The sequence below is a fragment of the Pan troglodytes genome, chromosome 12 (assembly GCF_028858775.2).
Source record: "Pan troglodytes isolate AG18354 chromosome 12, NHGRI_mPanTro3-v2.0_pri, whole genome shotgun sequence".
NCBI lineage: Eukaryota > Metazoa > Chordata > Mammalia > Primates > Hominidae > Pan > Pan troglodytes.
The window spans coordinates 40,706,058-40,850,236 of record NC_072410.2 but is presented as its reverse complement, the minus strand read 5'-3'; positions in this window follow the sequence as shown (position 1 = coordinate 40,850,236).

The following is a 144,179-nucleotide window of genomic DNA, read 5'->3' as shown; positions in this document are numbered from 1 at the left end:
AATTTTTTTCCCTAAAAGAAAAAATTTAATTCTGCCAGCAATGATTTGCTTGCACTTAAAGGGTCTCAGAAGTGTTGAGATCCTTTATCTGCATCTATTCAAAAGCAGATAAATTAAAATGAGATAGCTCAAGTACACTGTAATGAGAGACAGCTTCAAAGGCTGTCTTGAATAACTTGACTAGTCAGTAGTAAACCAGATTTAATGCAAATGAGAAATTATTTCCTCACCAAAGCTGGAGCATAATTATCTTGAATTAGTGAAAGAAAATAAATCAATTGATTTTAAATCTTAGAATTTACTCACAAGTAATTTTTCTCATTACAAAATAGACAAAATGTGTTGAATGTTGACTACATTCTGGCCACTTTATTTCTGTTTTGTTTAAACATCCATTCCTCAGTTGTAGCAATTACCACTTAGTATATTGTTTAATATCTATGGTTTATATTATATTTCTTATATCTCTCTCCAAATGTTGTGACATCGGAGAGGGCAGGTAATATTATCCATTTACCCTAGAGATAGGTGATGTATATTTTATGACCATCGAAATCTGCATATTGAGATTCTGCCTGGGCCAATAGGTATAGCAAGTAAATTGCTAACAAAATTAAGTCCAAGAAGCACTAATTGTTTAAATTTTGCCAAGTTTTAATTAGCACAGTTTAGTTAGATAAAACCAGTCTCCTACCTTCACAATTCAAATCTTAGTTATCAAGGTATATTCACTGAAAACAATTGCAAAAAGTGCAAAGTTTTCTGATAGCTCTTCAGTCCACAAATACCTAAATAACAGTTAAGAATTATAATCAAAGACCAATCACTTCTTTCAAAGTCTATTGGTTTTGAGCCCTCTACATCTGTTACTCAGTTTGCATACAGAAAGCAAATCATATAGTTGTGTTGTCTCCTTGTTTCCTAGTTATAAATTCATATGCCACCTTACAAAAATCAAAATAGGCCAAGAAAAATGAAAATGCAGGAAAGATAAGGGTGATAATATAGTGACTGAAATTTTAATCAAACAAATGCAGTTATAGAAGCAATAGCTAACTGTGGAAACATTGACATTGCTGCTTTAGATATGTAGCTAGAAGAACTTACTGAAGGCTACTTTTTCAGCATAAATGAAGTGGATGTGACAAAGAATGAAGATGTCCCAGAAGAAATGACACTAGCAAACAACAACAAAACAAAAACAAACTTCACATTTTTAGAAGTCTTGAAAATATATCATAACATTGGAAGCACAAACAATAAAATGTTAGAAGCTGATCCTAATGTAAGAAGCATGCTGGGTCAAACGGTATTTCTAGTTCTAGAACGTTGAGAAAGCACCACAATGTCTTCCACAATGGTTGAACTAATTTACACTCCCACCAACAGTGTAAAATCATTCCTATTTCTCCACATCCTCTCCAGCATCTATTGTTTCCTGACTTTTAAGTGATCGCCATTCTAACTGGCGTGAGATGGTGTTGGTATCTCATTGGAGATGAGATGGTTTTGATTTGCATTTCTCTAATGACCAGTGACCTACTTAACAAACCTGCATGTTGTGCACATATACCCCAGAACTTGAAGTATTAAAAAAAAATCCCTGGGAAATTATTCAAGCATAAAAAAATTGAAAATAAAAAAAAGAAGCATGCTGATTCACCAAGGCATAGAAAAGGTGCTCACTCCATTGCAGATGTTGTAAAATGAGAAGGAAGGCAATCATTTTTCAAATTATTCTTGATTTTTCAAATAACTACTTTATTTTTCATTTCTTATATTTTAAATTACAGTATTCTAAATAAACTAGTTTTACTATTTTTAAAAATCTCTGTATGTATTTACCACTGACAGTATAGAGTTTTTGATGTTTTGGCAAATTTTTTTAAGGTCATGGAACAATCATAGTTTTTCCATTGGCTATGATCAATTTGCACAGGTTAATTTGTATGGGCATGTTTATGATCTGGCACTACCATAGAAGTGAGAACTGCCTGTACATGTGATCATTATCACTCTTCACAACAATCATTTTTTAAATGTGCTAGACCATAAAAATTAGACAGCAAATATCTATAGTGCTGTCAATGGACCACTAGTAATAGTTTATAAGATTGGAAGAACATAGAGTTTCATATTTCAAAGTGACATTTCTGGTCATGTACAACTACAAGGCAGGAGAATTCTTTGAATGGCATTTCTGAAAAAAATATTTATATGTATATATTCATTATATTGCTACACATTTAATTCAGATACACATCATAGTAATTTTTCTAGTTGTTTTAAATTTGCATTATCAACGAGTTTGGTCAATCAACTACAACATTTTCTAGCAGCCACATAGTAAAAATGTCCTGGCTGTGAACTTTTCAGAGATTCCGTGATCTCTTGATCATATCATCCTGTTATGTTCTAGTTCCCCACCACCTCCAGCACTGTTCCCATCTTCTATACAACCAGTCTGTAAATCAATGTTCCTCAAACTGAGATCAAGATCTTTACTTCTAATCATGCCCATATAATTCCTGCAGCAGCATTTTCCTATAAATAGCTTCAAATGCATGAAGTTACGGAAGCTTCCTCATGTATACTCTCCCATTTCACATTCTAATAGCAGTGGATAGATAGCTATGACTTTGGAATCTACACCTAACCAAATATTTGGAAAGGAGGTCAAGTCTAACATTTAAAATCATTAGGGGAAGAATTCTAATTGGAAAGAGAAAAGCAACATTTCATTTATTCATGCAAGTCTGAAGTTTAAACCAAGAAAATGAAGAAAGTTAAAAATAAAGCAAGGTCAGTTCAATTTGAGGAGAGAAAAAGAATATGAGATGGTCATAATTTGTCTCTTTGTCTAATATACCACCACCAAGAGCAATGATCAAAAGATCAGCAGCAGCAATAATAAATAACATTTATTGAGAACTTCCCGTGTTCCTGACAATATTCTTCACATGTTAATGCCTCATTTAATGCCCCCTACCTTCCCATGAGGTAAGAATTATCAGTAACCCAGTTTAAAAACAGAAAAACAGGCCAGGCGTGGTAGCTCACACCTGTAATCTCAGTACTTTGGAAGGCTGAGGTGAGAGGATTACTTGATTCCAGGAGTTCAACACCAGCCTGGGCAACATAGGGAGACTCTGTCTCTACAAAATTTAGCCAGGAATAATAGTGTACATCTGGGGTCTCAGATACTTTGGAGGCTGAGATGTGAAGTCAAGGTTGCAGTGAGCAGTGATTGTGCCACTGCACTCCAGCCTAGGTGACAGTGTGAGACTGAAGAAAGAAAAAAAAAAAGAAAATGAAAAAGAAAAAAATAAGAAAAGAAAAAGAAAGGAGAAATTAAGTACATCCCCCAAGGTCACACAACTAGAATCTGGATGGAGTTAAAGTCTTTCAATCCAGGGCACATATCCAATAATCATTACAATGTATTTAACATATAGATTCAGAAATGGGCTAAATGCATGAAGTCTCCTTAGCTACTGTCTTATTCCAATCACAGATGGTAAAAAAAAAAAAGTAATGTAAATAAATGAGCAGATAGCAATAGTTAAATAAACTAACATTTAGGATTCCAAAGTTGAGGGTTTACACAGCAATGCCAGCTCTCACTTTCTTTTGCCTGACATTTTTTAAAACAGTTTCTAAAGAATGCAACGTGGAAAAGCAGGTCAGTTAATTCAAGTCATTATTGAAGACTTACCAGACATACAAGTTCCAGTAGAGTTTAAGTTATTCTTGGTGACAGAAATATGAGTATATTATTTAAAAGATATGAATAATCTGATTTTGCTCCAGTTCTTTGAGTTTAAAATCTGGGTAACAAAAGCCTGTAGAGGTCATAGGGTACACCGCGTATGGCATTTTGTTCCATTTCAGTCTAGTTAAGCATAAAAATGGTTCAATTGTACAGTACCAAAATGCGTGCTTGAGGTTTTGGTCCGAGTTTTCTTTAAAAAGAGCTTCATTGTTTGTCCAATTTGAACTCATTGATTGACAACCATTTATAGATTCCATTTACCCATTTCAAGGGATACTAAAGTCATAGAATTTTACCATGAGAAGTGTTTTGGAGTGAGGAGTTTCTTCTGCTTTCAGACTCTGCTTTCTTTCATACTTGATTAGAAGACCAAAATATGTAGACAATTTTACTTACTAAATATATGACCAAGATTGATTTCATTTTGAGAAGAATTGGGCAAATTATTGACACTCGCATTGTTTAGAAACTATCACAGTTAACCTACCCAGGAGCCTAATAAAATGTCTTAATCTCGTGTAAACTGAATCAGCATGTGCAAAAGTCGTTTTCATGTTAAATAAATGTGAAGGTCAATGGATGAATAGAAACCAAGGGAAAAAATGGATTTTGTTTCCTTCTATGCCGTTGCTATTAGCCTTTGCATCTATCAAAGATAGTTCATTCTGAAGCCTGCAATTGGGAGGAAACTGCAATTCAAGAAACAGTAAAAGAACACTCTGTACTCTCCTTGAACTTCTCTGCCCCAGTCTCTACATATATTTTCATTTGTCCTCAGTCTTTTGAGATTGCTTTTGAGGAATAATATGGGCTCCCTCTGGTGACTAATTTCACATGTAAACATTCCCATGGCAGTTAGTTAAGAAGCTGCAACCTCAGGATCCTGTGCTTGTCTTATACAGAAAAGTATGTAAGGTTATAGGCTTACAGGAAAGCTTTTTGATTCAGTTTTTGTGTTTTTAAGTAAAAATAAATCTCAGAATTTAGCATGCGTTCTCCATTGGATGCACAGAGTAAATTTTCATCACTTAACTATTACATTAAATTCCCCAGTTGTGTGCTAATTTATTTTAGCTACCATTATTTGGAATGAAAAGATCTTCATAGTTTCAGAAAACAATACTTCAGACATTTAGACAAAATGAAAGTATGTAGAAGTAGCACAAATAGATTTTTTTTGTATGTTTTGTTAAGATAGAAAATGGAGTTGATGCAGGAAAAATAAGAAATCGATGTCATGGATAAAGACAACTTCTCCTGGTCTCCTTTCTCTAAGCAAAACAACTCAGTAGCTCAAGAGACTAGGTAAGGCCTCCTACCCAGCATTTTGTGGCAGATTTTAGATTGCTTATTCAGCTCATCCTTTTTCCTACTTCTATTTCATCCGTCTCCCCTCTCTCCTTTCTGCAAGGAAATAAAATGTATTCCAAGAGATATAATTAAAACTTTCAACATTGTTCTGGTCTCATGGTCATTCTTTTAAAATCAGAAGTAACCTTCATTTTGAAATTCCTATGCATCTTTCCCTTCAGAAATTATAAATTTACTAAATGTCTATATAAACAATCTTAAGATTGAATATTGTCTTGAAACATTTTATAGTTTACTTATGTTAGTATCATTGTGTATATATTTTCCTGCAACTGGTGTCTTCATTAGCATGAAATTTTTAGAGATTTATATATGACACATGTAAATGTATATTATTCTCCTTACCTGCTTTCAATTATACTATACTACTGTAATACCGTTTATTCAGGCCAATAATTGCCTTTTATGTTTTTCATTTTTCAGTAATCCTAAGGGTTCAGAACAACATGTGAAAGAGGGCCTGCTTTCTCTTTCACTTGCAGCAGGGTTTCCCAGGACTGTGAATTTTGATTGATAGGTCTCAGAGAATGCACCTCTTTATTAACACAAAATTGTTCTCTAAAGTGATTGTTTCCATTTGCATTCCCACCTGCGGCAAGCCAGGTTCCCCTTAGCAACCACAAGAATCAGTTTCCACTAACCCTTAACTATAATTTTGATGAAGGCATAAGTTAAACATTAAAGAACAGGAGAAACTGCTGCCTGAGTATGAGGTCTGGAATGTGAAAACAAACCCAATGGAACCTTGCCTGGGTTTTCTCAGACCCTCAAGTCTGATAGAATAATGAAAGCATGCTTACACATACACCTTGTACCAGAGCGACTTACGATTAAAAAATTTTCCAGGACTATAGAGAAAGCTTTCCAGACCCCAGATCCTAGTTAAAAATTAGATATAGATTGAATGAAACATTCCCGTTTGTAGGTACACTCCCACACGTAGGCATCGGGCTTAGAATATGTTTAAAAACAAACTTGTAACTTTGAGTTCACCTGGTGACTTACTCTGACCTTCTCCCTGTAATTGGTTGTAGAAATAAACTCCCTTCTTTCTCAGTCTGTCTGCATCTTATTATTGGACCAAGAGAACAAGCCTCTGGTTGTTGTTCTGTCCAGGAATATGCCCACTTCTTACTTATTCTATGAGACCATTTTGCCTAATCAGAAAAATATGTTCTCAGTTTAATTTCTGTCATGCTATGTTATACATTTAAAGCTGGTCTTCAAAAGTGACTTCACTTGATGACAATCTACTAAAGTTACAAATTTCCTCTAGTCACCTAATCATTTCCTGTATGATTCAATAAATATACACTTTTTTGCCCCGATGTACAAATGTCAGACAGAGGAAAAAACATTAACATTTACACCACTGCTATTTCTAAAACAAACAAACAAAAAAACTCCAGCACCATATTCTAATGCCGCCTCCCTCTCCTTTTGAGATATCACCTGGCTAAACTACTCTACTCCCCTTCTTATATCATCTGACTAACTAGGTCATTTTCTTTTATTTTGCAAGATATTTTACTAAGGTGGTTCAGTTTTCTTCTACAGGCTTTCTCTGCCAGCTCCTTTGGAAGTAATAGCAATGTCCATACAAATGGCTTTATTACCTTCATGACCTTCCCCACAGTACCTGAAGAATCCTCATATATCCCTACATCCTGGTATTTATCCTGTCACCCCAAACACATTTACCTTTGAATTCTTTCACGGTATATAGAGTTAACCCAGAATGATAACTTTTCATCTATGCAATACCAGAAACATCTTATCTAAATGCAAATGGAGAAAAATAGACAACCATAGCACACATCATTTTTAGCTTTTAAGTATTAGTTTCAAGTGAGTTCTTATTGCTGCCGAGAAAACCTGCTCATTCTCCCTAGCCATTTTTTCCTATATCAGAAACAATAATTTCTATTCTTAAACTTTCAAATCTACTTCCCAACTCTTGACCCTTCAAAAATATGTATGTTTCTCACATCACCGAAAAAGCAACAAAACAAATACAACTTTCAGGCTCTTCCAAAGCTACATCTACCATTCATGCTATACTTGGCCATTATGGTAGTCAAATTATCCCATTTCTCTTTTAGGCAAACCTCCATACTTTCACACTGAATCCTATCCACTTGAAGAATACACCTTCTGCAATCAACCCATTTCATATCCATATCATCAAGATTTCCATCTCAGCTGGATTATCATCCTTATGCCAACATGTTGTAATATCCCCTATCCTAAACACTCAGTCTTGTGTTTTATGTGACGATAGAAGATGTAGCCAGGATTTAAAAGGAACCCTAAATTCTGAAGTTTCTATTTTTTAAATTATTTGTCTATAGATTCCAGACAATGACCAATGAGAGCTCTTTCATCAAAGAAAATATCGAACAAGAATAACTGTTTAATTTTATATTTCAAGAATTTCAGTTTGTATTCAAATGGATGTGCTGGGTTTTTTTAATTTGTATGCTAATCACCTTCAGCTTGGTAGGGGAAAGAAGAGTAATCGTTGTACAATATTTTATATTCTTCTTCCTATCAAAGGCCTACTCTCCAGAGGAATAATTTTACCAGAGCCATGTCACTGAGCCAGGGAAGAAAGGCATTCCTCCCATTCAGTCCCACCCAGACTTCCTGTCTCACCTAGGAGATGGGAGAGTGGAAAAGCTGTATAAAAAGAAATACTGATGAGAGTAAAGGCCAGAGACACAGGCCAACACAGAAACAGATTTCACTGGAAAAGTTTAGAAAGTTCTCACTCCCCTTTATCTTATACCACATTAACAGGGGTCCACTGTGATAATAGTTGATTATAGCTGAAAGAACTACAATAAACCTACTTTTATTTTTTAAGGGAAGAGAATTTATAGGAGCTCAAAGTTAAGAGGAAAGACCAAAACAAATACACAAGAGGAATCTGAATTCGGTTAACTATAGCAACAGAAAGCATTAATCAAAGCAAATTTAGATCAACTTAAATCCTCATAAGAGAAATCTACTTTAGTTCCTATGGCCTGAAAACACATATTAGTTATTAAAAAAAATACAAGAAGGCAAGAAAAAAAAGAATCCACCATTTGAAGAGACAAAGAAAACATCAGAACCAGATTAGACATAACACAGATGTTAAAATAATCAGACAGGGAATTGACAATGACTGATTAATATTTTAAGGGCTGTAATGGAAAAAAGCAGATAACACAAGGACAATGGATAATAAAATTAAAAATAAAATATCCAGGAAAGAGTCAAAGGAAATGCTAGAAATCAAAGAATAATGTAAGAGAAAGGAAGAATGCCTTAAATAGACTTATCAGTAGACACAAGTCCAAAGCATCATTGAGTCTGAAAATAGTTCAACAGAAATTCTCCAGATTAAAATGCAATGGTAAAAAGGTTAAATAGAAAAACCCAGAACATCCAAAAACAGTGGGACAATTTCAAAAGTAACACATGCTGTCCAGGCACAGTTGCTCACACCTGTAATCCTAGCACTTTGGGAGGCCGAGGCAGGTGGATCACTTGAAGCCAGGAGTTTGAGACCAGCCTGGCCAACATGGCTAAACCCCATCTCTACTAAAAATACAAAGATTAGTTGGGCATGGCGGCAGGCACCTGTAATCCCAGCTACTCAGGAGGCCGAGGCAAGAGAATCGCTTGAACCCAGGAGGCAGAGGTCGCAGTGAGCCAAGATCATGCCACTGCACTCCAGCCTGCGTGACAAAATGAGAATCCATCTCAAAAAAAAGTATATATATATATATATATATATATATATATATATATATATATACCAGTAACACATACATAATTGGAATATCAGAAGGAGAAAGAAGAGAGTAGATGAAATATTTGAGGTAAAAAAAAAACTTTCTATATCAAGTCACATATCCAGGAATGTCAAAGGAGAACAAGCAGAAGAAATGCCAAACTAAACCATTAAATATTATATTTAAACTCCAGTAAACCAAAGACAAAAAAGGATCATGAAATAAGACTGAAGGAAGAGCACTTTAGCTAGAGAGGAACAAGGATAATTATTGCTACAGCAAACTTCTCATCAGATTTCATGCAGGAAAAGGCAAGTGGAGTAAAATATTTGGAATTCTGAACAAAAAAAGAAAAAGAGTAGTATTTTATATCCAGCAAAATTATCCTTCCAAAGTCAAGAGAGAGGACAAAAACTTTCTTTTGATAACCAAAAATGGTGTCTTTTATGGAAGAAAAATATAGATCAGAAACGAATAAATGATAATACATGATAAAAAATATTTTATTTTTCTTATTTGTAAAAGGGTTTAAAAGACAATTCACCTAAAAGACACTTAAAATATAAACGTAAATGATGATTATAACATATAGATAAGTTAGAAGAACAACAATACTGCTAGAATAAATGAGAGAGAGGAATTAAGAATTGTTATAAGATACCAGCATTACGAATGTAATGGAATAGTGTTATTTGAAAATGGAGTTAGATCAGTTAGAATGTAAACTGAGGAAATCACTAATTTTTTAAAGAGTGTAATTGATAAACAAGAAATAAAATATAATCATCTAAAATTTTCAATTAAGACAAGAGAAAGCAAAAAAAGAGACCTTTGGCAACAAGTAGCAGCTACATAATGATTGATGCAAATACACCAACAATAACTGTAAATGTGAGTGTTCTATATACACAAATTAAGAAGATTGTCAGAGTATATAAAAATAAAAACAACCATGTGGGAGGCTGAGGCAGGCAGATAACTTGAGGTCAGGCATTCGAGACCAGCCTGGCCAACATGGTGAAACCCCGTCTCTACTAAAAATACAAAAATTAGCCGGGCATGGTGGCAGGAACCTGTAATTGCACGTAATCTTGAAGCTGAGGCAGGAGAACCACTTGAACTCGGAAGGCAGAAGTTGCAGTGAGCCGAGATCATGCCATTGCACTCCAGCCTGGGTGACAGAGTGAGATTCCACGTCAAAATAAAATAAATAAACAAGACCTAACTATATGTTGCCCATAAGAAACCCACACTGAATATAAACACCCTGATAGATTAAAAGTAACGAGGTGGAGAAAGCCATACTATGCTAGTATTAGCCAACTAAGTTGGAGTAGCTGTATTGATTTCAAGCAAAGTAGGTTTCAGAACAGAAAAATTATGAGGATAGCAGAAAAATTATGAGGATATAATAATATATATAATATATATGTATATATATGTATGTATATATATGTATATATGTATATAATATATGTCCATATATTATGTATATATGTATACATACGTATACATATATTATGTATATATGTATACATACATACATAATATATGGACATATATTATATACATATATTATATATGTTATTATATATGTATATACATATATTATATATATATTATTATATATGTATATACATATATAATATATACATATATTATACATAATAATAATATAATGTATAATATAATACATTATATATTATATGTATATTATATACATATATAATATATACATATATGTATATTATATACATATATACATATATGTATATTATATACATATATACATATATGTATACAATATACATATATAATATATACATATATGTATATTATATACATATAATATATAATGTATTATATTATACATTATATTATTATTATGTATATATGTATATATTATATATGTATATACATAAATAATATAATATATATACATAATAATATATATAATATAATAATATATATACATATAATAATATAATATGTATACATATATTATGTACATATATACATATATGTATATATTATACATATATACATATATACATAAATTATATATTATGATATAATAATAAATTATATCATAATATAAAAATTATGAGGATAGCAGAAAAATTATGAGGATATATTATTATTATATAATAATAAAGAGACCAATTTTCCAAGAATACATAGCACTTTTAAATGGGCAAGGACCTAACATGGCATCAAAATATGTGAAGCAAAACTAATAGAATTCCACCAAACACAAAGTATTATATCACCAATTTTATACAATATATTTCAGGAAATAGAAGAAAGAACTCTTTCCCACTCTCTCTATAAGGACAGCATCTCCCTAATACCAAAACCAGATAAAGATATTAAAAAGAAAGAAAAACTACAAACCAGTAACTATCAAACTTTGACACTGCACCCTGCACATATTGTCATATCAAACCCAACAATGTAGAAAAAGAATTATACACTACAACCACATGGAACTTATTCTAGTATGTAAGGCTAGTTCAACATTACAAAAAAAAAAAAAAAATCAATGTAGTCTACTACATTAACACACTAATGAAGAAAACCTAACGATCCTATCAATTGACACTGAAAAAAAAAACCCACTAAATCCAGCAGACTTTCATTGTAAAAACTCTTTGCAAGACGGGAAGAGAGAAACTTTTTCCATTTGTTAGAGAATATATACATAAACCTATAGCTAACGTCATATATAATGGTGAAAAGTTGGGTGCAATTCCCCTAGGATTAGAAAGGTGGCAACAATGTCTTCTTTTACCCTTTCTAGTCAATATCATACTGGAAATTCTAGCTAGTACAAGACAAGAAAAACAAGTAAAATCCTACAAATTTTAAAATAAAGGATAATATGCTCTTGTTCATAGATTACATAATTATCTAGCTAGAAAATTCCAAAGAGTTAACAACAAATTTCTGAACCTAAAAAGTGAATATTAAAAAGTCACAGGATACAAGGTTAATGTACAAAACTCAATTGTTTCCTATATACCAGCAATTAACAATTGAAATTTGAAATTCTAAAATGAATACTATTTACAAAAATTGATGAAACAGTTCAAAACAGATCCAAATAAAACAGATCATTGATGTTCACAAATTTGAAGACTCAGTATTTCTAAACTGACAATTATTCCCAACTTAATCTAGAGATTCAATGAAACCCCACTCAAAATCCTAGCAGGCTATTTATTGATATTGAAAAACTGATTCTAAAATTTTTTATAGAAAGGCAAACACAATACCAAAGTGGAACAAAGTTAAATGGCTCACAATACCTCATTTTAATACTTATTATAAAGGCATAGTTGAGACAGTATAGTATTGGTGAAAAAAATAAATGCATAGATAAAAATAGAGGACTTAGAAACTGACTTATACGAACATAGTCAACTGATCTTTGATAGAGAAAGACACATCAAATGAGGAAGAATAATCTTGTCAACTGGTGCTGGAGAAATTGGACCTCTCCAGACAAAAACATGAACTTAGAAACAGACCTTACATATTACACAAAAATTAGCTCAAAAATAGAATACAGAGAACACGTAATACAAAACTGTAAGATTTTTGAACATGGGAGAAAATCTGTATGACCTTAGATTTGGTGATGGGCTTTTAAAATAAAACACCACTCGCATAATCCATGAAAGAAAGAATTGGTAAATTGCTTATTAAAATTAGAAACTTCTACTCTGTGAAAGACAATAAAATAAAAACACCCAGAGAAAACATTTGCAAAACATGTCGTTAAAGAAGATGTAAAGATGGAAAATAATCATATGAAAAAAATGCTCAGTATCATTTTTCATAAGGAAACTGCAAATTTAAGCAACAATGAGATAGTGCTACACACCTATAAGGACAGCTAAAATCCAAAACACTGACAATGCAAAATGCTGGTATGGATCGGGAGCCATAGGAACTCTCATTTATTGCTGGTGGAAAAGCAAAATGGTACAGCCACTTTGAAAAGCTGTTTGACAGTTGCTTGCAAAGCTAAAGGTAGTCTTATTATATGATTCCCCTAACATACACCTAGGTATTTACTCAATTGAATCAGAGGGTTGTGTCCATATAACAACCTGCAGATAACTGATTATAGCAATTTCTTTTACAATGGCCTAAAATTGAAGCAACCAAGATGCCCTACAATAGGTGAATAAACAAGCTGTGGGGCATCCATGCTATAAAATATTTTTGGCAATAAAATTAGATGAGCTATCATGCCACAAAGTCATGGCTGAACCTAAATGAATATCATATGTGAAAGAAGCCAGTATGAAAAGCCTACATACTATAGGGCTCAAGTTATATGAAATTTCTTAAAAGGAAAAATTATAGTGGGGAAACTCACTAGTGGTTAATTGGAGAGTTTGGCAGGAGTTGGAGGGTGAAGGTTGAATAAATGTAGCACATGAGATTTTTTGCAGGGTGACGAAGTTATCCTGTATGATACTAAAATGGTGGATTCAAGACATTAAACATTTATCAAAACCCACAGAAATTGACAACAGACAGTAAATCTTAATGCACTCAGATTGCAAAATGTACATACTTTATGGATCAGATGATCCTGAAGGAAATGCTGAACACAACCAAATAAGCTAAATATATTACAAATGTATGCAACAACTTCACTGAAGGGGAAAATATAGTAAGGTGCTGACCTAAGTAACTTCGGGAGTGAGTGGAGTCTGCAGGACAAAAGGCAAATGGAATTGTACAAAGCACTGCACTTTAATTAATAAAGTCTTTTTTTTCGTCTCCCATGGAGGTAACATGCTAAAACTACTATATATGTATACTGGAACTGAGCAATTAAGTAAATGAATGGCAACTGGTAGAAGCCAGTGATCACACTCCAGGGAGTGGGAGGTTACAGATAAGCAAGGAAGCAGGCTAGAATGATCCATGTAGTAATGGATTAAAGTAGAAGGCATAAGCATGAACTCATTTTAGCTTAATATACATGCCAATAATTACATATGGACATATAGATAAACATGTGTAAGTACAAGGGTTCATATACACACATAACTTTCCCTGCTCTGTCAGCTCAGAGACAGTGACACATCAGTAGCAATGGGCACAGCTAGTGCATAAATTTGGTCTCTGATATGACCCTTAAATAGAACAAACCTGCATGGCTCCTTGGAGAAATAACTTATTCTAGGACTTGGAAAAGAACCATACGAGATGAGCCTGGAGTATCACACAGTGCCAGAAAATAACGAAGTGTTAAAACGAAACCAAACAAAACACAACGAGAGTATGCCAGTGGACTCAGCAGATAACTAAAAGAGGTCCAGTGGCCAAAGCTGGAATAATTTGGGCAAAAACTGTAAAGTGGCTTCGGATCTTAACCCAAAATATAAAATAAAGATCCAAAAGTTTATGATGACTTGTGATATTGTTCTAATTTGGTCTGGAGGTGTCTCTCTTGAGAGTGGCCATGAGCCATAATAGTCACTTTTTAAGGGAGCTTTCCTAGGGATGAGAGGAACTTAGGATGGGTGTGCCTGTTAGGTGAAACACGGAGGAGGCAGCACAACAAAACATGAAATAGCCAAAGTACTTATTACTCACTCATCCATAAATGCAGAGGGTTGCCCCTGAGAGAAGGCCGGAGACAACAGGGTACTCAAACAGTCCGTAGAGAGCAAGAGAGAGCGCGAGTAAGCACCTGGGGGACTGTGCCTTTATTAAGGTCCATGGGGCCACGGGTATCCCTTAGGGTGTGGATTGGCTAGTTAAAAAAAACAGGTGAAAAGGGGAAACTTAATTACATGCCTGGTGTTGACCATTAAGTTTCATCATGATCAGCAGCTGTGGGATGTGTTGAGCCCGGGGTCAAAAAAATGAGGCACAAGTGAGTTATATCTCCCCAAACAACTACATGGCGAGGGGAAGTTTTAACTAGGCTAAAGGTTACAGGGTACGACTAGGTTTCAGACAACTCATGTCAAGCCTAAAAATGGATGCCATGGCAGCAACTGTACTAAATAATTTTATGACACTGACATAAGTAAATGCTTGAATAAATAATAGATGGAAGGAGAATAGATAAATCTGCCTCAGAAAACTCCAAGTAATTTTTGTAGATATGTCACCATCAAAGAGGTAGGACATAAATTCCCACTCCTTAATTGTAAATTTATATAATGATTTTTATTGAAAGTATATAGTATAGAGGAAAGTGGGAATAAGAGTAAATGTATGGCATAGAAACTTGAAAGCTACTGTCTTAAGCCAGGTGATCAAGATTAACATCAACAGAATCATCGCAGATAGTAAGTTTTGCTGATAGAATATAAGAATGGTACTTTACTACTGGGATCTTCTTCCCAAAAACTATTGCCAGAGTTTAACCATGAGAAAGGCATTAGATAAATCTCAACTGAGTATTATTCTACAGAATACCAGTACTCCTCAAAACTATCAAGGTCATCAAAAGCAAGAAAAGTCTGAGAAACCATCACCATCCAGAGTGGCCTAACCTTGTATCCTGAAAGAGAAAAAGGAACATTAGGGAGAAATTAAGGAAATCTGAATAAAGTACAAATTTGAGTTAATAATAAGATATCAATAATCTTTCATTAATTGGGACAAACATACCATACTAAGATGCTAATAATTTGGTAAATTAAGTGTGGGGTATATAAGGAACACTTTGTATCACCTTTGCATTTATTCGGTAAATCTGAATTTATTCTAAAACCAAAGGTTTACTAAGTTTACTAATACCTATTAGCTAAGGAGTTTTTTTAAGTGGCAACTTTTCCAGATGAGTCTCCTTAACAATTCCAGGGTCTTAAGAATAGGAGAATACAGGGGAAGGTACTACTGTAATTATAACTTTCATCTTTGTTATTTAGGTAATTTAAGCTTGCAGATTCCCAAGTCAATATAAGTACTAGGTTAAAATAATCAGATAGGAAAGTAAAAACTTTCAAGATATATTTTATTTTATTTTACATTAACAAGAGCTTTGGACAACAAAAAGGTCTTCAAGTAGCTCAAAATTGAAATAGAAACTGAGTCACTGCTATTTCCGGTATTAACTGTTTTTGTATAATTGGATATTTTTATTGCTTTTTTTTAAGTAAATACTTTCTGTAACTCCAAGTTTGGCCACTCTTTTTTCTTATTTCCTTCTTCTTCTGCAGTCTCTCAAATCCTCTGGGAGATAGAAATATAATATTAATTCCTTATATGAAAATGGTCAGTACAGACCATCACTTGTGGTAGTACAGAAAGACATACATGAAATGTCATATATTAAATATATTATATGATTCTATTGTGCAAATCCATGTGCTTACTAATTCCAGAGTTGTTGTAATGATTACAAGTCAAGTAAGGTAATATGGTCCTCACTGATTTAAGTTTAGATTCTAGAAGGATCCAGAATAAATGTGTGACTCTGGGAAAAGGGTACATGTGTCTGCTTAATAGGTTCAACAACAAAGAAGCTTGTCTGCAACTACCTGCAAGGAAAATATTGCAAAGAACCTCTTGAGATGCATATTCAAAATGTCTTCTCCATTTCCCTATTCTGGTTTCCCAATGTGATTCTTTGAAATTTAAGAGGTCACTGATAAAATTGAAAATCCTTCCAAAACCCAAAGTGCCATCTATGGACAATAACTGAGTCAAGAGAACATTTACAGAGAAAGGAGGGAGATGGAAAAGAGATTCAGAGTGTAAGATCCCTTTATGTAAGAGAAGTGGGGATTATCCAAAGTGCAAGAGAGTCGACCAGACACTAAAAGGTTTTTGAGGTGTTTGAGAAAGTCGATCATAAATACAAAGCTAGAAAATATTACTACCCACCCTACACACCATAAGAGGGAACTTTGAAGAGGAGTAGAGTCCTTCAGCTGTTTTCTTTGCAGTCTCATTTCATAATAATTTTCCAATACTGTTTTACTTTTTACATTGGCTCAATTTCTCAGAAATAACTTCATGGTTATTTGCACTTCTTGGTGTGATATTTCTTAAAGGCTGAAGAAAAACAGTATTAAAACAAAATCAAATTTGCCCTCCATATGTCTCTACTGCAGTCCTTGAAGAAGGTGTGTCAATCTTCCTAAGTTACTGTCTTGTGCTTCAGGTAGTAAAGGGCAGTACAGTGAGGTGAAAAGAGACTGAAAACCTTACTTTCTGCTTACCTTCCTACTCACATATGAGAGAAAACCAGCCAATTAAATGAAAATAGAGGATGAAATGTGTGTTATATCTATGTTTGAATCTTTATTAGTGTTTTAGCTATTCATTGAAGCAAAACAAGGCACCCCCAAAACTTAGTATCTTTAAACACTGACATTAACTATCCCAATTCGGTATATGGTTCTGCTCCTCAGTTTTTCCTGAAGTCACTCATGGAGTTATATTCAAATATGAGCTTTCCTGAAACTGGAATTTCCAAGATGACCTCTTATCCTTCAAAGTGTCTCTCTTTCTGTATCTTCTGTGGGTATTCAGGTAATCTAATCTGACTTCTTTAAAGGTTGGTGGCTGACTTTCAGGTGGGAGGGATTTGAAGATGATAAGCCCAAACGTGCAATTACTTCTCAAATCTGTGCTTTCTCTACACTTGCCAATGTCCCATTCATCAAAGCAAGTTGTGTGGCCAAACTCAGAACTAGTGCAGGAGAGAACTATTTAAGTGTCTGAATGCCAGAAGACAGGGATTATAGGGGGGTACCAATCTAACAATCTCTCATAATTACAACTTCAAAATAAACACAAAAATCAATGAATTAAAGTTAAATTACTATACATGTTGGGTGATGGAAAGCATACTTGGGAAACCGGGATTAGGCAATGTTCCAGAATGTTTTTTTTTAACAAAGAATATTGGTTTCTAGTAATTATTTTCTGGGGTGCAAGTACCACTTTGACCAAATCTGTAGCTAAATTTTCTTCCCTGATGTATTAATAACTGAATTTTGCAGAACTGATAGGTTTCTTAGATATTTTGTCTGCTAATGTGGTTATTTCTAGACATCAAACTATCCCTCTCCCACCCAGCCCACTTGCTCAACACAATAAACACAGACAAACACACACACATACACACAGACACACACACATACCTGAAATTAAATTTTTAAAAAATCATTAGGATTGATTAAATATCTTAAAGGCCTCCTTCTTGAAATAGACAGTGAGTCACTGCTATTTCCAGTATTGACTTTTTTATAATTAACTTTTTATTTTTTTCAGTTTTTTTTAAAAAGTAAATACTTTCTGTAACTCAAGAATTGGTCATTCTTTTTCCTAATTTTCCTCTTCTTCTGCAGTCTTTCAAATTCTGTGGGAGATATATAAATAAAATACTCAATCCCTTATATTAAAATGGTCAGTACAGACCCTCATTTGGGGTAGTACAGAAAGTATTACAATCAATACTGTACTAGGTACTAGATAAAGGGCAGATACAAAAGAAGATATGTGATATCATACTTTAATCTGTATAATACATTTTAATTTATACATTTATCCATAGGTTATGATTTTGTTGAAATTTCAACTGTATGAAGAGGTTTTCAAAAGTGATATTATATACATATTATGGATGATAAAAATGAGGCTGATAAAGAGGAAGTGAATGTCTACAGTTGTACAACTAGAAGGGGGTTGAATTCAGGTTAGAACTGAATAAAATTGAGTAGAATTTCAGTGTTTCTTTATGGTAGAATAATTGTAAGATGCAGGATTTTATAAATCTAAGTTTAAATTTTAATTTCAACATTTGAGCAAATTGCATAAACACATGAAATGCAGATTATATGTTTTAAGTATAATACTGATACCTTATATAATTAATACAGTTCTATTAATATTATTCTATTACATGATTTTATCTCTTTAAGGATATGGCTGCTGTCCTTAAAATCTTTCAAGCTGGCTGAGGAATAAGGTACGATTACCTAAACTAATAGCATTAGGTATTCAAAAGTGTTGAAAAGAAAAATAAATATAGAAAGAAAATAGTTAACTATTCAATTGTGTCACATTGAAGGAAGCAATACATACGTTCATTGAAGAGGAAGAGCAGGGAGATCTGATGTAGTCAGAGAGGATTTGACAGAAAAGGTGACACTTATACTTGGCCTTCAATCTATTATACATGTATTTTGTGTCTTTGTATCCTCAGCAGAGTTCATATTCATTCTTCCTGTAATGACTGTTGAGAGGCATGAAGTCTGTTATCAATCACATCTCAACCATGAAGGCTTGACCCTTTTGCCACATTGATTAGGCATCACACTGATCTGCTATGCATTATGTCAGTTTGCTCTTCTTCCTTCTTTCCTCCCTCTCTATTTTACAAGTGCTGCATTGCCCTTTCACGGTCAAAGTATCCACTTCCAGCGTATTGTGCCTGGATTCCTTGTATTGAAAAGCACCAGGTTCTATATGATAAGCACTTATATATGCGAAAATATTCTCTCCAAAAAATATAAGTGTGACTACCCTAAGTACCTGAGGTAAAGAACAATTGTGAAATTCAAAAAGAAGAATGAAATGTTCAATTAGAGACCAAAATTGCTTTACAGCAGCACAATAAAATAAAACACAAACCAGTTTTTCTCAGCACCAGACTATTTTTTCACACACAGCAAAATAGAAAGTAGCCCTCATGGTTGCTTAACCAGTATATGAGTGGTGAGAGTTTTCTTTCTTTCCTTTTATCCTCCAAGGAGCTATGGGGGAAGGGTAGAATGACTCACACTCAAGTAAAAAGTGAAGATAATTTTTGTACTTTTCTTTTCTTCTTTCTTTTTTTTTTTCTTTTTGAGATGGAGTCTTACTCTGTCATCCAGGCTGGAGTGTGGTGGCACAATCTTGGCTCACTGCAACCTCCACCTCCTGGGTTCAAGCAATTATCTTGCTTCAGCCTCCTGCATAGCTGGGACTACAGGTGCGCCACCACACCCAGCTAATTTTTTACATTTTTAGTAGAGACAGAGTTTCACCATATTGCCAGCCTGGTCTCGAACTCCTGACCTCATGATTTGCCCGCCTCGGCCTCCCAAAGTGTTGGGATTACAGGTGTGAACCACCATGCCTGGCCCTCTGTCCTTTTCTTCTGCCATCTTTCCCACTAATTACTCTGATAAGCTGTTCAGCAGACAACACAATATGTACCCTCTTTAGTCTTTTAGATAATTCTACCAATGAGGGGTAGAAAAGCGCACTGTCCATTAGAAATGACAAAAATGGTTTCCCATCCATACATGAGATAGGACAATAACCCTGGGCTTCTGAAGACACTGACTACCCATGCTCTGGACTTATAGACAATTAGGTTATGTCCTGATAAACCTACGATAACTTTAACATACTATAATTAAAAACGTATTTAATACTGAAATGGGAGAGTTTCCTGATCCCCTTGCAGGATGTGCAAAAGGGGCATGGCTTGTCTGTTCAAACCCCTGATGGGAGGGGGAGCATGCAGACGGGCAGGTGCAGGAAGCCTGGGTGAGTGCTTTTGGCTCCAGCCCTGCAGTCAGTGTCTAGAGGTGGGTACCTGAGGGCCCAGAGTTACAATGCTATTTTACCCTTGCCATCTGCAGATGGCTTAAGTGTTAACCAGCTCAGTCGACCCTCCGCCTTTTCCCAAGGTCAGAGGGCTGGTGTGACAGCTTTCTGTATCCTGAGCTCTTGCCCAGTGTCCCAGAAGAATCAGGTCACGCACAGGCTTGAAGGGTGAATGTGGGGTGTTATTGAGTGGTGAAGGGGGCTCTCAGTGGGATGGATGGGGAGCCGGAAGGGGGATAGAGTGGGAAGATGATCTTCCCCTGGAGTTTGGCCATTCAGCAGCTGAACTCCCCTTCCACCCACCACCGGTAGTCAAACTTCTCTCGGCATTCAGACATCCCTTCCCTTCTCTCATTCTCTATCACGCTGTTCATCTGCTTGTTTCCTTGTCTCCTCATCTGCTCCTGGAGCCTGGGGTTCAGGATTTATGTGGGTATAGAATAGGGGTGCATGAGGGGCCAAAAGACGTGTGAAAACAGAAATGCCTGTTCCCACTTAGGGCTGTGGGCCTCCAGGCTTGAGGGTGGGACCTTTGCTGGAGAACTGCCCTCTTATGCCTAGTATTTCCCTGTCTCCTGTCCATATCAATACACCTAACCTACATTCTCAAAACAACTGCATAGCCTACAGGTGAACAAAATCATCTCTCAATGCAGTACACTGTAGAGATCTGGTGTTTACCCTTGTGATTGTGGAGGCGACTGGGAGCTGCACTTTCTGTCTCTGCTTAGCATAAGGAGAGAGTATCTTGCTGCACATCACTAGCCCGAGAAAAGGTCAAGATTCAAAATTCAAAGCACAGTTTCTATTGAATGTGTATTGCTTTCACACCATTATAACGTCAAAAAATTGCAAGTCAAACTATCATAAGTCAAGGACTGTCTATAGTGGCCAAACTGAATTTCTTACCCAAAAATTCACACAGAATATCCAGTGACTTATAATAGCAATCAAGAACTTTTGTTGATTTAACAGAGACAATATTTATATAAAGATGGCAATTTGTGTAGCAGGTGAAGAGGAACTGTCAGGAATTTCTCTTGACACTGTTTGTTCAGGGAAGCACACCAATTTTACACAAATAGTGTGTTTATTTAGAGTAGCTTAAAAAGATAGCTGATGGAAAGTCATTTTTTATTCTTCTGTCTAGTTAAATCTGTTCATTTCTTCAAACTTAACACACTTTTTCCTCATATTAGACTTTTTCTGTGACTGTTTTTGTTTTGCTAGAAGGGCAGAAGAGAGGAAATTGATAGGAAAATAAAATAACTATAACTGACTCTTGATTATTGACACCAAAAATCTTATGTGCTCTCTCACTGAATCACACATATTTGGTTATCACCATTCTGTTTCTATATGTATAAAATGTTAAACCTGAACAGAATTTTTACAGACCATAGCAATTTTATCTTCTTTTGCAGTTTTTCTTTTCTTTGATCTTTACCAGCCTCTAATCAAATCTATTAAAATCAGATAATATTCCCAGTTTTTGGCATTTCCACTTTTTCCAAGCTGCTGTGCTAGTATTTTACAAGTTATCTACTAAAAAAATGACCAAAAATTTAAGTTGGAGGTAGTAAATATCCCTCCATGTTTAGGAAATATGTACAGTTGACTCTTGAACAACATGGGTTTGAACAGCCCGGGCCCACTTATATACGGATTTCTTTCCAGCTCTGCCACCCGGGAGACAAGAAGACTAAGCCCTCCTCTTTCTTTCTCTCCTCAGCCTACTGAACATGAAGACAATGAAATGATCTACTTCCATTTAATGAATGGCAAACATATTTTCTTTTCCTTATGATTTTCTTAAAAACATTTTCTTTTCTCTAGCTTACTTTATTGTAAGAATTATATGTATGTAATACATGTAGCATACAAAATATGTGTTAATTGGCCATTTATGTAATCAGTAAGGCTTCTGGTCAACAATAGGCTATTAGTAGTTAAGTCTTTGATGAGTCAAAGGTTATACTCGAATTTTTCACTGTGCATGGTATCAGCACCTTAACCCCATGCTGTTCAAGGGTGAACTGTATGTATTAACCAAATCTTGACTCTCAGAGATTGAGCTGATGTAACATAGGAGCTATTTTGGAAAAATAGAGGTGAGGAGACAGTGGAGATCCTGCTTTCTTGCCACTCTGCAAAGCACCTTGAAGATGTAAATTGAATTCCTCTAAGATGTAAATTCTAAATTTCCATGTAAGATTTTAAAGGAATAAATCAAAACTGTGAAAACTACTGCTTTTTATAACCTACTAAATTGACATGTGAAAGAATGCAAGAGGATCATTCCCATAAAGAAAAGAGGGTTTAATTATAAGATGCCTTTTATAGGCAATGGCTTCATTATTTCCCAGCTAAACCATTTATGATCGGCACAGCAGGAATGTGAAACGGAATAAAGACGACACAACAAAAGGCCAATAAGGAGAATATTTTCAGGCAGAATCAAATGGCATCAAACCAACAGCAACACCAAGAAACTCTTAGCCATATAGTGAAACATGTAATTGCAAATTAGGGAAGAGGCACTATCTGAATCACCTATCCTGCACCCTGGCACTTCAGGCAGAGAAGAGGTATTTCCTTTGTTTTTTTCTAGGCTAATCTTACTCATGCTCTTAGGGGAACTCAAGAGTCAAATTGTGCAAATAGTCGCACTTGTCTGTTCAAAAGCACTTCATTATTTTCTACCCTTAAATTCAGCTTATTTCCTTTCCTGATAGTCTGATTTTCATGTGATTTCAATCCTTTCCCTTTCTTTGCAGTACCTAATTTATGCCTCCCTGATAGCGTCAATGTATAATAGCAATAAGACACTGGTGGGCTTCTGTGCTTCCTCAATTCCTTCTGTAGTTGAACTTTCTCACTGCCCTGTGAAAGCCAGCAAGTGACCCAGAGGTTTCTATAAACATTTCTATTAATTATCCTAAGTTGTATTTCTCAAAATATTGGCCTTTTTCTCAGTCGTTCAGAATTGATAATCATTCCTATTTACTATTACGAAAGCGGCCGCCTTAGTATTCTTCAAGTAGAGAACAAATCTTTAGCTGTTTATGAAGTGAGTTTAAACATATTCTACCTCTGCTTTCCTCATTTAACTAGGGAGGTCAAATATGTTGCTTATTAATCTCAGTAGCATGAGCAGCGCAGACCTTAATACTTGTTTAGTATTAGAAAAATCACTGACAGCAGAATGGTTAACTCTGCTTTAGAGACAGATGCGAAGGAAAAAGAGAGAGAAAAGAAGAATATTGACAATGGGAGAGGAATTATGTAAAAATATAATAATTTCAAAGAATAAATGAGAGGAAATGGAAGAGAAAAAATAGGACTACAGGAAGAGAGTTAAGAGGATTTTTTTTAAGCTACACAAGGTAAGGAGACAGGAAACATCTTTTTATCACTCTCTGTTAAACACAAAGCCAGACATTATATTTGAACTTACAATGATATATATTTTTTCTCATTTGACAAATATAATTAATCAAAGAAAAAGGAAGAAACAAACAAATAGCAACAAAAAAAGAGAACCCTGAAGCTTAGAGAGGTTGAGGTTCCATAAAGAGGTGAGAGAACAAGTAAATATAGTCATGTGTCCCTTTGTTGTTGGGAATGTGTTCTGAGAAATTCATTGCTGGGTTATTTCAGGATAATGAGAACCTCATAGAGTGTACGTACACAAACCCAGATGTTATACTCCAGTGGTCCCCAATCTTTCTGGCACTAGGGACCAGTTTCATGGAACATAATTTTGCCATAGACTCAGGGTGGGCATGGTTTCAGGACGATTCATGCGAATTACATTTACTATGTACTTTATTTCTATTATTATTACATTTTCATATATAATGAAATAATTACACAACTCACCATAATGTAGATTCAGCGGGATCCTTGTGCTTGTTTTCCTGCAACTAGAAGGCCTCATCTCAAGGTGATGGGAGACAGTGATAGATCATCAGGCACTAGATTCTTATAAAAATCACGCAACCTAGATCTCTTGCATGCACAGTTCATAGTGGGGCCCACACTCCTATGAGAATCAATGCCACCACTGAGCTGACATGAAGCAGAACTCAGGTGATAATGTGAGTGATGAGGAGCAGCTGTAAATACAGATAAAGCTTTGCTTTCTCGCGACTGCTCAATTCCCGCTATGTGGCCAAGTTCTCAACAGGTCACAGACCAGTACCAGAGGTTGGAGACCGCTGTTATACTCTACTTTACACCTAGGCTATATAATATAGTCTATTGCTCCTAGGTTACAAACCTGAACAGCATTACTGTTCAGAATACTGTAAGCAACTGTAACACCATGGTATTTGTGTTTCTAAACATATCTAAACATAAAAAGGTATAGTACAAATATGATATAAAAGATAAAAAATGGAACACCTGTGTAGGGTGCTTATCATGAATAGAGTTTGCAAAACTGGAAGTTGCTGTTGGTGTCAGTGAGCAAGTGATGAGTAAATGTGAAGGCCTAGACATTACTGTACACTACTGTAGATTTTATAATCCCTGAACGCTGAGGTGACATCAAATTTATAAAAACAATTTTCCTTTCTTCAATTAAAAATTCACCTTAGCTTACTGTATTTTTTTATTTTGTAAACTTTTTATTTTTTAACTGTTTCATTCTTATAGTAACACTTAGCTTAAAACACAAACACATTGTACAGCTACACAGAAATATTTTATTTATATCCCTAATATATGCTTTTTTATTTTTATATCTATATTTTTTATTTTTTACTTTCTAAACTATTTTGTTAAAAATTGAGACACAAACACATACATTAGCCTAGACCTACAGAGGGTCAGGATCATCAATATTACTGTCTTCCACCTCCACATCTTGTCCCACTGGTAGATCTTCAGGGACAAAAACGTGTGGAGCTGTCATCTCCTATGATAACAATGCTTTCTTCTGGAATACTTCCTGAAGGGTCTGCCTGAGGCTGTTTTATAGTTAACTTAAAAAAAATATGTAAGTAGGAGTACAGTGTAAAATAAAGATAAAAACAATAGTAAATGCATAAACTAGTAAGTCATTTATTATCAAGTATTATATACCACACATAATTGTATGTGCTATGCTTTTATAAGACTTGCACTGCAGTAGGTTTGTGTACACCAACATCACCACAACCAAGTGGGTAATACAGTGGGGACACTGCCACAGCTACAGTGTCACTAGATGATGCAAATTTTTAAGCTCCATTATAATCTTACGGAACCACCCTTGTATTTGCAGTCCGTCATTGCCTGAAATGCTGTCACGTGGCACATGACAGTACAAAGCCATCATTCCTGCAACGTTTATCAGATTCCAAGACAGATTTTCTAAAAGATGAGAAGGAAAACCAAGGATGCCCTCTAGAAAGGAAGAGATGAATCTCCTCTAACATGGAGTTAACCCATGCTAAGGCAACTTAACCACACTGACTTTTTAAATTGGCCCGTACTCTAAATATAACTTCACTTTTTGCAAACACAAGAGTAATTTTTAAAGTATCAAGCAATTACTTTCCTTTTTTTTTTTTTTTTTTTTTTTTTTGAGACGAAGTCTCACTCTATCGTGCAGGCTGGTGTGTAATGATGCAATTTTGACTCACTTCAACCTCCACCTCCCAGGTTCAAGCAATTCTCCTGGCTCAGCCTTCCGAGTAGCTGGGACTAGAGATGTGTGCCACCATGCCAGCTAATTTTTGTATTTTTAGTAGATACAGGGTTTCACCATGTTGTCCAGGCTGATCTTCAACTTCTGACCTCAAATGATCTGCTCGCCTCAGCTTCCCAAAGTTCAATAACTTTCTTAAAGCAAGCATTGACCTTTTCTCAAAAGGATTTATTAACCACTGCCCCCAACTCAAAAACAACAACAACAACAACAAAAACAAAAAACAAAAAAAAACACAAAAAACAACTTAACCAGGCCTGGTCACTCATGCCTATAATCTTGGCAGTTTGTAAGACCAAGACAAGAGGGTTGCTTTGGAATTAGAGATAGCTCAGGAATTCAAAACCAGACTGGGCAACATAGTGAGACTTCCTCATTGCAGAAAAATTTTTAAAAATTATCTGGACATGGTGGGGCATGACTGTAGTCCCAGCTACTCTGGTGGTTGAAGATCGCTTGGGCCAGGGAGACTGAGGCTGCAACGAGCTATAATAGAACCACTGCTCTCCAGCTTGGGCAACAGAGTGAGTCATGTCTCAAAAAGTAAGAAAATAAACAAATAAAAATGTAAAAGAAAACTTAAACTATACTTTTGTTTTTTTAAAGAAAGTATGTAAGAGCTAATTCTTAAAGATGCCAACATTCCTACTCTCCTGAAAAATATATTCCCTCATACTATGAAAAAAAGTTGAATTTCTCTCCTAAATTGATTTCAAATAGGAAGAGGGCCCATAAAACTCAGAGTGAATTTTTAAAAAATCTGGTGTAAATAGAAGAAAGCATAGATATAAGCTTTCCCAATTCAATCTCCTTCACATATAAATAATACTCATGGGATAGAAAATAAACTGAGTTGTTTTCAGTAAGTAAACATATTAACTTATCCATTCTTTTTTTTTTAATTATACTTTAAGTTCTAGGGTAAACATGAACAACATGCAGTTTTGTTACATATGTATACATGTGCCATGTTGGTGTGCTGCACCCATTAACTCGTCATTTATATTAGGTATATCTCCTAATGCTATCCCTCCCCCCTCCCCCCACCTCACAACAGGCCCCGGTGTGTGATGTTCCCCTTCCTGTGTCCAAGTGTTCTCATTGATCAATTCCCACCTATAAGTGAGAACATGCAGTGTTTGGTTGTTTATCCTTGCGATAGTTTGCTGAGAATGATGGTTTCCAGCTTCATCCATGTCCCTACAAAGGACATGAACTCATCCTTTTTTATGGCTGCATAATATTCCATGGTATATATGTGCCACATTTTCTTAATCCAGTCTATCATTGCTGGACATTTGGGTTGGTTCCAAGTCTTTGCTATTGTGAATAGTGCTGCAATAAACACACATGTGCATGTGTTTTTATAGCAGCATGATTTATAATCCTTCGGGTATATACCCAGTAATGGGATGGCTGGGTCAAATGGTATTGCTAGTTCTAGATCCTTGAGGAATTGCCACACTGTCTTCCACAATGGTTGAACTAGTTTACAGTCCCACCAACAGTGTAAAAGTGTTCCTATTTCTCCACATCCTCTCCAGCACCTGTTTGTTTCCTGACTTTTTAATGATCGCCATTCTAACTACTGTGAGATGGTATCTCATTGTGGTTTTGATTTGCATTTCTCTGATGACCAGTGATGATGAGCATTTTTTCATGTGTCTTTTGGCTGCATAAATGTCTTCTTTTGAGAAGTGTCTGTTCATATCCTTCACACACTTTTTGATGGGGTTGTTTCTTTTTTTCATGTAAATTTGTTTGAGTTGTTTGTAGATTCTGGATATTAGCCCTTGGTCAGATGAGTAGATTGCAAAAATTTTTTCCCATTCTGTAGGTTGCCTGTTCACTCTGATGGTAGTTTCGTTTGCTGTGCAGAAGCTCTTTAGTTTAATTAGATCCCATTTGTCTATTTTGGCTTTTGTTGCCATTGCTTTTGTTGTTTTAGAAATGAAATCCTTGCCCATGCCTATGTCCTGAATGGTATTGCCTAGGTTTTCTTCTAGAGTTTTTAAGGTTTTAGGTCTAATATTTAAGTCTTTAATCCATCTTGAATTAATTTTTGTATAAGGTGTAAGGAAGGGATACAGTTTCAGCTTTCTACATATGGCCAGCCAGTTTTCCCAGCACCATTTACTAAACAGGGAATCCTTTCCTCATTTCTTGTTTTGGTCAGGTTTATCAAAGATCAGATGGTTGTAGATGTGTGGTATTATTTCTGAGGGCTCTTTTCTGTTCCATTGGTCTATATCTCTGCTTTGGTATCAGTACCATGCTGTTTTGGTTACCGTAGCCTTGTAGTATAGTTTGAAGTCAGGTAGCATGATGCCTCCAGCTTTGTTCTTTTGGCTTAGGATTGACTTGCCAATGCGGGCTCTTTTTTGGTTCCATATGAACTTTAAAGGAGTTTTTTCCAATTCTGTGAAGAAAGTTATTGGTAGCTTGATGGGGATGGCACTGAGTCTATAAATTACCCTGGGCATTATGGCCATTTTTGTGATATTGATTCTTCCTACCCATGACCATGGAATGTTCTTCCATTTGTTTGTGTCCTCTTTTATTTCACTGAGAAGTGGTTTGTAGTTCTCCTTGAAGAGGTCCTTCATATCCCTTGTAAGTTGGATTCCTAGGTATTTTATTCTCTTTGAAGCAATTGTGAATGGGAGTTCACTCATGATTTGGCTCTCTGTTTGTCTGTTATTGGTGTATAAGAATGCTTGTGATTTTTGCACATTGATTTTGTATCCTGAGATTTTGCTGAAGTTGCTTATCAGCTTAAGGAGATTTTGTGCTGAGGCGATGGGGTTTTCTAGAAATACAATCATGTCATCTGCAAACAGGGACAATTTGACTTCCTCTTTTCCTAATCGAATACCCTTTATTTCTTTCTCCTGCCTGATTGCCCTGGCCAGAACTTCCAACACTATGTTGAATAGGAGTGATGAGAGAGGGTATCCCTGTCTTGTGCCAGTTTTCAAAGGGAATGCTTCCAGTTTTTGCCCATTCAGTATGATATTGGCTGTGGGTTTGTGATAAATAGCTCTTATTTTTTTGAGATTTGTCCCATCAATACCCAGTTCATTGAGAGTTTTTAGCCTGAAGGGCTGTTGAATTTTGTTGAAGGACTTTTCTGCATCTATTGAGATAATCATGTGGTTTTTGTCTTTGGTTCTGTTTATATGCTGAATTACGTTTATTGATTTGTGTATGTTGAACCAGCCTTGCATCCCAGGGATGAAGCCCACTTGATCATGGTGGATAAGCTTTTTGATGTGCTGCTGGACTCAGTTTGCCAGTATTTTATTGAGGATTTTTGCATTGATGTTCATCAGGGATATTGGTCTAAAATTCTGTTTTTTTGTTGTATTTCTTCCAGGCTTTGGTATCAGGATGATGTTGGCCTCATAAAATGAGTTAGGGAGGATTCCCTATTTTTCTATTGATTGGAATAGTTTCAGAAGGAATGGTACCAGCTCCTCCTTGTACATCTGGTAGAATTCGGCTGTGAATCCGTCTGGTCCTGGACTTTTTTTCGTTGGTAGGCTATTAATTATTTCCTCAATTTCAGAGCCTGTTATTGGTCTATTCAGGGATTCAACTTCTTCCTAGTTTAGCCTTGGGAGGGTGTATGTGTCCAGGAATTTATCTATTTCTTCTAGATTTTCTAGTTTATTTGTGTAAAGGTGTTTATATTATTCTCTGATGGTAGTTTGTATTTCTGAGGGATTGGTGGTGATATCCCCTTTATCATTTTTTATTGTGTCTATTTGATTCTTCTCTCTTTTCTTATTAGTCTTGCTAGCGGTCTATCAATTTTGTTGATCTTTTCAACAAACCAGCTCCTGGATTCATTGATTTTCTGAAGGGGTTTTCTCTATCTCCTTCAGTTCTGCTCTGATCTCAGTTATTTCTTGCCTTCTGCTAGCTTTTGAATTTGTTTGCTCTTGCTTCTCTAGTTCTTTAAATTGTGATGTTAGGGTGTCAATTTTAAATCTTTCCTGCTTTCTCTTGTGGGCCTTTAGTGCTATAAATTTCCCTCTACACACGGCTTTAAATGTGTCCCAGAGATTCTGGTATGTTGTGTCTTTGTTCTCATTGGTTTCAAAGAACACCTTTATTTCTGCCTTCATTTCATTATGTACCCAGTTCATTCAGGAGCAGGTTGTTCAGTTTCCATGTAGTTGAGGGGTTTTGAGTGAGTTTCTTAATCCTGAGTTCTAGTTTGATTGCACTGTGGTCTGAGAGACAGTTTGTTATAATTTCTGTTCTTTTACATTTGCTGAGGCGTGCTTTACTTCCAACTATGTGGTCAATTTTGGAATAAGTGTGATGTGGTGCTGAGAAGAATATATATTCTGTTGATTTGGGGTCAAGAGTTCTGTAGATGTCTATTAGGTCCAGGTCCACTTGGTGCAGAGCTGAGTTCAATTCCTTGTTAACTTTATGTCTCATTGATCTGTCTAATGTTGACAGTGGGGTGTTAAAGTCTCCCATTATTATTGTGTGGGAGTCTAAGTCTCTTTGTAGGTTTCTAAGGACTTGCTTTATGAATCTGGGTGCTCCTGTATTGGGTGCATATATATTTAGGATAGTTAGCTCTTCTTGTTAAATTGATCCCTTTACCATTATGTAATGGCCTTGTCTCTTTTGATCTTTGTTGGTTTAAAGTCTGTTTTATCAGAGACTAGGATTGCAACCCCTGCCTTTTTTTGTTTTCCATTTGCTTGGTAGATCTTCCTCCATCCCTTTATGTTGAGCCTATGTGTGTCTCTGCATATGAGGTGGGTCTCCTGAATATAGCACACTGATGGGTCTTGACTCTTTATCCAATTTGCCACTCTGTGTCTCTTAATTGGAGCATTTAGCCCATTTACATTTAAAGTTAATATTGTTATGTGTGAATTTGATCCTGTCATTATGATGTTAGCTGGTTATTTTGCTCGTTAGTTGATGCAGTTTCTTCCTAGCATCGACAGTCTTTATAAAAATTTGGCATGTTTTGGCAGTGGCTGGTACCAGTTGTTCCTTTCCATGTTTAGTGCTTCCTTCAGGAGCTCTTTTAGGGCAGGCCTGGTGGTGACAAAATCTCTCAGCATTTGCTTGTCTGTAAAGGATTTTATTTCTCCTTCACTTATGAAACTTAGTTTGGCTGGATATGAAGATCTGGGTTGAAAATTCTTTTCTTTAAGAATGTTGAATATTGGCCCCTGCTCTCTTCTGGCTTGTAGAGTTTCTGCCGAGAGATCTGCTGTTAGTCTGATGGGCTTCCCCTTGTGGGTAACCCGACCTTTTTCTCTGGCTGCCCTTAACATTTTTTCTTTCATTTCAACTTTGGTGAATCTGACAATTATGTGTCTTGGAGTTGCTCTTCTCTAGGAGTATCTTTGTGGCGTTCTCTGTATTTCCTGAATTTGAATGTTGGCCTGCCTTGCTCGGTTGAGGAAGTTCTCCTGTATAACATCCTGCAGAGTGTTTTCCAACTTGGTTCCATTCTCCCCGTCACTTTCGGTATACCAATCAGATGTAGATTTGGTCTTTTCACATAGTCCCATATTTCCTGGACGCTTTGTTCATTTCTTTTTACTCTTTTTTTCTCTAAACTTCTCTTCTCGCTTCATTTCATTCATTTGATCTTCAATCACTGATACCCTTTCTTCCAGTTGATTGGATCGGCTATTGAAGCTTTTTAAGGTCAATATTGAAGCTATTGAAGGTCATTTAAGGACTTCTCTACACTGGTTATTCCAGTTAGCCATTCGTGTACTCTATCCATTCTTTTTAAAAAGACTGAATTTCATTTGCAGCTGGAAACAGAGAGGTGGGGTCCAGTTCATAGAACAGGATCTGTCAATATAGACTGGTGGATACAGAACCTGTAAAAAACCTGGGGAACTATGGTGTATTAGTCTGTTCTCACACTGCAATAAGATACTACCAGATAGTGGGTTATTTATTTAAAAAAGAGGTTTAATTAATTCACAGTTTGGCATAGCTGGGGAAGCCTCAGGAAACTTACAATCATGATGGAAGGTGAAGGGGAAGTAGGCATCTTCTTTACAAGGCAACAGGAGAGAGAGTGTATGTAAAGAAGGAACTGTCAATGATTTATAAAACCATCAGATCTCATGAGAACTCACTATCATGAGAACAGAATGGGGGAAACAGCACTGGGGAACCTGCCTCCCTTTGGGTGTCTCCCTCAACATGTGGGGATAGTGGGGATTACAACTCAAAATAAGATTTGGGTGGGGACACAGAGCCAAACCATATCACTCAATTCCTGGCCACTCCAAAATCTCACATCCTTTGTATGTTTCAAAACCATCCATGCCTTCCCAACAGTTCCCTTAAGTCTTAACTCATTCCAGCATTAACCCAAAAGTCCAAGTCCAAAGTTTCATCTGAGACAAGGCAGCCTCTTCCATCTACGAGCCTGTAAAATCAAAAACAAGTTAGGTACTTCTAAGATACAATGAGGTTACAGAATTGGATAAATGCTCCCATTTCAAATGGGATAAATTGGCCAAAACGAGGGGGCTACAGGCCTCATGCAAGTCCAAAAGCCAACAGGGCAGTGATTAAATCTTTAAGCTCTAAAATGATCTCCTCTGACTCCATTTATCACATCCAGGGCACACTGATGCAAGGGGTAGGCTCCCATGGCCTTGGGCAGCTCCTTCATATGCTGGCATTGACTGTCTTTAGCTTTTCCAGACATACGGTGCAAGCTGTCAGTGGATCTATCATTCTGGTGTCTGGAAGATGGTGGCCCACTTCTCATAGACTCCCTATTAGGCAGTGCCCCAGTGGGGACTCTGTGTGGGGGCTCCAACCCCACATTTCCCTTCTAAACTGCCCTAGCAGAGGTTCTCCATGAGTGTTCCACCCCTGCAGCAGACTTCTGCCTGGACATCCAGACATTTCACACATCCTCTGAAATCTAGGCAGAGGTTCCCAAACCTCAGTTCTTGACTTCTGTGCACCCATAGGCCCAACACCACGTGGAAGTTGCCAAAGCTTGGAGCTTGCAACCTCTGAAGCAACAGCCCTAGCTGTATCTTGGCCCCTTTTAGCCATGGCTGGAGCTGAAGCAGCTAGGATGCAGGGCACCAAGTCCCAAGGCTGCACAGAGCAGCAGGTGACCCCGGGCCCAGTAAACCATTTTTTTCCTTTTAGGCTTCTGTGTCTGTGATGAGAGGGGCTAGTGTGAAGATCTCTAACATCCCTTGGAGACACTTTCCCCATTGTCTTCGTGATCTGGCAATTAACATTCAGTTCCTTGTTACTTAAGCAAATTTCTGCAGCTGGCTTGAATTCCTTCCCAGGAAATGGGTTTTTCTTTTCTACCACAGGCTCAGGCTGCAAATTTTCCAAACCTCCTAGGCTCCGCTTCCGTTTTAGTCATAAGTCCAATTTCAAATCATCTCTTTCAAGTTAGAAGTTCCACAGATCTCCAGGGCAGGGACAAAATGCCATCATTCTATTTGCTAAAGCATAGCAAAAGTGACCTTTGCTCCAGTTCCCAATAAGTTCCTCATCTCCATCTGAGATCACCTCAGCCTGAACTTCATGGTTCATATCAGTATCAGCATTTTGGTCAAAACCATTCAACAAGTCTCTAGGGAGTCCCAAACTTTCCTACATTTTCCTGTCTTCTTCTGAGCCCTCCAAACTGTTCCAACCTCTGCCTCTTACCTAGTTCCAAAGTCGCTTTCACATTTTCAGGTTACCTTTATAGTAGTACCCCACTCCTGGTACCAATTTACTATTTAAGTCCATTCTTACACTGCTATAAAGATACTACCAGAAATTGAGTAATGTATAGAGAAAAGAGGTTTAATTAGCTCACAGTTCCACATGGATACACAAGCCTTAGGAAATTTACAACCATGGCAGAAGGTGAAGGGGAAGCAGGCATCTTCTTCACAAGGCTACATGAGAGAGAATGTGCCTGAAGAAAGAACTCTTAAACACTTACATAACAAGCAGATTTCATGAGAACTCACCCTCTATCATGAGAACAGCATGGGGAAACCACCCCTATGATCCAATCACCTCCCACTAGGTCTTTCCCTTGACACACGGGGATTATAAGAATTGTTATTTGAAATGAGATTTGGGTGGGGATACAGAGCCAAACCACATCATATTGGAAAAATAAGTAGACATGAAGTTGCTTACAGGAAGACAGATCAAGTTGTGAGTTTGCAAAGCCTAAAAATAGACTTTCCAGGGGGGTTGGGACAGTCATTGGAAAACAAATCTAGCTTCAAACGTAAGGGGTCACACCATAAGACTGACAGACCAGGTCACGGAATACTGGATAATCACTCACACTGTTACCAAATGCCAATGCATTCAACTGAGTTCTTAAACAATTCTAACCCCAGGTCCCAAACCTGAGCAGTGCTGAGTTGCAGGAAAAGAGGCTGTGAGCACTGGGGGCTAAGTAGAACCTGACAATGAGTGTTGAAGTCCTTGACCTTTACCATAGTCTCACCTAGAGGGGACACTTCCTCTGTATAAGCTTAATGATGAAACACAAATCTTCTCTACATCAAATATATTTTCTAATCTGATTAAATTGTGGGAAAAGTCAGTGCATTTACTTTGCAGTCTTTGTTCGCAGTTGTAGTTTCTAGAAACAGAAGAATAAAAGCATTTTCTCCTACTAAAAGTTAAGAAAAAATAAAGTATGCATTCATAGTCACACATGACTATCAAAATAGAGACTCCTTTATCTATATTTTTCTAATACCACTTGGGAACTTATCAGAGATGAAAGGTCTCTCAGTATTTTATTTTTACTTAGAATAAAGAAGTTTTTATCCATTCAGAAAAAAAACTTTTAATGCTTAAGTAATTCATGACTAAATATTAATTATATTAATTTTGCTACTAACAGGTCAGAGGTTGAGCTCTATAGAAAACATTCTCTCCATAATAAGAGGTTTTGATTTTTTAAGAAACCTCCCTACATTCTGTACTTTAGGGCAGTAATCTCTCAGAACGTGTATTTACTATTTATTATTCTATTATTTCTCAGATTATTGCTGGACAATTTATAAGTGAGCCCTCCTGATACTATTTTTTAATGAAGATGCCACATACGCAAATCCTATTTCATAATGTGGATAAAAGAAGAAGTGGTAAACTGTATTATAAAATGAGTCTTCACTTTACAAAAAGCTTTATCTAAGATTCTTCATGCAATGATTTTCTACATGGTCATTTTTTGTTTGCACTCAGATAAATAAACAGCTGCAGTCAAGGGCTGAGAGGCATAGATAATTACATGCAGGATATACGTTATATAATCCATCCAAAATGAAGATAAGGCAATCTGAAATGAGAGGTTTTTGTCTCCCGAGACAATAATTTGTACAGGAAAATAAACATTTTTTGGTTGTTTCCTGGAATATATCTAATTGTGAAAATAAAACACACTTGCCAATGATATGAATATCATTTCACAGTATGACAACAAATGCTCCATCTAAACTACTTAGGGAATCCCTAACTGATCCCCTGCCCCACCCCCCACCCCGCTGACCCTTGTCCATTATATCCCTTAGTTGAAATAAAGCAGGAAGTCCTTACTATTCACAAAAAGTTTTCATTTTGATTGTCAGAAACTCAAGATTATGCTTGAGTTTACTCTCCCTATTAGAATGTGAGCCTTATATGGTTAAGGACTTTTTTTTACCCAGGTTGTTCCCTACTATATCACTGAGAACAATCCCTGGTTATACATTACATGTTATGTGAGGTAGAATAAGTGAGCTATCATAAAACTGGCTTAAATGATGTCAGTGTGCATTATGGATTCAGTGTCCCAAACAAGGACATAAAAGTTCTTGCCAATCCTTTGGTGTCTTGGCTCAACTCTGCTGGACCTTGCCATTTGTACCTATTTATTTACTTCTCTTTTGATGATGGCACATTGCCCCACAGGGAAGGGAAGATGGCCACTGACAACCCAAGCCTTTTCTCTTTCATTTATAACCTAGTGAATGTTTATAAAATATATTGGGAAAACTCCAATGGAGCCCTTTGAATTTCACACCAACACATATTGCAAAGAAGCAGATAAGGTCATATGAGGGGCAGTGCCACCAGTAAGAACCACATAACATTGAAAACAGAAACTCCCCAAGGAAAAGAAGAGGTTGGGAAGAGAAAAACAAAATAAGCTCACTAATTCCTTGTTGCTAGTTAGTATGCCAGTCAAAGTTAAATCAAAGCAAGACATATCCCCTTGTCTTAAGAAAACACTTTGCATTCATATATCTAGAGGTCAGACATGGTGGCATTTTGGGAGGCAGAGACAGGAAGACTCCTTGAGGCCAGGATTTCAAGGCTAGTCCAGAGAACACAGCGAGATCCAATCTGTACAAAAAATACAAAAACTAAAAAAAAAAAAAAAAAAAAAAAAAAAAAAATAGCCAGGAGTGTTGTAATAAGACACCCAAATGAGAAATATATTGCCTTCAAAATCCAAAGAAGCCTACTCAGTATTGGGCCTGTTTGTTTCTTTCATCTTCTTCTCTTCCCTTCTCTCTCTCTTCTCCTCATCCTCTTCTTTCTTCCTTCTTCCTTCTTCGTTTTCTTCCTCTTCCTCCTTCTCCTTTTCCTCCTTCTCTTTTTTTGGTTGTCACAGGGACCAGATTCAACAACTTATGAATCACCTTAGAAGGAATATCTCAATCTGACCCACACCACTGTACCTCTAGAAATTTCACTGAAGGCCGGGAGCGATGGCTCATGCCTGTAATCCTAGTACTTTGGGAGGCCGAGGCAGGCAGATCACAAGGTCAGGAGATCGAGACCATCCTGGCTAACACAGTGAAACCCCGTCTCTACTAAAAATACAAAAAATTAGCCAGGCATGGTGGCAGGCACTTGTAGTCCCAGCTACTCAGGAGGCTGAGGCAGGAGAATGGTTTTAACCCGGGAGGCAGAGCTTGCAGTGACCAAGATCATGCCACCGCACTCCAGCCTGGGCGACGGAGCGAGACTCTGTCTCAAAAAAAAAAAAGAGGAAATTTCACTGAAGTAGAAAGCACTCCGTGATATGTAAATATCATACCAAGAAGTATACAGTAGTTCTTACTTCTTGCTTACTAAGTCCAGTCACTATAATGTCGTTCATGTAAAGAACTAGTGTGATATCTTACAGAGAAAAAAGACAATTCAGATTCATGCAAATTAAACAATGACAAAGGGCTAAAGAGTTGATATACTCCTGAGGTAGGAGAGTGAAGGTATATTGCTGGCCTTATCAGCAGAAGGTAAACTACTTCTGGTAGTGCTTATTGACAAGAATAGAAGAAAAGGCATTTGTCAGAACAATAGCTTCATACCATAGAATTTGTTAATTTTCTCAGTCAATAAAACTACATCTGGAACAATGCCTGTAACTGGAGTCACTGCTTGACTAAGATTATGAAAATCCAAGGACTAGCTTGCAGCTTCTACTCACATGAAAAGTAATGTGTAGAAACTCATATCATAAACTTTTGCTCCAAGAACTACTACAGGAACATATCAGGAAAGCCAAGAGAATCTGCAGACCCCTTGAAGGAACTGATTGCTGCTTTAGGCACCCAGAGACACTGAAAAGCTGTGAGTCTGCTTGCTTTCTCAGTAGGGAGGCTTGTGGTCTGAGGCAATTCCGCAGCCCTGGGCACTGGCTGCCGGAAATAGACTCAGTACCATTGGGAGGGTGCAGCGGGAGTGAGACCAGCCTTTAGGACTGCCGGATGTGTGGAAGTGGGGTGAAACCTGTGACTGCTGGCTTTCCCCCACTTCCCTGATGACTTGTATGACTCATTACAGGCAGCCATAATCCCCCTGGGAACAGAACTCCATTGGCCTGGGAACCACACCCCCAACCCCCACTAGCAGCCACAGCAAGCCCTGGCCAAAAATAGTCTGAGCTCAGACACACCTATCCTTGCACCTACCTGGTGATCTTTCTCTACCTGCCCTGGTAGCTGAAGAAAACGGTCACAATCTCATGGGACCTCTATGGTTCTGGCCACCACCTGAGAATCCTGAGTACTTAACCAGGTGTCCCTAGGGCAAGTGTGCACCCTCCCTATAGGACCACAGCTGATGCTCTCTCGAAAGCACCACCTCCTGGCTGAAGGCCAACTAACACAAACCCAGTGCACTAAACAAAAATACAACCAAGGACCCCCACAAGCCACATCACTCCCCTGACACCTTGACTGGAGCAGGTGCTATTATCCATGGAGGAAAGACATGAAGATGAATCAAATCACAGGATTCTTTGGAGACACTCCCCAGTACCAGCCTGGAGCCTGGTAGCCCCGCTGGGTGGCTAGACCCAGAAGAGCAAAAACGATCACTGCAGTTTGGCTCTCAGGAAGCCCCATTCCTAGGGGAAAGGGGAGAACACCACATCAAAGAAACACCTTGTGGGACAAAGGAATCTGAATAGCAGATTTGAGTATAAGATCTTCCCTTTGACAGAGTGTACCAAAATAAAAAAGGAACCAGAAAAGCAATTTTAGTAATATGATAAAACAAAGACCTTTAACACCCTCGGAAGATCATACCAGCTCACAGCAATGAATCCAAATCAAGACAAAATCTCTGAATTGCTAGAAAAAGAATTCAGAAGGTCAATGATGAAGCTAATCAAGGAGGTACCAGAGAAAGGTGAAGTTCAACTTTAATAAAAAACATGTACAGAATATGAAAGAAAAAATCTCCAGTGAAATAGGTAGCATAAATTTAAAAAAAATCATGACTTCTGGAAATGAAGGACACACTTAGAGAAATGCAAAATGCACTGGAAAGTCTCAGCAATAGAATCAAACAAGCAGAAGAAAGAACTTCAGAGCTTGAAGACAAGGCTTTTGAATTAATCCAATCCATCAAAGACAAAGGAAAAAATAACGAAAATGAACAACGGCTCCAAGAACTTTGGGACTATGTTAAATGTCCAAACCTACCAATAATTGATGTTCCTGGGGAAGATGAGAAATCTAAAAGTTTGGAAAACATATTTGAGGGAATAATTGAGTTAAACTTCCCTGACCTAGCCAGAGATCTAAACATCCAAATTCAAGAGGCTCAAAGAGCACCTGGGAAATTCATTGCAAAAATATCATGGCCTAGGCACATAGTCATCAAGTTATCTAAAGTCAAGATGAAGGAAGGAATCGTAAGAGCTGTGAGGCAAAAGCATCAGGTAACCTATAAAGGAAAACCTATCAGATTAACAGCAGTTTTCTCAGCAGAAACTCCACAAGCTAGAAGGGATTGGGATCCTATTTTTAGCCTCTCTAAACAAGACAATTACCAGCCAAGAAATTTGTATACAGCAAAACTAAGCTGCATAAAGAAAGGAAAGATATGGTCTTTTCCAGACAAACAAATGCTCAAAGAATTTGCCACGACCAAGCCAAAACTATAAGAACTGATAAAAGGAGCTCTAAATCTCAAAACAAATCCTCAAAATACACCAAAGTAGAATGTCCTTAAGCATAAATCTCACAGGACCTATATAACAATAACACAATGAAAAAAACAAGGTATTCAGGCAACAGATAGCACAATAAATGCAATAGAAACTCACCTCTCAATACTAACATTGAATGTAAATGGTCTAAATGCTCCATTTAAAAGATACAGAATGGCAGAATGGATAAGAATTCACGAGTCAAGTTTCTGCTGTCTTCAGGACACTCACCTAACACATAAGGACTCACGTAAACTTAAGACAAAGGGGTGGAAAAGGACATTGCATGCAAATGGACACCAAAAGTGAATAGGAGAAGCTATTCTTATATCAGACAAAACAATCTTTAAATCAACAGGAGTTTAAAGGACTAGGAGGTACATTATATAATGATAAAAGGCCTTGTCCAACAGGAAATATCACAATCCTAAATATATATGCACCTAACACTGAAGCTCCCAAATTTACAAAACACTTACTCCTAGACTTAAGAAATGAGATAGAAGGCAACACAATAATAGTGGGGGATTTTATTACTCCACTGACAGCACTAGACAAATCATTAAGACAGGAAGTCACCAAAGAAACAATGGAATTAAACTATACCCTAAAACAAAGGTACTTAACAGATATTTACAGAACATTCTACCCAACAATTGCAGAATATACATTTTAGTCATCAATACATGGAACATTCTCCAAGATAGACCATATGATAGACCACAAAACAAATCTCAACAAATTTCAGAAAATTGAAATTATAGCAAGTACTCTCTCAGACCACAGTGGCATAAAGTTGGAAATCAACTCCAAAAGGAACCCTCAAAACCATGCAAATACATGGGAATTAAATAACCTGCTCCTGAATGATCACTGGGCTAACAACGAAATCAAGATGAAAATTTAAAAACTCTTTGAACTCAACAATAATAGTGACACAACCTATCAAAACATCTGGGACACAGCAAAAGCAGTGCCAAGAAGAAAGTTCATAGCATTAAATGCCTACATCAAAAAGTCTGAAAGAGCACACATAGACAATCTAAGGTTATATCTCATAAAACTAGAGAAACAAGAACATTCCAAACCCAAATCCAGCAGAAGAAAAGAAATAACAAGATTAAGAGGAACTAAATAAAGTTGAAAGAAACAAACAACAACAAAAACAAAACAAAAGATAAATGAAACAAAAAGCTGGTTCTTTGAAAAGATAAATAAAATTGATAGACCATCATCAAGATTAACCAAGAAAAGGAGAGAACATCCAAATAAGCTCAATTAGAAACAAAATGGGAGGGCCAAGCATTGTGGTGCATGCCTGTAATCCCAGCACTTTGAGAGGCCATGGTGGTCAGATCACCTGAGGTGAGGAGTTTGAGATGAGCCTGCCCAACATGGTGAAACCTCATCTCTACTAAAAATACAAAAAGTTAGCCAGGCATGGTTGTGTGCACCTGTAATTCCAGCTACTGCAGGGGGTGCTGAGGCAGGAGAATAACTTGAACCCAGGAGGCAGAGTTTGCATTGAGCTGAGATCATGCCACTGCACTCCATCCTGGGCGACAGAGTGAGATTTTGTCTCAAAAAATAAAAAAGAAACAAAATGGGAAGTATTACAACCAGCACCACAGAAATACTAAAGATCATTCAAAGCTGCTATGAACACCTTTATGCACATAAACTAGAAAAGCTAGAGGATATGGATGGATTCCTGGAAATATACAACCCTACTAGCTTAAAACAGGAAGAATTAGAAACCCTGACCAGACCAATAACAAGCAGCAAGATTGAAATGGTAATAACAAAATTGCCAGCAACAACAACAACAACAAAAAAGTCCAGAGCCAGACAGATACAGCTGAATTCTACCAGACATTCAATGAAGAATTGGTACCAATCCTGTTGACACTATTCCACAAGAGACAGAAAGTGAGAATCCTCCCTAAATCATTCTACAAAGCCAGTATCACCCTAATACCAAAACCAAGGAAGGACATACCCAAAAAAGAAAACTACAGACCAATATCCCTGATGAACATGGATAAAAAAAATCCTCAACAAAATACTAGTTAACTGAATCCAACAGCATATGAAAAAGATAATCCACCATGATCAAGTGGGTTTCATACCAGGGATGCAAGGATGGTTTAACACACATAAATCAATAAATGCAATACACCATATAAACAGAATTAAAAACAAAAATCGCATGATCATCTCGATAGATACAGAAAAAGCACTTGACAAAATTCAGCAACTCTTTATGATTAAAACCCTCAACAAAATCAGCATAGAAGGGATATGCCTTAATTTAATAAAAGCCATCTATGAGAAACCCATAGCTAGTATAATGCTGAATGGGGAAAAGTTGAAAGCACTTCCATTGAAAACTAGAACAAGACAAGGATGGCCACTCTCACCACTTCTATTTGACATAATTCAACTCACCTATTTGGCCTCTAAAGAAAACAGATCTTGAAGAATGAAAGTATATTTTCATAATATTTTTAGAAAACTCTTTTTCATTTCAATAGGTTTTTAGGAATCAGGTGGTGTTTGGTAACATGAACTCACTGAATAGGTAAGCTGAACGGAGATGTGATGGGAATCACCATTTTGCATCTTTCAAACACTTGATAGTGGTATTAATTTCTGCAATCCCTCCAGAAATATGTGCGTGTGTGTGTGTGTGTGTGTGTGTGTGTGTGTGTTTGTGTCTGTTTTCCTGGGTAGATGCAATTCTAGTTTCTGCCACTGGCCTTTTCCACTGTAACAGATGTTATTCCACAGGTCAGGGAACCAATTTGAGGATTCTGCCAGCTGCTGAGTATGTCTATTCCAATTATTCATTCTGAAACTAGAGAAATAACCACAGAATTGATTTAGGAAATCACTGTGGGACTCACTGAGCCTACCAGGAGACAGACCTGAGCTAAAACGCCATTGATCAGTGATCGCCATAAGCCCCTCATCTGACTGGTGGGCCACCGTGACATTTTGGGTCTCCTGGAATTAGTGTCAGTTCAGAACCTCTGTCCCATAGTTCCAAAAGAGCCTGATTATTTTCTTTTCCCCAACAGACAGTTACCGTGGTAAAAAAAAAAAAAAAAAAAAAAAGTTCCATTGGGGAAGCCTAGAAGAAGGATCTCAGCTGAATAATTTAAGTCCTAAGCACACTTCTCAAAGGCCCCAAAACTGCCCAGATTGTTATTCCATACCTCTGTTCCCATTTTTACCATGGTCTCAGTTTGTTCCTTATGCATAACAAAATATCACAGACTAGGTAACTAATAAATAATATAAATTTATTTCTCACATTTCTGGAGTTTGAGAAGACCAAGATCAAGGTGCCAGAAGATTCAGTGTCTGGTAAGGACAGTTCTCTGCTTCCAAGACAGGATTTTTTGCTATATCCTCACATAGTAGAAGGGCACAATAGATGAACAGATCCATCATATCCTTTTATAAGGTCAGTAATCTCATTTATGAAGGGAAAACCCTCAGCACTTAATCACCTCCATAAAACAGGGGCAATTAAGTTTCAACATATGACGTTTAGGGAACACATTCAGACCATAACCAACCAGGTCCCAGAGGTCCTTTGAGCCCTCCTTCAATCGCTAAGCACTAACAACCAACAATATAGCTTATTTAAATTATTTTCAATCCTACTTAATATCTTAACACTGTACAACTGAAAAAGTGCTTTGGCATTATTTATTTCAGTTGGTCAATAAAATATTTTTTAGAGGGATCTGACTAGATATTAGCATTAAGATGAGAAAAATGACCTGGGGCTCATGTCATTAATGTTATTTCATCCAAATAAATTTCAGAGACAATATCTGCTGAGGACACTAATGTCAGTATTCCTTTGGATTATAACTTCATTGTTCAACATTTCTAAATCAGATTACATGAAAAATTGTAAACTGTGATAATAAGAGTGTCATATTAAAATTAATTATATATACTCATTTCATGGAAAATAAAAACCTGAGGGATATGTTGAATTCATTTGTATAGAGAGAAACTGTAAAATTTCCTTGGATTTAGAAATTTTATTAAACAAATAATTGAAATAATGGATGATTACAAAAGAAATTAATGGTTAATGCAAATCATGGTAATGGCCTTACATAGACCCCAGGCAGAAAAATATATTTATTCTGTTCCTAATTGTGACATTGTGAAATTTTTATTGGTATCAATATGAAAAAGATATGTGAACATGATGTGCTCTATTAGCAAATTCTTTCATTTGCATCTTTCATTTAAAAACATCATAAACAGATGGAATATGCTATTTTTATGTCTTCTATATGTTCTAACAATGTAGACTAGAGATCTGATTTAGTACAACTTAATAGAAGAAACTCATTCTAAAAAATATAGAAGGAATTCACATATTTAATCAAATAAAAGATAACAACCTAGAGAATGACATTAGACTAGCAGTCCACAGAAATTACAGAATAAAAGAACTAGATGAAATTTCAAGATCATATAGTTCATCCTTTCATATTTTACAAATGAGGCAATAATCTCTAAGAGCATGCAACTCGCTTAAGGTCATGGGATAACTAAATGGAAAAGTGAAGTTCCATTTAGTTCCACTTTTCTTTCAGTGAAAACATATAAACTTCCTCTGACAATTCTCCATTAAATTACACATTCTTGGTCCCATCATTGTAAACTTTACTTAAAATAATAAAATGGTCACCTTGTAACCAGCTTGCAGAAAAGCTGGTCTATATGAACATAAATTTAAATATTAATAATAATAATCCAACAACAAAAAAAGAGAGCTATGTTCTCTGAAAAAGCAACTGTTTGCAATAGATATAACTGAAATTCACAAAATGATTAACAAGATAGTAAATCAAGGAAATAAATATTGGATGTTCACCAAGTTATTGCATGAGAGGATATAAGAAATTAACATTATATGTCTAGCATTGTATGTGTAACATTTCAATCATTACCATAAAATGTTAGCTCCATTTAAACAATTAAATAATTAAGATTTATATATGCTATGCTAATTGCTCAAATTCAAACATCTAGTAAATAATAGAAGATTTAGGCATGGTTTTGTTAAAAGATAATATTGACTGTTTTTTGCTTGTTTGTTTGTTTGTTTGTTTTGATACAGAGCTTTGCTCTTGTTGCCCAGGCTGGAGTGCAATGGTGAGATCTCGGCTCAATGCAACCTCTCCCTCATGGGTTCAAGCGATTCTCCTGCCTCAGCCTCCCGAGTAGCTGGGATTACAGGTGTGTGCCACCACGGCCAGCTAATTTTGTATTTTTAGTAGAGACAGGGTTTCTCCATGTATGGTGGTCAGGCTGGTCTCTAACTCCCGACCTCAGGTGATCTGCCTGCCTCAGCCTCCCAAAGTGCTGAGGTTACAGGCGTGAGCCACCGCACACGGCTGTTGATTTTTAATTGTTATGGTTCTTAAAACTTGGAAGTAAACTTAACTTGAATTAAGAAATAAGGTATATCAAGGCTGGGAGCAGTGGCTCACACCTGTAATTCCAGAACTTTGGGAGGCTGAGGTGGGTGGATCACTTGAGGTCAGGAGTTTGAGACCAGCCTGGCCAACACGGTGAAACCACATCTCTACTAAAAATACAAAAATTAGCCAGGCTTGGTGGTGCCTGCCAGTAATCCCAGCTACTGGGGAGGCTGAGGTGGGAGGATCACATGAACCCAGGAGGCAGAGCTTGCAGTGAGCTGAGATCCTGCCAGTGTACTCCAGCCTGGGCGAAAGAACAAGACCCTGTCTCAAAAAAAAAAAAAAAAAAAAAAAAAAAAAACAGAAAAGGAAACAGAAATAAGGTGTATTGGTATACATTTATGAAATCTGTGGGTTTTTGATAACTAATAAGCAATTATTAATGATATTTTAAAAACTTTATATCCTCATCCTTGACCCATTTAAGACTTTTAGCTTTTCTGCATTATTGTTGTGATTTTTATTATTTCAAAATTGACATCATACTAACCAAAATTTCAATTTTAAAAATTGTATATAACATTACTTCAATTATTCAATGAACATTTATTATTTTAGCTACTTAAGATTTTTCTTGCTTTTATATATTTTCCTTTTCTAGTTGGCTTTCACGTGTTTATTAGCAGATCTCTATTACCTTTATCCAAAAGGAGATTTCAATCCCCTTTATTAGAAAGGGTGCATTATTCTTCTAGAGAATGTCTGCTAGAAATTAGTATTTATATAGAGTTTTTTTTAAATCAATGCACTTTTTACCTCTGTAGACAATCTCATCCATTTATACCTCCAAAATACAAATATTTCACAAATCTCTTATGGTAGATATTGGTAGTACTCATTAATATTTTCAATTATCTTGATATTCTAGGCAGATAAGATGATTATACTTGCTACTCTAAATTAGAACTGGCTATGTGTCTTACTTTGGCTCATGAAATGTTATTCACTTCCAGGTGGAAATGTTTAAGAGCCAGTGAAAGAGTTGTCTGTGTTCTCTTTCTATTCTTAAATACCTTTATTGAGATGATGGGGTTGTAAATTGGCTGACCTACTGTCAGCCAATATCCATGGCACTGATAAGCAGAGCCTTCCTGCCAAACTACATTGGACATGCTTCTAAGAGCAGGGAGTGGTTTGTTACAGCACCATAAAATAACCTAACTTGAAGATATCTTTACAAAAGGCATATCTTCCCAGAACCTTTACTATTACATCCAAATTCAAACTAAACATTTTTAGCTAGATGATTCGGAGCCCTGTCAAGTTCTTCCTTCCTCTATTATTTACAACTGCCATCAACATGCTTTAGTATTTAATTGTAGGTCTTCGCTTTGGACTGATATCTATATTAATATAGCCTACACCAATCTAAATAGATCCAACTATGACAAAAAACACTGGTGTTATATTATGTGGTTGTTATACATTTTGGAGTAAAACCTTCAATGTGTTGATTATTACTACCCCTTATTTAGAATATACAGGCCACAACATGATAAACATATATGTATATAAATCAAGAACTAATAAATAATAGCATCATGCCACACTGAATCAGGCTCTAGTTTGGTTTTGTTTTTGAAATAATAGTCACAAGTTAAAGTCTCCATCAAGATAGCCTTTTTTTTCACTCCCCAAAGAAAGTCATTATCCTGGCTGGGCATGGTGGCTCACGCCTGTAATCCCAGCACTTTGGGAGACTGAGGCGGGTAGATCACGAGGTCAAGAGATCAAGACCATCCTGGCCAACATGGTGAAACTCTGTCGCTACTAAAAATACAAAAATTAGCTGGGCGTGGTGGCACGCGCCTGTAGTCCCAGGTACTTGAGAGGCTGAGGCCGGAGAATTGCTTGAACCTGGGAGGCAGAGGTTGCAGTGAGCTGAGATTACGCCACTGCACTACAGCCTGGTGACAGAGCGAGACTCTGTCTCAAGAAAAAAAAAAAAAGTCATTATCCTAAAGCCATTTACATTATTTTTATACATATTTTATCATTTTAATGGCAGTATGTAGTACATTGAAGTGATGTAATGACATGCATTTTTGCAACATATTTTTGACACAAAAAATATATTTCAGATTTATCCATGATAAGTAGGAAACTAGTTTACTTGTTTTAGCTCCAGTATAGTATTTTATCTTGTGAATAAACCATGATTCATACATTAATTCCTTTATTGTTAGATATTTAGATTAGTTTTGGTCTTCACATTTATTAATAATAGTGAAACAAATACCTTTGTACATTTCTACAAGTATAAATTTTTAATAGCTTCTCTCCAGAATAAATGTAAAAGTGGGATTGCTAAGTCATGGGGTAATCTTATCACCAATTGGTCCAGATTTTGCTAATTATTTTTTAGAAATGGCTGTGGCAATTTGCACTCTCAAAAGCAATTTATGAGAGCACATATTTCTCATTTCTTCACCATGTTGATTAAAGTGATATATATGAATGGTATAAAAATCAATTTATATTTATTTTACATTTTCATCAAAGTGGCTTATATTAAATACTACTAAATTAATTTTCCTTTTATTACTTTCAGTGTCCAGCAATATTTTGGTTTTCATTTTTGTGAGTTGCCCTTCACTTCTTTTGCTTTTTACCTGTTAGAATGTCTTTTTATTTTTTGTATGTTAATTTCTTACTAATTATGTGCTTTGCAGGTGCTTTCTGAAAGTCAGTCACATAAATTTTTATATTGTCAAGGGATCTTTTTTATACAGGCATTTAAATTTTAGCATAATTATATGCTTTATGAGTTATGTTTTCTACATTTTACAAAATGTTCTGCCCACTCATTGTTATAAAAATTGTCTACTGTATGTATTCTAAAGGCTTTACATTTTATTATTTTTCACATTTGGATCTTGAATCTTTTTTTTAATTTAGTGTGAAGGGAAAAAAGCACATTTTTTTTTAAATTTTCCCATATGAATAGCCACAAGATGTGGCTATTCTGGAACCATTTATTGACTAGCTCTATTAAACTACATATATTTCAAAATTTCCTTTAGATATATCCCATATTTTAGAAATTTTGTTCATAGCTAAGCTGATATCATACATTACCTAAAATTAGTTACTTCACTCTACACTTCTATAAACCTCATTTTAAACATGTATTAAATGAAGTAAAAGAATGTCCTACATAACTCTTATTAGAATATCTTGCTTTCTGTCTATCATTCATCCATACAGCCAATGAATTTAGAATAATTCTAACCATCCACCATGGCCTCTAACATATCTAGACTCCACCTAGTTATCAAGATCTCATTTTATATAACTTTTCTTCATATTCACCATACCCCTAACAAATGGATCTTCATTTATTGTTTGACCAAACCAATTTCTCTCCCTTCCTAGGGACACTGTGCAATTTATTTTGTCTGACTGGATAACCTTTCCCAGATTTTCAAATGATTTTTATTGAAATTCAGCTTTCAACTCACATGTAACAATTCTAATAGAGGCCTTTTGATCAACAAATAAAAGGTCACCTTTTTATCATATCAAATTATCTACTACATAACATTATTTTCTCATTCCATAGAACTTAAAACTATATGAAAATGTGCAGGTTTTCTATTAGTTTATGTTTCTGTCTTCCAAATACTATATCATAATTTTTGTAAAATCTATGACTTTAATTTCTAAATTTCTCATTGTTCAATCCATAGCACATAGAAGCATATCTAGCATGTTGTGGCCACTCATTTGATATTTGCTCAATAAAGACTAAAGAAAGTAATAAAACTGTGCTTTTATTTACCAATTATTTTACACTGTATAATCTTCAAAATTATTCATCAAGTAACATTTACTTTTCTTACTTATTTTGCAAAAAATATCGACTATTTCATTTATATTATAAACTCTAGACAATGTGCACTAAAAATAACAAATCCAGTTGGAAAATGACCCCCCACAAAATAGAATTTTAATTAAGTAAATGATAAGATTGAACAATTAAAATCAAATCCCTACATTTCCAACTGTGTTGAGTTTTCAAAATAGATAATAAGAATTAATCTTATTGTTAGTATAAAATATCATCTGCCCTAGTATGTTAATGTTAAATCCTGCTTAAGTGTCCTTTTTGCCTATTCTTTTTTTTTTTTTTTTTTTTTTTTGAGACGGAGTCTTGCTCCATCACCCAGGCTGGAATGCAGTGGCGCGATCTCAGCTCACTGCAACCTCCGCCTCCGGGGTTCAAGTGATTAGCCTGCCTCAGCCTCCCGAGTAGAGAAAGTGGGATTGCAGGCACCCCACCACACCCAGCTAATTTTTGTATTTTTAGTAGAGATGGGGTTTCACCCTGTTGGCAGGCTGGTCTCAAACTCCTGACCTTAGGTGATCCACCCACCTCAGCCTCCCAAAGGGCTGGGATTACAGGTGGGAGCCACCACACCTGGCTTTTGCCCTATACTTTAAAGCTCTGTTTTTATAATCTTCTTTATCTAGATTATCAATACAAAGTTTAATAATCATGTTATATTAGATACATTTAAAGAACTTGGTCTAGATTTGTGGCTCTACCAGGGAAACAGAAAACATGACATGAAGATATTTTCTGACTTATGGCTTAAATGGTGTACTATGTAATCTAGCTGGGTATAGAAGAAAGTCTAGACAGAAAGTAGTTTATATATTGATGGATGGATGGATGGCTAGGTGATAAATAGATATGCAGATAGATAGATAGATATTAGATAGATGATGAAATGGGATAGTCAAGGAACTGTAGTCTTGACATAATAGAAAAAACAGATTGAGGTATCAGGATAAAAATGTAAGATATTATCTTGGAACTTAGAATTTTAACAATAAAACATTTTGCTCACCAAGATATAGGGTAGTACAACAAACATTAGAGGCCAAGTTAAAATGGAGATGAGTATCATGACTTTATAGATTAGTATTATGAGAATCCATGGATCTGAAAGGCAATATGGTTGGAAATGTGAGTCATATGGCTGGTGAAATCACATAAGGTAATGACATAATTTGAGGTGCAGGGAAGAATCTATCCAGGTCCAAAAGTCTTCAAAGAATCCTGGATGATTCAGTAATCATTCTGACTCTATGAAAAATCGGTAACATTGAGTTCAAGAAGAGACGGTACCCTTTATTGAATGGCAACGACTTCAGTGTGGTAGATTTTTTTTCTGAGAGTGAAAGATTAACATACTAAACAATGAAGTTTGGAAAAAGCAACACTACTCCCAGAAAAAGCTCAAAGGTACATGTAGAATAAAAAAAAATAGAATTTTCTTGAGAATATTTTAGAGGCAGCAGGATCTTTGAAAGGAAAATAATTTTTGATGGAGGCAAGTAGGATAAAATATTTAGTGAATTACTTGAGAATACAAATGACGTTAGTTTTTATCCAACTTGTGTCATGAACTTTTAATTTATAAAATGGATTCTTTAGAAGAGTAAATAGCACTGTGAGTCACTGTTATTGATGTTATTCATTTCCTTCTTATTATAATTTATTATTTTACTGTATCATGAAAATTAAGAATTTTGGGGGCCAGGCACAGTGGCTCATGACTGTAATCCCAGCACTTTGGGAGGTCGAGATGGGTGGATCACGAGGTCAGGAGTTCAAGACCAGCCTGGCCAAGATGCTGAAACCCCGTCTCTACTAAAAATACAAAAATTAACCGGGTGTGGTGGCATGTGCCTATAATCCCAGCTACTCAGGAGGCTGAGGCAGGAGAATCACTTGAACCCGGGTGGCAGAAGTTGCGGTGAGCCGAGATTACGCCACTGCACTCTAGCCTGGGTGACAGAGCAAGACTCCATCTCAAAAAAAAAAGAATTTTGGGGAACATATTTGAAACGTTTGTGGGAGATTGATTTGAAGGAAAATACAGACATAGTAGTTATCCTGTGTAGATTACAGACATAGTAGTTATCCTATACAGATGAGAATGTGGAAAGATTAGATGGAAGACCACAAACATCTACTCATTTATTTTACTGCAACTTAGTATGATAGCATTATGTAATATGGTAGAAATAACAGCTGGAAAAATTCCCTAATTAAGGTGCTGCAGCCTATATTATTTGTAATTTTGAAGGATTTATCCACCAACAGTAAGTATAGTTTACTGGAAACTCACTAAAAGTTACAAATTTTTCAGCAACAGGTAGATGGTGTTATCCAGGGCTTCCTGGAAACAATAGTCAAAATCTGCTTTGGACATCTTCACTTTTCTATTTCGATTGCCTCATCAGTTGAAACAACTTTGTCTCTTGGGGAATTCATTGTTTTATAATATGAAAAAAACTATTAATTACTTCTTGAGAATTGCCATGTACTCAGTTTCAGATGGATAACAGCAAATAGCAAAGCCAGGTTTAGGTATAGATGCTATTTTTCTGGTATTTTTCCACTGAGTCAAACACAATGGAAATTATGAGGATATCATGTTACCCCCACTGTTTCTCAGTGTAAGAAAGACATTTCTAATGATTATTTTTTTCAAAATGGAATAGATTGTCTCAAGTAGTACCAAGTATGGAATATTTTATAGAAGTCATTGAAATTCTTGACTTGTGGGTAGACTTCTAAGTTTCCTACAAACTCTGATATTTCTGAAATATTTACTGCTATGATTTATATTCCTGATGCATAGCAGTACTTTGTAAATACTGCTGTTTGGACCATTGGTTGGTTAAAAAAAAAAAAAGAAGAAAACTCAGGAGCAGGAGACATAAATGATATGCCCACAGAGTTCTGCTCACTGAGAGGTCAACATAAATTAACCATGCTTGATTATCCCTCAAGAGTAGGAAAAATACTACCATATAAGTTATGACCTTTTGGCTGAGAATTCCCAGATCTAAGAGCAGTTTCTTTCTGCCAACCTTATATCTTCTGAGCTTACAGATATAGAACTAGTAGAGAACTCAGGGTGGAAGTTTAATAATCACACAAGCCTCCCCTCAATCCTAGATCCTTGAGAAGAGATTCATCAATCCTGTTTGCTTGCTAGCTTGCTTTCTTCCTTTCTGTCTTTCTTCTTCCTGTGTTTCTTTCATAACAACTCATGAAAGCTTACTCATGGCAAGCAATGTTCTAGACATTGGATATACTGCAGTGAACAAAACTATGAGTCTCATTTTATGGGGGAGAGACAAAAAATATACATTAAATAACACAAATATGCATATATATGCTGGGAATAATCTATATTCTAGGGTTCATAAATATTGATCTGTGATTTATGCCAGATTAAATTGGGAAAACATTACAGTTACAGACAAAATGGGCTTGTTTGATAGGTCATACATATCCAATGGGGATGTTTTTAGATGGAACACATTATGACACAATGCAGTTAAAACCAATTTGTCAAATAATTTAAGCAAAATAATTCACTTTACAAACAAACATCATAGGTCATCCTAAGTTACTTGAATTGTCTGCCTACAATGATCAGAGTAATTAAGTTTCAAATAAAGCAGATGATGAGTTTTGCTCTATTTTGACCCAGGTGACCAAAATAGGCTGTAAATTGGAAATAATTTTTAACTGTGATTCCAAATATTATTCCTACTCATCTATATGTAGTTCAAATAAATCACCTCTCACATATCGATGAGTAAAACAGTAATGCAAACTTAAAATTCGTATACACACTCAAGAGCTTCCTGGCAAAAAGTATTATAAGCAAACAAATGTTCCAGGTTTTAATCATTTTAGTCCATTGAATTGTAACATTGATTGTAGACATCATTTTAAAACCATGCAAAGTTATTCACTTAAGGATATCTTATAAAATTTGTAATATTTTTATAGTCCTAATGGAAAAGGTAACTAAAAATATATTCAAGGCTGGGAAGTTCTTATGCAGAATGTCTTTTTGGTACTTATACCATACTTCATGAGCGTTTGTGACATTAAGCAAGGGGTAGAAAAATCATTTATGCATTTTAATTTTTTCAGAGTTTGTTCTATGCAGTTTTCCAACTTATGTCATCTGGTGCTGCCTTAGAAAAAAAGAAGTACTATATGAACTACATTTGATTTTATTTGTTCCTACAAAAACAAAATAGCAATCACAGTGAGTGAAAGGAAATATTTTGCTTTTGAATGTGCACAAATAAAATATGGAATTTAAAACAGAAACCAAATTAACCAGTGGTATTATGCCTCAATAATGAAATCTATTTCATAGTAGACTATAGATATTATTAGGTAAGATTTTTATACCATGTGCCTAATACTGTCTTTGGAACATAAGGTATCCAATGTATGTTTATTGAAATAAATAAATTTTGATGGAGAAAAGTGGGTAGGCAAGGACTTATGTTAGCCATGGGATTCTTAGTGAAAAAGAAAGAGAAAGAGAGAGAGAAAGAAGCATTTGGTTCACCAGAAGACAATGCATGGAAAGGCTATGAACACTAAATCCTAGCTTTCCTAGATTTACAATTTTTCTCAAGGCCTGACTGGGTTTATTTACTGCAAAATAGAAATAGAAAAGAAACACTTTGGTGTATACTAGAGACAATGTAACCTTATTTTTAGTACATTCTCCTTATTGACTAGTGGTGGACTTGAACAAACATGTGGTTTTGTATGTATACATTTGTAAACCCACAAAAATATATATTTAGCAACTCACACTTGAACTATTTTTTGCCACAGCAATACGATAGTTTGAAAGTTGAGTAAAACAAGGTTCCTTTCCAGCCTTCACAAACTCATTGTGTAGGAGTGGGAGACAAAACCAAGAGGTACCTGAAAGTTCACAAGTTTATATCTTGCTGGAAGATTAGACTGCATTTTGATAGCCTGTGGAAGCTTTGTGGAAATCATCGTAGAATAATTAAAATGAGTCCCAATGCTTGAATGCTACCTTTATTTATATATTGCTTTCCCAAAGTAATGACACTTCATATAAGAAAAAACAGAGAGAGTTTTATGATATACTTGTTTTTTGGAGGTTGCAGTGAGCCAAGATCATGCCACTGCACTGCAGCCTGGGCGACAGTGCGAGACTCTGTCTCCAAAAAAAAAAATAAAAAATAAAAAATAAAAAAATATATAGCAGTTGTTATTAGTGTTACAAGGAAGGGTAATGCAAATGAAACATCAAGGGCATATTCATCAAAAGTGTTTGTACATTGATGGAGAGATTTGAAGGAAAGGCCTGATAATATCAAAATCATGACTAGATGAAATCAAGCACAAAGTATGGGCAAAGCAGACATTATCCTTTTAACTACCTTTTATCACTTGAATCTCCTTTTCTTTGGCATTAGCAGAAAGCATATAAAATGAGTCTTTGTGCATATCTCTTGATATTTCTTCAAGAATTAATGATTAATTTTAGTTAAGCTATGTTAATATTTGTAGTTGGCTTGTTCTGACCCTTTTAGTGTCTGAATAATCAATTATAGTGCACATTAATTAGCCAATATATTTGAACAATATAATATTTTTTCTTTGCTCAACTTTATCTTGTTCACTTAAAGAAATTACTTCCATTTATAAAGTTTAATAAATACATTAAAACTCTCTCCATCTACTCACAACCTCTCCACACACGCACAAGCACACATGTATATATGTATCCCCTGCCCAACTTAATCCTAAACCCCAATTACTTCCCAGAGATTCAGAGTAACTTCTTTGCTTGAGAAGGTAAGTCTATAAAAATATTTATTTAAACTAATTCAATTAAACATTATCTAAAAAGAACTCTGAAATCATAATCCATCATTTCATAATATAATAGATTTTACTGTCATAGCTTTTGTTATTTCATCTATGGAAGTTTTTGCCCATGGTCCCATTCCCAGTGATCCACGTGAATTAAGCAGAGGAACAGGTTTACGCATGACATTATAGAGGAAAATTTTGATGAATAATGAAGTCACCTTTATGGGAGCATGCCTTCAAAAATGAAGCTTGTGAATTCCCTGGTGGTGTAGTGGTTAGAAAACAAAACAAAACAAAACAACAATGACAACAAAAGTGAAGTTTGTGAGTAAGGAGATTAGAATGTGAACTGTTATAACTCAACTGTATTTTCTTTTTATTTAAACCTTGCCACTCATCAACCTCTTCTTTGTTTCCATTATTTTTTCAGATTGTAGACCATAATCTCCCACAGAAAGGGGGAGCTGAGGGCTGGGCAAAGATTTGCCATCCTTAAAATCAATTAGGCATGGTAATGTGTCCATGCTCAGGGCACTGGAGGCCAATGTGAGCTGCAATATCTCAGGGATATAAAGGCAGCCAAGATCTCTCAGTGAGTTGTCCGTCCAAAGATAGTGAGAAGAGAAGACAGACATAGTTAAATGGTTAAGAGACATAATTGGGATACCAGATATGACAAAGTTTGAAGTTGGAGCAGACATGATTGTATATCTCTCCAGCATTCCTTTGGGGAGACAGTTCTTCCTTAGGCTATAATGCTCTGATGAGCCTGATTCTTCCTTCTCACTACAGGTGTAAGTAGATATGTGATCCAGGACAACCTGTGAGCATTTAATCCTCCTGGATACAGTGATTGGTGTAAGACAGGCATGTAATTCAAGAAAATCCAGAGTCCTATCCCTCTACATTTTCTGTTATCACTAGCAAGAAATATAACCTTTATTTTCTGGTATTGATATACTAGAAGGATATTAAACAAGGAGGAAATAGGCATGAAGTAGGAAGGAATTGATGCCAGCACAGAAAGAGAAATAGAGCTGTTACCCGGAGGTGCAGGAATCCTCAATTCTTAGTTTTATTTGGGGAAGGATTTCTGCCAAACAACTAACTTACAACCCCTGCCCCCCCACCCCCACCACAAGAGAGATAATTTATTGAGCAGAGGGGTTATTTAGAGACACAATACGCTCTGAAATATGAGGCAGAGTAGGCTGCTGAAAGGGAGTGAGCCAGCAGCAACCCGAGACTTCTGCGTTGGGTTTTTATGGTGTCAGATTTTTTCTTGAAGTTCCTGCCTCTATCTTAAGTCTCAGCATTTTCCTTTGTCTAGTTTTCCCACTTCTGCCTTAAGTCCTCAACTTCCCCCCGCCCCACCCCATCCCCCTCCTCTGCTGCCTAGTTCCAACCCCAGGTTTGTGGAACCCCCACTTAGTATTAGTTGGTGTGCATGGCGGCCCAGGAGTTGGATACAAATTTCACCTGCCTATCTGTCGGGAATTTCCTCTCTCCTTTGCCCTCTTCCCCTTATCAGCATGCACCTAGTGACATTCTGACATTTTAACTGCAGCATGAATGATTCCTGAGTATCTTAAGGAGTGTTCCCTTCTACATAGGTATTTCTCCTCTCCTCTGCTCATATCCAACATGCATGTTTTGGGTGATCTCTGGGTGTGACATTTTCCAGACCTCCCATTTCTCAGGGAATCCCCTCTCCTGCTCATGTCTAGCTATCTGCCTATTCTAACAGAGCTAAGAAAGAGGTATAAAATCATTTAAGCCCACAGAGTGCTGTCTGGAACCAAATCTACCTCCATTCTTTCAATCATGTATGCCATTTTGTAAGCAATTTTAAACTAACTTCTGTCACGTGCACCAAGATGTATGCGTGCTTAAAAACAGGCAAATTCCAAATTCCATATTTTGGAAGAATTATGAGGACTCCTACCCCAGAAGTCTTCATGTTTTTTCATCTTCTGAGTACTCTCAACTAAATATAGCATTTGTATTTTAGAATTTAAATATATATACTTCATAAAATAATTTTGGAGATTTGGGTGCAAGAGAAGACCCAAGACTGCCTAAGTTAGAAGCTACTAGAATGCCAGCCCCTTGAATTACAATAGCAAACAGCTACAATGCAACAGAGGTGATAAGGTATTACAGTGTTTCCTTACTGAAGGGGGTAAAATTTGAAGATCAACTGCTGGAAAATAAAGAGATTTCAGGACCCTAGAAGGCATTTGCCACAAATGTAGTTTTATAATCAGAGTAAAAGTAATATTTGAGATGGTAAAAATATTGTACCAATGCTAATCCTATCAAGGTGATAGCTGTGGTTCTGTATATGGAGGGCCTAAAGGAATCTTCATCCCTTTTCCAGCCACTTTAGAGTTTGCTCACCCTTTTTTCAGCAACACTAACAGTTCTCTTTGCTACTTTTCTAGCCATCTCCAACAGCTTCTCCATTGCTTTTTGATCCTTTACTCACCTACTGGTCCCAAACCAATACCACACACATTAGATTTTGTCATAAAAGCACCATGCCTCTGGGTATCAATTACCATATCATTCTTTGGTGCATAGCAAGCCCTCTCAAAATATAGAGGTTTGAAACAGCCATCATGTATCAGCTTACAGTATGTTGGGTTGGCAACTTGGCCTGGGATCAGCTGAATCATTTTGAACACTGGCGTCTTATAGGCTCACTCAAGGCTCTGAAGTCAGCTGGCAGGTGAGTTGGGGCTGGACAGTCTAGGATATTATGTGGATTGTATTTTCCAAACACAGCCACACCAATATTTTATGCCATAAGCTGTTCTTACCTTGTGATGTCAATACTCCTACATTGAGGGTACATTTTTCCTCCTCTTGAATTTGGGTAGGTCTGTCCCAAATGCATGATTTTCAAGATTAGGTTAAGAAAAGGCTACACAGTTTCTTCCTGGCTTTTTTTCTTAGGAACTCTGTTTTTCAACCAACCAACCAACCAACCATGCTGAGAGGAAATCCATATGGGCTCACCCAGAGAAACAACACAGAGTCCTCCCTGAAGAGGAACTGGCACACCCACTCTAGAGTCAGCATCAACCACCAGAGATATGTGAATCTTCAGATTATTTTAGCCTGCAGCCTTTAAACTGTCCCAGCTGACAACAAGTAAAGCAGAGTTGAGCTATTCCTGCCAAGCCTTACTCAAATATCATATTCTAGAGAAAAAAAAAAAGTTAGTGCTGTTTTAAGCCACTTAGTTTTCGGATGATTTATTATGCAGCATGAAATGACTAAAACAGATGGCCTCATTCATATGTATGGCAGTTTGCAGGCTGTTGGCTGGGAGGCTTTAATTCTATTCAAAATGGTTTCTTTGAGTGGAGGCTAACTCAGACTCATTCACATTTTGATTTCATACATCCCAGCACAGAGAAAAGAGGGCAAGCCTCAAATGTACAGCCACTCTTTAAGCCACAGCTTGTATCATACTTACTGATGTCCTTTTGACACAGCAGCCTACCTAGAATCTGTATCATAACAGAGTGCCTTGATTATGGGCTCTGAAAGGTCCAATATGCATTCTGAAGGCATATGACTTGTGGCACCAAATCAAATGTAACACACAGTTACTGCATATGCAGTTTTCAGTTTTCCTTCTGGGTAACTACCACAGATTTCCTGGTTTCCTGGGACCAAGGAGAATCTGTAAATTTGGAAATTTTTAGATGATGTAATTAGTGTTGATAGCTTAAGTATGATATAGAATAAAGATCAGAGATTTTTCCAGAGATAATCAGAGTGCAAGTTGCACTCTGAAGCAGGTCAAAGAGTCTTATGAAAAGCTCCAGACTGTTGGCATTTTCCCATGGCAAGCCTTATTGGGATTATATGCTATAGTAGAACATTATGAATGCTAGTCTAAGACTGGAGCTATGACATATTCTGACACTTCTCTTTCTAATATTGTCTCAACTGAAAGGCAGGAAAGCTGCCACCAACTTATATAACAAGAGACATGAAAAACTTCTTCTGGAGGTCAAAAACTCAAGCGAGAATTAAGATGTTATTCCACAGTTCCCCCCACAGAGTAAGGAACTTCATATAGAGGTAGGCTTCTGTGAAGTAAAGAGCCTTTCAACTTTAATAAAGGCACAGTCACCAAACCTGGCTTACAGAAGCATGGGCTGTTTTCATTAGAGTATTTCAAAAATGAGATTTTGAAATAGATATTTACAGCTCAGAAGTGAATCCGATTGACCTGAGGGTGAAAGCTAAGCCTCACAGAGATGAAATCAGAATGATATTCTATTTACCATGAGAGATCTGGTGAGATAGCCTTCTAGCAGAGGAGAATGGGGCAAGGATAATCGATTTGTGAAAAAGGCAGAGGAAATACAATCTCTGGAGTACAGGAGGAGCAGAGTTAGAAGATGATTGTGAAACACTGCAGTAGCATGTTCTGGGCATCTAGAGTATAACTAAAGGATATTAGACCGAGCCATATTAAATTACCACTTTTGTAGAATAAAAATGTTTAAATATTCTATTTGGTTCAACTTAATGATTAGGAAAAAGACAGCATTCATATATATTCTTTCCTCCATGTCTGTTATGTGAAAAGCAATTATCCCCAACATCTGTGGAGCTGCACTATTCTCTTAATTTTTCTGATTTATCCATATGGGTTGCTAGGCAGGTTCTTAGGTGTCTATCTATAATATACAGTCGCATCATGATAGTTCCCTAGCGAAGCCAAGTATGCATTACTCAATCAATGCAAAGAAATGCAAAGGAATTATGGAGCCTGAATAATTAAACAAAAAACTTGACAGCTTCCAAATATTCTAGATATATTCCTACAATAGGAACAAGGTATACTGCAGAATATGGTAAGCAGGTCTTAGCATTACATTAATTGCTACTGCATGGCACTAAAAAAATTCATCATGACAGGTGTGGGAAGAAAAGATTTGGTGGGAATGAAAGACATAAATTCATAATAAGCAGCAGAAAAAGTTTTGATTAAAAATTCATCCCAGCGGGACATGGAGACTCATGCCTGTAATCCCAGCATTTTGCGAGGCTGAGGTGGGTGTATCACCTGAGGTCGGGAGTTCAAGACCAGCCTGACCAACATGGAGAAACCCTGTCTCTACTAAAAATACAAAATACAAAAAATTAGCTGGGCATGGTCGCTCATGCCTGTAATCCCAGCTACTCGGGAGGCTGAGGCAGGAGAATCACTTGAACCTGGGAGGCAGAGGATTGTGCCATTGCACTCCAGCCTGGGCAACAAGAGCGAAATTCCATCTCAAAAAAAAAAAAAAAATTCATCCCATCTCTGCATGAAACACATACATGCACATATACACATATACATATATATACCTATAGCACTGAGATATGAATAAAATGATTGTATTCAGGACTAATCTGATTGCTGCAACCCACATGCTCCCGAAACTTATAAAAGCATAACTGATGGAGGCTGTTCTGCACTGAAGCTTTTCACATCTTACTGGGAAACATAATGGCCTACCAGCAGAGGAGGTAAAAGAAAAGCATATTCTTTTAGAATTTCTATAGAAATTGAAGAAGCATAGAATGATTTGTTTCTCATTCAATCACATACAAATAAATATAAATAATTATATGTTTTGACAACACATTTCTTCTTTTTTTATTATACTTTAAATTCTTGGATACATGTGCAGAATGAGTAGGTCTGTTACGTAGGCATACACGTGCCACGGTGGTTTGCTGCATCCATTAAACCATCATCTACAATAGGTATTTCTCCTCCCCTAATCCCCCATCCCCCAATAGGCCCCAATGTATGATGTTCCCCTCCATGTGTCCATGTGTTCTCATTGTTCAACTCCACTTGTGAGAGAGAACATGTGGTGTTTGGTTTTCTCTTCCTGTGTTAGTTTGCTGAGAATGATAGATTCCAGCTTCATCCATTTCCCTGCAAAGGACATGAACTCATCCTTTTTTATGGCTGCATAGTATTCCATGGTGTATATGTGCCACATTTTCTTTATCCAGTCTCTCATTGATGGGCATTTGGATTGGTTCCAAGTCTTTCCTACTGTGAATACTGCTGCAGTAAACATAGGTGTGCATGTGTCTTTATAGTAGAATGATTTATAATACTTTAGGTATATACCCAGTAATGGTATTGCTGGGTCAAATGGTATTTCTGGTTCTAGATCCTTGAGGAACTGCCACACTGTCTTCCACAATGGTTGAACTAATTTATGCTCCCACCAACAGTGTAAAAGTTTCCCTATTTCTCCACATCCTCTCCAGCATCTGTTGTTTCTTGACTTTTTAATGATCGCCATTCTAACTGGCGTGAGATGGTATCTAATTGTGGATTTTTGTTGTTGTTGTTGTTGTTTGTTTGTCTTTCTGAGATGGAGTTTTGCTCTTGTTGCTCAGGCTGGAATGCAATGGCACCATCTCAGCTCACCCCAACCTCCGCCTCCTGGGTTCAAGCGATACTCCTGCCTCAGCCTCCCCAGTAGCTGGAATTACAGGCATGTGCCACTATGCCTTGCTAATTTTGTATTTTTAGTAGAGATGGGGTTTCATGTTGGTCAGGCTGCTCTCAAACTTCTGACCTCAGGTGATCCGCCCACCTCGGACTCCCAAAGTGCTGGGATTGCAGTCGTGAGCCACTGCACCCATCCCTCATTGTGGTTTTGATTTGCATTTCTCTAATGACGAGTGATGATGAGCTTTTTAAATATGTTTTTTGGCCGCATAAATGTCTTCTTGCGAGAAGTATCTGTTCATATCCTTCACCCACTTTTTGAATGTTTTTTTCTTTTCTTGTAAATTTGTTTAAGTTCCTTGCAGATTCTGGATATTAGCTCTTTGTCAGATGGATAGATTGCAAAATTTTTCTCCCATTCTATAGGGTGCCCGTTCACTCTGATGATAGTTTCTTTTGCTGTGCAGAAGCTTTTTATTTTAATTAAATCCCATTTGTCAATTTTGGTTTTTGTTGCCATTGCTTTTGGTGTTTTAGTCATGAAGTCTTTGCCCATGCCTCTGTCCTGAATGGTATCGCCTAGATTTTCTTCTAGGGTTTTTATGGTTTTAGGTCTTACATTTAAGTCTTTAATTCATCTTGAGTTAATTTTTGTATAAGGTATAAGGAAGGGATCCAGTTTCAGTTATCTGCATATTGCTAGCCAGTTTTCCTAACACTATTTATTAAATAGGGAACCCTTTCCCCACTGCTTATTTTTGTTGAGTTTGTAAAAGATCAGATGGTTGTAGATGTGTAGCCTTATTTCTGAGGCCTCTGTTCTGTTCCATTGGTCTATATATCTGTTTTGGTACCAGTACCAAGCTGTTTCGGTTACTATACCCTTGTAGTATAGTTTGAAGTCAGGTAGCGTGAAGTCTCCAGCTTTGTTCTTTTTGCTTAGGATTGTCTTGGCTATGTGGGCTCTTTTTTGGTTCCACATGAAGTCTAAAATAGTTTTTTCCAAATCTGTGAAGAAAGTCAATGGTAGCTTGATGGGCATAGCACTGAATCTATAAATTACTTTGGACAGTATGGCCATTTTCACAATATTGATTCTTCATATCCAAGAGCATAGAATGTTTTTCCATTTGTTTGTGCCTTCTCTTATTTCCTTGAGTAGTGGTTTGTAGTTCTCCTTGAAGAAGTCCTTCACATGTCTTGTGAGTTGTATTCCTAGGTATTTTATTCTCTTTGTAGCAGTTGTGAATGGGAGTTCACTCATGATTTGGCTCTCTGTCTATTATTGGTGTATAAGAATGCTTGTGATTTTTGCACATTGATTTTGTATCCTGAAACTTTGCTGAAGTTGCTTATCAGCTTAAGGAGATTTTGGGCTGAGACGATGGGGTTTTCTAAACATACAATCATGTCATCTGCAAACAGAGACAATTTGACTTCTTTTCTTCCTATTGAATATCCTTTATTTCATTCTCTTGACTGATTGCCCTGGCCAGAACTTCCAATACTATCTTGAATAGGAGTGGTGAGAGAGGGCATCCTTGTCTTGTGCCAGTTTTCAAAGAGAATGCTTCCAGCTTTTGCCCATTCAGTATGATCTTGACTGTGGGTTTGTCATAAACAGCCCTTATTATTTTGAGATACGTTCCATCAAAACCGAGTTTATTGTGAGTTTTTAGCATGAAGGGGTGTTGAATTTTATCAAAGGCCTTTTCTGCATCTATTGAGATAATCCTGTGGATTTTGTCATTGGTTCTGTTTATGTGATGGATTACACTCATTGATTTGCATATGTTGAACTAGCCTTGCATCCCAGGGATGAAGCCGACTTGATCGTGGTAGATAAGCTTTTTGATGTGCTGCTGGATTCGGTTTGCCAGTATTTTATTGAGGAATTTTGCGCTGATGTTCATCAGGGATATTGGCCTGACATTTTCTATGTTTGTTGTTGTGTCTCTGCCAGGTTTTGGTATCAGGATGATGCTGGCCTCATTAAATGAATTAGGGAGGAGTCCCTCTTTTTTATTGTTTGGAATAGTTTCAGAAGGAGTGGTAACAGGTCCTCTTCGTACCTCTGGTAGAATTCGGATGTGAATCCATCTGGTCCTGGGCTTTTTATGGTTGGTAGGCTATTAATTACTGCCTCAATTTCAGAACTTGTTATTGGTTTACTCAGGGATTCAACTTCTTCCTGGTTTGCTCTTGGGAGGGTGTATGTGTCCAGGAATTTATCCATTTCTTCTAGATTTTCTAGTTTATTTGCATAGAGATGTTTACAGTATTCTCTAATGGTAGCTTGTATTTCTGTGGGTCAGTGGTGATATTCCTTTTACCATTTTTTATTGTGTCTATTTGATTCTTGTCTCTTTTCTTCTTTATTAGCCTGGCTAGCGGCCTATTTATTTTGTTAATCTTTTCAAAAAACCAGCTCCTGCATTCATTGATTTTTTGATTTTTTTTTTGTTTGTTTGTTTGTTTCTATCTCCTTCAGTTCTGCTCTGATCTTAGTTATTTCTTGCCTTCTGCTAGCTTTTAAATTTGTTTGCTCTTGTTTCTCTAGTTCTTTTAATTGTGATGTTAGGGTGTCGATTTTAGATCTTTCTTGCTTTCTCCTGTGGGCATTTAGTGCTATAAATTTCCCTCTAAACACTGTTTTAGCTGTGTCCCAGAGATTCTGGTATGTTGTGTCTTTGTTCTCATTGGTTTCAAAGAACTTATTTATTTCTGCCTTAATTTCGTTATTTACCCAGTAGTCATTCAGGAGCAGGTTGTTTAGTTTCCATGTAGTTGTGTGGATTTTAGTGAGTTTCTTAATCCTGAGTTCTAATTTGATTGCACTGTGGTCTGAGAGACTGTTTGTCATGATTTCCATTCTTTTGCATTTGCTGAGAGGTGTTTTTCTTCCAATTATGTGGTCAGTTTTAGAATAAGTGCGATATGGTGCTGAGAAGAACATACATTCTGTTGATTTGGGGTGGAGAGTTCTGTAGATATCTATTAGGTCCTCTTTGTTCAGAGCTGAGTTCAAGTCCTGAATATCTATGCTACTTTTCTGTCTCATTGATCTGTCTAATATTGACAATGGGGTGTTAAAATCTCCCACTATTATTGTGTGGGAGTCTAAGTCTCTTTGTAAGTCTCTAAGAACTTGCTTTATGAATCTGGGCGCTCCTGTATTGGGTGCATATATATTTAGGATAGTTAGCTCTTCTTGTTGTGTTGATCCCTTTACCATCATGTAATGCCCTTCTTTGTCCTTTTTTAATCTTTGTTGGCTTAAAATCTGTTTTATCAGAGACTAGGATTGAAACCCCTTCTGTTTTTTTGTTGTTTTGTTGTTGTTGTTGTTGTTGTTGTTGCTTTTGCTTTCCATTTTCTTGGTAAATATTCCTCCATCCTTTTATTTTGAGCCTGTGTGTGTCTTTGCATGTGAGATGGGTCTCCTGAATACAGCACACCAATGGGTCTTGACTCTTTTTCAACTTTGCCAATCTTTTAATTGGGGCATTATCCCATTTATTTTTAAGGTTAATATTATTATATGTGAATTTAATCCTCTCATTATGATTCTAGCTGGTTATTTTGCCCGCTAGTTGATGCAGTTTCTTTATAGTGCTTTTACAATTTGGTATGTTTTTGTAGTGGTTAGTACTGGTTTTTCCTTTTCATATTTAGTGCTTCCTTCAGGAGTTCTTGTAAGGCAGACCTAGTGGTGATAAAACCTCCCAGCATTTGCTTGTCTGTAAAGGATTTTATTTCTCCTTCACTTATGAAGCTTAGTTTGGCTGGATATGAAATTCTTGGTTGAAAATCCTTTTCTTTAAGAATGTTAAATATTGGCCCCCACTCTCTTCTGGCTTGTACAGTTTCTGCAGAGAGATCTGCTGTTAGTCTGATGGCCTTCCCTTTGTGGGTAAGCTGACCTTTCTCTCTGGCTTCCCTTAACATTTTTGCCTTCATTTCAACCTTGGTGAATCCAATGATTACGTGTCTTGGGGTTGCCTTTCCAGAGGACTATCTTTGTGGTGTTCTCTATAGTTCCTGAATTTGAATTTAGGCATGTCTTGCTAGGTTGGAGAAGTTCTCCTGGATAATATCCTGAAGAGTGTTTTCCAACTTGGTTCCATTCTCCCCCCCACTTTCGGGTACACCAATCAAACTTAGGTTTGGTCTTTTCACATAGTCCCATATTTCTTGGAAGCTTTGTTCATTCCTTTTCATTCTTTTTTCTCTGATCTTGTCTTCACGCTTTATTTCATTGAGTTGAACTTCAATCTCTGATATCCTTTCTTCCACTTGATTGATTCGGCTATTGCTATATGTGTATGCTTCACGAAATTCTCATGCTGTGTTTTTCAGCTCCATCAGGTCATTTACGTTTCTCTAAACTGGTTATTCTAGTTAGCAACTCTTCTAACCTGTTTTCAAGGTTCTTAGCTTCCTTGCACTGGGTTAGAATAGGCTCCTTTAGCTCAGAGGAGTTTGTTATTACCCACCTTCTGAGGCCTACTTCTATCAATTCATCAATCTCATTCTCCATCCAGTTTTGTTCTCTTGGTGGTGAGGAGTCATGATCCTTTGGAAGAGAAGAGGCGTTCTGGTTTTTGGAATTTTCAGCCTTTATGAACTGGTTTTTCCTCACATTCATGGATTTATCTACCCTTGGTCTTTGATGTTGGTGACCTTCAGATGGGGTTTTTGTGTGGATGTCCTTTTTGTTAATGTTGTTGCTATTCCTTTCTGTTTGTTAGTTTTCCTTCTAACAGTCCCCTCTGCTGCAGGTGTGCTGGAGTTTGCTGGAGGTCCACTCCAGACCCTGTTTGCCTGGGTATTTACAGTGCAGGCTGAAGAACAGCAAAGATTGCTGCCTGTTCCTTCCTCTGGAAGCTTTATCCCAGAGTGGCACCCGCCAGATGTCAGCCAGAGCTCTCCTGTAAGGATGTCTGTCAACCCTTGCTGGGAAGTGTCTCCCAGTCAGGAGGCACGGGGTTCAGGGACCCACTTGAGGAGGCAGTCTGTCCCTTAGCAGAGCTCAAGCACTATGCTGGGAAATCCACTGCTCTCTTCAGAACCAGCAGGCAGGAATGTTTAAGTCTGCTGAAGCTGTGCCCGCAGCCATCCCTTCCTCCAGGTACTCTGTCCCAGGGAGATGGGAGTTTTATCTATAAGCACCTGACTGGAGCTGCTGCCTTTCTTTCACAGATGCCCTGCCCAGAGAGGAGGAATCTAGAGAGGCAGTCTGGCTGTAGTGGTTTTGCTGAGCTGTGGGGGGCTCCACCCAGTTTGAACTTCCAGGCAGCTTTGTTTACACTGTGAAGGAAAAACCACCTGCTCAAGCCTCAGTAATGGTGGACACCACTCCCCCGACCAAGCTCAAGCATCCCGGGTTGACTTCAGACTGCTGTGCTGGCAGCAAGAATTTCAAGCCAGTGGATTTTACCTTGCTGGGTTCTGTGAGGGTGGGAACCGCTGAGTTAGACCACTTGGCTCCCTGGCTTCAGCCCCCTTTCCAGGGGAGTGAATGGTTCTGTCTCACTGGGATTCCAGTCACCACTGTGGTATGAAGAAAAAGCTCCTACAGCTAGCTTGGTGCCTGCCCAAATGGCCGTGCAGTTTTGTGCTTGAAACCCAGGGTCCTGGTGGCATAGGCACCCAAGGGAATCTCCTGGTCTGTGGGTTGCAAAGATTGTGGGAAAAGCGTAGTATCTGGGCTAGATAGCACCGTCCCTCATGGCACGGTCTCTCATGCTCCCCTTGGCTAGGGGAGGGAGTTCTCTGACCCCTTGCACTTCCCAGGTGAGGCAACACCCCACCCTGCTTCGGCTCACCCTCCATGGGCTGTACCCATTGTCTAACCAGCTCTAATGAGATGAGCTGGGTACCTCAGTTGGAAATGCAGAAATCACCTGCCTTCTGTGTTGATCTCTCTGGGAGTTGCAGACTGAAGCTGTTCCTATTCGTCCACCTTCGTTTGAATCAACAACACATATTTTTGAAGGTAAAAATCAATTATAATTAAAACATGCTGAGCTCTACTTTATGAAGTCTATCGTTCTCTTGAGCCTGTTTAGAAATGAGAAATTTCCATATGTGGTTGTCATAGAAACAAGAAAACTTTGGTTTTTTCTATTCTGGCAGCTGATATTACAATAATTGATCCATATCACAGGCCTTTTATTTTTCACCAGTCATAAATATGTCAATTTCATTATTAAAGATTATAAGGATGCTATACCCAAAACAATACCTAAATCTCAAGATGGAATGTATTTAAAGGATGAATATCCTGTGCTTCATGAATAATAGAACCAATGAACAACCAGTGGCCCTTTTATCTTTCCAGTAATATGAGAAATAGAAAGAACATAAGAAGAAATGTTTTAAAAAATCACAAAAATTTCAACTTTGGCATCTGAATTTGTTTGGGAAAAATGACTAAGACCGATCATATTCACCATTGCAACTACAAAACTCTAATGGTTCTAACTTTCTCATGTTAGTTATCCTCCATGGACCCTGATATACTTTTATCAGGATGTATTGAACACCTTCTGTGTGCTGCATTCTGTTAATGATACAGGAATAGCCAAAGTACCCATTAAGAACTCTCCATCCAGTGGGGACCCCAAACTCATATATGACCAAGTCTCATCCAAGACTGAATCCAATAGGTGTCTGAAGAATAAGCAACAAAAATGCAATATGAGAAATATTGAGTATTGGTAGGCAAATGATTCAGTCATTCCACTCCTGAGTATTCATCCAAAATAAATGAAATAAATGTCCATGAAAAGATTTGTACTTGAATGCCCCCAGCAGCTTTATTTGTAATAGACAAAACTATAAACAACCTAAATGTCCACCAATGAATAGGTGGATAAACAAACTGTGGTATATCTATAGAATGAAATAGATAACTACTTAGCAACCAGAAGAACTGATATATGCAATGATAATGATGAATTTCAAACTAAGAAGCCAGGCCAAAAAAAAAGAACACATACTGTACAAGTCCATTTATATTACATTTTAGAAAATGCAAACTAATCCATAGCAACAGAAAATAGATCAGTGGTTGTTTGGAAATGGAGGGAAAGAGGGATGACAAAGGGAATGGAGGAAACTTTTGATGGTGAAACAATTTTGATTAACTATCTTGGTTAGCTAGGTTGTCAAAGGTTAACTTGGTTATCAAAGGTTAACTACCTTGATTGTGCTGGTAGTTTCACAAAAATATCCAAATTTAATAAGTCATATACTTTAAATGGTATGTCAGTTATATCTCAATAAAGCTGTTATAAAAATCATGTTTTATGTATAAGGATATATAGATCAATTGAATAGAATTCAGAGTCTGAAACTAAACCCTCACATTTACAGTCAATCAATTTTTCACAAAGGTGCCAAGACAATTCAATGGGAAAGAATTGTCTTTTCAACAAATGATGCTGAGACAGCTAGATATCCATATGTAAAATTTGCCATTATTACATAACATCAGAATGTGATTTTATCACATGTCTTAGAAGATATTTTCACTTGGATTCCAGCAGTTCTATTGCTTTTTAAAAAATTTCTCAATTAGGTGATTATTCTTTGTGAGGTATTATATAACTTCAGGTAGTATATTTTATCCAGCTGAGAGGAAAAGTGTATTACTTACACTTTTCTGTATTGTCATTGGTATTATGAAAGAAGTCAACATCAGAGAATGCTGTAGTAAAGTCATCTTCATCATTTTCTATTACTAAATAAAATACATTTAAACAAATTAGGATAAAAATATAAGTTAATCAGTTGATTCTTAGGTTCAACTGAGTCAATTTACTCTGGATTGTGTGAGCACAAGATCTCATTCATCTTTATATTATCATTGGTAATCAAGGAATGCTCAATATGCTGTGAAATGTCAAAAAAAGAAGGTGGTAGGGAAGACTCTTGAAGAAAATAGGATTCAAACGATTTGTTAGCAAGTTGGTAGAAAATAGATTAGTATAAATATTTTTATCACAAAACATCTCAATTCCTTTTAAAATTGTATGTTTATATTTTATTCTGTACATTGTCTCAAGTAAATAAGTCTAAAAGTTTACTTTCTAGTGCAAGGAGTTAGTTTTACTTATGTGAAACTATCTATGACTAGCACCAGTTTTCAAATGGAGACACCTGGTTTTCCACAATCTGGGGTCTACTGAGCAAATCTCTGAACTTCCATTTTAATCTCTTTCTAGTCCACCAACCTCCTGTCTTCATCTTTGTCAAAGGATAAAAAATCTTTTTCCCTTTTTGCAATCCACCCATCTGACTGAGGTCTAATATAGAGAATTTACAAGGAACTTAAACATATTTACTAGAAAAAAGCAAATAACCCATACCCAAAAGTGGGTAAAGGATATGAACAGACACTTCTCAAAAGAAGACACTTACATGGCCAAATACATGAAAAAAAGCTCAACATCACTGATCATGAGAGAAATGCAAATCAAAATCACAGTGTGATACCATCTCATGAGAGTCAGAATAGTGATTATTAAAAAGTCAAGAAACAATAGATGCTGGCGAGGCTGTGGAGAAATAGGAAAGCTTTTAAACTGTTGGGGGGAATGTAAATTAGCTCAGCCATTGTGGAAGACAGTGTATGGTGATTCCTCCAGGATCTAGAACCAGAAATACCATTCAACCCAGCAATCCCATTACTGGGCATATACCCAAAGGAATATAAATTGTTCTACTATAAAGACACATGCATACATAGGTTTACTGCAGCACTTATTTACACTAGCAAAGACATGGAACCAACCCAAATGGTAGACTGGATAAAGAAAATCAATGATAGACTGGATAAAGAAAACGTGGTACATATACATCATGGAATACTATGCAGCCATAAAAAGGAATGTGATCATGTCCTTTGCTGGGACATGGATGAAGCTGGGAGACATCATCCTCAGCAAACTAACACATAAGCAGAAAACCAGACACCGCATGTTCTCACTCATAAGTGAGAGCTGAACGTTGAGAACACATGGACACAGAGAGGGGAACATCACACACCAAAGTGTGTGGTGGGTGGGGAGTGAGGGAAGGGAACTTAGAGAATGGGTTAATAGGTGCAGCAAACCACCATGGCACCATATACCTATGTAACAAACCTGCATGTTCTGCACATGCATCCAGGTTTGTTTCCTTTTTTTTTAGAATAAAAAAAAATCTTTTCCCCTTCCTTCCTCATTTTCTCTTCTACCATTCTACTCCCCTGCCACAATTATTAACTTCCACATGACACATGTCTAGCACAATCCTTTAATATATCATCGAGCCATCAAAATCAAAATGATTCCTATTTAAATTACATAAACAAAAATCCATCTGTATAAACAAGTGTGTTTCTGCTTCTTGCAGGTGGGGATAGCATCTTTTTCGTCTTTATATTTCCAATCCCATCACCTAGTTGCTCAATAAACCTTTGTTGAGTTCAGCTGACTGGCATTATTCATTATAGAGAAGGGTTTATTACGAGTAATGTTATCTCTTCTAGTGAACTTATAAATTGTAAAAATGTATATAGTCATATTAACGAATATCTGATGAAAAAAAGCTTTTACCCATAATTTTCTTCACACCAATAATAAAAGCTCATAATATCTCGCTAGGCAAATTCATGTTTATTTATTCAGTTTATTTTGTACCACGCATTTTTAAGAACCCCCAAGCAGTTACTGTGGGTAGTTGTGATTCATTCATTTGCACTAATGAGTAGTACTACACTGCATAATACAGTTGATCTGTTTCACTTTTATAAAAATTTGTATCATTACCAGTTTTTGCCTATTAGGATAAATGTTGCTGCTAATATTTAGATCCATATAACCTGGTGCACATAAAAACACACGTACACTTAGGAATTAAATTGGTGGGTCATAGGATAATTACCTTTAATTTTATTGGATAATTATCACATGGTTTTCCAGGATTGAACCAATTTAAACCTTCTCTAACATGTGATACTTATTGTCACTCCAAAGAGTCTTTAATATTTGATTTTAAGTGACTTCAAACACACTTGCTGGTTGGGCATGGTGGTTCATGCATGTAAATCACAGCACTTTGGGAGACCAAGGTGGGAGGATTGCTTGAGGTCAAAAGTTCAAGACCACCCTGGAAAACATAGCAAATAGCAAGACCTGATCTTTATCAAAAAAAAAAAAAAAAAAAAAGTAGAACAGTGTTCATGGAGGCATGCACATCTATAGTTTTAGCTACTTGGGAAGCTGAGGCAGGAAGACTGCTTGAGCCCAAGAGGCCGAGGCTGCAGTGAGCCATACCATTGCACTCTAGTCTGGACAACAGAGCTAGACCCCAACTCAAATATATATATCAAATATATATATTTTATTAAAATAAAACCTTTAAAAAATACATGTCAATCTAAAGTAAATATATATATCAAATATATATATATTTTACTAAAATAAAACCTTTAAAAATTACATGTCAATCTAAAGTAAATATAGTGCTAGCATATTTTGGTTCATTTTGAAGTTTCTTATAAGTTAGTAAGTTTGCTAGTTTTTCAAGAATAACTGATCTTCTTGTGTCCACCTCCGTAGTAGCTGGGACTACAGGCACAGGCCACCATGCTTGTATTGAAATAACTTTATGTTGACCATTTGTATTTTCTCTTACATGAAATTCCTGTTTAATTATTTTGTCTATTCTACTGTGGGGCTGATTTTCATTTCAGGATTTATTTGTGGGATTTCCTTATATATTCTATAAATGAATGCTTTTTATTAAATACACAACAAATAATTTCCTTTTATCATGGTATGGCTCGCCTTTTTACTTAATGTTGTGGTTTTTAAATATATGTTCTTAATTTTAATTAAATAAAATTTATAATATTTTTCTTTATGAAATGTTTTCTATGCTGAATTAAAACATCCTTACTCCAAGTTTACAAAATAATCACTTCTATCATCTACCAATACCTAAATTATTATGCCATTTACAAACCAGCTAGACTTAACTTTTGTGTATGGTTTAAGATAGGGGTAAAGTTATATTATTTTTCATCATATGGAAATACAATTGTATCATAATAATTTATTGAAAACTAAGAATACGGTGTCTTGTAATAATAAGAAGTGTGAAAAAGGTGAATAAGTCAGTGTATCAAATTATGTTGCTATGTAAGATAACATGGAGACAGAATTTGTCATTTGTGGATGACATCATGAAAAGAAAAATACCTCTGAACTAAGAACAAAGATCATATTTGGGAGTTAATTTCCTGTGTTTTCATTTCTCTGATACTCCATAAATGGTGTATATGTGATTATGGTGTCAAGGGTAGAAAATGAAGACACTGATATAAAAAAAAAGATCATGAGACATTTGGAGAGGCAATATAAGCTAAATAGGCTTTGACAAAATGTAATATTTTTACCTGAACTTGAATTCATAGCAGGTACTCTTGAATCATCTGCAGGGACTGAAAGGTTAAGAAAGCTTTTTGCAAATCTGTAAACTAAAATTAGCAGTTGTCATTACGTATAATATTATTTAGAGGCCTTGCTTACTAAAATGGGTATGGGGAAAGGAGGCTCCAAGTACTGGGTAAAAACTAATACCTATAAAATTACCACTTGATTGATAAATGTACTGATGATTATAAAGATATTTAGTCATTATGTATTTTTAACCTGTAAGGATCTATTATTTAGGTGATAAATTATTTGGCACTATTTCATTAGTATCTGTGACTATAACACTACAAGGGGAGAAAAATATTTTAGGCAAAAGACAAGACATGTTAAACCAGTGGGAGATAATACCATTTGAAGGCAACCCCTGGAAAGCAGATACAATGAAAAAAGTAACCCTGGAACTCAAGTTATTTTATGGAGCTTAGCTTTTACCAAAACCTACAGGGAACTACTGATTTTGACCCAATGATCTCTTGTGTTAAGATGCTGGCTGAAATGCAATACTACTCAAACACCCACCGAGAAATAATAGTATTCCCATTTTTCATCCTTCTATTCAGCCCTGTGTTATGTATGACCTATGCAATTTCTCTGCTTGAAGATTTCCTGTAGCATGGTGGAAAATGATGTACTTAGCTAATCTTAGAGATCTTGTTCACTCTCTTCCCTCCATTATGAAATAATGCCCCCAAGAAAAAAACATGTGAGCAGTCCAATGGATGTATCTCTCCAGAGATTCAAGTAGAGATCTCGGTTAAATATACAGATATGGGAGCTACCAACCCTAAAAAATAGTATACCTTGGAATACATAAGCTCTTCCAGGCAGAATATAGAATAAGACTAGAGAAGAATTAAGAATACAACTCTGAATAGGGAATATTTACTTTTAAGATTTTGGTAGGTTTTGAGTTTTTAGCCCATAATGGAGCTAGAGAACTAGAAAAAAACAAGATAGCATGGTGTTAAAAAAGAAAACATATCAAATTGCTTTAGGTATTCCATAAGGATTCGAAGAATATGAGGAGGCAAAGTGTGAACTGGGAATGAGAAATTTCAAGAAAGCAGTAGGATATTAGCCATGAAGCAATGAGTGAAAGAGTAGAACAGGAAAATATCAAGATGGGGAAGGTAAGAATGGCATCAAGGAAACAGGTTTAGCCCATCAATAGAAGTTATCTCTTTGGGAGTACATGGTCAGGAAAAGAAGACACACATCAAGGAGAGAAAGAAAAATGGGAACAGAGGGGATAAAAAGAGAAAATATAATTAAAGCTCTCATTTTGACTGCAGAGGTTAGAAAATATCACCCTCAAAATAAGGCCCATTCCTACATCCTTTGCTACTGTTCTTGGCATCTTATTTATAACCCACTTTAAGAGTAGGTAGTATGTGAATGATTGTTAAATTTAAGAATATCTCCTTTGCTCCATTGATTGGGTCATAAATTGACATCAGCTTTTTTCTTGGCTGATAATCAGCCTTATGCTTCCTTTTGCTAATTCTATAGAGAAAAGTACTATGATGTATCATTGCACAACATACACAGAAACACACATGTGAATTTAATTTTATATATCTATGTTCAGTGGAAAGGAGATTTAAAGATGCAGTGGACGTGTTCCTCAATTTCATTTGGTTATATTAGAAATAAATCCACAACAAATGAATTATTTCTAAATATAATAGGAACTACTTTCAAAGTGTGTTTTTTTCCACAGTTTAGATTTGCTTGGGGGAGAAAAGTTAGTGAAATAATTGATGGATACATTCTTAAATAGAAAAGCTTTATGTCCTTTACCAACTCAGTTTCTCAAATATTATAACCACTTTATATTTACCTTCCCACTTTCCTCCAAAGTACTTGCTAACAAAATTTTTATTTGCATTAGAAAAATCCATTAGAACTTAAAATAAGCATAAGTTCAATCAATTTGTTAACTAGTAAATAAAGTTCACCAAATGTTTCTCATATTGTAATGCTTTAATTAAGACAGAGTACTTAGATTAAAATTAAAATTGAAAAAATTCTTGAGTTCTAGGTAAACCTTTTTCAGTTAAGAAAGCCTAATAAATGCACCAAGACATCGTGTTATCTCAATAGCAAGCTAAGTTTAACACATACATTTTTTTGTTGTTGTCTCTATTGATTTTTGATTTGTTGTCTCTATTGCTCCTAAGTCATATATATTTCCTGCTTTTTGTTGTCTCTATTGCTCCTAAGTCATATATATTTCCTGCTTTTTGAAAGTGGATCTGGGCCCTTTAAATATTTTTCTTTTGCCAGAAGGCACAATTCCAAGCTTTGCCAATAGATGGTGATGGGAAGAATTTGCAGGAAGAAAAGGTTTTGCTTTCTGGCTTTGGTTTTCACTCATTGAATTCCTGCTGTGCATAGCAATCAGTAGCCATGCTACTGGCTACTGGGGATACCATTCCTTGGGAAAACTTGTAGTAAAATGCCTCCAGTGAGACATCATAAACAACTTGCTGCATATCCAGGCAGGTGGCTTTTGCAGTTTCACTGGTGCAGTATTCAGAGACTTCTATGCCATTTAGTAGGCTATGGCTATTTATTTGCAACAAGATCTAGATCTCAGCTCAGAAGGGCTGAGTTAATTTCCTGTATTTTCGTTTCCCTGAAATACAGGGAAATAATCCCTATATTGTTTGATCCTTATATTTGATGTTCCTGTATTTTTTTAGGTTCTCTGTATTTATTACTAGTCAATCTCTCATGACTTCAATACCCTGTTGTAATTAATTGTTCTTTATATTAAATTTCTTCTGTTCAAATTACTATGTATCTTCCCTCTCTTGTTTGGATCCAGATTCTCAGACTTTCCATGCTATAATTATGTAAAGTCTGCTTTGGGCTGATCAGTTTCTGTAGAGATGGTTTAATATCTCCTGAACAAAACCACTCACATTGTCTTTATGTAGAGAGCCCAGGTGTTCAATTTGTTTTTGTTTTTTTTTTTTAGATAGGTATGGATTTTCTTAGGCTTCAGTGTTAGCTCTGGGCTTTACAACACATTTCAATCCATTGCTGGCTCCTCACAGAAAGGTAATGGAATCCCAAGATTTTTCTTGAATTCTGACTCTGCTTTGCATAGTCTAGCACTGTACTAATGTAGTAATGGCTGCTTCCACCATTTAGATAAACACTGTTTTTTTTTTTTCCTTAAGAAAAGTGTTTAGTGAAAAAAATGGCAGAATAATTAATGGGTAAGAAATGTTAATTTACGCTAAGTGGTAGCAATTTGGGAAATAACTGCCAAAAGAGTATTACCCAGAGAAAAAGTTGAAAGCAAATATATATGAGTCATAATAGAAGAGGTGTTAGAGAAAATTAAACAGTTGTGATTTTGTGTGGTTTCAAAGCCATACTCACTATCCTCTTATCAGCCATGCTAGTTAGAGGTTCAGAGGAATGCTATTTGGAGAATGAGAAACTTCATATTGGGCAAAACAGATTAAAAGAAATGAAAAATTCTATACCTTTTTACACTCAAAACTTTATTAAAATCTCTTGCATTGGTAACTGTTATGCCTTCAGTCACTAGGCCCAAGGTAATGCATAACTGAGAATCAGTTATTTGCAAGACAGCAATGTTCAAGAAAATTAGGATAACAATTTAGGCAAATGAGAAATATAATACAAATATCTGCAGTCAGCTTGTGAAAAACTAGGGATCAATTATACTTCAAACAGATATATAATATCATGAACCTAGAGTTACTTCCCTAATATTAGAGTCCATGGTATTATTAAACAGAGACATGCTACCTATACAAAAAAGGTGGAGTGACCAATAGGTCCTTATCCATTATATTGCTTAGATTCTCCATTTTCTTTTCTTGTTTATTTGTTGGTTGGTTGGTTTTTTCATATATGATCTATCAAAGAATAAAATTGTTATGAGACGATATTTAAATTTTCCTTTTGCCAATTTCTCTGTGTGAGTTTAAAGTAGAGGATATTGGCCAACTGTAGGGCTTTGAGATGTTACAAACCTAGCTTTGAATCCCAGTTCTGTAATTTAATAGGTGTTTGAACTTGGTCAAATCACAAAACTTCTTTTTTTTTTTTTTGCAAAATAGAATAATAAAACCTACCTCTAGTTTTTGTTGCATGGATTCAATCAGAATATTTGTATAACCTTTAATTTAGTTTAGTTCTACATCACAGAAACTCAACAAATGTCTTCTATCATTGTCAAAAATATTACTAGTTAACATTGCTTCACTTAATTACATGATCTTCATTGTATAGGGAATCACTTGGTTTTGACACCTTCTCTGTGGATTTTGCCTTTTTGCAATATAAATTGAAAAATACATATGCTTAATGTTCCTATCTAGAATAATAAGGGTATCCTACATTATTTCATCTTTTTGACAAATGCATTTTTGCATTATCCATTTTAGTTTTAATATTGCAGTACTATTTTGCTTTTGTTATTGTGTAAAGCATTACATTAGGTGATTTTCTTTTGTGTTACTCTTATTGAGAGTTCTTTACAAAATAATTTTTATTACAACAGATCTGTTTGGCTCCAATTTAGTTATTTTGTTTTATGCTTTTTGATTAACATCCTTCTATCTGTTAAATTTTTATATTCTATTCATTTTTCAATTTAATGAGGTGTTTTTATTTCCTCTTGTGATTTAAAAGTAATATTTTCTGTCCATCTAAAGGAACTATTATACTTAGAAGAAATATATTTAAATCTTCTGTTCTCTAATTATTGTTTATGAGTGAAACTGTACCTAGAATAAGAAATAGTGAAAATTAGCATAATTTTCTTTTTCTCACCCTCGCTTACTACCCCACACACATCTAAACAGAAATACACATACATTTCACATAATTTAAACCCAAATATTTGCTAAAATATTGTATTACAGAAACTATATTCTAGGTGATTTTTGTCTTATTGTATTTCTTGGCCTATCAATGTGAGCCTTTGAAAAAAAAGAATGTGATCCTCATGCATGTACTGTATTTATTACAGAAAAGCCTTCCCACATAACCACTTCATAAATTGATCTTCAAAAACCCATGAACACAAAAAGAATAACAGTCTAGAATATAATATTCAATTAATTAAAATCACCTGGGAATGAAAGCCTAGTTCCCACAATCTATTTGCACAACTATAAACTATAAAAACATTTATACATTGAGTATTAGCATATTCCCCATTACTGCCTCTCTAACATTAGTTATTTCACTCTACTTTTGCTGGAATTAGATGACAGTAAATTCCTAATTAATCCGTAGAATGAGTAGCTATACACATGTTTGCGTATTGTAGTGAACCTAATTTCAAAGACGTTCTGCTATAAAAATCAAAACGATTTACCTGTCATATAGAGGGGTCTGGACAAATCTGCAGAAGCTATTAATGATGGCTGGATTTAAAGTCATAGCATTTGGTGAAATCACAGTTCAGGGTAAATTAAGAAAAGTAATTTAACAGAACTGTAAGTAGACACTTGAGGGACACACACATTTAGAGATTCCAGACAAAACAGTCAAATATGAATTAGAGAGTTAATGCCATATGATGTTACAGAAGCCAGAAGCAAGCACTTCAGATGTAGCGGAATTCAACAGGAGTTAACAGAGCACTTAGAAATAAAAATAGAATTAAGAAATAAGGTATTTCTGATTATCCTACTGAGTTAATTCTCTAAAGAGTTAAGGTATAACTTTGGCAAATGAAAGTTGGTAATGGGTATAGATTACGCGCTCTGAGCTTTTGGTATTATAGGAAAGAAGAAAAAGTTATAAGTTGCTTGAAATAGTACTTGACTTACTTAGTTCTTTTATGAAAGTCATGGAGATCCCTAAATACTTAAAGTTTTGTGCTAAGGGACATATGCAAGTTGTAAAGAAATTTGACATAAGCAAAAAAAAATTACTTAAAACCACCAATGGTAAACTATGTATTCTTTATTACTCTTCTAGGTTATTTGATTCTAGGACTTTATTGCTTTTGTGCTATTATACTACTTTGTAAGTTATAGATGTTAATAACTGAAAAAATATAAAATTATTATGGTATAGACACAAAAATAAATTATTTCCAGTGGAGGTTCAATTAACTTTCCTTCCTCAATATAAAAGAATCAAATTTTGCCTTAATTTGCACATTCGTTTTACTATTTCTGATTGAAAAATGTCATTTTGTTTAGGTTGTCCATTGAATTGGTTATAATACCTTATTAGCTTCCTCATTAACAGTAAGTTAAACAAAATCTTTAACACACGTTGGTTTTATATCTGCCTGTCTCATGATTTTACTTTTGATTACTTAATAAAATGGAAAAGCAAATAATAACAATACTAATGAAAATGGTTATTAAGAGCTACTCACTATTACACATGAACAAACTCCCTTAATTCCAAGCTAGACCCCATACCACTGAATTTCTGCCATCTGGTGAACTTTAATGCAATTGTTCTAAGCCTTTTTTTTTTCTTTTTTTTTCTCTTCATTTTTTTCCCTTGAGGCCTAGAACCCACTCTAAAAAGCAAGATTATTTTTCTTTGTACCGAGCCCTCAAACTGGAACATCAAAAACTGACAGGGTTATAAATGTTTCCAAGAATAAAACACAAACAGCCTAATGATTTAGTAAGCAAGAAAGAGAATGTGTAGATGAAAATAAGCCTTACATATATTCTTACTGCGATAATTTAATCAAAGTAAATATCACTCCTGAAATGGAGCCCTAAGAAAGGGCTATGTTAAAGTTTTTTTGGCTAAATCATCACTCAAAATTTTTTGAAATAAAAGAAAGTTGTGTGAGGCCAGCAAAATACTGTTTTTGATTTAAATATTGTTATATTACTCCTATCTACAAACAATTCTGGTTCCTTTAAATGTAGAAGTTATAGGACTGCATTCCTATTTCAATTCTGTAAGTTACTTTTGAGATAGTAACGGATTGTTAGAAATAATATGATATAAAGTATGAAAGAATTAATTACATGATATCTTTTCCTCATTTCCTTCAGAAGTCTGTATTGCCTGTCTAAAGTACTATTCATTATTTTATGAAAGTTGAAGAAAAATTCAAAATGTTTTATTATTCATTCTGATATGTGAATACGAAATATGCTTTATCTGTCTCATTATTTGTTAAATTGAAATTTTAGGGGGAAATACTCTGTAATACTTTTGAAATGAGAGTGTTTCATAGAGAAGTAGGAAAAGATATATTATGAACAGAAACTAAAGCATTCTGTTGTACTTAACAAGGCTCAATGAAAGATAAATACTATATATATGTACTAATAATATAGTCAATGGCTTGTTTAATTTGAATTCAAAAATGAATATTTACATATTGCACGCTAGCACTTTCGCACATGTCATATACTAAGAATGAAAGTGAAAACTAGAATATGTACAGATGAACTAAAATAGAAGCCATCTAATAGTAAAGCAGCTATGGAAATAAGGCATACATTGTTATACGGTGCTTCACTTTATTGTAATTCACAGATACTGCATTTTTTCACGATCGAAGGCTTGTTATAGCCCTATATCAAGTAAGTCAGCCAGTGCCAATTTTCCAACAGCATGTGCTCACTCTGTTCTCTGTATCACATTTTGGTAATTCTCACAACATTTTAAACATTTTCATTATTATATCAGTTATGATGATCTGTGATCAGTAATCTCTGATGTTACTATCGTAATTGTTTTCGGATGCCATGGATGGTGCCCATATAAAAAAGTGAGTTTAATCAATAAATATCCCATCCGTTCTTACTGCTCTACCAACCAGCCATTCCTCCATCTCTCTCCTCTTCAGGTCCCTCTATTTTCTGAGACACAACAATATTGAATTAGGCCAAGTAACAACCTTAAAATGGCTTCTAAATGTTCAATTAAAAGGAAAAGTCACACATCTCTCACTTCGAATCAAAAGCTAGAAATGATTAACCTTCATGAGGAAGGCATGTCAAAAGCCAAGATAGGCTAAAAACTAGCCTTCTTGTGCCAAACAGTCAAATTGTGAATGTAAAGGAAAAGTTATTGACAAAAATTTAAAGTGCTACCCCAGTGAACAAATAAGAATGTGAAACACCCTTATTGCTGATATGGAGAAAGTTTGAGTGATGTGGATAAAAGACCAAACCAGCCACAGCACTGCCTTAAGCCAAAGCCTAATCTGGAGAAAGGTCATAACTCTCTCCGAATCCATGAAGGCTGAGAGGTGAGGAGGCTGCAGAAGAAATGTCTGAAGCTAGCAGAGGTTGGTTCATGAGGTTTAAGGAAAGCCGTTTCCATAACATAAAAATGCAAGGTAAAGCAGCAAGTGCTGATGCAGAAAATGCAACAAGTTATCCAGAAGCTCTAGCTACAATTGTTGATGAAGGTGCCTACGTTAAATGACAGATTTTCAATGTAGACAAAACAGCCTTATATTAGAAGATGCCATCTTGGACTTCCATAGCTAATATCTGGCTTTGAAACTTCAAAGAACCGACAGATTCTCTTGTTAGGGGCCAATGTGGCAGGTGATTTGAAACCAATGCTTATTTTTCATTACAAAATCATAGGGCTATTATGACTTACGCTAAATCTACTCTACCTGTGCTCTAATAAATGGAACAACAAAGCCTGGATGACAGCTCATTCTGTTTACAGCATGATTTACTGAATATTTAAAACTCACTGTTAAGATAAACTGTTCAGGAAAAGAAAAAAAAAAGTTCTTTCAAAATATTACTGTGTTCATTGACAGTGGACCTAGTCACCCAAAAGCTCTGATGGTGATATACAAAAGGATGAATGCTGTTTTCATGCCTGCTAACACAAATCCATTCTGCAACCCATGAATGAAGGAGTCATTGCCTTTCAAGTCTTATTGTTTAGAAAATACACTTCGTAAGGAAAAGTGATTCCTCTGATGGATCTGGGCAAAGTAAATTGAAAACCTTCTGGAATGAATTCACCATTCTAGATGTCATTAAGAATATTTGTGATTCATAGGAGGAGGTCAAAATACTGATATTCACAGGAGTTTGGAAGAAGTTGATTCCAGCCCTCACAGATAACTTTGAAAGGTTTAATACTTCAGTGGAGGAAGTAACTGAAGATATGGTGGAAATAGCAAGAGAACTAGAATTAGAAGTAGAGGTGGAAGATGTGACTGAATTGCTGAAATCTCATGATAAAATTATTGAATGGGTGAGGAATTACCTCTTATAGATAAACAAAGAAAGTAGTTTCTTGAGATGGTATCTATGTCTGGTGAAGATGCTCTGAATGTTGTTGGGATAACAACCAAGAATTTTGAGTATTATATAAACTTAGTCGATAAAGCAGCAGTAGGGTTTGATAGGACTGAATCAAATTTTCAAGGAAGTTCTATTATGGGCGAAATGCTATCAAACAGCACTGAATGCCACAGAGAAACCTTTTGTGAAAGGAAGAGTCAATTCATGTAGCAAACTTTATTCTTGTCTTATTTCAATAAATTTCCACAGCCATTCCTATTTTTAGCAACCACCATTCTGATCAGTCAGCAGCCAACAATATCGAGGAAGGACTGTCCACCAGCAAAGAGATTAGGATGTGCCAGGTGCGGTAGCACATGCCTGTAGTCCCAGCTACTCAAGAGGCTGAGACAGGAAGATCAATTGAGCCCAGGAGTTCTATGCTGTGGTGCACTATTCCAATCAGGTGTCTGCACTAATTGAAGCATCACTATGGTGACATCCTGGGAGTAGGGGACTACCAGGTTGACTAAGGAGGGATTAAATAGCTCAGGAAATAAACAGAGCAGGTCTAAACTCCCATGCTGATCAGTAGTGGGATTGTTTCTGTGAAAAACCACTGTACTCCAGGGGCAATATAGTGACACCCTGTATCTAAATTTAAAAAATAAAATAAAATAATTTTAAGAAAAGATTATGACTTGAAGGCTCAGATGATTGTTACCATTTTCAGCTAACATTTTAATTAAGGTATTTACATTGTCTTTTAGACATAATAGTATTACACACTTAAGAGACCAGCAGATAGTATAAACGTAACTTTTCTATGCACTGAGAAACCAAAAACACTGAGTAACACATTATTGTGATATTAACTTTTATTATGGTAGTCTGGAATCAAACCTGCAATATCTCTAAGGTATGCCTATACCATGCATATAATTCTACAAAAAAATCAAATTAAAAAAAAATATTTTCTGTGTCCAAAACATTTATATTTTAATGTTATACAAACCAATCAAGCTTAGTATTTATTAATGAAGAATGTTTTAAAAGTTTCTGCACATGCTCCTAAACAATGATGGAAGCTTGGTGCTTCCCCTGATGACCATTTTCAATGGCATGTTCTAAAACAGGAAGATGAGAAAATCCCAAACATAAATTAAGAGAAAACCTGATGTGGTCAGAGAACAATTTCAGAAGGAGTGAGCAAGTAAGAAAACTGAAAGATAATTGTTTGTGATCAGACATTAGAAAGTTTAAAATTAAGAATTCAGGAATGTTACAACTCTAATTTACTTCCATTACCTCCATGAAACTTTTAGCAACACCTTGATGCAAAACCGAAGTCTTATATTTCTTCATTTGACACAAACAAATGGAAAAACATTCCATCCTCATAGATTGAAAAAAATCAATATCATTGAAATGGCTACGTTGCACAGAGCAATCTGCAGATTCAATGCTATTACTATCAAGTTACTCATATCATTTTTCAAAGTATTAGAAAAAAACAATTCTAAAATTCATATGGAACCACTGAAGAGTCCAAATAACCAAAGCAATCCTAAGCAAAAGAATGAAGCTAGCTGAAGGCATCACATTATCTGATTTCAAACTATACTAGAAAGCTACAGTAACCAAAAGAGCATGGTACTGGTACAGAAATAGACCAGTGGAAAATAATGGAGAACCCAGAAATAAAGATTCATATCTACAGTCATCTGATCTTCAACAGAGTTGACAAGAAAATAAGCACTGGGGAAATAACTCCCTAATTCAATGAACGGTGCTGGGATAGATGGCCGGCCATGTGCAGTGGAATGAAACTGGACATCCGCCTTTCACTATATAGAGAAATTAACTCCAGATGGATTGAAGATTTAAATGTGATACTTCAAACAATAAGAATCCTATAAAAAACCTAGGAAATGCCATTCTGGACATCAGCCTTAGGAAAGAATTTATGACCAAGTCCTCAAAAGCAATTGCAACAAAACCAAAAGTTGACAAGTGGGACCTAATTAAACTAAAGAACTCCTGCTTAGCAAAAGAAACTATCAAAAGAATAAACAGACAACCTAGAGAATGAGAGAAAATATTCAAACACTATGATCCAACAGAGGTCTAAGATCTAGAATCTATAATGAACTTACACAATTAAACAAGCAAAAAACAACCCCATTAAAAAGTGGACAAAATACATGAACAGACACTTCTCAAAAGAAGACATTCAAATGGCCAAAAATGTATTTTAAAAATGCTCAACATCACTAATTATCAGAGAAATGCAAATCAAAACCACAATGAGAAACCATCTCACATCAGTCAGAATGGCTAAAAACAATAGAGGCTGGGGAGGCTTCAGAAAAAGGGAGATGCTTATACACTGTTGGTAGGAATGTAAATTGGTCCAGCCACTATGGAAAGGAGTTTGAAGATTTCTTAAAGTACTTAAAACAGAACTACCATTTGACCCAGCAATCCCATTACTGGTATATACCCCCCCAAAAATAAATTGTTCTACCAGAAAGACACATGCACTCATATGTTCATTACAGCACTATTAGCAATGACAAAGACATGGAACCAACCTAGGTGCCCATCAATGGTAGACTGGATAAAGAAAATGTAGTACATGTCCACCGTGGAATACTATGCAGCCATAAAAAGGAAATCATGTCCTTTGCCATTATCCAATGCAAACTAACACAGGAACAGAAAACTTAATATCGCATGTTCTCACTTATAAGTGGGAGCTAAGCATTGGTTACACATGAACATAAAGATGAGAACAATAGACAATGAGGACTACTAACTAAATGGGGGAAAACAGAGAGGGACAAAAGTACTGAAAAACTACCTATTGGGTACTATGCTCACTACCTGGGTGAGAATCGTTCATACCCCAAACCTCAGCATCATACAATATGCCCATGTAACAAACTTGTACATGTACCTGCTGAATCTAAAAGTTGAAATTATTTTTTAAAATTAAAAACAAATTTACAAAAGTCTAATATTTCTATTGTTTTATTTTGCCATTGTTGTTGATTTAGCCTCATTTGTATTTATTTCTGACTGCCTTTTATATTTTATTTACAGAAAGTGCATAGTTGAGAATATAAGCTCTGGTGAACAGGCTTATATTCAAATCTAAGCCCTATCACTATCTAACTCTTCTACTTTCTCAGCTATCAAATACAGCACTTGGATATTTATCGTCTTGAGCTACAATATCTCAAATTCTATTTTTAATATGGCTGTCTAGATGTGAACTAGGCATTTTATTTATGTATTTATGTACTTATTTATTTTCTAGAGATAGGGTCTTGCTATTTTTCCCAGCCTGGTCTTGAACTCCTGGAATCCAAGAATCCTCCCACCTCAGCTTCCCAAGAGGCTAGGATTACAGGTATGCACCACTGCACCCAGCTAAAGTCTTAAAAAATAAACAAAGCTTCTATGTTCCTTTTCTTTTAAAAACAGGGTCTCATTTTGTCACCCAGGCTGGAATACAGTGGTGCTATCTTGGCTTACTGCACCCTAGCCCTCCTGGGGTCAAGCAAGCCTCCTACCTCAGCCCCTTAAGTAGCTGGGACTACAGGTGCATGCCACCAAGCCTTGGTAATTTCTACATTTTTTGTAGAGACAGGGTCTCATCATGTTGCCCAGGCTGGTCTCAAACTGCTGATCTCAAAGGATCCTCTTTCCTTGGCCTCTCAAAGTGCTGGGATTACAGGAGTGAGCCACTGTACCTGGACTGTTTTCTTTAACTTTTTTTTTTTTTTGAGATGGAGTCTTGCTCTTTTGCCCAGGCTGGAGTGCAGTGGTGCGATCTCAGCTCACTGCAAGCTCCGCCTCCCGGGTTCACGCCATTCTCCAGTCTCAGCCTCCCGAGTAGCTGGGACTACAGGCGCCCGCCACCGCGCCCGGCTAATTTTTTGTATTTTTAGTAGAGACAGGGTTTCACCGTGTTAGCCAGGATGAGTCTCGATCTCCTGACCTCGTGATCCACCCGCCTTGGCCTCCCAAAGTGCTGGGATTACAGGTGTGAGCCACCGCGCTCAGCCTTAACTTTCTAATTTAACTGTCATAAGACTGCAGTTTGAAAAATGTTAAAGAAATACTCGGTTCCCAAATTAAATTTTAAAACCCAAGAAATATTTTATTTTCTATTTCTTAATGTTGATTATGAAAGTATTGAACAAATGTTTATAGAAAGTGTTTTTTTAGGTTTATTAGAACTATTCTCTCACTGAGGCTACCTCATATACATACAGCCTTAAATATTTAAAGGTAATCTAAGCATGAAACAAGTATCTCAAAACAAGTGTTTAAAAATGTGTATATAACAGTGGCAAATCTTGATAGGACAGTTCTTTTATGATTAATTATAGGCAACTGAAACATAAAATAATACTGAAATATTATCTGTCTTGTGTTAGATGAGAGCTGACTAATTTTGTGTGTGATAGAATGCAACAACATTCTGCATACCTGGTGTCCAATCCAGCTTTGCTTCTTGTTGAAAGTGCAACCTAATTCTTTTTACTTAACCTTGCTTGGCTTCAATTTTCTCATGTGAATTGGGATTAATGGAATTTCCCCCACCTCCCCCAATCTGAATTTGAGATTGAATAAAATAATGAACATGAAGTATTATTACAAAAACGAATGTTGTTAATATGAATTCATACACACAGTTTTTAAATTCACATATAGAAGATTTGATCTACGCTTAAGCTAAAGCGATACAGAGTAAATAAGACAGGTGGACAACCAGCATGCTCAGTGGAGAGCATTAATATACATGATTGCTATTTATTTTCTTTTCATAGAAAATGGCTTCTTTTAGAGCATTATTTCTTAAATAATGGGAGTTTCTATATGTGACCATTAAAAATACTATATAATTGTAGTCATAGTAGCATAGGCTGTAGGTTTCTAATTTCCTTCTTAAGAACAACTACACACAGATATTGAGATCACCATTAGCAACGCAATATCCGAAATATTTTTTAAAGAAGGACTAAAGAACACATGAAAAAGGACAGATATATTATACTCAGGTGGATTGCCTAGATACCTGACTTCTACAAAAGGTAATATCTCAATGATATACCAATAAAAATCTCCATGTGATTCTTTAGAGAGAGTAGTGAGTTAATTTTTAGGTAAAAGCACACAAACCTATGAAAATGCTAAAAAAGAATTGTGATGAGGATTTGCTCAGCAGATAGTCAAATGTTTTAGAGCTACTGTGTTTGTGTGTGTGTCACTGTGTTGCTTGTACAAAAACAAAAAAAGGCTAAATACAAGACACGCAGTTAATTAGGTACACAAAAACTTAAATTTTTGTATCACAGCATGGAACAACATAAATTCAAGTAAATTAAAGAGTTAAAAAATCAAAGTAAAATACAAGAAGCAAATATAAGGTAATACCACTATAAATTAGTAAGGAAACAACGAACTAAATAAAAATGAGAGAATGAGATTATTGTGACATAAAAACAAACATCTTACATCACCATAATGGTAAAAAATTTTTTAAAAATGATAAATTAAAAAACTTGTTAGTGAAAAATTTGACTGAAAATTATCTTCAATAATAAAATATATTTATTTTTTCATATTTTTATGATAACCTTTTTAAAAATTAAATTTACTTTTAAAAATTTTATTATGGTAAGAACATTTAACATAAGATCTACATTCTTAACGAATGTTTAAGTATTGTTAACTCTGGCCACGATGTCATACATCAAATCTCTAGAATTTACTCAACTTGCATACCTGAAACTGCCTGTTAAACAGAAGTTCCTCATTTCTGTATCCCTCCAGCCCATGGTAAGCACTAATCTACTGTTTCTGTGAGTTTGACTACTTTAGATATCTAGTGTAAGTGGAATTATTCAGTATTTGTACTCCTATGACTGGCTTACACAGATTGGCTACAGATTCGTTCACCTTGTCTCATATGGCAGAATTTCCTTCTTTTTCAAGGCTGAATTGTATTCAATTGTGTATATATGCCAAACTTTCTCCTTTCATCTGTTAATACACACTTAGGTTCTTTCCACGTCTTGGTTATTTTGAATAATTCTGCAATGAACACGAGAGTGCACATACCTCCTCGAGATGCTGATTTCAGCTCTTTTGGATAAATATCTAGAAAGAGAATTGCTGGATCATATAGTAGATCTATTTCTAATTTTTTGAGGAACCTCTATACTCTTTTCCATAAAGGCTGTATCATTTTACATTCCTGATAGATGACAAAGGTCCCAATTTCTCCACATCCTTGCCAACACTTGTTACATTTTATCTTTTGATAATAATTAATTTGTGTGAGGTGATATGTTATTGAGGTTTTGATTTACATTTATACAGTGATTAGTGATATTGTGTATCTTTTCATATAACTGTTGGCCATATTTATGTCTTCTTTAGATGTCTACTTAAATCATTTGCCCATTTTGAAATCAGGTTACTGGTAGGTTGTTTGTTTGTTTTTCTTTTTGCTATTCTGTTGTAGGGGTTCCTTGTATAGCAGCTGGGATAGTGATCCCTCATGAAAAATCTGGTAAACTTTCTTCAGCAAAAGTCAAGTTTCTTCAGCAAAAGTCAACTTAGAAACAATATAAAAAGACAATTTAATTTTTTAAGCGAGAAAAAGGACAAAAAGGAAGATTAACGGAAGAAGGCAAGTAGCCAAAGTCACTGATAAACATTTATCTTCCCCAGTAAATAAAATGAATGCAAATTTTGAAAATGACATTCTATCTTTGTCAATTTAGCTAATTTTTAAAAAAAATTATGTAAGAATAAGAGATAGCAATAAGCATTGTCATTTTCTGTTTGGGAGACTATATTACTATAACGTTTCAGAGAAAGATGCAATTTGGAAATGTGTGTAAATACATTTATAAGAGGTAAAAGTGACCCAGTAATTCTGATATAAATAATTTTAGTCTTCAGTTAATAATCAGCGATATATAATGTATTAATGTTGTAAATGAGTATTTGTTCAGGTTTTCTTTGTAACACATAAAAATAGAAAACAAACTAAATATTTAATGTGTAAGAAGTTGCATAACTCTTCATATAGCCATAGCTTGAAGATATATCAGAAAAAATATTTATATATAAAAAAATAAAATAATGTTGACAGAGAAAGTTGTAAGTAAGGGTGTCAGAGTCACTTTTTAGAATATGTCACAGTAAAATTGACTTGCATTCACTAAGATAGTGAGGGTAGAAAGACGATTTACCTATAAGTAAATTGTAATGAACTGGTATGAATTAAAATCATTGCTGTATATTATTTATAAATCAACAATAGAAAATTAACTGTATTGTTCATATACAATTTAGTTAATGTAATATTTAACCCAACAATGTTTTTATTAACCCTTTATTTCTGTGGTAGGTTTTTCCATTTTGATAACTAAAACCCTTAATATACATAGAATTTCATAATGTGACGTGATTCAATAAAAGAAAGATATCCCAGGCAAGATGAAATCAGCTGATGGAAATTTCCTTTCTAATTCATCCATCTGAAATGAGTTACCATAGCAAAAATTAAACCTAGCCTGTCTACCATTGGTCTTGCAGTCTTGGAACCATTTATGATTGCCACATTTCCCTTCACCAAATGAGGCTAATAGTGATCATTCTGACATAATTCATGCAGCTATGGCACTTTACAGACTTCAAGTAGACACAATAATTATCTACTGTTCTCAAAAAAACTCCTGTGAGGCAGGCAAATTGACAAGGAAATCCATGAGGCTCAGATGCATAACCAAAATCCTAACATCACACTGATAATAAATGGTAGAAATGATACCCTCTTCCTTTTTCTAGTCCTGACTCCATTAAACACACTTGTTGAAGATCAGTATATGAGAATTCCTAATTTTCTGCTGTATAAATCAAATGAATAAAAATGGTTTTGTGCATGCTTGTATGTGTTTTTATGTATATGTATGTATATGCTGAGTTGCCATTAAGTGGTTTTAATGTAACTTAATTTGCAAATTTTAATGACCACGCAAATTACTTGGGGATTATTTTACCATTAGTAATCCGGCCAGAGAATGGATGAAGTATGGGATTTCCATTTGTAACAAGTTTTTTGCCTGTTCATGGACACACTTTACAAAGACTGATCTTAATTTTACTATTTTTTTCTTTATTCAAGAATGTCAAAATAAGCAAGAAAAAATTTCTCAACTTGACCATTTATGTATTGCTTTTTTTCTCACCTAGTACAAAGAAAGGTATATACCTTCATCATAATCCGAACACCCAAAGGCACATTTAAATATTTTATTTCTTTCTAGTTATAAGCAATGCCATGTCTCAGAAAGATTAAAGAGATAGAAACCCTGCAGTAAAAAATCAATGATTTAAGATGTAATTAAGTTTAGATTTTCAAACTATCACAACCCTCCTAGTTTTTCAACTGATGGTCTTTGCATGCCAACGTGACAGATTCTTGATTCTTTCCCCCTTGCCGACAAAAATAAAGATGATAAAGGGTCTGTAAAACCATTTTGTTACTAGAATTTATGCAAAATTTGTTTTTCCTGCCTTTAGGAGAAAGAGTACTTTCACTTTTTTCTTGTCAAAGGAGAATGTAGTTTGGGATCCTGAATATTATGTTTGGGTCATCTGACTTTCAAGCCCTTTATTAAAGTTGGCAGCTAGTAATGCGTGTAACATTTGTATATAGGAAACTTCCTCTGCAAGGCATTTGTATTTTACTGTGTGACTTCTGGACAGAATTCTTTTTGGTTATTTTGTTTTCTAAAAACGTTCTAATTTTAGAATATTTCTAGAAATGTGAAAATAGAATAGATAGCTATCACATACACCACACTGAGTTTTTCCCATTGCCAACATCTTACATTAGTATATTTGTCACAATTAACTAACCAATATTACTATATCATTATTCACTAAAGCTCAGACTTGCTCAGATTTCCTTAATTTTCATCATCTAAAATCCTTTTTCTCTTCAAAGATTTCATCCAGGATACCAAATTACTTGGAGTCTTCATGCCTTCCTAGGCTCCTTTTAGCTGTAACTGTGTTTCAGATTTTCTTGTTTTGAATGACATTGAGAGTTTTGATGATTAGGGATCAGGTATTTATACCCAATCCAATGGGTCGAATTTATCTGTTTTTTTCATAATCAGACTGAAGTTATGGGTTACCATAGAATGTTTTCCTGAACATTGTAAAATTACATTAAAGCAAACTACAACTGAATTAAAAGTTTTGTATTTTGTAATAATGATGTCTCTCTATAAGTATGACAGTGTTGCAATCTTTTGACTCTGCCACAACATTAGGACAAGTCAATAGTGTAGATCACTATTTACCCATCCAGTAGTCAGCACTCATACATCCAGCAGACAGGCTTGGACTCAGCCTGAGTTTGGGTGCTACTGATATTACCATCTTATGTTAAACGGTTTAAACCAATTGTATTATAAATATATATTTTCAAATTTTATATGTATTATAATGTTTTGACATCTTAAAACTCCTTTCTGGCTGGGGAGAGATTGTCCCTTCCTGATGATAATTCTTAGAAATGACAAAGGGTCTAGCTAGCAATGTGCCTTTGCTATACAAACAAATGAACCCAGAGCCATGCCTCCTCTATCTGACTTTTACACACCAGGAGGCAATAGCCCCCTGCCTAAACCATTCCAGGCCAGGTATCATGCAACTAGAATCTACTGCTATAGGTTAGAGCCCACTGAAATTATTCAAACAAGCCATACTAAACTGCTTAACCTGCCCTGCCTTGCCTTTCTTGCTGAAAAATCCCAGTAAAGACCAAGGTCTAATCCTCTCCCTCCCCCTACCACCTGTTGACATGGTGTATCTTGCCTCTGGTCTGTAAAACCTGAGAGTATAATAAACTCTGTTTCCCTCAGCCTTTCCTGTGTTTCCTCTTGTGGCTGTACCTCACTGATCATCACATAAAAGAACACAAAACACCAATTGAAGTAGTTTTTGATGCCTACGGTGAACTTGTGAATAAAATATAATTGACCACCTTTCCATAAATATAAAACTTATAAAAGTTGCATTCTTTCTTCAGAACTTTTTTTTTTTTTTTTTTTTTTTTTAGTTTTTTGGCTGAGTTAGAGTTGGAAGCAGAAAAAGGCGAATATTCTTCTCATGTCAAGGGATATATATTCCTATATTTTTTAATATGAATTAGTGGCAGGTTTCACCAATCTCTGTTCGTTCCTGCCCTGCACTAATGAGGGATGCATGCCCACCTATTTGTTAACTTAGTCTTTTTTAGACTTTGAGTCAAATAAAGTGAGGCTTCATAGTATATTGCTGTTTTTACTTAACTATGAATAGGTATTACATAGGCTAACTGCACCCAGTATATCAGCATTAGCCTCTGTTCTTTGTACTTTCATTGTTCTAATAGTCACCAGTCAGCCGAACTGGCATTTTTCCCAGGTTCTGGTTTCTGGATTATATCCCACCTGACAATAAATGTAAGAAATTGTATATGGGGCAGCCTAGAAACCTAACCCTTTTGTTTTGTTTGCTTCTGCCAGTTTTTCTATGGCTGGACCCTGTTTCTACATTCTTATGTCACACCACACAAGATCTTCATAGATCATTGAAACTATTGTTATGTAGAAGCTCTACCTTTTCCATATTCTGTCATATCATTGTGGAAATTTCCACTGTGGTGTGTAGATACATGGATGTGTCAAAAACTGGTGATATATATGGCCAAGTCTTTTGCTTCTAGTAATATTAAATGTAATACATATGGCTAATATTTGGATTGACTACTTCAACACCTTATCCAACCTTTCTCCTGGTGTGCTTTGTAGCTAAAACTATATTTTCTAGACTCCTTTTTGGCAAGTGTTCCCAAAGATATTGAAGGTCCACCAATCATAATATTCATTTGACACTTGATCTTACAACTCAGTTAAATGGGTAGAGAGAAGATATTGCAATGGCATTCATTTTGCTGGTGTAGATTTGGCAGTAATAGTTCAGGTGACATCATTCCTTAATGTGGCTTCTGACACTGGATTAGCTAAAGGGGTATTTTTTTTTTAATCTAATAGTTGTGGCTAGAGGTTCCTGGCCTCTCTATGATGGCTAAGGTGGTAAGATATTTGAATAAGTAGTTCCTACAGCAACTGAGAAGTCATATCAGAAGGGTAGTTTCCCTGTGGAAAAGCCAGTTTGGTCCTGTTTTTTTATTTTATTTTATTTTTGACACTGAGTCTTACTCTGTTACCCAGGCTGGAGGAGTGTAGTGGTATGATCTTGGCTCACTGCAACCTCTGCCTCCTGGGTTAAAGCAATTCTCTGCCTCAGCTTCCCAAGTAGCTGGGATTACAGGCGCTCACCACCATGCCCAGCTGATGTTTTTGTATTTTTAGTAGAGATGGGGTTCCACCATGTTGGCCAGGCTGGTCTTGAACTCCTAACCTCGTGATCCACCTGCCTCGGCCTCCCAGAATGTTGGGATTACAGACCTGAGCCACCACGCCCAGCCTGTCAAGTCATTTTTAGAGATTTTGTCTAGAACCAGGTCTTCTGGCCCTTCAAATAATTTGTAAGTACCTAACTCCCTATAACTTTCAATAAACTGTTGCTAAAACAATGCTGTATAACAACTAACCAAAAATTCTCAATAGCATTCAACAATAAGCATTTATTTTTCATGTCTATGTGTCAGGCAGTGGTCTGCTGATTTGCCCTGGGCTCTTGTAAAGGCAACTCCTATCCTTTTTGGTGTGTCAGGCTAGCTGGACATGGCAATGGCAGATGACCGAAAGACCAAATCTACTCACTCAAGCATAATTCAGTCCAATACCTGTGTTATATCTGTTAACATCCCACTGGCTAAGGAAAGTCACATGGTGAGCCCAACATCCAGAAGTGGAGAATTACTGCAGTAAGTACCATGCCACAGGGTGAGACTGCACAATCCCATGATGAAGCAGAGAGTGAAGGGTGGAAACCATAATTCAGTCCATCATAAAATATAAATCTCTTTTTACCAAAATAGCTAAAGTGGTTTAAGTCATCTGTAACAGAACACTGAACAATAAAGAGTGTTTTATTACCTTATTTATAAGTTCAGTATATATTTAAGATCTCTATATTAACTCCATTCTCATTAATTTAAATATAATATAATAAACTTTATTCAGTAAGAGAAAAAAGAGTAGATTTAACACCAAGAACAGAGAAAGTGAACTTGGAGATGTCTTTTACATGTGGAAAACAGTTGGGAGTCCCTGAATCAGACCCTTTGGGTGACTACTGGGAACAGGAACAAGATTGGCTACTAGGAATTTTTGCTTGATAATTTGAACTATTATCCCGATTGTTATCACCAAAATTTTGAGCTGCAAAGTTAGTTTTCTCCAGCCCTAACCCCATCTGGCTCTGGCTGTTTCCAATCTTCTTGCTGGAATGCTTGCAGCATATCATGCAATCAGAAACATAGTGATTAAGGCAGGCTAATTGAATTGTAAAATGTGAAAGGCCATTTGAACGTCAGACTTTATGCCTTTTAGAAATTGAGGATTGCCACTATTGATACGGTTTCATGTGTGTCCTGGGGTGAGGGGTTGAGTGGAGGGGCAGGAGCAATTACTTCTAGGGAAAATGGTATTACCTTTCCTCTCTGAAACTATGTAAAATGATGTGAGCAGAGTAGCAAAAGGGAAAAAATATAAAAGGGATAAACTTGATATAAAAATAGTGAGATTATTTGTGTTTTGCTACCTAGAAGTACTCAGAGATGACATCTATCACCATTCCCTCTCTCTTATCTTTGTTTCTAAGCTTTTTCTTTTCCAATTTTAAAAAGACTTTAGAAAGAATGATAAAGCCTGCTGAACATCATGATACATAAATCTCTAAAGGTTCCAATCATTTATTTCTCTGCAGTTGCTTATAACAAATTATATCTGGTAAAGGAACTGAAAATATTTATCAAAATATTTATTCTCTAAAATTATTGGTTCATTTAAGTCATTTAAGTTTGATTTTGTATGCTTGACTGTAGGCCTATTTATATATTTTTAAAATTATTTTTTATTACCTTAGAGGTTTAAACTTTTTTTTCTGCAGAATCCCTTTTTACTCTTTGCTTTCTGTGTCGTTCCTCCAAATGCTTTTCCATGTGTTCTCAAGAAGTAGAAATGGATAGTACATCATGTGTCTCCCTTTCCTACTAAATATAGATTATTACACATTATTTGAATTGACAGTGTTTTGAGTTCTTTGCCTGTCTAATGTACAGGTCACTTTTGATGGACTTCTTTTAAATCATCAATATATTGCCAGGAAGTATTTTTACACCTCTTGGGTGAATGTGTCTAACAAAGCATTGAAGCACAAATTTTAAAATATATTATTGCTTTTTTAGAAGTATTTAACACAACATCAGTTTGTAAATCTTAAAAATTAAGGCTTAGAATTTTTTAAAAAAAATTGTTGAACTAAAAATTCAGCAACAAGGCAGTAACTTTTAAAAAACAATTCTATTCAATAAGAATAGGAAACTATATTGAATAGAATAACTACAAGAAATGCCAACGTCAATTATCCTAGTTTGACCCTAACCTAAAAGACACATATCCAAATCACTATCACCCCAAAAAATTAATTATAGCTTTTTACTTATTGTTACTTTTTTTTCCTATTCTGGTATTATCAAGGAGATGAGGCAGGGTGTTATTAAATAATTACTATTCTTCATAATTTTTGCATATTTGTATGTGTGATTGTGTGTGACTTTTTGATAAACTGTCTAATTCCCAGTCCAGTTCTGTCTCTTCCACCAAGACTGCTAACATTGAACTACCTGTGAGTGATGTTGGTCATGACCCTGGGTAAACAGGAATCACAGATGATCTTGGACATAAAGAACCTTCTCTTTTGGACTGGTATGCTCATTCAAGATCAAATCCTCAAACTTTTTTTCCAGGTTTTCCCCTCTGAACAGTTAGGAATTTAAACAAGACATAGCCAAGGACTCAAGCACTTTGATTCTGTGATTTCATTTAAATATAAAACCCGTATCGGGAAATGTAAGACAAATTACAATAAAAGAGAAGTAGTAATATGAAGATAGATATTAAAGAATAGATAGTAATAACACTAATAGCAGCCACCATTTGTACCTTGTGTACTCTGTGCCAGATAAAATGCTCACAATATCATCTCATGTAATAATCATAACTGCCCTACAAAACTGGCCTCTTTTATAGAGGCGATACCATCTCTGCTTCATGTTTGAGAAAATGGAGGCTTAGGTGGTTCACACAGCTAGTAAGTAGCACATCGGGGGTGAAAATTTGGAAAACTTATTCCCAAATCATACACTCTTAACCAGTGTGTTAATATGCCTAGGTTGTACTTCCTCAACAGTAACCGTGGAACTTCTGGATTTATCCCTAAATTGCAATTTTTCTTCCATCCTTTCATAACTCTCCTTAGCCCCAGTTACTCTGTCAGTATTCGTGAGATACATGTGTATCTTCTCCGTTTTCTTGGGGGCAAGGAGGGAGAAGTCAATATTTTTCTTAAAGCAACACTTTAGGAAGGAGTGTTATTTTTCTCAGGCTTTAATTATTCACACATTTTTATACGGCAAGCCTAAGGGAAAGAATTAATAAATGAAAAGAGATTACAGTTTGTCTAATTAAAATCCCTCTCTGGTACTAAGAAGGCTTTATAGCAAATATGCATGGGCATTAGATCACTGTGTAAGCAATGCAATAGCTGAACTAATAAAGAGTATTTTATCCTGTCAGCTGAGCTTCAGGTTGGGAGTTGCGGTAAAGTGAGTATATCCTACTCAGGGCCTCTCATGATTTAATAAAAATGCCTGTCTTGTTCTCTAAGAATTTAACTAACCAGAGAGTGAACTTTTTCTTTCCCTGCTGGGATCATAGATTGCAAATCAGTTTTCTCCGCCTAAAAGCAATCACCTAAGCCAGTGGTTATGTGAGACTAGGGTAAAAGAAAAAAGTCATAAAAATTAATGAGCCTACCTGATGCCCAGGCTTTCAAGACCATAACTCTGGGCATGGGAGAACTGAAATCTTACTTGGTACTGGCTCGAGTGGGTGTAGACTGTACTGAATGCTTGTGATTTTGAAACGTTTGCTGCATGTGAACCACTTTTGAAAAACGCTTCTATTCCACCTCTTCCTGCCACTACATAAACAAAATTTAATGAAGACAAAACAAAATACACCATTAGAAGAGTTAATGGTCTATAAGTGAAGAATCTGTTGGATATTTGTAGCAGAAGACTTTCCCAAACTGGCTGTGGCAATTTTATTGACTCATGTAACTAAAAATTCCAGTTGTAGGAATTACTTTAAGATTTGATGCAGAGTTGACGCAAGGCTCAAGATGCCTCCGCTCCTCTCTCACCCCCTCATTCTCCCCCCTCTCTCACCTCTTTCTCCACCCTCTTGCCCTGCCCTTTTCCAGGCCCTTCTCTGATTTTCATGGTATTTGCTTTACCAGAAATCTGGCTGGATCACCTTGTGAGATGTCTGCCAACAACTTCTGGGAGTTACAGGCTTACATGCCTGCTTCTTCCCAGTAGTCCTTTCTGAATAACAAGAGTGTATCTCTTATTATAAGACTACGCCAAACATTTATGAAAGTCCCCTTACTGGGTCAAATGGCCTGAACAACAATCAAGGGGCTCTTTTCTTCTCTTTTCTCCTGTTTTTGAGACAGAATCTCACTCTGTCGCCCAGGCTGGAGTGCAGTGGCATGATCTCGGCTCACTGCAACCTCGGCCTCCAGGGTTCAAGCAATTCTCCTTCCTCAGGCTCCTGAGTAGCTGGGATCACAGGCACCCACCACCATGCCTGGCTAATTTTTGTATTTTTAGTAGAGACAGGGTTTCACCGGGGTTGGCCATGTTGGTCTCGAACTCCTGACCTCAGGCAATCCACCCACCCTGGCCTCCCAAAGTGCTGCGATTACAGACATGAGCCACATCGCCCCCGCCAGCATGTTTTCTCAAGCCAATTACCATCCTCCTCAGAGGGTGGACTGGGCATGGCCTGTGGTCTGACAGAGGCACACATTCCCAAATGAGAAGCAAATTAGTAATATGAAGATAAAGTGGGAATGGATAACAAGCAAAGATAGCCAATGTCCATTAGAAATTGGAAGACAAACTACTTTATAAATTAACTATCAATAAGTAGCAGTGCATTTGCATAATTTTCTGCCAGACTATATATGGCTTTGCCATTGTATTAATTGCCATCCTCTTGCTGACAAATGGCAGGGCTCCCTTAAGCTACCATTTGCCTTTCTTCTGAAAATCAAGCAAATAACAAATATTTCATTGAATGTTCACTATAACATTTTTAAGCCATAAGGTAAAATTTTAAGTAGATAATTTCTTATGTGCATAAAAAGTATTTACCAGAATTAGAAAATGTGTGTAGCTCTTCTAACGTGAACAGCCTTTTCATCATCTCTTGCCAGGACAAATACATTTTTGACTGAAGTCAAACATGCATCAGATTCCTACTCAACAGAGAGTTTTATTAGTTAATATCAATAATTTAAGCTCAAATGCAAAAAGAAATCTATCATACCAGAGACTTACCATATTTACAATGTGGCAGTTGCTGTGAGGGGCATCAACAAGTGAAACTAAAATCATTAGAATATGTCCTTCAGGAGCACATACTTATTTAGGCAGACAACTTACTATTAATCTGGCACGATATTTGGAAGATAAGTCTTGTAGAAGTCACAAATTATCTTTTGACAATGTAGTTGCATTGAGCAAAGCATGGGATAGCTTTGGAAATGAGTATATTGGGTTATATACACAAACCTGAACCCTCACTTTAGGTATTGGCTTTGAGGGTTGCAGTCTGAGGAAATGCCAATAGGATTATAATAACGGGCCCACTGTGTATAATTTTATAGTCTGCCCATATTTTCAATAACCCTTCTCCCTGCTTGGGTAATTTGTTTTGATTTCCTGTCACTGGAGAAATATCTCACAAAACAATTAGATGAATTCATTTTCCATATTTTTATAACAGAAAGTCTAATTAATGGTAAATACTATAAAACACATCAACCATGCATTAAGTGGATACATATAAGTCCTGAGAGTTATCTTCATCATGTATTCATGCTCCACATTTCCACAGGAAGATCTTAAGCAGCACTTGGTTGGGTATTTAGCTTCCTACTTTCCCAGAACTCCACTTCGGGTACTGAATCTTAGAAGAATCTAGAAATTGTTTATTGAGTTTACTTCAGCCAAATTTCTGTCATATTTATTCTTTCCATCCTTCTAGATATTCTAGTGTGTGTGTGTTTGTGTGTGTTTTTTTTTTTTTTTTTTTTTTTGAGACAGAGTCTCACTCGCTCTGTGGCCAGGCTGGAGTGCAGTGGCGCGATCTCAGCTCACTACAAGCTCCGCCTCCCAGGTTCACGCCATTTTCCTGCCTCAGCCTCCCGAGTAGCTGGGACTACAGGCACTCACCAGCACACCTGGCTAATTTTTTTTATTTTTAATAGAGACGGGGTTTCACCATGCTAGCTAGGATGGTCTCGATCTGTTGACCTCATGATCCGCCCACCTCGGCCTCCGAAAGTGTTGGGATTACAGGCGTGAGCCACCGCACCCGGCGGTGTTGTTTTTAAAAATATACATCATAATTAAATTGAGAGACGATATGCTTTTCTTTGCCTCTCTGTATATTCCCTCAACCTACCCACCCCTTCATTCCACAGAAACATTTCCTGTTTATACAATCTTCTGCATTTATAAGGCAGGTGCTTTTGCCCTTTAGTTTTTCAAGAAGAATCTAATAAACATTTGTAGGACTCATATACTTGGCTTTTTAAACATCATCAAATAACAAACTAATATTTCTTAAAACTTTCATTATTAAACACTAAGTTTTGGTTCCTCTAAAATATTCGTATTTAATCCATGTGATAACCAACTATTTTCAGCAACAAACTTTTGCTCATTGCTTATTTATCTATGTAAAAGGGATTGCAATTGTAAATTTGTCTGTTAGACGGTAGTAAATTATTTCTTTTCTTTTCTGTCTATATAGTTTTCCATAATTATCTTAATCGTCCTCATTTTGATCTTAAATAGCCAGTGGTTCATAAATAAGAATAAACAGCAAAATCATCTAGAATTATTTTGTAATTATGCAAATATTCAGTCCCATTCTAGAAATTCTCATGTAATATTGAGAGGTGACAACGTGCTATCAGCCCTCGCTCGCTCTCTCGGCACCTCCTAAGGCCAGGGCATCCACTCCGGCTGTGCTCGAGGAGCCCTTCAGCCCGCCACTGCACTGTGGGAGCCCCTGTCTGGGCTGACTGAGGCCGGAGCCAGCTCCCTCTGCTTGCAGGGAAGTGTGGAGGGAAAGGGGCAGGCGGGAACCGGGGTTGCAGGCGGTGCTCACAGGCCAGTGCGAGTTCCAGGTGGGTGCAGGCTCAGCATGCCCTGCACTCGGAGAGGCCCCGGGCAGTGAGAGGCTTAGCACCCGGGCCAGCAGCTGCAGAGGGTGCACTGGGTCCCCCAGCACTGCTGGCCCGCCCGTGCTGCGCTGGAATTCTCACCCGGCCTCAGCCGCCTCCACACAGGGCAGGGCTGGGGACCCGCAGCCCGCCATGCCCGAGCCCCCCCGCCCCCAGGTGGGCTCCCGCAGGGCTGAGCCCCCCCCAATGGGCTCCGCTCCCTGCTCGACGGCACCCGGTCCCATCGACTGTCCAAGGGCTGAGGAGTGTGGGCACAAGGCGCAGGACCGGCAGGCAGCTCTGCCCACCGCCCCTGCACGGGATCCACTAGGTGAAGCCAACAGGGCTCCTGAGATGGGTGGGGACATGGAGAACTTTAATGTCTAGCTGGAGGATTGTATATGCACCAATCAGCACTCTGTGTCTAGCTCCGGGTTTGTGGATGCACCAATCAGCACTCTGTATCTAGCTGATCTGGTGGGGACTTGAAGAACTTTTATGTCTAGCTGGAGGATTGTAAATTTACCGATCAGCACTCTGTGTCTAGCTAAAGGTTTGTAAAAGCACCAGTCAGCACTCTGTCAAAATGGACCAATCAGCAATCTGTAAAACGGATCAATCGGCTCTCTGTAAAATGGACCAATCAGTAGGATGTGGGTGGGGACAGATAAGGGAATAAAAGCAGGCTGCCCCCACCAGCAGTGGCAACCCGTGGGGGTTCCCTTCCAGCCTGTGGGAGCTGTGCTGTTTTGGTCTTCACAATAAATCTTGCTGCTGCTCACTATTTGGGTTTACACTGCCTTTATGAGCTGCAACACTCACCGTGAAGGTCTGCAGCTTCATGCTTGAGGCTGGCGAGACCACGAACCCACCAGAAGGAATGAACAACTCAACACGCGGCGCTTTTAAGAGCTGTAACACTCACCACGAAGGTCTGCAGCTTCACTCCTGAAGTCAGCAAGACCACGAACCCACCAGAAAGAAGAAACTGGACACATCTGAACATCTGAAAGAGCAGACTCCGGACACACCATCTTTAAGAATTGTAATACTGCGAGGGTCTGCGGCTTCATTGTTGAAGTCAGCGAGACCAAGAACCCACCAATTCTGGACACAATATCTATGTCAGAAAGAAGCAAAATTAAGAAAGTTACCTACAAGCCTGATGAAGAATCACTGTTACTTTTTCTGTAGAGGGAGTGGGACCCTCCACGTAATACAACGTCATCTGATTTCCTCTTACTTGGTCAGAAGCCATATTCCAAGCTTTCATCCTTGCAGAAAAATTCATCTTACTTTGAGCAATTTGGTCACGTAAGAGAGACAAAACAATATTATGAGACTGCTCAAGAACAAAAGAAACCCTGACTACAATACACATGTTGACAGCTTTTATATATCACTTGGTATTTGAATCAACATGAAAATGAGTAAAAGAGATGTGAAGGGCACCAGGGAGCTTGAGAGACACGTTTAGTTTCAGCTTTAAAATATTCACCCAGGTACACAGTGGGAGAGAAGCTTGTGTTGAAAAATGGTGTTTTTAGGTATATAATGCAAATTGTAATATCATTCTTGATGTTGATCAATTGTTTTCCTCTTTATTGTTCTAGGTAGGAGATTTTTGTGCTGCTCAATTATAAAAGTTTCTTGGCTTTGCTGTTTTTTTCTACTTTTTCTTAAAAAAAAATCCTCCATTATTCCTCTTTATTTTTTCCTTTCTTTTACTTTTTTTCAGCTTCTTAAGATAGAATCTTAGCTCATTGTATCTAAGCCTGTTATCCTTTTTAACAGGTATTAAAATATGTAGTTTCTCTCTAACCACTCTTAACTATACTGCACAGATTTTGATAGGTTGTATTTTTATGTTTGTTCACATAAAATATTTTCCATTTTTTGATCATGAATTATTTAGAAATGTTTGATTTCCATATATTTTATGTTTTTACGTGTCTTAGTGTTATTGATTTCAAGTATATTTTTGTTATATTTGGGAATATATTTATAATTGTTTTATGTTTAATGAGGCTTTTATTATTATTATTTTGCCTGAAGCTGTCTTGTTGAATGATTGTCATGAAAAATAGTTTTAGTTCTAGTTGTTGGCTTTCTATCAATTAAATCAAGGTAACTGACAGTGTTCTAGTTCTATCTGTGCTAACTAGTTCTGTCTAGTTCTCTAGTTCAATTAGTTTTATCAATTGCTTTATGTCTACTGTTATCATTTGTAGAAATGTTATAAGGATATTTGTTTTTTTGTTTTTGTTTCGTTTTGGAAACGGGGTCTTTCTCTGTTGCCTAGACTCGAGTGCAGTGGTGCAGTCATAGCTCACTCAACCTCCTGGACTCCAGCAATCCTTCCACTTCAGCTTGCCAAGTAGCTGGGATGATATTAATAATTAGTTGGGCATGATATATCATGCCCAGCTAAGTATATTTTGGTAGAGATGATGTCTGTGTTGCCCAGGATGGTCTCGAACTCCTGGACTCAAGTGATTCTCTCACCTCAGCCTCCCAAAGCACTGGGATTATAGGCATGAGCCACCATACCTGGCCTAAAAACATGATTACTATGATTATATAATTATCTATTTTTCTAATTCTGTCCATTTTTTCTTATGTGTTTTGTGGCTGTAATTATCTATTTTTCTAATTCTGTCAATACTTTTCTTCATGTGTTTTGTGGCTATGTCATAGGACAAATACAAATTTATGATTTATATAGTCCTCTAATGGGTAGATAAAATATGTCATTTTCTGTTTCCATTACTGCTTTATCATTATAAATTTTTCCTATTTATCTCTAATAGCATTTGTCTTAAAATCTATTTTATCTGACATTAATATATCATTTTGGATTACTATACTTGCTGTTTGCATGAAATACATTTTTTATCAATTTACATTTTTCCATTTCCATCTGTGTATCTGTAAGGTGCATTTCTCACAGATAGCATTCCATTTGGTTCTTGCTGTTCCAATCACCTCTGCCTTCTGTTTGGAGTGCTTAGACCATTAATACTTAATGTAATTGTTGGCATAGTTGAATTTTGGTATATTATTTTATAATTTCTTCTTTTGTCCTTTTTCTTTTGCATCCTTTTTCTCTTTATCATCTTTTTTATTATTTGGCAATTTATTTCTATCTCACCTCTATTTCTTTAATCTTATTGTTTGCTCTGAGTGTACAATATGCAACCTTAGCTCTTCACAGTATATTTATAGTTAATATTGTACCACTTTACAGAAAAAAGTAGAAATTTGCAGCCATATATCCATTTATTTCCCACCTGCCATTATTTTTACTGTAACTATGTCGTATTTATTGTATCCACATATAATATAGACACCTTAAGATGTCACGTTTCTTATTTATAATCATATATAAAGAATTTAAGAGAAAAAATATTTTTTATGTACCTGTATATAAAACGTTTGTAGTGTTCTACATTTCTACCTAAAGATACACATTTCCCTTTTGCACCAAATTTTTTTAGCCTGAAGAACTTCTTTAACATTTATTGTAGTGGTAAGTCAACTGGTAATGAATTCTTTTAGTTTTCTTTTATCTGACAGAATCTTTACTTTTATTTTAGGGGCATATTTTTACAAATATACAATTCTTTTTTAGTGATTTCCCCTTATTTTTTCATCACCACAAAGATGCTGTCCCACTCTCTCTGGCCTCAATTGTTTCTGATATAATGTATCTCTGTATTTAAAGTGTTATTTTTCCTTTGCTACTATGGAGAGGGGAAAGTACTATCTTTTCCTCACCCATCGCAAAATTCATAGCTTAAACCCATGTAACAAACAGCAGCAAACCATAATAACCAAAAAATAAAAAAACAGAACAAATTCACAAAACCAAAATTTTACATGGTACAGAGCCTTCCAAAATGAAGACCCAAGGCTGGGAATGGTGACTTACATCTATAATCCTACCGTTTTGGGAGGCTGAGGTGGGAGATTTACTTGAGGCCAGGAGTTCAAGACCAGCCTGTGCAACATAGTGAGTCCTCCATCTCTACATAAATAACATTAAAAAGTAATTTTTAAAAACAAAGACTCAAAACCCATGAAAAAAACTATGTGTTTTTATGGATAGTCATGCAAAAGTGTGAATGAGACAAAAGGGTATAATGTAATGGTAATAAACTGTGAAACATTTAGCAAAGCCTATGTGTTCAGATTTTTCATGGCCTAACATTCCTTCCTTCCAGGTATAGGAAAGGACATCTGTCACATGCAGGTATTTAAGAGAGAGAGGGTAGGAGAAAGTCAAAGAGAACTTTTCTGCTTGTGTGATTTATTCAGTTCCCTTTAAATACTCAGCATGCCAAGCTGCCATATTTTGGGGTACTGTTTTTTGCACTTCATCACTACTTTCAAGATATTCGATGTTTGGTTTTAAGTCATTTGGCCTTGAAGTGCCTAGACATGGCTTCCTTCATATTTATTCTCTTGGAGTTTGCTGAGCTTCATTAATCAGAAAATTTGTTTTTTATACAATCTGGGAAGTTTTTGTCCATTATTTCATCAAATTCCTTTTCTCTGTTTCACTGTCTCTTTTGTCTCTCCTTTTGGGACTCCTTGATATTTTCCCAAATGTTCCTCATGTCCCTGATTTGCTCTCGGATTTTTGTTTTTGTTTTAAAATAATCTATTTTTCTCTTTGTTCTTTAGTTTGAATAATTGTTTTCTTCAAGTTTATGATAAGCTTTTAATATTTATAATTATTCATAGTACTCTGAAAGTAAACCTGAAGTTTCTGGAGCACGGACAGGTTAGTTATTCTATCAGTTATTTCCAATTCTCTCTAGTTCTTAGCCATTTATAGCACTTAACAGCAATAACCACATTATTAGCCTTACCCAGTCTCCACCTTCTGGGAAAATGTCATGAAAGCCAGACGAAGAGGCCCACATGTATGGGAATATACTTTGTTAGGAAAATATGAATCTATAAACTTGTAGACATGCTGTCCCCTTTTCCTGTGAGAGATGAAGAGAAACTTAATCTTACTTCTCCTAGAGACTAGAAAAGGGAGAACCCTGTTTTCTTACCTTTTGGAATGTAAATAAATACTTGGTATGGGGAGGTGTGAATAAGATAAACCACTCTAGTTTCCAGCCTCTGGAATATCTTCTTGGTTCCATACCTGATGTTTTCTTGAAATGTAAACATATGACTCTTGGATGGTTTTTCAGTATTTAAATCATCACTTCTATTCAAAAATATTTTCCAGTGACCTAAATCCTAGTAAAAGTTTCCCAGTAAGTCCTAACCATGGAAAAATAAAATGTTCATTTTCTGATAGCTTTCTGACTGTTTTTCTTTATTATGTCCATTTTTTCCTAATATTCTGAGAATTTTTAACTATTTTCATTCAAAGTTTTCCATTGTGTATTTAAATATATATATTCTGTCTCTCTGGAGAGATTTCCTCTCTTTTTATACATAGTTTTCTTTACCTCATTGCTTTTAAGTCTAGGTCTGATAATTCCAACATCTGGATTATCTCAGAGTTAGCTTCCTTTTTCTTTGTAAGAATAAATAATATTTTTCTGTTTCTTTATTGTTAGTACCTTTGAATTACATTCTGTAAACTGTAAATGTTATATTGTGTGGTATCTGGAAAACCTTGCATTTTTAAAAATAATGCTTTGGAAATCACCTTTGCAAAGATTATGGCAGTGAGAGAAATCTAACATAATTGTCTCCACCTTGCTTCTAATCCCACAAGTTAACTGACCTTGCTTATTCCTGGTATAGCCCAAGCTAACTTGGGAGGAGTTTAGTTTATAGTTTAACTTTAAAACTTTAAAGATGATAATAGTCCCTTCCCAAAATGAATTTCCTTTTGGTTTGGGGACTAAAACTGCCTTTTGTAAAACTAAAGAAAGGCCACAAGGTTTGAATTATGGTAGGGTCCTGAATTCTGCTATGCTTTAAGCATAGTTCAGCAATAGTCAGCCACTGGTCCCTAATGTGCTTACTGCTCAGGAGTCATGCAGCCAGACGTCGCAAGCTTTGTAACTTTCCCCGTTGCTCCTACAGATGACATCACAGTTGTCAAAACTTAAGATATTTTTTCGACTTTTCCATCTGAAAAGGCCAACTGATCCTCCCAGACCCATGATTCGTACCAAGAAAGTGACTCAACCAGTCCTGTGACACCTACCCTGAAGCTGACTCAGCATGTAAAGGTAGTTTGAACAATCCTACGATTTTTCAACCTCAACCAATCAGCAGCACTCATTCTCTAGCTCCTTGCCCACCAAATTATCTTTAAAAACCCTTGCCTCCAAGCTCTTAGGAGGCAGATTCGAGAAATATCTCTGATCCTCCCACTCAGCTGCCTTGCAATAATTAAACTATTTCTCTATGGCAGAACCTACTCTCTCAAGTGTATTGGTTTTTTCTATGCAGCAAGCAAGAAGAACTCAGTTGGGTGATTACACTTTTGTTTTCGTTTTGGCAGATAATTAACTCAATTAGCCTGAAACTGCAAACTCTGCCGTATTTGAGATGACTGGAATCTTGGATTCTAGTTCAGTTTTTATTTATTTATTTTTTACTTTATAGTTGTGCTGTTTGCACAATTTTCTATGAATGTATAGTTCAGGGATCAGCAAGAGACTTTAAGTAGAGGTTACACACATACACCACCATTTTGTTTTTCTGGGATTCCCTTCACTTTCCTGTGACTGTAGCCTCTCCAGGCAATGTGATCTTTCAGCTAGAAAAATGAAATATTTCTACTGGAGTTTCAGCAAACCCACATCATACTTAGCTTCAGCCTGTCCTCACACCAATGCTATGAACACAAGGTTCAACTTGACTTCAAATATGCTTGCAATTATTTATTCTCTAGATAATTTACACAGTGTTGTTGTTTTGTTTTGTATTGTTTTACGACTGAGTTTAAATTTATACGTGTGGAAGAATCTGAGGGTGATTTTACCTTCACTACTAGAGACGAAGTCCACACTTGGTGATGTTTAACATATTTCTGTATAAATACCTTTCACAATTTTCATTAAATTTATTCCTAGATACTTGATAATTTTTGAAGCTATATTTTAAATAAATAATAATTTATATAGGCCGGGCGCAGTGGCTCATGCCTGTAATCCCAGCACTTTGGAAGGCTGAGGTGGGTGGATCACAAGGTCAGGAGATCGAGACCATACTGGCTAACATGGTGAAACCCCATCTCTATTAAAAATACAAAAAATTAGCCAGGCATGGTGGTGGGTGCCTGTAGTCCCAGCTACTCGGGAGGCTGAAGCAGGAGAACGGCATGAACCCGGGAAGTGGAGCTTGCAGTGAGCCGAGATTGTGCCATTGCACTCCAGCATGGGTGACAGAGTGAGACTCTGTCTCAAAAAAAAAATTAAGAATATATAAAGTGAAACAGCACTCACTCTCTATTTCCAAGAATGCCAGATTGTTGGTAACCATGACATTTATTTTGTATTTTTCAGCATAGTCTCTGCCTTAATTTGAACTATACATCAAGTGGCACATACTGTGTTGTATTAAATATGTTTCTTTAATTAAAATATATGCTGATTCTGATGTAATTAAGAGGTAGTTTTTTTCTCATGAGCTACCTATCTTTGGACCCAACTGAAACTAACTTTGAAATAGGGCACAGTATTCACAGACACTCACATAAACTAAGCCTCTTTTGCTCTATTTCAATAGTTTTGAACCTTTTCTATATAATAGAATCAGCTAAGCTAAATAATACTGATGCCCTGTTTCACTCCACTAGTGACTCTGGGGATGGAACTAAAGCATCAGTGTTTTATATTTTTTGTAGACATGAGGTCTCTCCTTCTTGCCCAGGTCGTTCCTGAACTCCGTGCCTCAAAGGATCCTCCCACCTGGGCCTCCCAAAGTGCTGGGATTACAGGCATGAGCAGTATTTTTTAAAAAAATATTCCCAGGTATTTCTAATATGCACTCAGGTTATGTCCCTTTGTTCTATTCAAAGCCAAGCACACAGGTCTGGCTTGTTTAAAACATTCTAAGGGTACTCATGTGAGAAAGTAGCCAAAGAATTAAAAAAAGATCAATTTCCTATCTTCCAGAATGTTACAAATTTTTTACTGTCGTGGATATTATTTTCTGCCTTTTGACTTATTCTTAAAAATGTAATTTGAAGGTTCCTTGAAATTTGACTTAATATTTAAGAGTAATAATGGGAAAAGGATATGGAAATGTAAGATAGAGTCAGTGTAGAGGGCTACACATTCCAGGTCAGATTTTGGGACCAGACTCTACTGTGAAGTCACTAAAAGATTCTGATCAGAGTAGTCACACATGTGTGCACACACCCACACCCTACAGATATTTGGAGAAGAGTAAGTTGACATTGATTTGCAAGAAGATTTATCAGAGAAAGGTTGTAGATAGTGCTACTGCAAACAAACTTGGAATTCTGTGTCATTAGATTTATTAACAGTGATGAAGCTTATATCCCAATATGATTTTACACCAAAAACTTTCTAACTTGCCCAGTAGATCAGAGTAAAGTGTGTGCTTCTAGAGTTTTATTATTCTGCCTTCTGGTTCTACAGTGTATCAACCTAGATAGCATCTTGACAGCACCCTTTTCCCTGGAGAGCCGCCTCTGACACCTCGCTTCCTTATTTCAGGAGCTGAGAAGCAACTTAATCTCCTGGGGATGAATCTCAAGGGTAGAAACACTATGAGTAGTTGAAGATTTGACTGGTTATATTGAAGTCTTATTGGAAAACTTATCTACCTACCCTCTCTATTCTAAGTTTAAAACATTATTGAAAAAGGAATAATAAATTTAATTCATCAGATATAATACTAAAAATCTATTCTACATAATTATATTTTTGGTTATGTCATCGAAGACATTCCCTCGTTTTGGTTAAAGCCTATATGCCCAGGAGGTGTTAAGCCTTATCAGTTTTTGCTTTAGTTTTGAGATAACATCCTATCTTGTCAAATATGATCAAGTTGATACCTTCCTTTAAAGTGTTCTATGGTTCCCAGGAGCTTTCAAGAAAAAGAAAGAAAATAAATAAATAAATAGGCTGGGTGTGGTGGCTCAGGCCTGTAATCCCAGCACTTTGGGAGGCCAAGGCAGGCAGATCATGATAAATCTGAGCCTGGGGGTTCATGACAAATCTGGGCAACATGGTGAAACCCTGTCTCTGCTAAAAAATGTAAAAATTAGCCAGGTATGGTGACGCATGCCTGTAGTCCCAGCTACTCAGGAGGCTAAGGCAGGGGGATCACTTAAGCCTGGGAGGTTGAGGCTGCATTGAGCTGTGATTGTGCCACTGCACTTCAGCCTGGGTGACAGAGTAAGATCCTGTCTCAATAAATAAATACATAGATAGATAGATAGATAGATAGATAGATAGATAGATAGATACGTAGATAGTTTCTTTTGTTAGCATGCATGTAATTTAAATTACTTCTTCTTGCCTAAAACTCTGCCAACTTCTCACCACCTTCCTACCTTGAATCCCAATGCATGGGCAGCTCCAGCTGTCTACCTGTGTCTTTGAACATGATGTTGTCTATAGGCCTGGAATCAGTTTTCATGTTTTTTTTTCTTCTAGAATTCTATTTATTCTTCAAACTCCATTACAAACCATCCCACTGATAGAAAGCATTTGTAGATTTTGATTTCTCTCCATTTTGCATCTATAATGTCCTTTGCTTTTACTGAGCATGGTAATGAATATGCAGTTCTCTAAGTATTGTGACACTTCACTTTCACCAGTCAACCATAAACTCCCTAAAAAATAGATGGTACCATTTTATTTTTTAATACCTGAACCTAGCAAAATACCTGGATAGAAATAGTCACCTTTGAAAAAAAATGTTTAAATTAATTATTCAAAAGCATTTTCTTATTTAATTAAGTTTAATTATTTAAACTTTTCTCAACAAATGAGGTCAATTTCCGTAGGAACTGAATATAAGGAAGGATGAGAAGGTAGCAAAGATAGGGCTGGGCAAGAATACCAATATCAGCCTTTACCTATTTTATAATTTTGCTGGGGGCAAAACTGAGAGACAGCTATAGAATGTGTGCCAGTTTTAGCTATTGTCTGGGCTCAGAAAGTGATACCCTAAAGACTAGTACTTTGACATGCTCTGAGGCCTTAGAAGCTGCCTCAGAATCAAGGTCACTCTAATGTTTTCTTTCCCCCGTCAATCTCCAAGCACAGGAAGGAACTTTCTTAATTTTCATATCTGACCCAGAAAGTTTATTTCCAAAAGAAATGCAATTGTCTTAAGAACCTCTCCTTAGGGATTTCATCGGTTAATTAGGAAAGATCAACCACCAGAAAAGAGAAGAGACCGAGATTCATCACCACACCCCTACAGACTTTACATTTATTTTTCGGAGGGCAACATTAAGAGATTACTTTGGAGGCTTTATCTGTATAATAAGACAACCTTTTGGTCCTTGTGCTTCTCTTCCCATTGAATGTCTGCCTCTCACCTCCTCCTCCCAGATCCATTCAGGCTCCCCATCCCCATGAAAAAGGGTATTGGTATATAGGCTTCTGTTCTGCTCTGGATTATTGAATAGTTATTCTGTGATTCTTGCCTGCTATGTACATTAAAATAAAATTTTGTAATTTTTCTCCTATTAATCTGCCTTTTTTCAGTTGATTTTCAGTGGACTTTCAGAGGACAAAGGGGAATTTTTCCCTTGGTCCCTACACTACCTTGAGCCTATAGAGGAAGAAAGTGATCAGACATGCTGACTTGCCACAGGGTAAAATTAAATTAGTGAAGTCATTAACATATCCTAAGACAACACAACCTATGACTATATTTTCTTGTAACAATTAAATTTTGATAGGTCAGGTGCCCATTAAAAATATCATTTTTCCTTTTTCCAATTATTTCTGAATTTTCCAATGGATGGAGTTTGTATATTGGTGTTTATATTTTCTTCAGTCACTTAGAGTGAAGATGATGCTTCCACATGGAGAACTTAGCCTCACAACAGTTTTTATGAGAGACTTGTAGTTCAACTGAGTCTTTAATGACAACAGCTCTTGGGCTCAGATGATAGGTACTAACTGTGGATAGAAGCCATTATCACCAATTCTGTATAGAATCCAGAAACACTCTAGCACTCTTTAAGAAATAAATTCTCATAACTGTCAGTCACAACACTGAGACTCCACTAAGTGGAATTAAGGGCAGTCAAACACTGAGATGGACAGGAAGAATAGGATCACTTTTCTTAGGTGATAGCTGCTGCTGGGGTGTGATGGGGCCCACGTAATGAATATTGGTGGACACACTAGACATAAGTGTTGTGGGGGGTGGGGGCGCAGTGAACTATTTCAGCAATTATGGTGGGGTGTTAAAAGCTACAAAAATGTTATTAAAATGAATTGTACAAAATTTCTAATTACTGCATGAATGAGAATTGGAATACCAATTATTATGACAAAAAAGATGAATCCTCAGTTGTTCTACCCTGGTTTTCTATGGCTAATGCCACAAAATATTGGTAGATTTTACTTTACACTTTGCTCTTTTAATATTTAAAAGTTTCAGTTAAAGTCAAAAAGTTTTTTTTAATCATGAACAAGTTTACTTCTTACATACTTATTTTATATGTTCATTTAATAGAATATACACTGATTATCTTTGGTTCATATTACCATAGGAGGTAATTTTAGTGTCATCTGTAAGTGATATCAATGTACCTGATATGGGACTTCATAAAGGCCATGTACAACTTTGAAAGGCTAATAACTTCTATTGTTACAAGAATAGAAACAGTTAATATATAGCATTAAATATACATTACAATGTAGAAGATTGTTATTACCAAACATGTATATTCTGGTATTGAATCCTATGATTTGGCCAATTGGTATTGGCAGTGAGCAGGTAAACAGTCTCCTGTGGTAAAGACATGTACACACTGTCAGAAAATTCTGTAGGGATCTAGGATGTTAGGCTCCTCACTCCCTGGGATGGGCAGTGGTTTTAGAAGGCATCTGTGATGGAGATAATGGCCTCACCACATAAAGAAATTCTGATAATTTTACTACATATATAGTCAATTCAAAATGGAAGGCCTCTCCCCATGTCGTTATTTGGTATCTGGAAAACAGAGTGAAAATTTGGATAAGAAGTTATTTATACTAAGAGTTTAATAGGAGCAAAAATACTCAAAAAGCAAGGTTTTTTTCAAGCAAGAATCAATCCACATCCCCCAATCGAATTCCTCAGCATCTCTGTTGTTTCTTCTTTCTGTTTCCCAAGCGACCACCTCCTATGATAGCAATCATGTTAATATGTATTATTACCCTTGATGCAGGGGTACTTCATTTAGTAAGGTATTACTAAAACCAAGGGATTGGCTTCCTCATTTTTATGTTTTTATTATTTTATTGAATATTTACTTTATATTTTAAATGCTGAATGGAAATATGACAATAATACATATCAAGAAAGTAGAGATTAATGACTGTATCAGACCTGGGTATAACTACTCCTACTTATTTTCATAGCTTTGCATATTTATGCATATGCAAGAGTAGCAACTGTTTCCACAATTTCAAATTTCGTATCCTGATACTTTTCATTTAAATATATGTTTACACACACTCACACCCATGCCCATACCCATGTGCCTAGACATAACTATTACATACCTATTACACACACCTAACCATATGTATAAATGTAGACAAATGCTTCCACAGTATTAATAATAAAGGAAATTTCTTTAGCAGCAAAATCTTAGGTAATAAGATGATATAATACGACCTGGATGATTTAGCATCTCTTAAAACTAACAAGCATGCTACGGCTTAGGTGAGAGTTCCCAGAAGTAGTGTCTTGGATTGAAATTATTTCCCAGTGATGTATTGGGAATAGTCCTCGCAGAAGAAAGGGTGTAAGGGAAATAGGATAGGGCAAGGGGAAAAAGGTAAACAAGAATAGTTCACAAGAAAACCATGATGCACAAATTGCACCATAATGTATATTTTGTCCTCCTTTGCCAGGCAACCATTGGCCAGGGCCTGTGGACGCTGGGGCAGTGGTGAAGGTTCGTGGCATTTGTCTGAGAACAGTTCTTGAGAGAAGAGACATTTAGGAGTTATCAACCCACATTCAGGGGACCTGGGGTAAGTTCATGAGTCTGGCCAGTAATGGGGATCAGAACAGTGTTTTGCTAAACACTTAAACTTCAGGATTTTGTAAAGTAGTGGTCAGATAGTTGGAATTAATTAAATTGGACAGCTTAAAGTTCCTCACTCACACTCTTTACGGTTCTTATTAGTTTCTTGCCACCATTGAGAACAGTTCAGTACACCAGCCGGAGAGGGGCTATTTTAATTAAAATAGGCTTGATACTGTGTTATTTTATCATTGTTCCACATGCCAAGAATCCTTTATTTTATGATCAGCATTTTAATGCTTGCTTTCATGGTCAATTTCACTGACAGTGATACAATATGATAATAAATAACCAAGAAAACCAATTCAACCTCCCCCACATTTTTTTAGGTTGTAGATTGAGGGGCATAAAAATCAGAAATTTAATTATATCACAAATAAATAAATGCAGGCTGTAAAGGAAAAAATCTAAGTTAATTAACAATTTTGGCCTTCAAAGAATTCTATCTTTATATTTTTTCAAAATTGAGGTAACAGGTGAAAGAACGGACTGCTCAATTTTCTGACATTCACTTACCAGAAAATATTTTGTAAATCTGAATATGCTTGAGGTTAAAATATATATGTGTTTACTCTGTCTCGGAGTCTAGGGAAGCACACAGCAATTGGGAAAAACATAAAGCAGTCAGAGTTTCTCCAAGACTAAGCCCAAAATACTGTACTTATGGACCACAGAGTAAAACATCTCACATAGCTAAAATATAAGGACAAAGAAAATTAAGTAAATCTTTATTTACATTCCTTGAGGATGGCCAGGACGTGGTGCCTTGTAACTAAAGGTTTCTTCCTGATAATTGCTACAAATTGCATCATTAGATAAATATTTTAACTGTGAAGTGCCAAAAAAAAAAGTAAAGAACAGGAATTTGAATTCTAGTCCTGATTATGGATATAGTTCATTCTTACCTGGCTTGAAAGTCAAAATTCAATTCAGAATGACTTTAATATTAATAGCTTTCCCATAAAGCAAGTGGTAGTGTAACAGTATTCCTAAATACTGCAGGAAACATCTCCATCTCTTATCCAAAACTGGCACTACCTGAAATTGATGAGATGGCTGATCATACAGAATAAAATTCTACATGACTATTTAAGTCTTCATCTGCCCCCCAAATTTCTGTTTTTCTATAATAATAATTATCATAGCTAATATTTATTGGAATATTATTAAATGCAGGATACTGGACTAACTGTTTTATAGATATTATCCTATTTAATTAAAAACTTCAGTGGGATAATGCTTGCCTTCTTTTACAGAGAACCCGAGTTCAGAGTGATTAAACGGCCTGAGTATAGCCATTCAGCTGACAAATGCCAAAGTCATAATTCAGAACTGAGTCTACAAACCTGAATTTTTATGCTATACAGCTTCTCCAATGCTGCTTGCTGAAGTAGCTTTTCATCAACTTTAAAATTCCGTCTGTTAGAGATATTAATTGGGGCATTTCTGACACTGGGGCAGTGAACAGCATTCATTTGGTAAAGTAGAGTTTTCTATTGCAGGTCAAACACAATATATCTTCAGCCACTTTAAAAACATACTCATAAGAGTTGCACATCACTACCTAGGACATTCTACTATTGTCTTCAAAAACAATGCTTAGAGCACTTATTAGCATATCCCCAGGGTCTCTAGATAGCTATAATGAAGATGGACATGTGACTTTATATATATGGCCTGCTCTTCTATTCACACAGTCACATGTTATCTTTCAAACTATTCTAGATACTTCCCCCTTTGGGCTCTAAAATAAGGAAACACAAAGCTGACAAATATTCAGTGATAGGTAGATGTGTAGGGTGGGGACTATATAAGAAAAATCCCTTTGGGATTTTGTCATGGGGGACCATGAAGCCGGAATTGTATCGGGAGTTGGTGCAGAGGGCTTAAGTGTGATCAACCTCAACCAACACTGACCTCCACTCTACTCTGGGCATGAATTGTGGGACCCTATGGCTCTCTACCTGGTTACCTTCTTGTCTAAAGAGGGCCACAAGTATTGACTTATTGTATCAACTAGTAACGATGCTATCCAATGAAGCACATCCCAGGTGACTGATACAAATGTTAATCAAAATTTCACAATTCATAGAAAGAAGAACCTACACAGCTACACATCAGTTTGTGCTGCCACTCTTTGCATTTCTCTCTGAAGTGTAAGGTTACAAGAATAAATCTCTCTTTCCATGTGTTTGAAGTATTGACCCACTGAGGCATCAAGGGTCTTGCATTCCTTGCCAGCTGTGCTGCTCTCTCTGCTGTAGTCCTTTGGGTCAAGTGTCACTGTGTCTGGAGTGGCATTTTGTGTGAATGTCAGCACTGAAAGGAAGCAAGAGTCAGTCTCCTAGAGCACCTATTATAAGTTTCTCTTGACATTTGACATTTGCTACCTTATATTGTTGTATGTTGTTTTATTCATTTATGCTGTCATTCTGATTCTATCTATACTCCTGCAAAAAAATGATATGGTCTTATTTTAAGACATCAACATGCTTTATTCTGGTACATATTTTTCCCTATTATTTATGATACAGACAGACGATGAACTGAATTCTGAGAAGAAAAAGCTTATTGGTCACTTTTTCACACCCTATGCTAAGTATGGTGCTACCAAACAAACAAACAAAAAAGAATGCATTTTTAAACTGATAGTGATTACATCTAGCTCTGTACCCCTCTGTAACAATGACTCCTCCCATTAGTCTTAAGGTAGACAATTCATTTTCAAATCGAAAACAATCAAATGCTGCGTCATAACATATAGATAAGTAGGTGTGGATGTAATGTTACATTCCCATTGGTTTTGTTATTCCTTAGTTTGGAGGAGATGGTTAATGTGCCTCTTGAGTTGATATTCAATTTTTTAATTCTGTAGTTCTTGGAATACACAATGTTATGTTAATTGATGAGAAACCTAGCAAATTGTGTGTTTATGAATGCCTGCTCAAATAGTGATCTTTTTTGCCCATTTTAAAAAATTTTACCTGAGGCACATTTCAAGCTCTTATCAGAAATAATTTTGCTGTGGGAGTATGTGTAGTTCGATGTCAAGTTTATGATGGGCCTGCTGCATAGGAGATAAGGAAATAATCATAGTAATAATAATTATAATGCAACAGATGCTAAGTGATTTACATGAATTTCTATATTTAAAATACTTCAAATATATGAGGCTGATCATATTTGCTATGTGAACTGGTAAGTCACTATGTCACTGATTTCATTTCCTTAACTTTAAGATTCGAAAAACCAGGTCCCCTTATTCACGGTTTCACTTTCTGTGATTTCAGATGCAAGTAGTCAACCGCAGTTCAAAAACATCTAATGGATAACTTCAGAAGTATACAATTCATAAGTTTGAAACTGTGCACCATTTTGAGTAACCTGATGAAATCTCAAGCTGTCCTGCTCCATCCAGCCAGGAAAGAAAATCATCCTTTCCTGTACACATTATCTGCCCATTAGCCACTTAGCAGTCATCTCATTGATCAGATCAAATGTCCAATAGAATGTATATAAGATTAGGTACTATCTATAGCTTCAGGCATCCACTGGGGGTCTTGGAATATATCCCCCGTGGATAAGGGGCGACAACTATACCACTTCGTAGGGCTGCCGTGATGATTAAATGGCATGCTTTTCCTTTTTTTTTTTTTTTTTGAGACAGAGTCTTGCTCTGTTGCCAGGCTGGCACGATCTCGGCTCACTGCAACCTCCGCCTACCGGGTTCAAGTGATTCCCCTGCCTCAGCCTCCCAAGTAGCTGGGACAACAGGCCTGTGCCACCATGCCCTGCTAATTTTTTGTATTTTAATAGAGGCGGGGTTTTACCACGTAGGCCAGGATGGTCTCAATCTCCTGACCTGTGATCCGCCCGCCTCGGCCTCCAAAAGTACTGGGATTACAGGTGTGAGCCACCACGCCTGGCCTAAATGGCATGCTTTTAAGTGATAAGTACCATGTCCAATACACAGATTAAAATCCATAGGTGTCAGCCAGTTCCTACCTTAAAGCAGATAAGTAACCTGACCAAGCCTATACAGTCACTAGCAAAGATTTTAAGCTGTAATTCAAAGCCAGATATCCATCCCCATGTTTTACCATTGTGCTACACTTCTGTATAGGGACACTGCAAGCCATTTTGAAAAGGAATCTAGAATAACAACTTGTTCCTTTTCATCTGGCATCCTGTGGAACAAAAATGCTACGCTTTCTTTGAAATACTGACTTGGAATACAAATGCCTTACAAAGATCCACAAGTCCTTAAATAATTTGGCCCCAGTAAGTCTCTGGCTAGCTCCTCCTCTGCCCTAATTCTCCTTCTGCTCTGCCTCAGTTGTGCTGATGTCTTCTTTGTTTCTCTGACAGGTTGGCCTGCTCCCATCTCAGGCCCTTTGTGTTTTCCTTTCCTTCTGGCTACAGGTATCTCCTTTATCCTCTTACTTACTTCAGGCTATTCTCCAAACATCATCTTCTCAGTAAGGCTTTCTTTAATTTCCCTATATATTTTGTAAACCCCTCAGAACTATCTCCTGCCAACACTTCAATTCTTCTATCCCAATTTATTTTTTTCTCCTGAGCATGTATCAATATTAAACTATTTATTTATTTTTCTACTTATTTATCAATAAAATATAACTTTGTAAATACAAAGATTTTTGCCTCTGGCTCATTTATTGCTGAATTCCAATTTCTTATAATAGATCCTGTCATCTGTTATACAGTATGCAATCACACAATATTGCTGAATATATGAATACATGCAAAGGGTTAATTATTTTCCCAAAAACTACACACACACACACACACACACACACATAATGTTATGTGTTTGTCTTTTCCTCTAGACTAGTGCCAAGCTGGTAGAACCAAATGTCATTGGTGAAACAAAGGCTCTCTATCTGCACTGTCCAATACAATAGCTATAGAACACATGTGCCTTTTAAGCATTTTAATAGAGCTAGTGCCACTGAAAGACTGAACTTTTTATTTTATTAACTTAAATTTGAATAGCCATATGTAGCTGGTTACCATGTTTTTTGGTACTTGTAATTTTCAAATTGTGGGTAGCTGGATGGTTCCACAAACACTGATACATAATTTAAATAGCCATGAAAAAGTATTTCCAGCTGCTTATTAAAATACAGAGTTAAGTAAAGGCAGATGGGTATTATGCATGGACCATGTTCCTTACATAGGGCCAGGTGGATCCCTTTTCTATGTTATATCTTTGCTCTTCTCTCTGCCTGGAATTTTGTTTATCCAGAACTTGAACTGTCTCTTTCAACCTTCATCTTCCATCTCAATTGTGCTTTTCTCAAAGAAACATTTCCCGCCATCACTATCTAATACAGCCCTTCATACCCAGGAACATACTTCTTATCATCCTGCTTTATTTCATTTTTAGCATTTTGCAAAATAAAATTTGTTTATTTGCTCTATTTGTTTATACTGGTTCTAACCCAATAAGACAGAAGTCCAAGAGAAAAAGGACTTTGTCCTTCATATGCACTGCTATAAGCTCAGTACTGAGAATAATGCCTAACATTAGAAGCAGCTCTACACATACGTGTGAAATACGTAAATGATATAATTTTTTTACTATCTTAGTACTTGTAGTTGCGATTTTAGGTGGGATTGGACAGACTGTGGCCTCATTTATAATCTCTTCAAGGTTCTTAAGTATCTTGATGCTACTACATGATAATTATTCTTCTCTGAAATTTGCTGAAAAATTGTGTGTCTGTGTGTGTGTGTGCGTGTGTGTAAATAACTATGTAGCGTTGGGCTGTTAGGTAATCTGCTTTCTGTGTTCAAATTTGCTAGGAATTTCCCATGTTACTAGAGTTTGTGTCAAATCACAGCCCAGGGCTTTAATTTCTCCTTGGGTCAAACATAACAATGACACTGGGTAATGTTTAAGAATCATTTAAGTGTAAACTTTCTCACTACAGCTATTATCACAATAGTCACCAATAAAAATCAGGTCCTGTGGTGAGTGCAAAGTGTAAGGAGCTAAGGAAGGATCCAGGCAATGTTCAAACTCTCCCAAGAAAAATGAGGCATTTGCCCAACGGACAAAATTAAAGTGACCCTCCTTACTCAGTAATTAAGATAAATAATATTTTAATGCAAGATTTATTTCATCCCATATTTCTTATCTTTTTTTTTGAGATGGGGGTCTCAAGATGTTGCCCAGGTGCATGCCACTGCACCTGGCAATGCCATATTTTTAAAAGCTGGATAGAATCAGTTGCCATCCTGTACTGAGCCTATTCAAGCCTTAGGGAAAAGAAAAAAATCAGTAAGACTTACCTTAGCTTTATTTAAAAAGTCATGTTATTTTCATTATGGATTTTTTTGCATTAATTTTAACTTTAAAAAAAATAGTGCATAAAGTTAGAATTTCCACATTTAGCAAGTAAAAATATAGGACACACAGTTAAATTTGAATACTAGAGAAACAGCAAGAAAGTTTTTGGTGTAAGTATGTCCCATGCAATATTTAAGTTTTAGATAAACTATTGTGTGAAGCATTCTTTTAATAAAAAAGTATCTATTTTTAATCTGAAAATCATATTTAACTGCTTATCTTATATTTTATCTGGCAACCCTAATAAAAATACTATTTGTTTTCATTACAAATTCTTTGGCACCCTGTTAATTTTGCAAACCCCTAAATTTTCCACCCAAAGAAAGTACTTTTTCCCATTCCTTTCCCAGGCATAGGATGCTGTCCATAAAACAGTTACTAGTTGAGTAACAAAATAAGAATTTATCAGCAGCAGGGAAACACTAAGACTACCTACCTAGTTGCCAAAAGGCAAATTCCACTTATTTTACAATCCTGAAATGGCAAAATCAGTCCTTAGTTTCAGCTGATTAAACAAAGATCTATTAAATATTTTGACCTTGAAAAGAAGTATTTTTAAAAATACAAGATACAAAGAGGGTGAAAATAATCTTTGCTGTTTTGAGGATTAAACAAAAATGTTTCTTACCTCATTGTCACACCAATCATTATCTTGAACAATTCAGATATTAAATGAATCCCTCATAATTTTGAATAAACCTGTCCAGCCTCTGAGCCCAACCTAAGCCATCATATCCCCTGTGACCTGCAGATATACATCCAGATGGCCTGAAGTAACTGAAGAATCACAAAAGAAGTGAAAATGGCCTGTTCCTGCCTTAACTGATTACATTCCACCACAAAAGAAGTGAAAATGGCCAGTCCCTGCCTTAACTGATGACATTACCTTGTGAAATTCCTTCTCCTGGCTCATCCTGGCTCAAAAGCACCCCCACTGAGCACCTTGTGACCCCCACCCTTGCCAGCCAGAGAACAACCCCCTTTGACTGTAATTTTCCTTTACGTACCCAAATCTTATAAAACGGCCCCACCCCTATCTCCCTTTGCTGACTGTCTTTTCAGACTCCGCCCACCTACACCACCTACACCAGGTGATTAAAAAGCTTTATGGCTCACACAAAGCCTTGGTGGTCTCTTCACACAGATGCGAGTGAAAAAACCCTCTTACTGCCATTTAATGTATTCTGAGTGGAGTCAGCAAAGTGATTGTCAGTTGTTCTCACATGAGACATTTTTAGCAAATGGGAAAGGGAAGCAACATTTAAAAATTCCAAGATCATCACTTATAGATAGGCATGCTTATTTACATATGTCTATTTATTCTTTTTTTTTTTTAACATTTGCTCCTGTTACTTTAAAAGCTTCTAGGCATGAATGCATTAACATATACCATTAAGTAACTTTTTGAGAGGGAAAATGCATGCTGTAGAGATGTTAACTGAACAACATTAAGGGAAACATCTGTAAACAGCTCACAGAAAAAAAAACATCAGTTGATCATTTAGCTATAAGCTGTAAAGAAAATGGACTTTCAGATGGAAAAAAAGAAACTCATTATAGATACCCAGTTACTTCTATAGTAGCCATGAAAACAAATACAGTAGGTACAGAAAATGTTAGCAACAGCATTATGTTTTCTGAAAGTAACTATAAACATGCATATGAGAAAGATGATTGGTTTCATAGTTATTTAATGAGAAGGATAAATCTTAAGAAAAGCTTATAGGGATTCCACAACCAAGTTTTACAGTTAGAAAGGCCTGTGTGTGTGTGTGTGTGTGTGTGTGTGTGTGTGTGTGTGTGTGTGTGTGTGTGTGGAAGAGAGGGAGAGACAGAGAGAGAGAGAGAGAGAGAGAAAGAAAGAAAGAAACCCAGCACTTTAGGCTTTGCATGTGTTTAAATGGGGGCATGATAGCCAAAACAAAAGCTAAAATTCCTGTCTTCATCAACAAAGATCTCTCACCATGTCTGAATTCTGGAATAAAAGAGTTGTCATCATCACCTTATCTGCAATGAAAAAATAAATAAATAAAAAAGACTTACATCTTTGTTTTACATAGTTGTCATGAGTTAAATAATGCCCCCCGACCCCTCAATTTATGTCCACATGGAACATCAGAATGTGACCGCATTTGGGTCTACAGATATAATTAGTTCCAGATTTTGATATGGATTCAGCCTGGATTTAGGAATCTCTCTAAAATGAGTGACTGCTAGCCTTATAAGAAGAGGAGAGGAAACAGAGACATAGAGATGAAGGCGATGTGAAAATGGAGGCAATGGTTGGAGTGATCTACAAACCAAGGAATGCCAAGAATTGCCAGAAAACACCAGGAAACACCAGGAAAACTATTAGGGAGACTTTGGGTAGTTCTCTCTCAGAGCCTACAGAAGAACCAACCTCGCAGACAAATTGATTTAATACTTTAGCTCTCCTACTGTGAAAGAAGACATTTCTGCTATTTTAAGCCATAAAGTTTATGATAATTTGTTATGGTAGTTGTAAGAATCTACTGTAACAGCTGATAAACTCTTAACCACTTAGTCAGCATTTACAGAGGTCTGATACATGTTAGGGCATTGCTTTAAACTATAATGTTCATTTGAATCACTGTTAAACTACAGATTCTGATTCACTGGTTCTTGGAGAGTCCTGAGACAGCTCATGTCTAACAAATCACGAGGTGATGCCCATTTAGCTGCTTCTAGAATGACATTTTTTTCAGTACCAAAGCTATAATAGGGCACAACAAAGGACTCTAATCTATAAACTTTTTTGTTTTAGAGCTGCAATTTGGGTGAAAAGACATATCTTACCAACACATAAACTTATAAACAATTGAGGAATTACGTGATAATCAAAGATTAGAGAATAAATGTTATCCATGTGAGCTGGATTCATCAGGAGAAGGTTTGATATAAAAGGGACATTTTGGGGTGAGTTAAAGACAAACAGAATTAGCAACAGTAAGATTAGACCAATTAGTGCAAATTCATGATAGAAAACACTAAGAATGATATTAGAAAGGAACAATGAAGTGCATTACAGAAACATAATTATTGTTTTTATTGTTAACTAACATATTTACCAAAGATAGACATTTCTGGTAACCCAAAAGTTAATAAAAATGTGGTTATGTTTGCACATATTTATAGAGGACATTACTGTCTTTTGGTTTACAACATAAGTAACAAAAGGCAGAATATAATGTGCTATAAATAAAATGATTATTGCTATATAAAAATATCCAAGGAGGGTGAGAGACTAGATTTGTTAGGATGGGAACAATGTGAATTGTTTTGTTTTGTTTCTTTTTTAAAATTTCTTCTGTTATTTTTATTGTTCTCAATTTGGGGACTGCTATTCCAATAGCCAGAGCTTTTGAATCTTGTACTAAGTATGGAATACAGATGCAAATTTAATGCATAGATTTATAGGGGATTTTCCAAATATTATCCTACTTGCCATATAAGGTTAATGATGGTTCCAGAATGTTTCAAGGGATATATTTGACCAATAGTTACATAATAAACACATTTATTAGTGAAATATTTCACAGTCCTTTACATTTTCTGCTCTTACCAGAAATGCCATGACAGACAGCAGGAGTATTATCAGTAGTGACGGGAAAACAACTTTACTCCAAATTTAGTTTTAGAGATTTTGTCTTCTGGTGTATTTTCAGCATCACATGATAGACTGACATTATCTATGAGATTTGGAAACATTTTTGATAAAGCTGAGCATTGCAGCCTCCACTATGGTTAGCACCAGTACTACTACCCATACATCATGTGGATGAAGAGCAAGTGACAAGTTCTGTATAAAAGTTAGGTAATACTGGCTGGGCACGGTGGCTCACACCTGTAATCCCAGCATTTTGGGAGGCTGAGGTGGGTGGATCATCTGAGGTCAGGAGTTCGAGACCAGCCTGGCCAACATGGCGAAAGCCCGTCTCTACTAAAAATACAAAAATTAGCCGGGCGTGGTGGTGGGTGCCTGTAATCCCAGGTATCGGGAGGCTGAGGCAGGAGAATCGCTTGAACCCGGGAGGCGGAAGTTGCAGTGGGCCGAGATTGCACCATTGTACTCCAGCCTGGGCAATAAGAGCGAAACTGCATTTCCAAAAAATAAAAATAAAAAAATTTTTTAAAAGGTATGAGTTATTATTTTTTAAAAACTTTAACAGGTAAAGACATGCAAGATGATAGAAGCTAGCAATAATGTCTAATCCTAGAAAAAAACATAGATCATATGAATATTTCACTGTACATTCTCATTATTAAATAATGCTTTGTGTACATATATTTCACACTTTCAGCTGAGGATTTTCTCCTTTAGAAGTGATTACATTATTATTTTTACAATAGAAAATTTAAACCTAATAATTTCCAACGAGATAACATTATGCTTAACCAATGAGCTTGTAAACAAAGTAATAAAGCACCAATAAAAATATGAGTTGCTTTTTGATGTAGCTGTAGATATTTGAAAATATAGAACAATTTTCCAAGTTTATTAGATGCCAGTCAAGTCAAAAATCTATAGTCTAGCCATTGGCCAGTGCCACTAGCTGTCTGAGACTGTGTGAACATTTGTAGCATTATTAAATCTTTCCAGATTTACACAAATAGTTGTGGGTTTATTTTATGACCCTATATATTACAAATATATACTAAAATGTTTATGTTTAAAATTACATAATGTCTAATATTTTCTTCAAAATGTCTAATTTCTTCATAATGTCTAATTTTCTTCAAAATAACACAGAAGTGAATGGAGGTTTGGATGGGATGTTGTATTCTTTCTACTTTTTATATATGTTCAAAATTCTCCATAATGAAAAGGGAAAATATTATATTAAACAATTCATCAATTTAGCTTCTCCTACTGGTACTCCATAGTGCTTTGTACTTCTATCAAAAAAACCTTATACCATTTTATTAATGTTTGTCTTTCATGATAGGCTATAGGTTCCATAATGGAACTAACTATGTAATGTTATTCCCCAATGCATCCACAACAATTAGCACAATTAGTATCCAGCATGAAGTAGGGATTTACTAAATATTTATGGAGTGAATAAAGTTATGAATAAATGAACATAAGCACAACAACTGTCCTCTGGTTTCATGTAATGCTTAGAATTGAAAATACTTGGGCATGTGTTGGTGAGATAATGGACGTTCATTGCCATGGAGGCCAGCTTCACTTCTCTCCTAGGCTCACATTCTATTTGAGACCACATCAAATAAGAATAATTGTTACTAAAATAAACCAGGAGATCATTGTGTTTGTACTGCATTGTGTCTGTACTGAACAGAAGCTGTTCCCAAATACTTTTATTTTCTGTCAATATTTTTTGTATATTATAGCAAATACTGCATTTCCAGATGAGTGTCCTGCCTCCTTATACATCCTTTGTTCTACAGGTGAAGAAACCTGATTAAATAGGCTAGGTTTTATATTTGAAAGCAGGTAATTTAAAGAAGAACTGGCCCTAGGAATAGGCAGACTAAGGCAGCTTTGAGGATTCTGAAATTCTGTGGACACCAAATAAATTAACATTTATTAAAAAAAGTTTTTGCATTGATCTCAATACCTTGACAGAATTTCCTCCTTACTCTTCCAATTTTTTCTTCCTTCCAGCAAAGCACCAGAGATACTTTCCTGAAGTTAAATGGAAGCTATAACACATTGAATCCTCACTGCTAATTCCTACCAAGGGATAATTCAAAGACCTAGAAAGAAGGCCTAGATTTATTCTCAGCTCTACCACTCCTAGATAAAGGACCTTATTAGGCAAATCATTCAATCTTTCTGAGCCTCGTATTGTTCACCAATGGGAGAATACTTCACAAAATTTTCAAAATTGCAGGCAAGAAAATACATAAAAATTATGCTATCTAAAATAAAATGTGCTACAAATTTATACACACACACACCTAATTCAAAATTATGTACTTCTGCATTAAAGTTCTAAAGGATTAGAACAAGTGATTCATAAATTTTTATGTGAAATGTCTCCAGGGTATGCGTTTACATATCCCTCCCTCCGTTCCTTCCACAAGCAGAGGGTTGGATTAAATCACACTCTGTTTCATGGTACATTATAGACATTGGTTCTTGAAGAGCCCCTTTGTTAATTTATCAATTTATTGATTTCCTTTGTCTTAATTCCACACTCCTGTTCCCTCCCTCCTTCATGTACATCCATTAATGTGTTTAATGTGCATCTTTTGTTTATATGTTGTTGCAAAATGTACATTGTTGATTTTTGTGCCTGCTTTCTATTTCAACTGATAGTGGATTCTAGGTCTTATTTTTTTAATTAAAATATATTTTCTACATTTTTAATAACTATGTATGCATGTCTAGACCTGGGCTTCTAACTGCATCATAGTTCTCTATTCTTCTCTACGTCTCCAGTGTATTCTCATGGTATTCTGACACTGTGAATCCCAGGGCAGTCCACATTTTACCTATTCATTAGCCCAGTGAAGAACTCCAGATTCCACTAATTCCTGGCAACCTCAAATAATGTCACCTGGGCATTTTCACACAAGTCCACCCACATACCTATGTGAAATTTGTGTGTGTGTGTGTGTGAGGCACTAGGAGAATATGTGGTTGAGTCATAGGGTATCCCTACAATAAACTGAAATAAGTAGCCCCAAATTGGTCTTCAGAATGGCTGCATTATTTTCTATTCTTGTGCCCAAATTTTTCACAACATTCTAATTCAAATTTTGGTGTTATTTAGTTTTCTAATATTTGCCAATAGAGTGGTTGTAAACTGATATCACATTGTTTTTTAATGGGTATTTAACTGATTACTTGTGAGTATCATAATTTCTACATATGTTAATTAGCCTTTTAGGAACCTAGATCTGTTATTATCCCAACTTTTTTTTGCTTACTTTTTTGGTTAGGATTGTTGTTTTTCTATGAAAGTTGTAGGATTTGTGTGTGTGTGTGTGTGTGTGTGTGTGCGCGTGTGCTCTCTTTGATAGTAACTCCATATTAGTTTTAGGTTTTGCCAATACCTTCTCTCATTTTGTCATTAGTATGTTAAGTTTGTCCAGAGTTTTAGCTTTAACTGTTCAACAGAAGTCTTTAACTTCTATGTAACAAAGCTTACCCACTTTTTGCCATATGCTTCACGGTTCTAAAATTTTATTTAAGAAGCCCTTATCCAATCTTAAGTCACTATGCTTTTAATAGTCCTAATCCTTTTGAGTTTCATTCTTGTAGGTGGTTTTAGGCAGAAATCCAGCTTCACTTATCTCCATATAGTAAATCAGTTTTTACAATGCCATTTATTAAATAATCTGCCCCATTCCAATTGAATTACAGGACTCTACTGTATATTACCTTCCCATATATATATGCAGAATTTTTCTAAATGAAATTGTGAAGAACTGACATTGTTACAATAGTTAGTCATGCATGAAAAAACATGGAGATATAATTTTTAAATTGTTTTCAATGCTCTTGACTAAAGGTTTAAAGTTTTCTTCAAAGGATTGCCATGACATGAATGTTTGTGTCCTCTTAAAATTCACATGTTGAAATTCTAACCCTCAATGTGATGATATTAGGGTGGGGCCTTTGGGAGATGTTTAGCTCTTGGGGATGGAGCCTTTATGAATGAAACTAGTGTCCTTATAAAAGAAGCTGGTGAGATACTACTTTCTCTTCCACAATGTGAGGATATAAAAAAAAAAAAAAGGCCACCTATGAATTAGAAAGCTCGTCCTCATCAGACAGCTGAATTTACCAGCTGTTTGACCTGGACTTCCCAGCCTCCAGAACTATAAGAAATAAATTTCTTTTGTTTATAAGAATACCAAGTTTACCATAGTTTTTTACGGCATCCCGAATAGACTAAGGCAGAGATCTTACAGGTTCGCTGTTAATATACTACTATATACTTTATGTTTCTTGTTGCTATTCTTAATGGAGTCATATTTAATTTTATTTTTGTTATTGTTGGTTTAGGAAAATGCTATAAAATTTTCTTTCATGCAGAAACTTGCTGAACTCTTCTTTAGTTTTAATAATTTGTCAGTTGATTCTTTTAGATTTCTGGCATAAATAACTATTTCATTTTAGGTCTTTTCTTCAACTTATCACATAAAAATCTCCCAACAGCTATCTTATATAGAACAATAAAGATGACTCCCAAATGTTAATCAGCAACTGAGACCTCTCTTCTGAGCATCAGCCTAGTCTAAGCGATCCTCAAATTCCACATGAACTTACAATATTTTTACATGAAAAGTTTATGTTTTTCTGCTATTTCTTACTTAATGACTGATATAACTCTCAATCCAGTTGCACAAAGTGGAAAAATAGAAGTCAACCTGAAGAGCATTCTTATTTCACCCTCATATCTCATACATTATCAAGTTGTGGCAATGCTATCTTCTTGGCTTTTTAGTTCTTATTAATTTGAATTTTCCTCTTCTTTTTTCTCTTCCTTCTTGTCCACTACCATAAGTCTTCTAATTATTCTTCCTGTATCTCTACCCTTGGTTCTCTTCATATGGTAGTTAAGTAATAACTTTTTTTTGGAAAGCAGAGTTTACTAAGTATTTGCCTTTTTAAAATCTTTTTATCACATTTTCATTATTTTGGCGAGAAAAGTAAAGAGTCTTCAAAATGACTTACAAATTCCTTCACAGACTGATGCTTCCTTAATTATCTGCAATCTAATTAAGTACAATGATATCCCTGGTTTGTTTATCCACTTGCTAGGATTTCTGCTCTTCGTCCAATTCTTATAATTAATTATTGCATTTCTAATGTTTATCTTTAGTAATATTGTCCTAAATGCACACGCAAGGTCTTTGAATCAACGACAGATTTCTTTCTATACCTACTGTATTAGTCTGGCTTCTCTAGAGGGACAGGAATAATAGAATAGATGTATATATGAATGGGAGTTTATTAAGGGTTTGTTTGTTTGTTTGTTGATTTTGAGATGGAGGCTCACTCTGTCACCCAGGCTGGAGTGCAATGGCGCGATCTCGGCTCACTGCAACCTCTGCCTCCCCAGTTCAAGCTATTCTCCTGCCTCAGCCCCCCAGGTAGCTGGGACTATAGGCACGCCCATCACACCCTGCTAATTTTTGTATTTTTAGTAGACACGAGGTTTCACCATATTGGCAAGTCTAGTCTTGAACTCCTGACCTCGTGATCTGTCCGCCTTGGCCTCCCAAAGTGCTGGGATTACAGGCGTGAGCCACCACACCTGGCCTATTAAGGAGTATTGACTCACATAATCACAAGGTGAAGTCCCACAATAGGCCTTCGGCAAGCTGAGGAGCAAGGAAGCCAGTCTGAGTCCCAAAACCTCAAAAGTAGAAAAGCCGACAGTGCAGCCTTTATTCTGTGGCCAAAGGCCTGAGAGCACCTAGCAATTACTATTTAAGTCCAAGAGTCCAAAATCTGAAGAACTTGGAGTTCAATGTTGGAGGGCAGGAAGCATCCAGCACAATAGAGTGATGAAGGCCAGAAGACTCAGCATGTCAAGTCTTTCCACTTTATTTCTTTTCTTTTTTCTTTTTTTAGATGGAGTTTTGCTCTTATTGCCCAGGCTAGAGTGCAATGGCACAATCTCAGCTCACCACAACCTCTGCCTCCCAGGTTCAAGTGAGTCTCCTGCCTCAGCTTCCCGAGTAGCTGGGATTACAGGCATGCGCCACCACACCTGACTAATTTGGTATTTTTAGTAGAGACAGGGTTTCTCCATGTTGGTCAGACTGATCTCAAACTCCTGACCTCAGGTGATCCATCTGCCTCGGCCTCCCAAATTGCTGGGATTACAGGCATGAGCCTCCGCACTCAGCAAGTCTTTCCACTTGTTTCTGCCTGCTTTATTCTAGCCTCTCTGGCAGCTGATTAGAGTGTACTCACCCAGAATGAGGGTGGGTCTACCTCTTCCAGTTCACTGACTCAAATATTAATCTCCTTTGGCAACACCCTCACAGACACACCCAGGAACAATACTTTGCATCCTTCAATCCAATCAAGTTGACACTCAGTATTAACCATCACAGTCACCATTGGTTGTTTTGTACAACTGACAGCCAGGTACACTTTGCAGTGTTGATTTCTCAATGCCCAGCTGCCTCTCAGAGTTACTCAATGAGAGCCAGATAGAAAAATATCCTATACCCACTCCTTGAGTAAGAGTGAGAAAATGAGAGAGAGAAAATATGAATTTTCTCTATAATTAAAGGAGATGAAGAGCCTTTCCTTGCCTTACAAGAGGATTTACTTGGAGAGAGTATTGAAATACCTTACTCTACTTCTTTGGTATTTGAATACATCTCTCTAGGGAAAAGACAATCTGAGTGTCTCCAGTCGGGGGAAAAAATCTTCTAGGATTTAGTCTTCAGTACCACCTTTAAAAATTAAACATATATCTCCTGAGATAAGAAAATCTCTCTCAAGTTCTCTCTCTAATTAGTTGCAATTTTTAATAACTGTATGTTAAGATTATTTTAAATACCATACAATTTATCAATTTAGAGTATATAAATCAATCATTTTAATATATTCACAGCTTGTTCTAACATCACCAAAATTGATTTTAGAACATTTTAATCACCCCCAAAACAAATCCCCTATCCATTTGCAGTACTCTCTATTTTCCTCCCAACTTCCCAAACCCTAGGCGATCAGTAACTTACTCTCCACTGCTGGGTCTGACCTGCAGACCCTGGCCAAGTGACAGATGAAAAATTGTACGTAAACACAGGTTTTTTTTGCCTGACTGCATGGCTAGGGGACCGGGCCACCACAGACACCAAGGAAGGTGCCATAAAGTGTCCCAGCAGCTGTAGCCCAGACAAGCCAGTGCTGCGGGCATTTACTTAGTAAAGAATTAATGACAAAGGCTTCGAATCAACACACTTGTGGGTAATTAACATGGTCGCCCCCCGGAGAGGGCTGTCCTTTGTGTGGATGATTTAAAGGCAGGTTCTGAGGCCTAAGTAAACTAACTTATCTAGATCAATCCCTTTACATTATTTTTTGTTATCTACCTTTTGCTCTCAGGCTCCAAATAAGAGAATTTGACTGCCTTCAGCCAAATTATCTTTCTAACCTTTTGCAAAACCTCCTGGCCTTCCAAGAAGGTTTGCGTTTTTCCTACAATTTCTCTCACCACCCTGACTGATCTCCTACATTCCATCTCTATGAATTTGCCTATTCTGGATATTTTGTATCATTTTATGAAATGAATAATTCAGTATGTAGTCTTCTGTTGGCTTCTTGCAAGTAGAAGCATGTTTTCAAGATTTATCTGTGTGGAAGCGTGTATTGATAGTTCATGCTTTTTTATGGTAGAATAACTTTCCATTATTTGAATATACAATATTTTACTTATCCAATATCAGATAATAGATATGTGAATTGTTTCCACTTTTGGCTACTATAAATTCTGCTACTGTGAACATCCATGTACAAACCTTTGTATGGACATGTTTTCATTAAAATATATGTAGATACATATATACCTAGGACTGGGTATATGGAATGACTGGGTCATATGGTAAGTTTTAGTTTGAGGAACTGCCAGATGAAAACTAGCTGCACCATTTTCCATTTTCATCAGCCATGGGTGAGGGGTCAAATGTCTTCATGCCCTTACCAGTACTTGTATTTCTGCCCTTTTTACTACAATCATCCTAGCAGTTATGATGCGGTATCTCATTGTAGTTTTGATCTGTATTTCTTGATAGTCGAGAAAGATGAACATCTTTGAATTATCATGGAACCTTAACAAAAATCAATTGATTGTGCATGTGAGAAAAGTTTTTTGGACTCTCATTATTCTTTTTTTTTTTTTTTTTTTTTTTTTTTTTGAGATGGAATCTCGCTCTGTCACCCAGGCTAGGGTGCAGGGGCGCCTGCAACCTCCGCCTCCCAGGGTCAAGTGATTCTCCTGCCTCAGCCTCCTGAGTAGCTGGGATTACAGGCACACACCACCACACCTGGCTAATTTTTGTATTTTTAGTAGAGATGGGGTTTCACCATGTTGGTCAGGCTGGTCTCGAACTCTTGACCTTGTGATCTGCCCGCCTCAGCCTCCCAAAGTGCTGGGATTACAGGTGTGAGCCACCATGCCCGGCCTGAATTCTCATTCTATTCTACTGATCTTTATGTCTCTACTTTGGCCAGTACCATGCAGCCTTGATTACTGTAGCTTTATAGTAAGTTTTGAAATCAGTAAGTATAAAACGTCAACTTTGTTCCATTTATTCAAGATTATGAATCCTTTAAATTTCCATATGAATCCTGGAATCAGCTTGTCCATTTCTCCAAAAAAGTCAGCTGGGGTTAGATAAATGATAATTAGATAATTAATAAAGATCAATCAACAGATAAATTTGGGAAGTATGCCTTCTTCATAGAAGTATCTTCTGATCCATAAATATAGTCTTTCTGTTTTAGTTCTTTGAACTTGCTCCCGGAATGTTTGCATTTCTTTTCTTATGTTTATTACTATTTCAGTTTTATAATAATAGAAAATTTTTTCTTAATTCCATTTGAGGTTGTTTATTACTAGTGTATAATGTAGCATTCTTGTATATTGATCTTGTGTCCTATACCCTTGGTCAACTCATTAAATTAGTTGTAATAGGTGTTTAGTGAATTTCTTTGGATTTTCTTTAAATAAGAACAAACATATCATCTGTCAATAGAGATAGCTTTACTCTTTTCAATTCAGATGCCCTTTATTCTCTTTACTTGTTTAACTAACTGCACTGAGAAGAAATTCCCTTATAATGTTGAACAGAAATGTCAAGCAAAAATATTTTTGCCTTTAAAAATGTTTTTTTGACGGAAATCATATCTCTTTCACCATTAATGATGTTGTTTCTGGATCTTTCATAGATGCTTTTATCAGGTTGAGAATGCTCCCCTTTATTCGTAGGGTGCAGAAATCAAGTTTTTCCCCTTTATTTTATTGATATGGTATACTATATTGATTTTCATAAGTTGAACCTATGTTACATTCCTGAGACTGATCAAACGTGATATTGTATCTAATCATTTTTATATGTTGTTGGTGTTGATTTGCTACTCTTTTTTGAGAATTTTTATATCTATATTCATAAGAGATATTAGTAGCTTTATTATGTTGTCTTTATCTGGTTTTAGTATTAGGGTAAAATTGGCTTCATAGAATGAGTTGGGATTCTCACCCTTCCCTTCTATGTTTTGGAAGAGACGTGACAAGTCCATATTAATTTCTCTTTAACATTTGGTGATATTCAGTAGTGAAGCCATCTACTTCTGAATTTCCTTTGTGGGAAGTGTTTTAATTACAAATTCAATCACTTTATTTGTTATAGGTATATTCATATTTTCTCTTTCTTCTTTAATTATTTTGATGTTTTGAGTCTTCCTAAAAATGTGTTTAAGTAATCAGATAAATAGCATACATTTGATTGTAATATACCCTTAAAATTGCTATTATTTCTGTGAGGTAAGTAGTAATGTCCCCTCTTTTATTCTTAAATTTAGTAATTTGAGTATTTCCTATTTTTTATTGTTCAGCTTAGCTAAAGTATTGTCAACTTTGTTGATCTTTTTAAAGAAAAATCTATTTTTCAATTAATTTTGTTTCATTAATTCTTTTTTGTATTTTCATTCATCTAGTTCATTAATTTCTCCTCTAATATTTATTAGTGACTTTCTTCTAATTGCTTTGGATTTTGTTTTTTCCTCTTTTCTAATGTGTCTATATACTTCATTTGAGATCTTTCTTCTTTATTAATACAAGATTTACAGCTCTACATTTGTCTTGAAGTACTATTCTACTGCAACCCAGAAGTTTTGGAATACGATTGTCCTCATTTTCATTTATCTCAAAGAATTTTTCTAATTTCCCTTGTGATTTGTCCTTTGATCCATTTGGTATTTAGAATTAAACGGTTTAATTTTTACATATTTGTGAATATATTATATATTTATTTATAATTTCATTATATTGTGACTGGAAAACATACTTTGTGTGATTGCAATCCTTTAAAATTTAGAGAATTTTTTTTTATGGTCTATCATATACAGTATGCTGAAGAATTTTCCATGTGCATTTGAGAAGATGGTGTATTCTGCTGTTTTTAGGTGGAGTATTTTATAGATGTTCTTACATCTAATTGATTTATACTAATAGTCAAGTGTTCAATTTTCTTATTGATCTTCTGCCTGTTTTTTCCATACATGATTGAAAATGGCATATCAAAATCCCCAGCAATTATTGTTGGGTTGTCTGTTACTCTCTTCAATTCTGCCAGTTCTTCCTTCATGTAATTTTGGGGTCTGTTATTAGCTGCATATATGTTTATAATTGTTGCATGTTTCTGCTGGATAAATTTTTTATTATTATAAAATGTCTCTCTTGATCTCTAGTAACTTTATTTGCTTTAAATTATTCACTGTTTGATACTAATATAGTAATTGTAGCTTTCTTGTGTTTGCTGGACTCATGATTTTTTTTCATTATCTTACTTTGAACTAATTTTATCTTTAAATCTAAAGTGTATCTCCTGTAGATAACATGAAGTAGGATTTTTTTCTCCAGTCTGACAATCTCTGCCTTTTGACTCAATTGTTTAGTTGTTTCACATTCAATTTTATTTTTACCATTGAATTTACTCATTTTACTTTTTCTGTATATCTCATCTTTTTTATTCCCCTATTTCTCCACTATTACTTTTTCATTGTGAATGAGTATTTACTAGTGTAACATGTTTATTCTGTTACTAAATTTTTTATCTTTTTTTGTTGTTCATTGTGGTGTTAGTGGCTTCTCTAGGGCTTACCATATATCAACTTATATTCTGATACTGATTTACATTAACATAAATTCTAGAGAGATATAGAAGCATTATTTTCTTTTCTCCCATTTTGAACTATTAGTATTATACAGATTGTAAGTGTTACAAACCCAATAATAAATTGCTTTAACTGTTACTGTCTATAATTTGGTATATTTTTAAGATGGTAAGGGAAGAAAGAATAACTATATACTTACAGGGTTTGGTGTATTAACATTCTTATTTACCTCTTCTAATTCTCTTCACTTAGTTATATTAATTTGGGTTCCCAACTAATGTTAATTTTTTTATTTCAATTGATCTGTGCTCCTACCCACAACTTTTGAGGTCTTATGCCAAACATATTATACTAGTATATATTATAGTCCCAGCAATACAACTATGTAGATAGATTAATAAAAATGCTTTGAAATCAATTAAGAAAAGAGAAGAAATATACACATACATGTACATTAGTCATTACATAACCATTTTTACCCATGATTACTGTTTGTATATGTGGATTTGAATTACTGTCTTAGATCACTTCCTTTCAGCCTAAAGAACTTTCCTTATTATATCTTGCAAGGAAGGTCTACTAGCAATGAATTCTTTCAAGTTTTGTTTATCTATAAGAGTATTTATTTTACCTTCATTTTAAAATATACCATTGCAGAATTTAAGATTCTTGTTTGACAGTTGTTTTTTGTGGGGCTGGGGGGTGGGGCTTATTTTTAGTACTTTTCAATATGTCCTTTCACTTCCTTCTGACTTCTCCTATTTCTTCTAAATTTATTGGAGTTACTTTTTATATGAGAAATCTTTTTTTTCTTGCTGTTTTCAAGAGTTTTTTTTTTCCCTTTGGTTTTTGACATTTTACTATGATGTGTTTATTTGGAACTTTTTGTGTTTATGTTCCTTAGAGTTTGTTGAGCTTCTTGGATATGTAAATGAAAGCTTGTCACTAAATTTGTGGAATTTTCAGCTATTATTTCTTGGATTCATTTTCCTGCTTCTTATTTTCTCTCCTCTCTCCTGATACTCCCAGTATATGTATATTTGAGAACTTAATGTTGTCCTCTGCCTGGCTCTACTGGTATCATACCAACTCTTGGGCTTTGCTAATTGATAACTAATTGATTTACTCTTATGACCTGGGGTATAAATTGCTCCACAGTCTAACTTAATTAAAAATTTGAAGGGGTAGTTTTTCAGGCTCATAGTTGACAAAAACGTAGCTAACATTACAGCACATAGAAATATAACTGAACATTTTTCAGATTTAGAACAAGACAAAGATGTCTACTTTCACAATTTTTATTACATGTACTACTGAGATGTCCTATATAAAGCAATTAGACAAGAGAAAGAAATAAAGGCCATCCAAATTTGAAAGGAAGAAGTTAAATTATTCTTGTTCACAGAAGACATACCATGCTATTATATTTTGAAAAACCATTACAAAAAACCTCCACCAAATAAAACTGTTAGAATAAAAAAAAATTCAGTTACCTTATGGGATACAAAGTCAACATATAAAAATTAGTAGCATTTATATATGTAAACAACAAATATCTGAAAAAGAAATCAATAAAACAATTCCATTTACAGTAGCCACTAGAAAGATAGATAGATAATGCTTAGGAATAAATTTAACCAAAGAAGTGAAAGATCTATACAAGAAAACCATAAGACAATGATGAAAAAAATTGAAAAGGACACCAAAAAATGGATAGATAGCTCATACTCATGGTTTAGAATAATTAATATAATTAAAGCCAGGCACGGTTGCCCACACCTGCAATCTCAGAACTTTGGGAGGCTGAGGTGGGTGAATCATTTGAGGTCAGGAGTTCAAGATCAGCCTGGCCAACATGGCAAAACCCTGTCTCTACTAATAATACAAAAATTGGCCAGGCGTTGTGGTATGCACCTGTAATCCCAGCTACTCAGAAAGTTGAGGCACAAGAATCGCTTGAACCTGGGAGCTGGAGGTTGCAGTGAGCCGAGATCAAGCCGAGATCAAGCCTCTATACTCCAGTCAGGGAAACAAATTGAAACTGTGACTCAAAAAATTAATATATAAATAGAAAGAAAGAAAATTCATATAATTAAAATCTCAATTCTACTCAAAACAAAAACAAATAATTAACATAATTAAAATCTCAATTCTACTCAAAACAATTTACAGATTCAATGCAATCGCTATAAAAACACAATTGACATTATTTCAAAAATAGAAAAAAAGTCTAAAATTTGTATGGAACCATAAAAAAACCTGAATAGCCAAAGCAATCCTGAGGGGGGAGGGGGAAATCTGGAGGCATCATACTAGCTGACTTCAGAATATACAAGAAATCCATAGTAACCAAAACAATATGATTCTACCAGTAAAAAGACACATTGACCAATGGAACATAATAGAGAGTACAGAAATAAATTCACGTATTTACAGCCAACTCATTTTTAACACGTGAAGAACATACGTTGAGAAAGGAGAGTTTCCTCAGTAAATTCTTCCGGGAAAACTGGATAACCAAATGCAGAAGGATTAAGCTAGAGCCATAAATCTCATTATATACAACAATTAAATCAAAATGTATTAAATGTAAGACATGAGACTTTAAACTGCTAAAATACAGTATTAGGGAAATGCTTCAGGATACTGGTTTGCATGAAGATTTTTGGGGTAAGAACACAAAAGTTCAGGCAATAAAAATACAAATAGACAAATGGGATCATATTAAGCTAAAAAGCTGCAAAGCAAAGGAAACCATCAACAAAGTGAAGAGAGAATCTCCAGAATGGGAGAAAATATTTGAAAACTATTCACCCTAAAAGGGCTTAATAACCACAATACAGGAGGATCTCAAAAAACTCCATAGCAAAAAACAAAACAAATAATCTGAACTGTTAAAGGGTAAAATATCTCAATAGACATTTCTCAAAGAAGACATACAAATGGCCAAGAAGTACATTTTAAAAAGTTCAAAATCACTAATCATCAGGAAAATGCAAATCAAAACCACACTAAGATATGATCCCATCCCTGTCAAAATTACTTTTATTAAAGAGAAAAAATAACATATGCTAGTGAGGATGTAGCAAAAGGAGAATTCTCATACACTGTTGATGGGAATGCAAATTAGTATAGACAATAAGAAAAACAATAAGCAAGATTCCTGAAAAAATTAAAAATAGAACTACCGTTTGATCTAGTAATCCTACTACTGGCTATATAGCCAAAGAAAATAAAATCATCATGTGAAATAGATATCTGTACTCTCATGTTTATTGCAGCACTATTCACAATAGCAAATATACAGAGTCAAACTATATGTTCAATGGATGAAAGGATAACAAAAATGTGTTACATATACACTATGGAATATTTTTCATCCATAAAAACAAGGAAATCCTGTCATTTCCAGAAACATGGATGAAACTGGAGGTCATTATGTTAATGGCTTAAGTTAATAAGCCATGCAGAGAAAGACAAGTATTGCACGTACTCACTTATATATGTATTGGTTTCATTCATATTGCTGATAGACATACACAAGACTGGGCAATTTACAAAAAAAAAAAATGTTTAATAGACTTACAGTTCCATGTGGTTGGGGAGGCCTCATAATCATGGTGGAAGGTGAAAGGCAAGTCACGTCATGCATAGACAGCAGCAGAAAAAGAGAGAGCTTGTGCAAGGAAATTTCCATTTTTAAAATCATCAGATCTCATGAGATTTATTCACTATCACAAGAACACCAAAGGAAAGACCAACCCCCATGATTCAATCACCTCACAACAGGTTCCTCCTATGACACATGGGAATGTGGGAGTTACAATTCAAGATGAGATTTGGGTGGGGACAAGCCAAACCATATTATTCTACCTTTCTTTGTCCCTTCCTAAATTTCATGTCTTCACATTTCAAAATCAATCATGCCTTCCCAAGAATCCCCCAAAGTCTTAACTCATTTCAGCATTAACTCAGAAGTCCACAGTCCAAAGTCTTGTCTGAGACAAAGCATGTCCCTTCTGTCTATGAGCCTGTAAATTCAAAAGCAAGTTAGTTATTTCCTAGATAAAATGAGGGTACAGGCATTTTGTAAATATAGCTATCACAAATGGGAGAGATTGGCCAAAACAAAAGGGCTACAAGCCTCATGACAGTCTGAAAGCCAGTGGGGCAGTCAAATATTAAAGCTCCAAAATGATCTCCTTTGATTCCATGTCTCACATCTAGGTCACGCTGATGCAAGAGGTAGGTTCCCATAGTCTTGGGCAGCACTGTCCATGTGACTTTGCAGGGGACAGCCTCCCTCCCGGCTGCTTCCATGGACTGGTATTGAGTGTCTGTGGCTTTTCCAGGCATGCAGTGCAAGCTGTCAGTGGATCCATCATTCTGGGGTCTGAAGAAGAGTGGCTCTCTTCTCACAGCTTCACTAGGTGGTGGTCTCTGTTTGGGGGCTCCCACCCCACATTTCCCTTCTGTACTGCCCTAGCAGAGATTTTCCATGAGGACCCTGCACCTACAGCAAATTTCTGCCTGGGTATCCAGGCCTTTCCATACATCTTCTGAAATCTAGGAGGAGGTTCCCAAACCTCAGTTCTTGACTTCTGTGCACTCGCAGGCTCAACACCACATGGAAGCTGCCAAGACTCGAGGCTTGCACCCTTTAAAGCCATGGCCCAAGCCCTGTGTTGGCCCCTTTCAGCCATGGCTGGAGCGGGTGGGACACAGGGCACCAAGTTCCTAGGCTGCATACAACATGGGCACCCTGGGCCCAGCTCACAAAACAATTTTTTTTTTCCTAGGCCTGCTGTGAAGACCTCTGACATTTCCTGCAGACACTTTCCTCCTTGTCTTGGTGATTAGCATTCAGCTCCACATTGCTGTGGGAAAGAGAGTTTCTGGGGTGCCAGTTGAGTTGGTCTCCCCTGTGTGAGACACCCATGGGAAGCCATGGGCAGCCTCTGAGGAGAAAAGTCTCCTGATTGCCTTCATGTCTTTATGCCCCAAGAGCATAACCGCTCAGTGGCATTCCACAGGTTGCTCAGGGAGATAACACTCCCTTGAAGCAGTGGAGTATAACCAAACATCTTGGCTCCTCCTGATACCCGCTCCCACCCGTTTTAGTCCTGATAAGTTAAAGATCTTAAGTAGTTTAGACACACACCTTTGCTCAAGGAAATTCACAGAAATCGCCACTGTTATATACATCTTATCGAATGACTCACAAGTTCTCCTTCACTGATTAATCCTTTTCCTCATCCCTTCCTCCCCCTCCCATCTGCCCTAAGAGCAAAGATCTTGTAAACCAATAAATTGGGTGGAGCCCGAGAGCTCTGGGCTGTGAGCAAGCCTCCGATGCTCCGGTCCCCTGGACCCGCCTTTTAAACGCTTATTCTGTCTAACTCCTTTGTCTCCGCCAGACTCAGGGTACCCACTGGGTGGTGTGGGGCTGGTTTGCCCAACACCTGGTGCCCAATGTGGGGCCCCCCATAATCTCTACAAATAGCACAGTGAAGAAACACCAGAGCATGGACAGTGCAGGACGACTGACGAAGGACGCCCGAGTACGTTTTTACTTCAGGCTCCACAGGTAAGTAGGGCACTTGGAGAATTCCAGGGTAACCTCGTGGAAAATATGGGTCAGGCTGAAAGTAAGTTTGCTAATTACTTAAGCTTGGCATGGTAGTTCTTGTGCCGCGGGGGGCGAGGGGTAATTGTGAGTACCCAAAATCTCACATCTTTGTTCTGTCTTGTAGAAAAGTATTCTTGGTTCCCAGAATATGGAACCATGAATGTAAAAGATTGGGACAAGGTCGGATCAGACTTAAAACGAGCACAACAAGAGGGCCACAATATTCCCTTTTCTGCTTGGTCTGTGTGGTCGGCAATTAAAACAGCACTGGAGCCCTTCCACACTGAGGAGGAGGAGGAGGAGTTTCAGGATGATATAGAAAGTTTAATAACCAAGAGTCTGATAATCAGCAAAGTGAACCATCACAGTCTAATTTAAAAAAGGGAGAGAAACAGGAAACTATATATGCTGACCTCCAAAAACTTATGAAAGAAACAGTTCCACCTACTGCAGAAACAGTGCCACCTACTGCGTCTTTAGGGGAAGGTCCGTAGCGGCCACCCCCACTTCAGCGTTATGAATTTTTGGAATGGGAGCCTGAGACACGGCTTGCTCTCCCATTGTTGCATGTCATGCCATTAACTATGGCAAAGCAAACCTTCAGGCTTGCCCAACAGCCAATTACGGTGAGAGAATGATCCAGGCTTGTCCACCTGTTAATTATGGTAGAGGAATGCTGTGAGCCAGCCCAAATACAAATTATGGTGCAGGCAAATACAATCCAGGCATCCATTTGCCAGGCACAAGAAATGGGGGATTTGGATGCTTGGCAGTTTCTGGTAATTATTTCACCAGCTGAGGAGCCCGGAGGACATGCTCAAGCATGCTGGGAGACATTTCCTTTTAAAATATTAAAAGACTTGAAGCAAGAAATTGGACAATATGGGCCAAATTCTCCTTATGTTCATTCCTTGTTACAATCTGTGGCTTATAACCAGCGTTTAATACCTATGGATTGAGAGTCATTAGCCTGATCCATCCTGTCCCCCTCTCAGTTTCTCCAATTTAAAACCTGGTGGACAGATGAAGCAACAAATCAGGCATGCAGAAATGCTCAAACCCAACCTCTCATTAATATCACAACTGATCAATTGCTTGGAATCGGACAGACATGGGGTACTCTAAATCAACAGATGGTAATGGGTGATGAGGTTGTTGATCAGCTCAGAACTATATGCCTAAGAGCCTGGGAAAAAAATCATGACCCTGATACTACTTAACCTTCTTTTAACTCAGTTCATCAGGGTCCAAGGGAGACTTATCCAGATTTTATCACCCATTTGCAAGATGCGGCTCAAAAGGCTATTTCGGATTCTCATGCCAGGAAAGTGATTGTTTAGCTGCTTGTTTATGAAAATGCTAATACAGAATGTCAGGCAGTAATTACACCTATTAAGGGAAAGGCAGATCTAAATGAGGAAAAAACTTTAAGTGAATACATTAAAGCCTGCGATGGCATTGTGGGACACTTATATAAGGCCAGCCTCCTTGCTCAGGCAATGGCAGGACTAAGGGTAAAAAAAAAAACACAGGAGTGTTCCCTGGATCTTGCTATAATTGTGGACAGATAGGACATACAAAAAGAGAGTGTACAGAGAGCCAAAAAAGGCAAAACTCAGGAAGAAAAAGCAGGGAACCAGGTACCTGTCCTAGATGTAAAAAAGGAAAACACTGGGCTAATCAATGTCATTCAAAGTTTGATAACCATGGACAGCCCTTGCTGGGAAACAGAGAGAGGGGCCAGCCCTGGGCCCTGATTCAATACTGGGCATTCCCAATTCAGGACGGGATGTCCCCAACTCCAAACGGAGTGTTCCCAGCCCAGAGTATCCCTGTACAAATGTACAGCAGTTGTCCCCCTCCATAGCTAAAAGGGTGGCAGTAGACTTATGCTGTACAGAAGCCTTATTCCTCCTTCCTGGTGAGCCTCCTAGGAAGGTCCCAGTGGGAGTTTACGGCCCATTGCCAAATGGCATGGTGGGACTTATACTGGGAAGGGCCAGCTTAAACTTAAAGGGAATTCAAGTACATATTGGAGTAGTGGACTCTGATTGCCAGGGAGAAATTCAAATTGTTATCTCCTCCACTCTTCCCTGGAGTGCTAATCCGGGTGACAGAATAGCTTAACTGTTGCTTTTACTATATGTTAAGTTAGGAGAAAGCTCAGAAAAAAGAACAGGAGGATTTGGAAGCACAAATTCAGCAGGCAAGGTTGCCTATTGGATAAATCAAGTCTCTGACAATAGACCTATTTGTATGGTCACTTTTCAAGGAAAACAATTTGAGGGTCTGGTCAACACAGGAGCAGAGGTGTCAATCATAGCTCTTTATCAATGGCTAAAAAACTGGCCCAAACAAAAGGCCCCAGTGGGTCTTGCTGGGGTCGGAACTGCTGCAGAAGTTTTCCAAAATACTTTTATCTTAGCATGTCTTGGTCCAGAAGAACAGGAAGGCACAATACAACTTCTAATTATGCCCATTTTCATCAACTTATAGGGGAGAGATCTGCTTCTGCAATGGGGCACAGAAATTTCAATCCCTTCTCCCCAGTTTGGTCAAGCTAGTCAAAAAATAATGTCAAACATGGGCTATGTTCCCAGAAAAGGCCTAGGAAAACAGGAGATGGGCATCATTGAACCTATACAGGTTACTGTAAAAAAAATGACTGAAAAGGATTAGGTTATCATATTTACGGATGGTTACTGTTGAGCCTCCAAGTCCTATTCCCTTAAAATGGAAGACCCAAAATTCTGTTTGGGTCAATCAGTGGCCGCTTTCTCAGGAAAAACTGGGGGCCTTACAGGAATTAGTCAAAGAGCAATTAAACAAAGGAAACAGTGAGCCCACATTTTCTCCATGGAATTTGCCAGTATTTGTAATAAATAAAAAATCAGGCAGATAGCGCATGCTAACCGACTTACGAGTGGTGAATGCAGTCATCCAACCAATGGGGGTCCTGAAGCCCCAGGTTCCATCCCCCACGATTCCTAGAGACTGGCCATAAATAATTATAGATTTTAAGGATTCCTTTTTTAATATTCCTCTAGCAGAGTCTGATTTTGAGAAATTTGCTTTTACTATTCTTGCTATGAACAACAAGGAACCAGCAGTCAGATATCATTGGAAAGTCCTGCCTCAGGGTATGTTGAGTATTTCTACAATTTGTCAAACTTTTGTGGGGAAGACTATTCAACCTGAGAGAGATCAGTTTCCCGATTCGTATATCATCCATTATATGGATGACATATTGTGTGCAGCCAAAAATCGAGACCGACTTAGCCAGTGTTATTCATATTTACAGGAGGTGGTAGCCAACGCTGGATTGCTCACAGCACCAGATAAAATGCAAACAGCCACTCCTTTCCAATATTTGGAAATGCAGGTTCAGGAAAG